This window comes from Lepus europaeus, chromosome 1 (genome assembly GCF_033115175.1).
Source record: "Lepus europaeus isolate LE1 chromosome 1, mLepTim1.pri, whole genome shotgun sequence".
Lineage (NCBI taxonomy): Eukaryota > Metazoa > Chordata > Mammalia > Lagomorpha > Leporidae > Lepus > Lepus europaeus.
The window spans coordinates 107,928,250-108,072,428 of NC_084827.1; the positions used below are offsets into that span (position 1 = coordinate 107,928,250).

General features: G+C 36.7%; 1 protein-coding gene across 1 annotated transcript; it reads left to right on the top strand.

The window, feature by feature from the left end:
• The first annotated feature begins 34,739 nt into the window (after nt 1-34,739).
• Nucleotides 34,740-117,990, top strand: LOC133766450 (sodium channel protein type 2 subunit alpha). The gene is made up of 27 exons (XM_062200124.1): nt 34,740-34,796; nt 36,431-36,748; nt 37,614-37,732; nt 46,814-46,903; nt 47,587-47,715; nt 48,284-48,375; nt 49,246-49,518; nt 51,440-51,503; nt 52,991-53,132; nt 53,383-53,589; nt 55,567-55,854; nt 58,435-58,782; nt 61,816-61,948; nt 66,194-66,432; nt 73,777-73,950; nt 76,842-77,198; nt 83,772-84,251; nt 92,920-93,040; nt 96,177-96,331; nt 97,562-97,735; nt 101,840-101,962; nt 104,958-105,239; nt 107,760-107,813; nt 109,698-109,835; nt 110,194-110,298; nt 115,625-115,895; nt 116,721-117,990. The coding sequence occupies exons 2-27, from the start codon at nt 36,482-36,484 to the stop codon at nt 117,914-117,916; spliced, it is 6,021 nt and encodes a 2,006-aa protein (XP_062056108.1). The 5' UTR covers nt 34,740-34,796; nt 36,431-36,481; the 3' UTR covers nt 117,917-117,990.
• Nucleotides 117,991-144,179: the final 26,189 nt, after the last annotated feature.

Here is a 144,179-nt window from a genome sequence, read left to right on the forward strand (position 1 = left end):
AGGAGAAAGTCCAAATCTTGTTCGTCGATTATTACAAAATTTCATTTTTGTTCAAAGTTCAACAGAAAGCCATCTGTAGGGTTTAATGAAAAACTGACATACCCTGATCTGTGTTTTTAAAGTGAACATCTTGAAGCTGTAGAGAATGGATTATAGAGAAGCATGATTGAATTATTTTCAAGATTGGCACTATAATAAATATTTCAATAATCTATACGGTTGCTAAGCTTTTATATAATTTTTTACTGTGTTCTTATAATAAAGTTCTACTCCTTGAGTTGCTGGAATAAAGGATATGCACATTTTCAAGATTTTATATGAGTATTTTGCCAAATAGAGTGTAACAGTTTATGTTTTCTATCATATTATGTACAAATGACCATTTACTTCTAAGTTTTCCAGTAATGGACTTGAACACTAGTTTTCTTCAAGTTCAATAGTTGAAAATAGAATCCATTTGTTTAACTGGATTACAAATTTTGCCTATGATTTTTATGAGAATTTGTACCATTCTTCAATTTTTCCTATTGTGACATTTAGTTGGCCTATATGAAACTTTTATACTTTAAATACATTATTTAAAAATAAACTCTATAGGGCAGGAGTCCAATATAACAGGTAAGATGCTGATTAAGATGTCCATATCCCATAAAGGAGTATCTGAATTCAACTCCAGGCTCTGGTTTCTAACTCTAGTTCCTGCTAAAGCAAACACTTGGTGGTAGTGGTGATGGCTCAAGAAACTGAGTTCCTGTTACCCAAATGGGTGACCTGGGTTGTGTTTCCAGCTCCTGGTTCCAGGCCCAGCTCAGTGTCAGTCCTTAAGGGCATTTGAGGTGAGAATGTGAACTGGCAAACAAGAGTTCTCTCTTTCCTTCTTTGTCTCTCTCTCAAGTAAATAAATGCAAATTTAAAAAAAAGAACACAAATTCTCTATCATGTTTGTCATAACCATTTTCCAATCTGTAGTACCTTCTAATATTTTATAGCTTATACACATGTGATATATAAATTATATAATTGCATTATGTTATAAATTATATATAATTATAATTATATATAATTATATATAATACATATATATTATATGTACATATATATTATTATATATAATTTATAACATAGTGTGTACATGTACAAATATGTATATGTGCATATAATTATTAAATATTATAATATATGTACATATACATATATAACTTTCTTGAGTTCTGCATAGTAGAATACTAGGAAGCATTACTTATCACAAGGTTACATAACTATTCATCATTTGGGGGCTTTTATTTTGAAAGTTGTAGCTTATATAGTTTCTGTGTTAATAAATTATCTGTGATCAAGACCAACATCTAAAAATAATGGTTAGTCAAAATTTCCAAGATTGTTTTAGTGGCAATATAATATAATAAGCCTTTTAATAGGCATGTGATTTCACATCAGGTTTAGGTTCACTTAGATGTGAAATAGTATAATATATTTTAATATCCAATATGAACTACTTCTGTTACTCTTCTTTATCAAAATGTTGTTGCTACATTGTCATTTTTAATTTATATTAATCGATATTATATAATTTACAAAAATTCAATTTTAGTAAAAAATATGGATATGTAAGAGATTTCTGGAAGATAACAATATCAACATTTAAGAGGTGCCTATATTTAAAAGTTTTTTTTTTCTTTTTTGAAGGACATACAAACAGAGAGACACAAATAGAAGGAAGGAGGAAAAAAAGGAGAGAGAAAGTGAGAACTAGTGAGAGATGGAGAGGGAGAGAGCATCCCATCCTTTCCTTCATTCTACCTGCAATGGCCCCTGGCGGGGGCCAAAGATGGGTGCCAGGAATTTGACCCAGATTTTTCACTTCATTGTCAGAGATCCAATTACTTGAGCCAACACTGCTGCCTACCAGGTTCTGCATTAGCAGGAAGCTGTAATCAAGAGCTGGAGCTACAAATTAAGAATAAGCAAGTAGACCAAATGCCCACCCCGAGATGCTTATCTTTTGATCCAACATTTCTACTTTGAGGATGGATCTAAAAACATACTGACATCACAGTATTCATCAATTCATCACAACCTTGTTTGTAAGGAGTAAAAATTTGGAATGACCTACATATCTATGAGCAACCATAGAGTTAATCAACTGTAGTCATCTATAAAACTAAAATCATGAATAACTTTAGCTGTTTATATACAGACATAAAAATAACCAAGAAATATTGTGAAGTGAAATAAGCAGTATCATAGTACTATGTATGCTACTATCCAATTTATGGGAAAAAAGAAAGAAAAGGAAAGAAAGCCCTACCAAAGATTCATATCTAGATTTCATAATGTCATATATATGACATTATATTATAAATATACATTAAGTGTCATATATATAATATATATATAATATATATATGACATTATATTATAAATATACATTAAGTGCATACAAATGTTCATAAAAATTTTTGGATTAGTATTACAAGAACTTATTAATGATCATTTCTGTTGAGGTCTGTATGAGGAAATGTATAGGATTTTTAATTCATTTTGTTTTCCTCTATTCAATTTGCATCTTTTACATTTAAAAAGTCATTCTATTTATTTGGGAGGCAAGGAGACACAGAGAGATAGAGATCTTCCATTCTCGGTTCATTCCTCAAATGGCTGCAACAGCCAGGGCTGGGCCAGACCAAAGCAGGTGGCTGGAAAGTCTGTCTGGGTCTCCTACTGAATGACAGGGATCCAAGTATCTGAGCCATCACTGCTGCCCTTAAGGTCACATTAATAGGAAGCTATGAATCAGGAGCTCGAGCTGAGACTGGAACCCTGGCACTCCAGCCCATGATGTGGGCATCTTAACTGGTGACTTAACCACCACGAGGCCAAATGCCTGCCTCTCAGTTTGCATTTTTAAAAGTACTCGTGTGCTTCTTTTATAGATTAAAATTACAAATCGAATGTTCTCCCAAAAATGTTTCCTTTGATGTTTAAATGTTATAATTTATATCAAAGTGTTTTTATTATAAGACATGTTGTTTATATATGACGTATTCATCTTTATTCCAAGTAAGAGTGTTCTTCAAGTGATTTATTTGTGCTTTATTCTTTTCAGATCTCTTTTTAATAAAATATTTCCATACAAATATAAGAGTAAAAGCAGCATAAAATATGTATTCAAATTATTTCCACACACATAACCTGATCTCCCAACCACTAGCTTATATCAACCACCCCTGCTTCTGTCTAAAATAATCTCTAGATTCTAACCCTTCTCACCTACACAAAGGTATCAGTTCAGTAATGCTTTTCTTTGTCCCACAGTAATAATTTTAGTTCTTTACTTTATCAGCATGTAGGTATATTATTATTATTGCTGCTGTATTTAAAGAGGTTGTCTCCCAAGGACATTGCACAAATGTGCAACACTTTAAATAAAAAAATAATTTTCTTTAAATAAAGAAAATCAATTTCAACATCACTGGCACTGTCTCTTGCATGAACCCTATCCCAAAACTTGGTAATTTTGGTATGCATATAGATGGCCTTTTCACAGACTGTCCTCCAATTTTGTTAAATTCCTCTTGTGCATTCAGCCGGTTATTTATCCTTCATCAGTTTTCACTTCCATTGTCTTTTCTTGTACCTTTTCACAGACACTAACTGTGATCTATCCATAATCTAAACTTCATATATCCCCAACCAACTGACTTTCAAGCTTATTTCATCTGGAACCCCAGCTTTAACCCAATCAGGGTTCTAACACATTGCTCTTAAAACACATTCACTGTCTCTCACTTAATGTCTTCTTTCCTTTAACTAAACCGTTTAAAGTCCATGGTGATTTATAACAATCACTGTATATATACGTTCACAGTTAATAAACCTCTCCATGGCATTTTGTTTGTTTTTGAAAATTTTTTGGCAAAATCTCCACCCTGTTTCTACCCAGCCCTGCTGCATACCATGGCTCCCCGGTATTCCCTTGATGATGCCCAGCTATTAAATCACAGTTCTCCACAACACTCATGTCCACAGTTTCTTGGACTTCAGTTTTCATATTCTTTCTTGTCTCCTCAATCCACCAATACCTCTTACCTCTTATTCACTCTCAGTGGACAACTTTGTTTTATAACTCACTGAGAAAAATGGAAACATTAAGAAGAGATATATTTCTCTGAAGACATCCACCACTACCTGAGCCTCTTCCCAAGTTCTTCACTCACATAACCTGTTCTCCCAATCACTAGCTTATATCAACCACCCCTGCTTCTGTCTAAAATAATCTCTAGATTCTAATCCTTCTTACCTACACAAAGGCATCAGTTCAGTAATGTTTCTCTCTGTCCCACAGTAATAATTGTAGCTCTTTACTTTATCAGCATATAGGTATATTATTATTATTGCTCTTGTATTTAAAGAAGTTGTCTTCCTTCATCAACCAATTATGTATTACTTGCCTTCTCATTGCAATAATCTTATAAAATAATAAATATTTATTTATTAAATATTAATTATTTAAAAATCTTATTAAAATAATACTTATCAAATGTTGTGCCGTATTCCCTTTCTCTCTCTACAGTCATTTTCTTTTTAATCCTCTTTAATCAGGTTTTCATTCTCAATATCTTACCAAAACAGATATTGATAAGAATTTTAACACTGCTGTATTATCAAATTCATGGTCCATACTCACTCTTCATCCTACCTGGGCAACTAGCAATACTGGACACAGTCATCTTTGCTTCCCCAAGAATGCACTTCTTTTCCATGGATTCTAGGGACAGCACATGATTTTTTTTTTTTTTTTGATAGGCAGAGTGGACAGCGAGAGAGAGAGAGACAGAGAGAAAGATCTTCCTTTTCCATTGGTTCACCCTCCAATGGCTGCTGCGGCCAGCGCACTGCAACAGGTGCACTGCACTGATCAGGTGCTTCTCCTGGTCTCCCATGCGGGTGCAGGGCCCAAGCACCTGGGCCATCCTCCACTGCATTCCCAGGCCACAGCAGAGAGCTGGACAGGAAGAGGAGCAACCGGGACAGAATCCGGCACCCTGACCGGGACTAGAACCCAGTGTGCCGGCGCTGCAGGCAGAGGATTAGCCAAATGAGCCGCGGCACTGGCCAACAGCACATGATCTTAACTCTTATCTTTTCCACAGTCACTTTATTCTTTCCAGACTTCATTAGCTGAGATTGTCGCTGATTCCATCCATTCTTTTCTATCTACATCTCCTTCCTTGTGATCCCATTGAATAATATGGAATTAAATGCCACATAAATAATGATGACAATCAAGAATTTATGGCTAGTTTTCTGTTGAACTAGACTTACATGCCTGTGTTTTGACATTTTAATTGGGATATCTAATAGAAATCTCAAAGCTATCATACCCTAAACCAAATTTCTGATCTTTTCTCTCCTCAACCAACCTGTACCAACCCTAGCCATCTGCTTTTTTACTAGGAAAGCAACTACAGTCTCTCTGATCCTTGGGCTAACATATCTACTTTCACCTTTAATTATTATTTTTCTCATATCCCATATTCAGTCTCTCAGGAATTGCTGTTGCTTTGAACAGCAGAATATTTCCACAATCTGACAATCTCCTACCACTTTCACTGTTGCTACTCTTGTTAAGCCACCATTAAGTCTTTCCTGGATCTCTTAGTTTCTTAACTGAAATTTAATCTCTATTTCCTTTGCCTCACCATCTATTTCCAAAACAGACAGACAGAAAGAAGGTTATGCCATATTTCCCCCAAATCCTGTATCACCCAGTTTTCTCAGAGTAAAAGCCATATTTTCCACTAAGACCCTGTGTGGTCTGGTCTCCACGCTATTATTCCAATTTATCTCTATTTTCTCTTCCCCTTAATCACTTCTACTATTTCTTGAATATTCCAAGAACACTCATTTGAACTATTTGAACTGTTTCTTCTGAGTTGCAAGGCTTTTGCCTCTAATATTTGCATTGAGAACCTGCTCCTGTACTCCCTGTCCGTGCTCAAATGTCATTTCTAAATGACGCCTATTTTGATTATTCTACTTAAAGTCTCACCTCCCTTCTTCTGATCCTCTAAATTCTGCTGTACTTTCTTATCCTTTGCTTTCTTTTGTTCTTCTTTATATATTTCATTTCTTCTCTTATTACAATTGTTATCACCTTGTAGTACTCTGCCACTTTCTATGTCCTCCATTGGTAATGTAAGCTCCAAATAGGCGGAGATTATTACTGTTTCACAAATGCTTACAATGGTTCTTGACACGTAGAAAGGACTAAAAATGTTTGCTGAATAAACAAATGAAACTCATAAACTTAACTTTATTCATTGGAGCATATTAATGGATGCCATGCTTTCTTTTTCCTTTTTAGGGGGGCTGATCCACACTTGCAAATGTCCAGTATAAACTATCTGATTCTTAATTTAGTATTCATGTCAGTAAGAGTGAAATGAATATTACTGTCATAAAACAGGCCTTATAAGAGAATAAGTGCATCATTAAAACTGACAGATGTTTTATTCATAATTTATATAACACACATGTTCCTGGGTAATTCCTGAAGTGAAGTTGTGCACTTTATGAGAACAGACATTGCATGTTACAGTCCACCAACATACACAGTATGTACATACTGTCTTCCATAGGTGATCTTTTTCTGCCAATCTCTATTTACTTAAAAATTCAAACAAGATACTTTTTGAATTTCTTACTTTTTCAACATAACTACGTCCTAGTTCAACTGACTCTTTGATAAAACTCTCAATAGTATGCTCTAATACAAGCGCCTTAAATAGCTTTTAAATTTAGTATTGGAGTGGGCTAGGACATCCACATCCATTCCAGAGAACCTGGCTTTGAGCTCAGGTTCTGTTCCTAGTTCCTGCTTCTTGTTAATATACACCCATGAAGGCAGCATTTGATGGTTCATGTGGTAGGGTCACTGCCACCCTTGTTGGAGACGAGGATAGAATTCCTGGCTCCAAGTTGCTGCCTGGCCCAGCTCTGGCTATTGTGGGCTTTTGGTGAGGGAACCAGCAGACAGGAGTTCCCTATCTATCCAATAAGTGAACACAAAGTTTTAAAAAAGTTGTGCTTGTTTGAAAAACCTGCCTGATGATCTGTAGGAGAATATGAGTGTGAGATGTGTTGAATTTTCAGCAGAAACTTAGATAATAATTCTCATTTGGAAGAAACTTCTTCCCCTTCCTCCCTCCCACTTCTATGTTCTCCCTCCCATCCTTCTCTACCCCATTCCCTCCCCCTTTTCCCCCCACCCCTTCCTTCCTTCTTTCCTCCCTTCTTCTCCTTCTCCTCCCCCCAACTTCTTCCCTCTCCCTCTCTCTTCTCTCACACACAAACATAATCTACTTCCAAACCTTATTGATAAGTTTTCTCTTACTCCACAAGTAATTTCTATAACCAATAATCCAATTAACCAGCAATACTCACACAAGCACATACACATATACCTATATATAGCCTACCTTTCTCCATATCCTTATTATTTATTTTCAAAAATTCAACCAATAATATACAAAGACCTAGCCTCTATAGAAAGAGTGAAATACACATTGTGATCTTCTTCCAACATCATAATGGCAAAGAGTGCATATTTTTCAGAAATTTCTAACACTTAATTACAGATTTATTTGAGAAAACATCTTACTCAGCCAAAAAATTTAATCTATCCTCATGCTCTTATTTCCCCTTGTTCTGGTTTCTCAGATTCCTGACATTGCTTAACTCTGCTAAGGGCATCCTACTCATTTTAAAGATTATAAAGAATTATGAGTGAGACAGAATATGAGTTAGTAAATCACTATAGTGAATTTTACAAGTCAAAACATTCTTTTAAAAAGTGGATTTTGGGGCCAGCACTATGGCGAGCATGTAAAGCTGCCACCTGCAGTGCTAGCATCCCATATGGGCGCAGGTTCGAGTCCTGGCTGCTACACTTCTGACCCAGCTCTCTGCTCTGGCCTGGGAAAGCGGTGGAAGATGGCCCGAGTCCTTGGGCCCCTGGACCCACATGGGAGACCCAGAATAAACTCCTGGCTCCTGGCTGTGGATCGCTGCAGCTCCAGCCTTCTGGCCATCTGGGTGTGAACCAGTGCATGGAAGATTTCTCTCTCTCTCTCCCCCTCCCTCTCTCTCTCTCACTGTCTCTCTCTCCCCCTCCCTCTCTCTCTCTTTCTGTCTCTCTCTCCCCCTCCATCTTTCTCTCTCTCCCTCTCACCTTCTCCCTCTCCCTCTCCCTCTCTATTACTTTGCCTTTCAAATAAATAATTTTTTTAAAAAATAAAAAGTTTTTGAATGTATTTTAGTGTATACAATCTGTTTAATTTTTAAAAAGATTTATTTATTGGTTGACAGATTTACTTGAAAGGCAGAGTGACAGAGAGAGTAAGAGGGACAACGAGAGGGAGAGAGACAGACAGAGATGGAGAGGGCTTCTATCCTTTGGTTCACTCCCCAAATGGTTGCAATAGCTGGGTTTGGAAAAGTCAAAGCCAAGAGCCTCAAATTGCATCCAGGTCTCCCATGTGTGCCGCAGATGGCACAAGTACCTGAGCCATCAACTGTTTCTTTCCCAGGCACATTAGCAGGGAGCCCAGTTGGAAGCAGAGCTCCCAGAGCTTGCACCAGCTTGCTAATATGGGATGCTGGTGTCATAAGCAGAAACTCAACACACTGTGCCAGAATGCCAGCCTACTATCTCAGTTTTAGTGACAATGTGTCTAGTAAATGGAGGGAAATGGAATTTCATGGGCAAGAAATAGAAATAACAAGAAATAGAAACAAACAGACTCACTATAATGTAAGCAATTCCAAGCCAAACAGAAACAAATGAAAGAAGGCACTCGTTGGGTATAGCATGACTCTTGGACAAGGGCAAATGTCTGGGATATTCTCATATTTAGATGGTAAGAGTTAATGGAACATTGGTGATATTGGAGTTAAGGAGATTGACAGAAAAAAAACCAAAATAATTGAAAATCCCAATAATAAAAGAAAAATTTCATATGTGTGTATTTTTCATTGAAGCTTTCAGTAAGAGCATGCCAATAGTTTGTCTCAGGAATTTCATTGGAAGTACTATGTATGTTCATGTCATATGTCTATGGTGTAAAGTTCTCTAAGCCATGAGTGAGGATAGAGTATTTATTCCCTAGATCCCTCCTTACTATATTTCCATGGTAAGTTATAAAGGCCACAGCTCCTCCAAGAGTCCCCTGTTCCCAGTAGGTTCCAGAGATTATTTCTCCCATTTGCTTCTTGCTGTTGTAAATCCTAGGATGCACCATGATTTGTTGAATTCCCTTAACTCTGTCCTACCTTTGTGAATAGTCTTTTCTTTCTCAATTTCTTTGTGAAATTCTTCTGTCTGTATATACCATCTGGTTTTTACTAGGACAATGTCTAATAATATAGCTAACATTTACAGAATATTTACCATATTATAGACACTATTTAAAAATTTATATCAATAAGTTATTCAATACTATTACGGCCACATTTAAAAATGAGGATTCTCTAAGAACATAAAGTTTAAATAAACTTGACGTTCACATTGCTTTAAATTTCTAAGCCAGAATAGAATCTAGGGAATGGGCCTCCAGAGCTGAACTTAGATGTGGTACTAAACTGATTAATATACTTATTTTTTTAAGGAATACAAATATCATAAGTACAACCTTAGGAATACAGTTATTCTTCCCACCATACCCACCCTGCCGTCCACACTCCCACTCCTCCTCCTCTTTCCTTTTCCCCTTCCCAGTCCGAATCTCCATTAAGATTCATTTTCAATTCACTTTGTACACAGAAGACCAGCTCGAAACTAGGTAAAGATTTCAACAATTTGCACACACACATGCACACACACACACACACAAAAAAACTGAAAAAAAAAAAAAAACTATTTAGGAATGAGTTTTACAGTTAACTCTCATAACACAACTCATTGAGGACAAATGTCCTGCATGAGTAGTTAATGCACAGTGACTCCTGTTGTTAATTTAACAATTAACAGTCTCATGTATGACATCAATGACCACCTAAGGCTCTTGACATAAGCTGCCTAGGATATGGAGGCCTTTTGAGTCTACAAACTCCATCAGTATTCAGACAAGGCCATAAGCAAAGTGAAAGTTTTTTTCTCCCTTTAGAGAAAAGTACATCCTTCTTTGATGGCCACTTCTTTCCACTGGGGTCTCACAGAGATTCTTCATGTAGAACTTTTTTTTTCCCCCACAGTGTCCTGGCTTTCCATGCCTGAAATGCTCTCATGGGCTTTTCAGATAGACCAGGAAGCCTTAAGGGCTGAATCTGAGGTCAGAGTGTTACTTAAAGCAATTGTCATTCTATGAGTCTGCTGTGTTGGGACATTCTTTCCTTTTTAATTCTATTATTATTACCAGGCACTTGATCCTATTTATATGATATCTTTAACACTTAATCCTATCTATGTTCACTTTAACGCTTAATGTGATCACTTTAACAATTAAGATGACATTTTTACCACCAAACTTAATGGAATTTGGAGTCTCATGACAAGTTTTTAACCTGTACCCTTAGAAGTAAGTTCATAGTAATGTACACAAAACTATACAGCTTTATATACTTCTAAAGATATTCTCCTAATTTTGATGTCTACACAAATTCCACAGTTACACTCTAAGGACAGAAAGATGTGTAGAAAAAATTCATGAAAATTTAGTTCACTTATAATAAAACTAGGTACAGAAGATTCAGAGTTTTGGATTTGAAAATAGTCTACATACAAAATTTACATATGTGAATACTTCAGGATAGTACGTATTTTAATTCTTAAACAAAGTGTAAAAGAGTGGTATAGAATTTTCTTCAACATATGAAGGAAAATTTTATTACTACAAACATCATACAAATTAATTGAAAACTATATGTGCTGTCTATATCATTTTCAGTTATCTAAAATACACGAAAGAGGGGTGAGTATTGTGGTACAGCCTCCCAACTTGAGTCCCAGCTCCCTATCCTCCTTATGCAGCTTCTTGCTAATGTGCCTGGGAGAAAGTAGATAATGGCTTAAGCGCTTGGGCTCCTGACACCCATGTGGGCCACCTTGATGTAGTTTCTCACTCCTGACCTCAGCCTAGCTTAGGCACAGCTCTTGTAGGCATGTGAGGAGTGAACCATAGGATGGAAGAGATTCTGTCTCTCTCCCTCTGTCTGTCACACTGCCTTTCAAATAAAATTAATTAATCTTTCAAAATATAGGAAAGAAATTAAAGATAAACCATATAATGCTTTAATCCTTAAAGATTTGATAAATATATTTTACTTGTCAATTATCTTCCCCAAAATGTATATTATCTTTTTTGTATTTAATTTATTTATTTGAAAGGCAGAGAGAGTGCATGCTCCCATCTGGTGGTTCATGTCTGAAATACCAACAGCTAAGACAGAGTTGAACCCTGGAGCCAGGGAGATGGCAGTAACCCAGTTACTTGAGCTGTCACCTTTGCTTCCCAGTGTCTACATTAGCAGGAAGATGGAGTCAAGAGCCATGCATTATTTTGAGAATTGTATTTTCATGGACATGTCCATTTCATAGAGAATTTCAAAGAATTTAACATAGATTTACATGGTAAGTTTCATCTTTGCTTTTTGTTATGGCCATTTTTCCTATTTTCTAAGTGTGTACTTGTCTTTTTCCTTTAAAAAGTTGGCAGAAATTTTTCTTTTTATTGGAGGTTTAACATAATCAAATATCAGATATAATTTTCAATTATTCTACTGATGAATTCATTGATTTCTGTTGGCTCCTAAGTTTCTTGTTTCTTACTTGGATTTGCTTTATTCTTTTTCTATTCTGAAATAAATGACTAATGAACATTGTCTTTAATATTTAATTATTAAAAAGCCATATAAGGCTAGTGAATTTTCTGGTAAACTACCTTGACTACAGCCATTGAAAACTATGACTGTATTATGATTCTGATTACTTTTTAAACCAACATCAAACTCTTTGCAAAGAGTGTTTTATTCTTCTAGTTTGTAATTAGTAGTTGGAATTTTAGAAAATTTTATAAATGTAGTGTTCTCTGGTCAAGGAACATGGATGAAATCCATCAAATTACTACCCTCTACATTTTACTGAGGTTTCTTGCTTGTTTCATTTCTTTGCTGCTTTTTAACATTTTGATTGCTTTGCTCTATTGTTTTTATACAATTGACTAGTTTGAGAAACAATGAAAAGAAAACATTTTCTATATAGCATAAAATTTGGTATATGCTTGTTAAAATAACAGTAATAATTATTATATTAACATCTTTAATGCCTTTATTTTGTTTACACATTTGATTTCTTAAATACTGAGAAAAATATATTCATGTCTTTTACAATTGAGTTGAATTTATAGCAGTCTTGCATAATAATACACTACTATTAACTTTATGAATTTATGATTAGTATATCACTATTGGAAAATTTACTTTTATAAATGTACCATTACCTTATTTATCATTGATTTTTGCCTTGGAATATGTCTTGCCTCTAATTTTTGTTTGTATTTGCCTGGTATATTTTTGCCTACTTTTTATTTTTAATTTTGGCAATTTGTTCCACGCTTCTTTTAAATAAACAGCATCTGTCCAAATTTTGCATTTTGATCTAATTTGGGACATTTTGTTATCGTGAATCAACCAATTCTCAATTTATTGTTGTAAAAGATAAAGATATTTGATTTTTACAATAGTTTTTTCATGTTTTCTACTTTTAATCCTTATTATTTTTCCTCATTTGTCTATTGAGATATTTCAACAACAGTTTTTCTCCTTTATTTTTTGATAGTTATTTGTAACACATCGTTGTAAGAGAAATCGTCAGCATCACAAATGAAAAAGAATACTTAACTACCCCAATGTAACATAATAATGTTAATTGTTTCCTTCCTGGCCCAACTGTTTTCTAGTTGTATTTCATCCTAACTTAAGAAATGTCCTTCCTAAATATAATGTTTTAGAATCATATCAACAGCAATGATTTAAATTTAGCTCTTTGGTTTAACTACACAGAATTTAATCTAAAGAGAGCTCTTTCTACTATAATTTCCCCTATTCTTTTCATAATCTTCTGCAGAACTGAAATATACCTCAAAATTGCCTTTCCACAAGGGACACATATTTCCTTTGCTGCTGTGTGAGAGTGTTTCTCTAATGTCTCCACGTAGGAATGACAATTTCAGTTGTCATCAAAATTTAATCATGTGTTAGTTACCTTGTTTCCGCTTCTCAAATTGCCACCTTAAATTATGACATCCTCTGAGCTTTTGTGATACATATTTTTTTTTTCTGTATTTTTTTGTTCATGTATTTGAAGGCAAAGAGAGAGAAGGAGAGAGAACTCTTCCATCTGCTGGTTCATTCCCAGATGGCTACAAAAGCTAGGGCTGGCTGGGCCAGGCCAAAGCCAAGAGCTAGGGATTCCATCTGGATCTTCAACATAGGTGGCAGGGGCCCAAGCACCTGGTCCACCATCCACTATCTCCTCAGGCACATTAACAGGAAATCAGATTAAAAAAAAAAAAAAAAAACACACACAGAAGAGCTGGAACTCAAACTGGTGCTTGAATATTGGCATTCCTGAGTTGCAAGCTGCAGCTTAACACACTGCACCACAACACAATTTCCAATGTTTTTATATTCTTAATAATTACTCCCATCTTATTTTCTTTTTATTCTGAGCTCTTGGGAAACTTTTTGAATTTATATTCTACCTACAAATTCAACTTCATGCATTTTCAAATCTTCCAGGCACTGTTTTATTGTACTTATGAATTTAGCAATTTTTATTTTTATTTTTTGAAACTTTTATTTAATGAATATAAATTTCCAAAATACAGCTTATGGATTGCAATGGCTTCCCCCCCCCACCCATAACTTCCCTCCCACCCACAACCCTCCCCTTTCCCACTCCCTCTCCCCTTCCATTCACATCAAGATTCATTTTCAATTCTCTTTATATACAGAAGATTAGTTTAGTATATATTAAGTAAAGATTTCAACAGTTTGCACCCACATAGCAACATAAAGTGAAAAATACTGTTGGAGTGCTAGTTATAGCATTAGAATTTAGCAATTTTTAAAGTTGCCATGCTTTCTCTAATTGGTTTTACTCCTAATTTTCTAATTTTCAGCTTTACTTTCATTTTTAAAGTATTTTATTTGATCTTAGAATACATTTCAACATTAAAACATCCTCTTCTGCTTCTCATGGTAATTCTGCTTCATGTGGTGGCACTGTCATTAAGAACATGCTCCTTATTTTGAGCAATGCTATCTTTCATAAGTCCAGGGATTTTTTTTTTTTTTCTCCTGCTTACTCATCCTTACAGAAGATAGCCTATACTGATGAGCACTGAGATTTAGGTGGCTCTATCAGATGTTCTTGGTATCCGGTAAACATCTTCAAGTATTTTAGGCCAAAGTGAAAGCTTTAACTTTATTTAAACAGTTACTAGTCCAATTTGTTTTAACTTTGCTTGTTCAAAGGCCTTAGCGGCCTATAGAAAACCCAACCCAATCTCATGAAAGACAGCGTAGGTTTGGAACCTGGGCCTATCATGGGAAGTGCTATTCTGTGCCCTGAATTCAGTGGCCTCCACAAGGACCAGTATTTCTCTGCTACATCTGGCAATGCTACCTCTGTCTCTGAGCAGGTTCAGATTACCCTATCTGATGAAAATTTCAGAACTGTTGATGAGATCCACTGTGTCCTACCACTACTGCAACAGTTATTATTCCTCCAATCTTTGTCTTGGGATCCCATTGTGTCTGGAGTACTCTATTCATATATCTTTCATTTAATTCTTGGTTAAACTGGCCTGCATATTTCCACAATCCTTTATATGTTTTCTTTCCTTCAGTTTGGCCTTGCTGAACTACACCTTGAAAAAAGCATTTAAGGCATGTGCAGATCTTGCTTCCCAAGTGTCCAGTAATGATTCATATTTTCCCTCCTCAACTCTACTCCAATTATGTAATGCTCTTTTCATTTGTATCTAACAGAATTAGAATTCTGAGATCCAGTCATTATTTTACCCCAAAAAAATGCTTAAAACTCAAAGCTATTTTATAAATAAAGGAAACGAAATGTGATAAAAGCATTCATTGAAATCAGTAAGTACATATTTTTTTTTTTTGACAGGCAGAGTGGACAGTGAGAGAGAGAGAGACAGAGAAAAAGGTCTTCCTTTTCCATTGGTTAACCCCCCCAATGGCCACGGCAGCTAGTGCACTGTGACCAGTGCACTGTGCTGATCCAAAGCCAGGAGCCAGGTGCTTCTCCTGGTCTCCCATGCGGGTGCAGGACCCAAGAACTTGGGCTATCCTGCACTGCACTCCCGGGCCACAGCAGAGAGCTGGACAGGAAGAGGAGCGACCGGGACAGAATTTGGCGCCCCAACCAGGACTAGAACCCGGTGTGCCGGCGCCGCAGGCGGAGGATTAGCTTATTAAGCCACGGTGCTGGCCCATATTTTTATTTTCTTAATAGCAAATAATTCTCATTTTTATCATCTTTCAGTTCATATAACTTTTCTTCCTTTTCTTTTTAAAAATCTCTTTCCTTCTTCAATTTTTGTTTTAGTAGTAGTATTATTATGATTTATTTATTTATTTGTAAGTCAGAGTTACAGAGGAAGACAGAGAGAAAGAGAGATCTTCTATCAGTTGGTTCACTCACCAGATGACCATAATGGCCAGGGTTGGGTCAGGCCAAAGCCAGGAGCCAGGAGCTTCTTACAAGTCTCCCATGTGGATGTCAGGGGTCCAAACACTTTGGCCATCTTTTGCTGAAATGGAACAGCTGGGACAAAACTTCATGCCCATATGGGGTACCAGCATTGCAGGTGGTGGCCTCACCTGCTACACCACAACACAGGCCCCTGTTTTGTTACTGAGAGGCAAAGAGACACAGGAAGGGGAAGAAAGACAGATAGACCAAGTTCTGACCTACTGATTCACTCCCCAAGTTCCCACCAATGCTGAGGAGAGGAACCAGGAATGCAATCCAGGTCTCTGATTAGGGTTACAGGGAATCCACTACTTAAGTCATCACTGCTATCTCCCTGGGTATGCACTAGAAGGAAACTGGACTCAGGAGCTGAAGCCAGGCAACAGACCCAGGCACTCTGATATGTAATACGGATATCTTAACTACACATGAGACAAAATATTTTCAAACCATATGCATGATAAGTGGCTAATGTAAAAAATACGTAAGTAACTCAAACAACCCAATTAACAACAGAACAAATGACCCTATCTAAAAATGGGCAAAGCTTCTGAGTAGATATTTTTCAAAATGGGAAATGCAGATAACCAATATTTATATGAAAAAAAATGCTCAACATTACTATTCATCATGGGTGTATACTATAATTACTCCTGAGATTGTCAGACTGGATTAAAAAGCAAGGTCCAATGACATGCTTCCATGAGATATGCTTTAAATATGAAAACATAGATAGGATGAAAGTAAAATAGCAGAAGATATAGTATGCAAACATGAAGCAAAAAAAAGCTAATATGACCATACTAGTATAAAACAAAGTAGATTTTAAAACAAAAGATATTAGCAGATAAAAATGCCCACTTCATAGGTGTAAAAGGGCCCATCTGTAACATGACATAACAATCTTAAAAAAGAATGATAAAATACTAGTTTCAAAATCTAAAAAAATGACAGACCTAAAATAAAAAGTAGAAAAAAAATGCACCATTATTGTTGGAAATTTCTGTAATCCTCTCTCAGTAAACAGAACAAGAAGACAAAAATTAGAGAAGATAAAGAGAATTTGAGTAATATTATAACTTATCGAACATTGACCCTCACAGAATATTTTATCCAAGAACTGCACACTTTGCATCATTTTCAAGTACCCATGAAACATGTTAGGCCATAAACAACTATCAATTAATTTCAGAGTATTTGATCACAATGGAATTAAATTAGAAACTAATAAGATATCTAAAAAAAAAAAAAAAAAACCCTCTCCCCCTTTTTTGAAGTTAAGCAGCCCATACCTAAATAATTGATCCATGGATCAAAGAAATCAAGAGGAAAATTAGAAAATGTGCTATATTGAATAATAATTAGAATTAAAATATGTTAAAATGTGTGTGTTCAAGCCTTTAAACATTTTGTTGTATAAGGAACTGATTGATCACACTGGCAATTCATTCTCTTGAAAAGAAATGAGCAAGGGGATGAGCAGCAAAGCTGCCCGAAGGCTATGAATTATAGCAATTGTCCCACTGTCAAAGTCTTTATTCTTCTACAGTTACAGCGACTTCATTGAATCTTGGTTAAACCTTTAAAAAAAAGATTTATTTATTTATTTGAAAGGCAGTTACAGAAAGAGAGAAAAGGAGAGGCAGTGAGAGAGGTCGTCCATCCTCTGGTTCACTCCCCCAGTGGCTGCATCTGCTGGGGCAGAGCCAATCCAAAGCCAGCAGCCAGGAGCTTCTTCCAGGTCTCCCAGGTGGATGCAGGGGCCCAAGCACTTGGGCCATCTTCCACTACTTTCACTGGTGCATTAGCAGGGAGCTGGATCAGAAGTGGAACAGCCAGGACTCAAACAGGTACCCATATGGGATGCAAGCACTGCGGGCAGAGGCTTAATCTACTACACTACAGCGCCAGCCCCCTTGGTTAAATCTTAAGGTGAATGTATTTCAGCAATTTGTTCCTGATCAATCCCATATACCAGTATGTACGATGCTTCCACTTCCTTACAATGCAATGCTAGTGTCTGGATAGTGCTAATATTGACAGATTATAACTAAAGAATAAATTATATGGTGATTCAAGAATTGAATAGGCAACTAAGGAAAGTTGTGAAATCTCTGTTATGAGATCTGAGACAAAACCATCTGTCTCTGATTTTAGTTTAATCCTTAATGATATAAGAAACCTGACTAAGTGATCTCTTGGGAGGCCTCCTTCCAAACACAAAACCCACTATTTTAATTAGCATTGATTATGGTGCCAATACAAGGAGAAAACTTGTTCAAGCTTATAGAGATCCAATTCTATATCTAACATTCTCTCTCTCTCTCTCAGTCATGAAAAATCAAAAGAAAATAATTCAGTTTGCAATTCGTGATCATGATTTGTACTTTTCAAAAGATGTGTGAGTCATTTCTTGCCCTTTGATAATTTCCACATGACAAGGCTTTGCTTTTGTAGATCAATCTTTCCTTTTAACTATTTCACTATATTTTGTTTGGCTGGGAGTGAGTAAAATAAATGAGAAATATCATGCATGACAATTAACCTGGTAACGAATATGTTGAAAGTAAATGGCCATTTTATGGGGGAGGGGTGTTGGCAAGCGTTCCTGAGTTTTCTGCTCCTTTACCTTCTCCAGCCTGTTGTTCTCCCTGCATTAATTTGCAGATAAAATAGGTGCAGTAATATGGTGTGGTGAAAATCATAGCAATCTGATATATGTGGGCTTCTGTGTCTGTGTACAATGGATAGAGATGTTGTTCAATATCTAACCATGCTATGAATTCTAACCGTACTTTCAAATATCACATACATGGAAACCTATAGGGAAAACTTAAATTGCAAGATAAATAAAATTTAGTTTTATTTATCCATTTTTTCACTCATTCTATAGGCAAAATTTGATGTTTAACAATGTAAAATAAAGAAAAAATGAGTTAGCTTTATAGTTCAAAATGTCTGATTTCCCACTTAGTGGGCTTCTGGATTATCAGGTTAACTTTAAGAATCATGTGCTTATGTTCAAGTAATCTTTATTTTTCATAATAATAATCCCAAAGTGAAAGTGTAGAGGTGCAAAGAGGCATGGGATAGACAACATGCAAGATCAGACAACTTGTACTTGTGGCAATGCTGCAGGACATATGAGAACAGCACAATTTCGGACTTGGTTCTATCCTTTCTTTCAGCATCTACTGGGATTCTTGGAACATATCCTTTGTGGATAAGGCTGGACTACCCTATTTCATAATTGCAAAAATGATCCTGATGCCATTTCTTAGAAACCATATGCATCTCCCTCTTTACCACAATGGTTTACCAACGGCAGCCACCTATTTGTGGTCCATCTCCAAATTTTTTGTTACTTCAAGGATGTTATATAATTAGAATTTTATAGTATACCTGACTTTTGGAGAGTGGTTTTTGTTTTTCACTGACTCGGACACTTTTGAAATACATCCAAAAAGTTACATATCATTAGTTTTGTTATTTTTATTACAGAATAGTTTTTCTTGTTACTAATGTATCTTATTTTATTTTGTCATTCACCTACAGAAAGAAATTTTCTGCAGTTTTTGGATGTTACAATTAAAGCTGCTATGAACACTTATTTACAAAGATTGTTTTTATTTCAGTAATCTGAATTCACATTCCAATAGCAACCTAATGGATTTTACCAGAACCAAAATTATTTTTCTAAGGAGAGGAGAAAACATTTTTCTAAAAAAAGAAAAGCAGGAAAATGCAATCAGCAGTCAAGAGGTTTAGTGAGCTGAAAAACAGAAAGACTATTTCCCTGTTTTGTCTCTCTATAGAGCATGAGGAGTGATAAGAAGTGAAGGAGAGGGGCTAGTATTGTAGTGTAGCAGATTAAGCAGCCATCTGTGACACCAGCATCCCATATGGGCACCAGTTCTAGTCCAGGCTGCTCCACTTCTGATCCAGCTCCCTGCTAATGCACCTGGGAGAGCAGCAACATATGGCCCAAGTGCTTGGGTCCCTGCCACCCATGTAGGAGATTGGGGGAAAGCTCTTAGCTCCAGGCTTTAACCTGTCCCAGCTCAAATCGTTGTTGCCATTTGAGGAGTGAACTAGCAGAGGAAGATTTCGTGCTCTCTCTCTCTCTCTCTCACACACACACACAAATAAATAAGTAAATCTTTTTAAAAAACACGAAGGAATATGCTAGTGAATTAGCTACTAACATAGATACATTACCAATACACTTTTCATACTCAGACATACGCAGAAAAATTTTGTAGTGATGCATGTTTTGTAGTTGTATTTTGTTTTGTTGCTATTGCCTATTTTAAAAACTATATCATGATCAAAAAGAAGATCACTTTTCTAAATTTTTATGATTTCGACAAATATTTTAAGGCAGTAAGAATAGGCAGCATTTTGCTTTGCCTGCTTCTCTGATGCTGAGCTGTTTCTGGCTGCTGAATTTGGCTGCTGTACTCTCATATCCATAAAGCTGTTCTTGGGTCCACCTTGCAGGCAGCCATCCAGTTTGGGGTTTTCCGGGTAGCCTAGGCACAGCTATCCTGCTTTTAACAACCTCCTTCTGTGCTTGGGCTAGGGCCATTGCTAGGCAGTGAACTTGTGTGTGTGTTTGTGTGTGTGTATGTGTGTGTTTAATTTCTGGTGGGATGGTTTCTTCTCAGGGTCTGGCTTGGGCTTTGAGCTTGATATTTATGTCACAGGTGTCACTGATGGGACTGCTGAGAAACCAGATGGCAGGCCTAACTGCAGTTGGCAGCATCTGCTGTTATCCTCACTGTCACTGCTACCTGTTCTACTTTCTTCTTCCTGTTGATGTGGCTTGTGTTGTCATTTCATTTGTTCAGTGTGACTTACCATCTCACAGACCTCTCCAAATGTGACTACCTTTCAGTAACTCTGCTTGGAACCCCTGCAACCAGGAAGGCTCATGACTAGGTTCCTCACCTTCCTTCAGGGCTTTTGCTTAACTCATTCCACAGCATAACCCTCACTGATCACCCTGTTTTGCTACTTACCCTGATTTTTTTTCTCTTTTTCTTATGTTATTTCTTCCATAGTAATTAGTACTTCTGTCAAATTATGTATTTGGTTTATTTGTACGTTAGCTGCACTCCTTCACTCATTCACATAGAATACAACACTATGAGGACAGCAGGGTCTTGTCTGGTTTTGTCTTATTGGTTCGTTATTGTATTCATTACTGTATCTCAAGCATTGGAATGAATCCTGACCCTTAGCACACACTTACAATTTTTGGCAAAATGATTAACTGGGTTGCAAATACTGGAAGTTCAGGATGCTGGCTTCACATTTCATTTTATTGATTGCATTTAGTACATTGTTATGCGTAAGAGCTTGAAAGAAGAAAATAATGAAAAAGTCTCCTACTATGCACACTGGATATTTACTTACATTATGGTTTGTAATCCTCATAATTATCTAAGTACTTTGCCCACAAAATTCACAGCTAGAACATAACAGAGTAAAGATGAAAACTAGTTATGTCCATTTCCAAAGTTATTGTCTTTGTTTTGGAAGCATGGCTCTCCCAAATAGTAGTAAGAAGAGCTGTACAAAATGAGTGGTGCTGCATAACTAAGGTATAACTGAAACTAAGCTCCAAAAAAGCTTGATTAAAAAGAAAACAGACCTGTAAATGAGCTCCCTAAGAAAGAAAACTAACAACTCCAAAGGATGGAATTCCAAAATTATTTAGACCCACACACAGTTAAATACCTAGATGTCCACTAATTTAAATTTTAAAGTGTGTCTGCACCCATATTTTAACATATTTACTGAAACATATATTTTATATATAGTTCCACCAAAAACAAGTGACATCATTCAAGATGATAAAATATGTCTGGCTGAGCTGCATAACATGCCCTTGGTTGCTTTTCTTAATATTACAGTTCAATAAACTAGTTAACTGTGTTTTAAAAGTGAGTCAGAGTTTATTGGGAAGATCCTTTCTTGTCTCCTCCTTTGATGCTTTACAAATTATTTATTTATTTATTTGAGAAGCAGAGTTACAGATAGGCAGATGGACATAACTCCCATATGTTAACTCACTTGCCCAAAAAGCCTGCAACATCTGGGGCTGGGTCAGATTGAAACCAATAGTTGGGAACTTAATCCAGGTCTCCCATGTGGGAATCAGAGACCCATTCCTTGAGCCATTTCCTATCAGGTTGCACATAAGCCAGAAGCTGCAAATTAAAGCAGAGCTGGGATTCAAGCCCAGGTACCCCCATATGGGATACAGGCTTCCCAAACTAATGTCTTAATGTAGGCCAAACTCCCACATCACTTTTGACAACTTTTGATGAAGCTATACAAATGTAAATTAGACCTCCTTATTCTACTCCCCAAATTTATGAGGATCCCACATGAAGCACTAGGGACTGGAAACTCCTCAGTGAGCCCTGACCAGCTCCCTGCCCTCAGGGGTTCACAGCAAAGCAGGATTACCCCACTGGGGAGATGGTCTGCTCTGTGACCACTCTGTAGGCATTATCTCCAATGTTGAATTTTCATAAATGATCTCAATAACTAATTTAACTCTGTCTTCATTGTTCTTTTGTAGTAACAGATAAATTGATGTCTTGAGGCAACTTTTAAATCATACATTCTGTTTACTTGCCCAGAGAGCATCTTTACTACACTGTCTTCTAGATTTAAGATTTGAAATCAGTGTTGTCTATTCCGGTTGCTTTGGCAATGTAGTAGACTTCAGGTGACAAAACCAGCAGAAGAAATAACATGCAGGTGGAAACACAGAAATCAGGGCTCAAGATTAGAAAAACTGGATCATAAGAAATTCAACTCATAGGAGTTGATAGGCGAGAATCCTGGACAGGAAAATTAATGTCTTCTTTCCAGATTAAGGAAGGTCTGTGGTACGATACAATTTACCCAATGGCTGGCCACAGAGAATGGTTGAAGATTCTTGAGTGAGGGCAACAAATGCCTGGTGAGACTTTTATTAAATTTGATCTAGAAGTAGTTTTTGAAATCAATTAAAGCTAAGAAAGGTCTTCCTTCCATTGGTTCACTCCTCAAATGGCCTCTGCTAAGAAATATGTATGTGTATATGGGGGAAGAGTTAAGAATTTTATACTGAACTAATTCATACTGAGCTAATTTTCCACTTTAAGTAAATTGGAAATTCAGAAAACAAAGATTCCTCAAAGAAAGTTTTCTAGAGCAACCAGGCCTGAAGAAATGATAGCATTAGAAAAAAAAATCAAATAAACAAATGTTGAACTTCCTGGGCTGACAAAAGAGGCTATAGAGGCAGGTATGACATACACATTCACACATTGTGTGCCCAAAACCCTGTGTACATTTGCATGGGACTGTGTGAGAGAGGGACAGGAGACAAAGCAGAGTGTCTAGTTTGATTCTGAGTGAAGGGTCAGGCATTTGGAAAGGTGAGGTAAGCTATTACGGAGACGCCATTAGTGTACACAGCTACTTATACAATCAAATGTGAATGAAATACTGTGGAATAAAACTAGCAACCTAGCCAGTTAGTTTGTCGTCACAAGATATAAACTCTATGGGAGTGAGAAGAAGGTATAATCAGTGAGCATAATATGACAGCTACTAAATATAGAGTTAATGAATTATTTCATTAGTTTCTGAATGGTTATCTCAGTGAGATACCATGCTGGGCACTTTGAAAAACCACAGAGAAAGAGGAGCAAGATAAGGAAAATGAGATAAAAGGAGAAATAAACAAGGTTGTATATAAATAGCTTAATAGACAGTAAAAAAGGCAAACACTCGTAAGGTATCTCTGAAAACGGGAAGAAAATCCTGCATTAATTGAGCATCTACTCGATACCAGTCACAGTGTATAGCATTATTAAGTATGCACTTAGAAGTTCTCAGGACCAGTGCTGTGGCATAGGAGTAAAGCCACGCCTACAGTGCCGACATCCTATATGAGCACTGGTGAGAGTCCCAGCTGCTCCACTTCCCATCCAGCTATCTGCTATGGGCTGGGGAAGCAGTGGAAGATGGCCCAAGTCATTAGGCACCTGCATCCACGTGGGAAGAAACGGAGGAAGCTCCTGGCTTTGGATTGGCGCAGCTCCAGCCATTGCAGCAATCTGGGGATTGAACCAGCAGATGGAAGACCTCTCTCTCTCCTCTCTCTCTAGCTCTCTCTCTCTCTTGCTCTCTCTCTCTCTCCCTCTCTGCCTCTCCTTCTCTCTCTGTGTAACTCTGACTTTTAAATAAATAAATCTTTTTTTAAAAAGTTCTCATAACTTTATCTCATAAAATTTAAAATGAACCTTAATTACTATTTTTAAAACTAATTTTATTTATTTGAAAATCAGAGTGACAGAGAGAGGAAGAGAGAGAGAGTCAGAGAAAGAAAGACAGAGAGAGAGATCTTCCATCCTCTGGTTCACTCCCCAAATGGCTGCAACAGCGAGGTTGAAGCCAGCAGCTCAGAACTAGATCCACCTCTCCCACGTGGGTGGCAGGGGCTCAAGTCTTGGTCATTAATCTGCTGCCTTCCCAGGTGCATTAGCAGGGAGTATGAACAGAAATAGAGCAGGCAAGACATGAACCAGCAATCTGAAATGGATGCCAAGCAGCAGTTTAACTTGCTGTGCCACAGCACCAGCCCTGAACCTTAATTTCTCACTGATAAAAAGAAAACTGAGGGCCAGCGCTGTGGCTCATTTGGTAAATCCTCTGCCTGTGGTGCCAGCATCCCATATGGGCGCTGGGTTCTAGTCTCAGTTGCTCCTCTTCTAGTCCAGCTCTCTGCTGTGGCCCAGGAAGGCAGTGGAGGATGGCCCAGGTGCTTGGACACCTGTACCTGCATGAGACAGGAGGAAAAACCTGGCTCCTGGCTTCAGATCGGCGTAGTTCCGGCCAAAGCAGCCATTTGCGGGGTGAACCAGTGGAAGGAAGAACTTTCTTTCTGTCTCTCCCTCTCTCACTGTCTCACTCTATCTGTCAAATAAATAAATAAATAAATAAATAAATAAATAAATAAGAAAACTGAATTTCCAAGAGTTTTAAGTTTTATTTGAAGTCATTGAGTTGCTAAAAGACAGAACTAGCTTTTAATTCAAATTATTTGATTCAAAGCTCATGCTCTTTCAATATATCACATCAACTAACATATATCTAAAACCTAGGTTCCAGCTGAGGAGACAGAAATGCTTCTTGGAAATGGTATGTGTGTTAGTTTGACTACCTAAATTTTAGCTGATTGGGAAAGAGAATATATTCGTTTTAAAAGGAAGAAACTGAGCAAAGATAAAAGGTGAAAATGTAGAGGATTTTTGACTAGCAAACTCCCTTTAGTTCAACATCATCAAAGAGATGGAAAGGATGGAAAGGAAAACCAAATTCAGAGCCAAAAGCAAAGCAAAACACACTTGAGCTTTCAGTGAGATTTAACTATTAAAGTTGCAAAGTTGTAGGCAGATTATTATAACTACAACCATGTTTTGTTTTTTTAAAAAAGATTTATTTATTTTATTTGAAAGTCAGATTTACATAGAGAGAGAAGGAGAGGCAGAGAGAGAGAGAGAGAGAGAGAGAGAGAGAGAGGTCTTCCATCTGCTGGTTCACTCCCCAGATGACTGCAATGGCTTAGAGCTGTGCTGATCTAAAGCCGGGAGCCAGGAGCTTCTTCCGGGTTTCCTACGCAGGTGCACAAGTCCAAGAACTTGGGCCATCTTCTACTACTTTCCCAGGCCACAGCAGATAACTGGATGGGAAGTGGAACAGCCGGGACTCAAACCGTCACCCTTATTGGATGCTGGCACTGAAGGCAGCAGCTTTACCCACTATGCCACAGTGCCGGCCCCGAACCATGTTTTTAAACAATATACCTAGTAATTGTGTACAAAATGGAATGATGAGGAACAGACTGAAGGATGGAAAACAATTGTGTAGCCCAAGTAATTGATAACAAAATCCTGAGCCTGGTGTTGGCAAGGAGGAGGATGGAAGAGACATAATGAGTAATCCTTAAATCACTGATTGTTGATTCCTTTAATGCTTTGTGTTCAGTGTTTTCTTGTACATTTCTATGGGTACACTATGGAGCTTTGGGAATGCATACAATGTGTTACAGCCAAATCAGTATAATTCACACTTCCATTTCCTTAATCTTTAAAAATTATTTCGATTATTATGTATTAATCATATGTATTTCTGGTATACAATGTGACGTTTCAAGATATTCACAACATGCAGTGATTAAATGGGCAAGTAATTTCCATCTTTTTATCATCACTTCATGTTTGGAACTTTTGAGCTTCTCTCTTTTAGTTACTTATAAAATATTTAGTAAGTTAGTATGAGCTGCAGTTACTCCCACTGTCTTGTAGAACCTCCAAACTTATTCCATCATCTAACTGAGTTTGGGTCTCTGTTCTCTGCTCTCCTTCTTTTCCCTCTCACCCTTTCCCTTCCCAGTCTCTAGCCTACATTCAGATAAATTTTATTTTAGCTTCTGTATATGAGTGAGACCACTCAGTATTTGTAATGTCCCCTAGTTCCATCCATTTTCCTACCAATGATAAAACAATGTTTTTATGGCTGACTACTATTCTATTGTGTTTTACATACTGTTTTCTTTATTCCTACATCCATTCATGTGCACATAGGTTAATTCCATATTTTAGTTATTGTGAATCATGTGGGGATAAACATGAGAGTACATGTATCTCTTTAATATAATCTCATTTTCTTTAAATATACATCCAGAAATGGGGTAGCTGGATCATATGGTAGAGCTATTTTTAGCTTTTTAAGGAATTTCAATGCTATTTTCCATAGCAGCTGTATTAATTTACATTTCCATCAACAGTGTTTAAGTGTTCCCTTTTCTCTACATCCACACCCACATTTGTCATTTTTTGTCTTTTTGGTAATAGCTGCTCTAAGATAATATATTATTGTGGTTTGTTTTTTCATTTTCCTGATGGTTAACGATGTTGTATATTTTCATAAATGTGTGGCCATTTGAATTTCTTTTGAGAAATGTCTGTCATATATTTTGCCCATTTTTACAATGAGGTTTGCTTTTGGTATTGAGTGTTTTGAGTTCCTTATGTATTCTGGATAGTACTCTTTTTCCTAGTAAGACTCTTTTGTGTCTGTTTCTGGTGAGCCTCATTAAGATTGGTAGTTTACCTCCCAAACAACAGAAACAGATAATTCCCAATAACAATAGTTAAACTACATGGCATTTTGGGGCAATTGAAGATATGAAGAAAGAAGTGTGGTCAGGAGATGCTTTACAGTTTTATATATTATGGTTGAAAAAATCCCATTTGAGAAAAGGCCAGAAGGCCCTTTAGAATGAGTCAAGCAAATGTCTTAAGAGAAGGCATTTTAGGCAGAGAGAAAAACAAGAGTAAGAAAACCATGAGCAAGGGACGTGTCTGGAGTGCTGTGTGAGAAGTGACCGTGTGAGCAAGTGCAGGCCAGGAGAAGAAATGGCAGAAGGAAGTGGGAGGGGTGGGCAGATCTGGCCGGGCAACGTGAGCCATGGTTTGTATTTTGACTGTGCTTCTGAGTAAGCTGGAGAATCGCTGCAGTCTTTAGCAGAATAAGGACACCACTTTCCTGCACTGGAGCCGGTGTTGTGGCATAGCAGGTACAGCCACAGCCTGTGATGCTGGTATTCCATATGGGCACCAGTTCAAGTCCTGGCTGCATCTCTTCCCATCCAGTTCCCTGCTAAAGGCCTGGGAAAAACAACTGAAGATGGTCCAAGTCCTTGGGCTCCTGCCACCCACCTGGGAGACCCAGATGAAGCTTCTGGCTCCTGGTTTCAGCCAGGCAAAGCTGTTGTGGCCCTCTATGGAGTGAATCAGCTGTTGGAGGGTTTCTTTCCCTCTCTCTCTCTCTCTCTCTCTCTCTCAGGTCAGGCAATCATGCTTCCATTTTCTTGTCATTATTCCGTGTTTGGAGCTTTTGAACGCCTCTCTTCTAGTTCTTCATAAAATGTGGAATGTACGACTGTGAGCTATATTCACCTTACTGAACTGTGGAACACTAGAAATTATTCCTTCCAACTCTGTCTTCATACCCATTATCTAACTTCACTCTATCCTCCTTCCTCCTGTTATTTTCCTCCAGTAATCCATAATATGTATTCAAATCACTTTTTTTTAGCTTCCACATATAAGATAGATCATTTGTTTTTTGTCTTTCTGTGGCTTGGCTTATTCCACTCAACATGATGTCATCCAGTTCCATCCATTTTGCTGTAAATGACAGGATTTCGTTCTGTTTTAGATCATTGAACAATTTTCAATTATGTATAGGTACTACATTTTCTTTATTCATTGGTCTGTTGATGGACACTTTGGTTGATTCCATATATTGACTGTTGTCAATAGTGCTGCTATAAATATGAGGGTCCAAGTGTTTCTTTGATACAGTAATTTTATTTTTCTGGATATATGTATATCCAGCACTGGGATTGCTGTGTCATATTATAGATCTATTTCTTGTGTTTTTAAGGAGTCTCTGTATTGTTTTCCATAGTAGTTGTGCTAATTTATATTCACACCAATAGGTTGTCAATGTCTCCCATATGCTGCACCCATGTCAGCATTTGTTATTTATGTCTTTTTGGTAATAGCTATTCCAATTTGGACAGTGATATCTTACTGAAATTTTGTTGCCTTTTTATGACACTCTTTTCCTGCCATTTGAATAAAAAATCCCACATTTTCATGTTGCATTGGGCTCCCTAAATTATGTTAGTGGAGATGAAGGTGACTTCAACCAGGGTTCTAGCAGTAAAGAAAGCAAGAGATGATAGGATTTAGAAATATTTTGATCCTAGAACCAGAATATTTGCTGATGGATATGATGTAGCATATGAGAAAGAGAAAGTACAAAGATGGCTGTAATATTTTTCACCTGAGGAGTTAGCCACTATGTTTTGGATGAATAAGTGGTGTGTCCTGTTATGCATCTATACCTGGAACACATTGGAGATTAATAAAGGAAAGTGGAAAAGATGAATCTTTGAAGTGTTTCCTAAAGGTGGTAAATAGTAAGAGTTAGTGAGAGATCAAAAATTGAATGAAAGTGGGGGAATAATTAAGGAAAAAAAAACATCTAATTTAGGTAAATAGAAGAAATTGCTGCCATTGAAGGAACTGAAATACTTAAGAAATGACACCAATTTCTAGGGGAGATAGGCTCAGTTTTAGAAATGTTCACTTCAGAGTTAAGAACAGCCAAAAAGAGACTGTACATAGGTTGTTGGGAATATGTGGTGGGATTTTGACTAAGTGTTTAGAACTAAGAGTCTATATTGAGGGCATCATGATACAGGTGTAAATGGGGTCACAAGAATGGGCAAATAATCAATAAATGAATATGATGAGAGAGGTATATGGTTGCGGAGAAAATGTTGCATGGTAGTCAAAATTAGGAAGCAGGGGGAAGAAGATAAACCCAAAAAAGAGGAAGAGAAAGCAAGGTCAGAAAGGCGATGATGAAGTGACGAAGGTGCCAAGGACTACACGTTCAAGTGTCGTCAATCTTGTCAATATGCAAGTATCTTGTAGATGTCTAAGCTCTTCCTCTGTGCCTTGGGCCTGTGTAGTCATTATGGTGCATGTGAAGATATTGAGGAGACACTTTCTGCTTTCAAGCAGAAGCCAGGCTAATTCCCCAACAGCAAGACTATAAGGGAAAATTTAGTTACTCCCAGTGTTGCCAATTTGTCTTACAACAAGGGACCTGTGGAATTCTACAGATTTCTTGGATACAGATAGGGATCCAGTGATAGTTTATAAAGCAGATGTACTTCCCATCATTATTTTCAACTTATGTCTGCCTGATTCACTTCTCACTTTAGAAGGAAAAGTGAAACAATGAAATGTATTTGGGGTTTGAATCAGACATATGTGAGTTCAAACTCTGGCTCAGTGAGAATATTATGTCAGTCAACATCCATAATCCCTGGTCACCACCACATTTGGAAAATGACAACTATACTGTTTCCTTCACACATGTTGCAATGATAAAAGGAAATACCCAAATCAAGGATTTAAGAGGGTGTCAGAATTTAGTTCATGTTGCATGACACAAAGAAACAAATCAAAAGTCTCCTATGCTCTCATTCGCTTTTTTTCTAGTTCTCTCTCTCTCTGTCTCACACACACACACACACACACACAAAGTACACGCACATAAGCACATATAAATTGTGTATCTAGGACACTTTAGAATGTAGCTATTTTTTGAACATTGTTTTTCATTTCAAAGACCTGCTCCTGGCTCTGTCTGCTTGTTCCGACATGGGGATGATGCCCAGACACTCAGATCTATTCTCCCACTGGGGAGATTAGAAGCTGGAAAAGCATGAGACGTAAGGTGGAAATATAACATAGTCTTTGATGACAGCAGAAAGAATGAGGAAAACCGAGATAGACATATTCAGGTGTATGAAGCAAAGGGACATGCTACACCCTTGTGAGAAGAACCACAACCTAAGAATTTTTTTTCCTTACTTGAGTATTATGGTGCAGAAATGGCGTTCTGTGGTCTCAGCGTTAGCAGCCATCAAAAACAAATACGCGATTAGATTAGAGGTGGCCTTCTGGCTGATGAGCCATTTAGAAAAGGTTGAATCAGTTTATGGAAATCTCTAGCATGTATTTACTACATCTGAAGATTTCAAAAGGAGACAGAAATGTATTGCCAGTCTACTGACAATGAAACAAAAATGCTTGTATAAAGATATATGTATATTTTATTTGATATGGTTAACTAATTTTTCCCAGGAAAATTGGATGTAAAGGGGGTATTTGTAAATTAAATGTTATTTCCCAGAGATCATCACAATAAAATTAGTGTGCATTTCTGTTAAAAATAAAAGGTACCATAAAATATATCATTTACACTTTTATAAAGAATATTACTTAGTGTACATAACGTGAAAGTAAAATATTCAAACAGTTTGTTTCATGATAGAACTAAACACAGGACTTCAGAGAAAAAAAATGACAATTTTTCTGAGTGCTACATACTGAATTGAAGTCCTTAATATTCTGTTATGCTCTGCTCCTGGTGTACGGCAGAAAATCATGTAACTCTGATTTTTCAGGACCTTCTCCCCTCTCTGAAAATTGTTAGTTGCTGAAATGAGCTAGTAGAGTCAGACTGAAGAGTAAAGGTACAAAAAAGCACATCAGGTAACAGTCAAAAAATTCATGACAGAATAGACTCAGACATACGGAACAAGCAGCCTAGAAAACTTGGAAAATAAATCTTCAAATAATTTTAGGAATGGTTTTCTTAGTTTTTTTTCTAAGATACAGAAGAAAACTAGAAATTACATTGTGAAACAGGATTAAAAAATCACTTGCAGTGTAAGACATGCCTTAGTCTTTCTCAGTTTTCTTACCTGTTACATACAAAATTCTGCAAGTTTTTGAATATGTATACACAATGATAATTATAATTTGAACTATTACACAAAAAAGTCCTTATCTATGATATTTAATGTCAATTGTTTTTATTATAAATTTATATTTAAACACTTACCATAAATGTTGAACTTTGTGGAGAGAAATTAGAATCAGATAATGTTTACGACCACACATCCTTGTTTTTATATATTGAAATTTCATATAACCATAACTATTTTGAATATATCATCATGTCATAACATGACTTAACTTTTTTACATATTATTTTTGTAAAAATATTGTTCCTCTTTTATAAGTAAGAAAACTAAAGGAAAAGAATATTGAAAAAAAACACTAGAAATGACATCAGAATATAGAAACTCAATTATTAATATTTTTGATTTATAATATTACTTACATTCCTCATTACTCATGTGTCTCACAAATGGTGTCTATCATTCAAAGTTGTCTGAAAATCAATATAAGCAAATTTCAAAATCTTCAGGTAATACCCATCATCTAAAATTCCCAGTAATTATCAGTATGATATAAACAAGTCAGAGCAAATGGAAGACAAATAATGTGCATGATATCTGAAAACCTCATTCTGATTTATTAGAAACAGGAGACTGTATAATTTTTATTTTTAATCTATGCTACACAAAACCTCTTTGAGATAGAATAATGATTCAGGTATTATAAAAATTATTTGGGTATTGTTCATTTTAGGTCTTGGTAAAACATTTTGTGTTCTGCCTTTTACATATTCTAAGGCACACTCACTAGGTTGGGATCAATGAGAAATAAAGTGTTGATCTTCCAGTTCATATAATTTCAAAGGAACTACACATGTCTTGGTGTGCTCTTGATAGTAAATGATTCCAGAAAAAGTCTTAAACATTGCATAATTATTAGAAGCTGGGATTCTTTAACCAGAGAGCATGGTCTAAAATTCCGACTCTACTGTTTTCAGTTGTGAGAACTTATGTATGTTACATATTATCTAACCTCTCGGAGCCTCAGCTTCCTCATGTCTTATGTTAGGGTGCCCACAGTATTGGCTTTCTCAAGTGTTTATCAGGATTGGATGGTTTTATAGCTCTTAAAATAGTTCCTGACCAAGAGTAAAACACTCTGGTGTTTTATTGTGATCAATCTCCTCCATATATATATATATATATATATATATATATAGTATTTTGCAAATCACTTTGTAAAGCTTCACATTTATTTTTGAACCAGAATATTTTGCATAACAAATTTAACTGTTGCTGAGAACACTTGATGAATGAATCTAATCCTCACTGAAGAGATTTGTGAAATATTTCTGTATTTGATTAGGATTTGTCAACTCACTTTGGAAAAGGAATTTTGCAAATATCTCGTCTGGTCTCTAAGTTGACAAATGTGGAAGATGATAGATAGATAGATAGATAGATAGATAGATAGATACATAGATAAACAGAGTCATTCTCCAGATACTGAGGTGTTGAAAAAAATGGCTAGTATTGACTATAACGCAAATTAATCTTTCCCTCTTTTCAGTAATAGTACCTCAACTCTACTTTTGAGGAATGCTTCTGTGACACCGTGAATGTTCATAGGTTTTAAGTGAGATTTACTCCACACTACAAGATGGGTCATCTGATTTCAGGAAGGCCAACGTAGGATAGCATTACCCTAAATATAGTGATTACTTCAGGATGAACATATGGCCCAATTGAGCCATAAGACACAATGAGTTTTCTCTGGATTTTTGTTCCTATTGGATTTGAGTCTTGGTGGTCGGGAGGGTGGATCTATTTTTTTTAAAGATTGATTTATTTCTTTGAAAGTCAGAGTTACACAGAGAGAAGAGAGGCAGAGAGAGAGAGAGAGAGAGAGAGAGAGAGAGAGAGGTTTTCCATCCGATGGTTCACTCCCCAGTTGGCCACAACGGCTGGAGCTGCACCAATTCGAAGCTAGGAGCCAGGAGCTTCTTCTGGGTCTCCCACGCAGATGCAAGGGCCCAAGCTCTTGGGCCATCTTACTGCTTTCCCAGGCTATTAGCAGAGAGCTGGATTGGAAGAGGAGCAGCTGGGACTAGAACAGGAGCCCATATGGGATGCCAGCGCTTCAGGCCAGGGCATTAACCCACTGCACCACAGCATCGGCCGCAGGAGGCTGGATCTGTGGTAGCAACTTACTACAGTAAGAGAGAATCCCCAGAAAAGGTTTCATTGGGGAAGTCAGAGCCAAAAGGTTCAGCATGAGTTGAGTTCTTGAGCCATCTGTTGCCTAAAGCTGGCTCCTGACAATAACCATGAACCCAACTTCCTTCTTTATTCCCTTTCTTTTCCCTGCCACAACAAATTTGTACACTGTTCTATGTCTTATAAGCAAAGCTTCCTGATAGAGTGAATAAAATATTCTTTATGACTGCATCTTCCCCTTGATCATTTCTAACAGCCGTATTTTCTAATGAAAATGGTGAAACCAGATAATGTGCAAAATATATTTATTTAATAGGTGGAACTCTTTCTGATTATAATTGGTGTCATGACTACTTCTTATATAATCTTTCTTTTAGGCCTTCTTTGCATGAACAGGTGTTTCTTTCTATGGCTGAATAAAGATCAGTTTTTTGGTTTCAGATGTTGAGTTTGAATTCTGTTTGTATGATCTCAGGCAACTTTTCCTAATTTCAGTGTCAGTGTGCATCCTTTCTTCAGTTTTCAAATAAGGATCATGAAAGTGTTTATCCAGTAGAGTTGTGGTGATGGGACGGGGAATGGAAAGATATAGTGTGTGTAGATACTGCAACCCAGCTACTGGTACTTAGTAAATACTTCAATTTTAACTGTGCTGTTAGATAAAAGGCTGGCACTTAAAATATCATTGGATTATTCATACTTTTCTCCTGATTCTTTTCGGTGACTTAAAGATAAAATAATATTGATGTATTATTGGGTGATTTTCCCCCCCTAGGGAAAGTTGATTTGTATGGTGAAATGGCATTTCTGTTGAGTTAGCCAAGAACTTTACTGGATTTCAGACACTGGGTTGAAGTAAATGTTAAATCCCACTGTATATAAGGATTTCATTAATGTAATTGTTATTTTATATGCATTTTTATTTTTAATGCTTCACAATTTGTTTACTTTTACTATCGCTTAAGTAATCATATTGATTGAATTTCTAGGCTAGCAAATAAAAACATGAACAGAATTATTGATTTACAAAATAAAAAGTTGAAACCAGCAAAGTTTTTGCGTTTAGTTCGAAAGAAAGGCCTGCACATGATCTGCGCTCCATCTCTGACAGCTGGGGGCTGCTTCAGGCCTGTGTCTGTGTACGCTGAGAAGGTGTTTCTCTTCACAGCTCCCCAGCCCTCTAGTGGTGGTTATAAAAATGCCACTTTGTAGTCCCCGCACAGGAAATGCTTGTTCTTACTTCAGTTACCAGAATCCTTTAACAGGAAGTTAGGTGTGGTCTTTGAAGGAGAATTAAAAAAAAAAAATTTTTTTTTAAAGCATGATGGAATTTTAGCTGCAGTCTTCTTGGTGCCAGCTTATCAATCCCAAACTCTGAGTGTAAAAGATTCTGCAGGGGTAATGTTTTCATATTCTTATTATGCTTTTTCTCTGTGATGCTTCTCTACCTTTACAGTAGAATCCTTGGGGAAATCTGCTGGGGGACCACTTTCATTTCGAAGCTGCTAGCTGCATGTTTTAGCATGTCTCCTCTTCTATTAGAGCATCCAGGCCTGACAGTTTCCTCCCCTGAGTATCCAAGGACCATCTACGTGCCTATGCCTGTCGCTGGGCATGAGGGTCCCTGAGGATGCATGAGGAAAAAGAGAGATGTCTTTAGAAATACTGTGATGCTTGGAGGGCAGTCTGCTGGCTAAAAGGTCCTGGTCTACTTCAAAGAATTTTTTAAATGGAAACTGTACTGTAGTTTATGTTATTTGAGGCTTCCCTCTTTTCTGGTATAAACTGCACAAATGAACTGGTTATTAATACATTTCACTCTTAGAAAATGCATTTCGTGTATTTAAGTGGCAACTCTCACTCCTATATGGTAGGGGTTAAAATAGATTGATGCTTTTAAATGAAGAAAAATGTGGATTAAGTGATTTTTGTATAGATGGCATTTGAAAATCAAGCTCTTATCTGTATTGTTTCAAATAATATAGAAAGTCCTGTCCCAGGTGTAGAAATAACATTTGGAATGACTGCTGTTATCTGATTTGGTCTAGTAAAAGATGATTCCAATGCTAGGGAAACACCGTTCATGTTATCACAAAGACCCATATAATAGGAGTATGCTTTAAAGAGAAACTGTCTTAAACTTATTATGCTTTTGAGTCCAGATTCTAAAACGGGCATTCAGACTGCTTTGCCAGGTTTTTGTGAAATGGGCAGTGTTTGAGAACATGGGCTATTTCTGCAGTATTTCCCAACGTATTGAAAGTATGTTAATTTAAGAAGCAATTCCACTACCTAGCAGCAGGTTGCTGAGCCAGGGGGTCCAAGCCACAGACCTCTGACGTGGGTGACTTCCTGCCCAGTTTGGCAGGAACCAGGCTCCTTCCTGTGCAGCTTCCGAGCAGTTCCAAACAGAATCAGGCAGCTCCTGCTCTTTTCCATTCTCTGGCGTTCAAGCAGTATCTTCCTAGGACTCCAGAGCCTGGCATTTCAGCATTTCCAGAGCCCTGTACCTGACGTATTGGCTTTGAATAAACTGTTTAAAGCTGATGAAGTGGGCCAAAGAGAAAGTGTGGGGAAACGCAGATACTTGCAAGATCCTCGCAAAGCTGCAGTCCTACAATTTTGTGTCATCTTTCATCTCTTGTTTTGGATATCTGGTATTTTTTCAGAAAGAATGCTAAAAAGATGGCTGCCAAAATAGTCACACAAGTCAAACAGCAAGCACAAACCAGTATCCTCTGTTCTAGAGTTCTCTGAATTGGGTGTTTTCCCCCAAGTAGCCCAATCACTTAAAACATTTTGGGAGTGAGATTTAGATTACCTCATAGACACCTACTGAATGTAAAAGATAGATCTCCATGCAAGCAAATGAGTGTGTGCGTGAGATTCCCCGAATGCTATATACAGCTTTCTATGTAAAACATTGCAGCTCTCTTAGTTGATATTCGTTATCTCAGTGCTCAGTGTCATGTAACTACTACCTTCACCTTTAATCCTAATGGTCATTGCCTTTTTCTCCCCTGTTTCTGTAGCACTTTCTTATGCAAGGAGCTAAACAGTGATTAAAGGAGCAGGATGAAAAGATGGCACAATCAGTGCTGGTACCGCCAGGACCTGACAGCTTCCGCTTCTTTACCAGGGAATCCCTTGCTGCTATTGAACAACGCATTGCAGAAGAGAAAGCCAAGAGACCCAAGCAGGAGCGCAAGGATGAGGATGATGAAAATGGCCCAAAGCCAAATAGTGACTTGGAAGCAGGAAAATCTCTTCCATTTATTTATGGAGACATTCCTCCAGAGATGGTGTCAGAGCCCCTGGAGGACCTGGACCCCTACTATATTAATAAGAAAGTGAGTTCTTAGTCAAGTTGCCTTTGCTTTCCCCTATACACCAACTGGTTATGGGAGTCTCAGGAATGATGGTAAAGAATGTTGAGCTTCTGCTCCTCTGTGCAAAATGTGACTAGGATGCTGGGTGGGCCTGACCATGTAACAGACCAATTGTTCTAGAAGTTTTTTGGAAACCCTCATTTGAACCTGCAAACTTGGGACAGGCAGAGAACTGAAGGGACAATCTGCAGTGGAGGAATTGAGGAAGGATAAAAAACCATTAAACTTGTTGAATACGAATTATTTTATGATATAAAATGCAAAAGGTGGATATACTTTTTATATTCCCAAGAATATCTAAATCCCTCTTTGCAATCTGTAGCTTGCTATAAAATATAAAACACTTTGATCTTCAACAGATCTAACTTTTACATTTTATCACATAGACTTTCTCCCTTCCATGCATCTCCACAGAAGCAATGAAAGCAGGTGATTTGTCAGTGCCAAAAGGGGGTCTGAGGAAAGACACACCCGGAAAACCTTGACGTTTTCATGATAAAAGTATCTAGCTAAAGAAATAATCAAAGCTTCATTTTTGTGCTTATTGTGAATTAAAAATGTAGTTTAAAATACTAATGTTAAGACGATAAAAATACCAAGAAATCTTTGACAAGTTTTCTGTAGATCCTCATGTCACTTATCAAATTTAGAAGGATTTATAATGCTCAGAAAGAAAACAGTCCTGTCATTGTGTCATATGTTGGTAATCAGTACATTACTATATTATCTTATAGGGCAGTATTTCGAAATAGTGGTCTCACATTTCTCTTAACATCTTTAATGCATGTCCTAAATTCTGTTTTATGTGTTGTGTTTTCTTTTTCAGACATTTATAGTATTGAATAAAGGGAAAGCAATCTCTCGGTTCAGTGCCACCCCTGCCCTGTACATTTTAACTCCCTTCAACCCTATTAGAAAATTAGCTATTAAGATTTTGGTACATTCATATCCTTTTTCCAATGGCACTCATGTGAATTTTCTTGACTGTCCAACATATTGAGCCAGGTATTTTTCAAAATATATGTAGTTGGCAATGTTATGTGCTTTTCTCTTTCCTTGCTGTTTATAATTAGCATATTGTAAAATGGGATCCCAGGTAAGCAAATCACTTTTCCTCACCTTCCAAGTAGTTCTCCTCTCCTTGACTCACTACTTCTTTCTACCATTCTTTTCCAATTTGTTTGTTGCATCCATGGCTTCTTCATTAATTTGGACTTTTTACCATCTTATTAATTTGTAATATTTTACCTTCTTTATTAATTTGGACTGTTTTACCAGGCACTCCTTTTTGTAAATCTTCCAATTTTATAGTGTTAAATAATGGAATAAATTCCATGTGCTAATTCTTTACTGCTTTTTATATTTGGAAAATATATACATAATTTAAATTTTACAATTTTGTGTCATTTTGCTCTGATTTGTATTACTTCTTGCATTGAATTTCAGCGTTGGAAAGCTTTGAGTTAGTAAATGTTTACAACTGAGTCTGTATACACACCAGACTTTCAAATATTTCCCCAGATTATTTTCCCCACAGTATTCACATTGATTTTCTATTTTAAATCCTTTTTTTTCTTTTGTCTTATTCCAGTCACATATATTGTTACAATCATTTCTCCCCAAAGGTTTACTGTCTGCCTATTGATATACATCTTCACCTTAGACTTTACTGTCCTGTTTGAGATATCTGCTTCCTAGAAATGTGATTGATAACATCTTGGTGGAAGAAGGTAATTTTATTTATGCTCAGAAGTTAAACAGAGTAGTTGGTAAATGAGATATTTTATTTCAGGCCAAGGACAGTGTTCTGCCTGACAGGCAGCCTTGGAAAAGCCAAAGAAGCAAAAGCTTGGAAGGAAGACTGGGGCTGTACTGGACAGGGGTGTTTCCAGGAAGAACACAGAAGTCTTGGAATACAGAATGATAAGCATCAGGAAGCAGAAGTAAGTCAGGGTAAACAAGTTCAGCAAAGCTTCAGACAGGACAACTTTTAAAGTTCTGTCTTCTCTAAAGAAAGTCATTGCTCAAAGTCCCATGACATGATCAACCCAGGATCAGGTTTTTAGGCTGGCAGTGTAGAAGTTCACCACCACTAGCAGGCCCAGAAAATATTTTGAACTAGATAATGTATAGAATTCTGAACACTGAGCAAACCTGAAACAGAATACTTGTTTCAGTTCCGGGGAACAGGCCTGTAAAGCTTACCTCCCAGCTTGCCCAACAGAGTGGCAGAGGATGTCTTTACAAATGTGGTACCCTCCCAAGTTCAGCACTAACTTCTAGTGTACAACTCCCCTGAGATTTTGTATGAACGTCAGTGCATTTGCAGTTGATATTTATGCTTTATGTTCTTAAGATTTAATAGTTCTTTTATTTATTTATTTATTTTGACAGGCAGAGTTAGACAGTGAGAGAGAGACAGAGAGAAAGGTCTTCCTTTTTCCCTTGGTTCACCCCCCCAAGTAGCCGCTACAGCTGGCGCATTGCAGCCGGCACGCTGCGCCGATCTGAAGCCAGGAGCCAGGTGCCTCCTCCTGGTCTCCCATGCAGGTGCAAGGCTCAAGCACCTGGGCCATCCTCCACTGCCTTCCCAGCCCACAGCAGAGAGCTGGACTGGAAGAGGAGCAACCAGGACAGAACCGACGCCTTGACCGGGACTAGAGCCCGGGGTGCCGTCGCTGCAGGCGGAAGATTAGCCTAGTGAGCTGCGGCGCTGGCCGTCCTGCATTATCTTAAGAAATAATATTCCTTTACCTCTGTTCTTCAAGTAAGTGAACCCAGTTGAACATGGAATTAGCATTAGAAATTAATAAATAAAGTTAAAGATTCATATTTGAGTTTCTTGGATTATAAACTATGATTTACTATTACATTCCATATATTTATAGTCTATATGCTAAAAAAAACTTTCTGTAAGTTATCATTGTGTTTTTGAATAATTATATGCACCTTAGGTATGCATAGTTTATACGTGAAATTATGTGGAAAGCTTGTTAAACCCTAAGCTTAGTTTTTAGTAGAGACTGAAACAGGATGTGCTAAATAAACAAGTGACTTACAGGTTAGAGAATAAGATTTAAAAAAAAAAAAGGAGAAAATAGATTTGAATTGATCAGAAAAATGTTTTGTTCTGCATCTTAATAATGAGATGAAATTAAGAAAATCCAATATCAAAGAAAAGGGCAGATTTTCTTTCTGCTAACTTTTGTAGGGGATCACATACTTCTTTTTAAGAAAAATGTCAAAAAAGCTATCATCCTGCTCCAATAAAATCCCAGGATGTTATGAATCCAGCTTTAAGACATGCTGGAAATGAGATCTGTGGTGGTGGAGGGCCAGGGCAAGTTTAGAATTCCTGCTCAGACAACCTGGGGGATTGAGGACATAGTTATGAGAGGAGCTCTCTAGAAATCTTGGCAATACCTGAATTTGAGGGCTGTATCAGTTTTCCCAGAAGTAACTCAATCTCCAAGGGGAAAAATTTTTAGGAGGCCTGCAGCAATGGAATTGGAGATGAGAAGTCAACTCAGTAAATGTGTTAATGTGTACCAAACTGAATTGTTGCCTCAGCTAGAAGCTTATGGATTGTTCAGAACCACAGATACGTTCCACTGTAGGATTATAAGATTTTTTTTAAATCTCTAATTGCTTGAGAAAAAGCAATGTATTTCAGATGCCTCACCTTGGAGTAGAGGTAAGAAAAGAAAAGGCAGGTGGACTAACAGTCTAAGACAAATAATTCCTTCAGTGTTCCAAAAAAAAAAAATATTTACTTGAAAGCAGAGCCAGAGAAAGAGAGAGACAGAGAGACCGAGACAAAGAGAGACAGAGAGAGTCACTGGTTCACTTTCCAAATGGACACAACAAGCATGGGCCAGGCCAAAGCCAGGAACCCAGAAACCCATCAGGTCTCTTACATGGATGGCAGTGTCCCAAGTACTTGAGCCTTCTGCTCCCTTCCCAGATACATTTGCAGAAAGCTGGATTGGAAGCAGCACTAGAACTGGCACTTTAATATGGGATGTTGGCATCACATGTGGTGGCTTAACCTACTTTGTCATAGTACTGGCACTCAAATCCTTCAGGCTTTTTGTGATACTGGCACAACAGATCAGAGGTCCTAGTAAACTTAGATATATATAATACTGTTGTTTATATAGACTTCTTACAATGATTTTATCCATTATTCCTCAGATTCTGGTTCTCTGACTTTAAGCATAGTGCCCTTGCCATACAATAAAAGTTCCTGAAGTTTGTCATGTGCATTTGGTCATAACTGGGAGGCCATTGTGTCATTATTATCAGTAAGTTTAAAACTACATAAAAGATCATCCACAATAAAAGTTTGCATTTTAAACCTAAACTAATAGCTCTATGTCAGCAAAAATCCAGACTAGTTTCTAAAAGAGCTGTTATCATGGTTAGAAGCTTTTACATATCTAATTAGTATTGTTTCTTGATTTTGGCAAAGTGAGAAGTTGTACTTTTCTTACTATATTTTTGCAGGGGCATATTTTGAAAACTGGAATGCTTCTGATCTGCCTGCTATCTTATTTGATACTTAAATAAAGCATGGTTACATTTTCTATACAGCAAACATGTTAAAAATTCTAAAATTCCCTACCAGAATTGTTTCACGTCAATTTTTATTATTTTAACTTAAACATATGCACATGCTCCTTTATTTTCTATTAATTTGCGTTGCTTCATTTGCAAATACTTATTGAGTACCTACTGAGATGTAGATATTCTTCTAAGCATCCAGATGCAATCTTGAACAAAACAAATCCTTGCTCTCATAGTTATGATTATGTGTGTGTGTGTTTGGGAGGAGAAACACAATAGACAAATAAAACATCTGTGAGTTGGTGATAATACTAAAGAAAAAATCAGTGAAAAATGGAAGAGTAATAAGGCACTCTTAAATCATACAGTCATGGAAGTCATTTAAGGTACCATTTTTTAAAGATTTATTAGGAAAATGGAGTTATAGAAATGAAAAGGCAGAGACAGGGAGAGAAATTTTCCACCTATTGGTTTACCCCCTAAATGGCTGCAATGGCCAAGACTGGGCCAGACCAAAACCAGGAGCCAGAAGCTTCATTCAGGTCTCCCACTTGGGTGCAGGGGCCCAAGCACTTGGGCCATCTTCCACTGCTTCCCTAGGTGCATTGTTAGGGATCTGGATCCTAAGTGGAGCAGCTGCAATTCAAGCCGACACCCTATGGGATGCCAGCACTGCTGGCAGCAGCTTAACTCACTACAGCATAGCGCTGGACCCCAAATATATTTTTTAAAGGTGTATTTATCTATTAATTTGAAAGTCATGGCCAGCGCCGTGGCTCAACAGGCTAATCCTCCGCCTTGTGGCGCCGGCACACCGGGTTCTAGTCCCGGGTTGGGGCGCCGGATTCTATCCCGGTTGCCCTTCTTCCAGGCCAGCTCTCTGCTGTGGCCCGGGAAGGCAGTGGAGGATGACCCAAGTCCTTGGGCCCTGCACCCGCATGGGAGACCAGGAGGAAGCACCTGGCTCCTGGCTTCGGATCAGCGCAATGCGCCGGCCGCAGTGGCCATTGGAGGGTGAACCAACGGCAAAGGAAGACCTTTCTCTCTCTCTCTCTCTCTCTCTCTCACTATCCACTCTGCCTGTTGAAAGAAATAAAGAAAGAAAGAAAGAAAGAAAGAAAGAAAGAAAGAAAGAAAGAGAAAGAAAGTCATTGTTACAGAGAGAGAGAAAGGTAAAAAAGAAAAAAGAGAGTCTCTTATCTGCTCGTTCACTCCCCAAATAGCTGCAATGGCCAGGGCTGGGCCAGGCCAAAACCATGAGGCTAGAGCTTCACCCAAGTCTCCCACATGGGTGGCAGGGACCCTAGCACTTGGGTCATTCCCTGTTGCTTTTATCTAGACATTAGCAGAGAGCTGGATGGGATATGGAACAGTCAAAACATGAACCAGTACCCATAAGGGATGCCTATGTCCCAGGTGGTGGCTTTACTTGCTATGCCACAATCCTGGCCCCCCAAATATTTTTAATATTAAAATATTTTTTATTAATAATAAGAAATAATTCTATGTATTTTAGATTTAAAAATATGATGTATAGGACATATGAGAGGTTATACATAGGAAAATAGATAATTGGAACAGTGATCCACAAAAAGTGAGAGAGAGAGAGATAGACATGGAAATATAGGAGAAAAGTGAAATCATGGGAACTGGAAGCATGAGACGGAGGGGTCAGTGAGACTGGAGGTCAGGGACTGAAGTGTGGGCCATAGTGAGAACATCAAACTCATTCTGAATAAGGTGAGGGGAGATGACTAAAGAGTTCCCAGCAGAAGAGTGTCATGACTTGACTCACATTTTAAATGATCACTCTGGCTGCTTAATGAGGAGTAGACAGCATGGACAGAAAGACTGGAATCAAGAAGACAGACTGGGTCTACCATAGTTACGAAGGTAAAAGATGATGCGGATTTGCACTATGGTGGAAAGAGAAAGATTGGTGAAAGGTCATCAGATTTAGATTCATTTTGCAGAAAAGCTAAAAGGTTTTTCTGGCCATTTAGATTGAGACATAAATGAGTGAGAACTGAGCACAACCCTAATTGTGTAATCTGGTCAAGAAACAAAAATAGAACTGTTGTTTACTGAGATTGAGATGACTCAGAATGAACCAATTTGATGGGTAAAATCAAGAGTTTGGTTTTGAGCATGTTACATTTGAGAAACAGGCATCCAGTGAGATCTGAGGTTGATGTGCCAATCTGGAGTTCTGGAAAGGATTGGACTGTAGATAGCTATAACCTTGGGAGCTATAAACATATGACTAGTATTTAAAGTCATAAGAAAGTTTCTATCTACTTGTTCACTCCCAAATACCCTCAACAGCCAGCAGGTGGGGACATGAAGCTGAGAACTGGGAATGCAATACAGTTCTTCAACACAGGTGTCAGGGACTCAAATACTTGAACTATCACTGGTGCCTGTCAGAGTCTGCAATGGGAGCCAGAACCACGAGACAAACCAGGTATTCTGATGTAAAATGAGAGCATGCTTACTAGCATTTTAGTTATTGGGCCAAATGTTCACCTCAAGAGTAAAATTGTGAAGGGTCCTAAAACTATAATTGAATGGATTATGTGACATAAATTTCATGAGGCTGTTAATTTCTACTATATATTTACCCTATGCCCTGTCTTTCTAAAAGCATATGGAAACTTATGCATGCAATCTATATAAAGACAAATTTCATGTTGTATTGTGGTGTTTTTTTCCTAAATCACTAAATTCGGCATCAAAATCACTAAAAAGGAAAATTTTTACTCCATTTTAGTTACAAATAAGTTGCAAAATTGACTTAATTCAATAGTCAACTGACACTGTGTGAAACGGCAAGAACATCCTAGTGAGTAATATAAACACAGTCTCTGTTCTCAAGAAGTCATAGTCCAGTAAAAAGATTAACATTAAAATTTTTCATTGGAGCAACAATGAAAGGAGCTATAGAGAACTATTGCTGGTAGATCAAAATGTGTCAATCTCGGTACTACAGAAAAAAAAATATGAATTGGCTACAGTGAAGTAGAGTTTTTCTGAGGAAAAGAGGTGGAAATTTCAAGACCTTGGTTTGAGAAAGAGCATTACAAACACTCATGGCACTCAACAACCTAAAACAATTATTGAAATGGAGATAGTATAATGAAGAGAAAAATGAAAAAGAAGTTCAGGAGTCAGTTCTCCTAAAATCTTGACTCTGTTAAGACATTTATTCCTTATCCTAAGAGCAGGAGATACCTATGAAAATGATCCAAATTACAATTACAAAGGTCATTTTGGTGCAGTATGACAAATGGATTGAAAGGAGTCAAACATGGATTCAGAAAGTTCAGTTTAGAGGAAATTGCAGTGATCAAGTTGAACTACTTATCTTGGTTGTTAGTCTTGAGGGAAACTTGGATCACAAAGTGATGTTGGATGAAAAGAAGTGGACTGAATCCAGAAATAGTAGGTAGAATTGACAGTAATTGGTGCTATATTGAACATGCAGATTTAGGGAACATAAAGGAGAAAAAAAAGCTCTCTCAAGAAATTTGGGTGTGAAATGGATGAGAGAGGTAGGGTCCTAAGTAGTAAGAGGATTATGGGTTCCAGGAGAGAATTCTTTTTCTTTTCTCTCTAGATAGGAGGGACTTGAACAAGTTTGTGTTAACAGGAAAAAAATCAATAAAGTTGGAGACCTACAGATAAGGAAGAGACAAAAGATTATTGAAGTATTCTGAAATGGTGGCAGGTGTCCATAGATTGGAAACTTCCCCATTCTAACAGTAAGGAGAGATGGATAGGTCCAGATGTGATCAGTTTGGGAATGGGATTTTGGGGATACTAATGCTATCTTTTCTCATTGTAAAGAAAGAAATGAAGTCATCAACTTGAAGTAGGGAGAAGGAAGAAAAACAGATTGGAAGCTTAGGAAAGGGCAGAATATTTGAAATTTTCCTTAGAGAGAGTGGGAGCCAGAGCCAAGTGGGAGAATACAAGACTGAGTTCATGACTGTTGAGGTTATGACCATGCGTTAGAATGGTGCCCATCAGCCAAGGAGTGTGATTTTTCCCAGTAGAACCTAGCAGACCAGCAAAAACAAAGAACCCTCCAATTCTATATGTTGATAACAAGCTATCTTTAATTTGCTTTTATCTTTGTTTTAACAATAAAGGGAAACAATGTGTTTCTTCTCTAAAATGGTGTTTTTATGAGTTCTCTGATGGTAGGGCACTCTGGAGGCTGATACACATCACTCACTTCTGTTTTCATGCAGATTCATTTGAATAAGAGGGGCCTTATTGCAGTGCAACTAAAAAGGAAAAATCAATGCTCTTTTGACTAAAACAGATTATAGATGCAAAGGAATTTCCATTCTAGATTAACACAATGTAGGTTACTCACCGTCCTGTTGTATCGGGGTTGAAATCAGGGTTATGGCTTGCTATATGCAAGTAATGTGATGATTTATAACAAAAATAAACAATGAGAAGGAATATAAATAGTATTTATTCCATCTTTGGAGTTTTTTAAATTGTCACATTGAAAAAGGAGGCTTCTTTATATAATTGCACCTGAGTCCTTATTGTGTTTTTTCTTAAGTATGAAAGAAAATCATTTCAATGATCTAGCTACTGAATATTTTGGAAACAGTTTTTCATAATTTTTTTCTATATAAAGGAAAGTATAAGACATTGGCTATACATATAATGACAAAGTCTGATGGAATGAAGCAAACCAGGTATTGTTACATTGTTCTCTATGATTCAGGTCATAAGAAAAACAATTTTTTGAGCATCTACCATGTACCATGTATGTTAAGTTATAGGAGATTAACTAATTTTTAATTAGATCTCCACAGCAATTCCATGGAATGGTTATTTTTTTCTTGCTTTTATAATCAGGTCAACTAAGTCCCTGGGAACTTAATAAGTAATTTGACTCAATCATAAACCCAAGAAATGCCAGTGCTAACACTACCCTCTAGTCTCACACTTCAGAATTTTATGAGCAATTATAGTATATTATACACCCCAATTAGAAAGGAGCTTATTATAAGACCTCCAACCGACATGACTCTCAGAATCAAGTTATAATACATTAAATTAATTACTCAAATCCTCTTGATGAATTTTTGCCAGCGCTTATATGCATAGTAAACTGGTAGCTGTTCAACTTACTCTGTCACTAAGAAAACTCATATTGATATATTATCAACAAATGAACTCTTTCTTTGCAATAAGTCTTTATAATTACCAGAAGTACCTATAAAACCTCTAAATAACCTCATAGTTTGACTTGAGATGTGTTTTAGATACAGGGTCATTGAATTACAGAAACGGAAAAGCTCAATTATAAAAGAGTAGCATAAATTAATAATAAGCATCAATTGTTTTAAACTTCATGATTTCAGATGAAGGCACAGTAGTGCATGAAAGTAAGATTTCCATTAACCTTTGTCTTCCTTGACGATATTCTTCTACTTTATTCAATGTGCTCATTATGTGCACTATTCTAACCAACTGTGTGTTTATGACCATGAGTAACCCTCCAGACTGGACAAAGAATGTGGAGTAAGTAAAAATTTTAAAAATACCTTACAATTTGGGCTTTCCTTTCTGTTTCAAATTGTGCTATTAACAGCTGGAGACTTCATCTTTGTTTTTACCAAATCATGCAACAGACATTAATTCAAATGCATTTAAAGTGCTAATTTGCTCTGTGATGAAGCTTGCAGTGGCACAGGCATTTGCTCTAACTATACCATTTTGACTGTCAGAATTTGTAACCCTTTGTCTTCCTTGTGAGTTTTGTACAGTGCTTATTAGTATTCTCTGATTAAAATTATACCTAATTTCAATGTTCTTATTCTTATTATACCCAATTTAGTATTTTAGTAGTACATATTTCATGGATCTCAATAGTGCATGTTTTATGAAGCACAAATGATTCATTCATTTTTATATTAATGTCTATTTGCTTAAAACTGACCAAAAACCAGTGTATTTCAGATTTTATCTTCACTTAGAATTATATTATTTGAATTTTTAAAATTAATTTGTATGGAAAGCTTAGTGTTCATTTATTTACAGTGGGAATATCCTTCAGAGTTTAGTGCACCTTTTTGTCTTAAGCTCTACTTAAATTCTGTATCACAGGAAGACCAATGTGGAATCCTCTAATTGTCATTTAAGTTACCTTTATGACATGTACATATAAATTATTATTTAATGTGAGCTTGGCTATTTTCTCTCAGGTACACCTTTACAGGAATTTATACTTTTGAATCACTTATTAAAATACTTGCAAGGGGCTTTTGTTTAGAAGATTTCACATTTCTACGGGATCCATGGAATTGGCTGGATTTCACAGTCATTACTTTTGCGTAAGTACCTTAATACATTTTCTACCTGGAAGAGTGAATCACTAGTGGGAGCCTACACCATATTTCTGCTTGGTGGCTTTCTTTGGGAGAGCAAGCAATTATTTTAGTTGTCAAATGAATTTAAGATATTTTTCTTTCAAATATTCAGTTTGGAGAAATTAGGAACTCTCAGTAAATTACATGGCTTTGGTTTCAATAAGCATTGTAAACTATTAAAATGAGGTTTCCCACATATTCAAGATTATGATAGATGAAAATGCCATTTTTCTCTTAAATGGGAAATTGATGGCCATACTCATTGAAGTTGAAAAGGTCTTCATGAAAGACCAACGTAGACTTAGATTTCCCAAAATTCTGAATAACTCTGATTTAATTCTACAGGTATGTAACAGAATTTGTAAACCTAGGCAATGTTTCAGCTCTTCGAACTTTCAGAGTCTTGAGAGCTTTGAAAACTATTTCTGTAATCCCAGGTAAGAAGAAACTGGTATAAGGTGGTAGGCTCCTTATATCTCCAACTGTTTCTTGTGTTCTGTCATTGTGTTTGTGTGTGAACTCCTTATTACAGATATGTGACAGAGTTTGTGGACCTGGGCAATGTCTCAGCGTTGAGAACATTCAGAGTTCTCCGAGCATTGAAAACAATTTCAGTCATTCCAGGTGAGAGCTAGGTTAAACACCGAGGCTGACTTTAGCTGCATTGGTGCTACAATCACAGCTTTTGTGCAGAAGCCTTGTTGCTTGTTGTATATTGCAGATAAAATGCATTCAGAAGGCAAGAATCAGTACATCATATTTGGATAGATTTGATTCTTTGCTTTTTACTCGTTGCTTTCTTTACAGCTGTTCTAAATCAGCCTTTGAGTTTAACAACTTTTGCATGAGGCATTTGCAGTTAACAGGCTACATGGTTTGCATCCCGTAACATCAAGCTTTCCGCATAGAAGCTAAACTAAGAGACGTTCAAACTGATGCAAATAAACATTTAGGCCTAAAACTGGTAATCTTTTTAACCGCAGATAAGTGAAACAGCAAGGGGTAGCATGAGTGCTGCATGGGGCTCAATTTTCAGATGTCTTCCTTTTGTTAACCCGTAACCAAGCTTCCAGAACCCACAAATATATAAACTCATAATTCAGTGACTTCATGAATTCTTACTACTCTATTCATATAGACTTGTTTAAATCCAATAAGGGGTTAGGGAGTAAGACATCTGCAAATAAAAGCAAAATACTTACACAAGGTTGATATTTAAGCATGAGTAACAAAATCATTTCTTTTGCTCTAAGGAGTGGTTGGAAATATGCATTTGATTCATTTCCATTCAGTTTTCTAATGAACGTACAGGTTTTGCTTTCATTCATTTTCACCAGCTAGCAGGCTTTTCATGAAATATTCGATCACAAACATTAAACTAATATTATTGTCATTCTGCATGACATTTTTATTTTCCAGGACAAGCTCATATGTTTTTCAGTAAATTATTTGTTGTAAAGCATATTTAATTCCACCCTCTGATTTTCTCCATAGGCCTGAAGACCATTGTGGGGGCCCTGATCCAGTCGGTGAAGAAGCTCTCGGATGTCATGATCCTGACTGTGTTCTGTCTGAGCGTGTTTGCTCTAATAGGGCTGCAGCTGTTCATGGGCAACCTGAGGAATAAGTGTTTGCAATGGCCCCCAGATAATTCTTCCTTTGAAATAAATGTCACTTCTTTCTTTAATAACTCACTGGATGGAAATGGTACCACTTTCAATAGGACAATGAGTATTTTTAACTGGGATGAATATATCGAGGATAAAAGTAAGATATGCTTTTTACCTATTAAATTTAATTCTTTAAATGCTAAGAGCTATATATAATAAAATGTATATCAACCTGGATGTGAACCTAATGATATAAATGAATTTAAAAGAGCTTAGTGCATGTATTAGGGAAATCAAGTGATACTTTACTCCTTTTCACTTTTCTATCAGTTGACAATAAACGTTACTGTAGGAAAACATGTCGTCTTTCCCTAACCCAGGGTTGAAAGCAATTTTATATCATACTGTATACACAAAAATTGTTTGATAGGCATTGATCAGGATTTTTTAGTAGGTTTAATAAAGAAGTTAGTAGTTTAAACTATGTAATGTATTATGCTGAAATGTGTTGTTAAGAATAATATGTAGTGGGAGAGTAGCAGATTTTGGTCTTATTTAATTGACTCAATATATGTATTGATTGCAATACATTGTGAAATCATCAGAAAGTTAAGTAACCCTGATTCAGCTATTCATTTACTAACATTCCTAGTTATCCCTTTCTTGTCAGTCTTTGTATTATACTGATTTATCAGTATGGTTTGATTTGATTTTTGGCATGGACATCCAAATAAACTTTATCACTGAAGCCAGCCCTTTTGTCATTTGGATGTATCCCTCTCTCCACGTACTCTTAGCTAGCTAGTATTGATTGGTCTCTTGATTATTAATACTCTACTGGGTCATTTATTCTAAGGTATTTTTCCATGCTCTACATGCTTTTAAGAACCATGTGGAATTACATCACTCTCACAGTATTTTACTGTTTAATGAGTTATGATGATTATTATTGAGATAATAAGATTCATTGGATAACTGAGTAAAAGAAATAATTTGTTCCATTCATTATGGCATTGCCCACTGAATAATATAATTGCTGCATAATGACCATAATGACAATCTTTGTTTGTAAAACTTTTTCCTATTTGTATTTCCTTCAGATGGATTTCTAAGTCCACATTTATGGCAGGGATTTGGCCTAGCATTTATGACACTGGTTTGGACATCCACAACCCATATCCGAGTGCTTGGGTTTGAGTCCTGGCTCCACTCTTGATTATACTTTCCTGTTAAGTACATCCTGGGAGGCAGCTGGGGATGGTTCATGTACTTGGGTCACTGTCACCCATGTGGGAGACCTGGAGTGAGTTTCCAGCTCTGGGCTCCTCCTTGATCCATTCCTAGTTGTTGCAGATTTTTGGAGAATGAACTATGAGATGTGAACTCGCTATCTCTATCTCTCTCCCTCTCTCTCTCTCAATCTCTGTCTCTTCCCCACCCTGCTTGCTCTCTGTGTCTGAAATGAAGATTATAATTCTTAAATATTTGTGTAAATCACCAGGTCTGATGTCTTTTTTTTTCTATTTTTATGTTTAAAAGATGACTCATGATTTAGATAATAAAATCAATCGCCCAAATATTGTGTTTATTAAATGGTCACTTATACATTATATTTTTTTTAAAAAAGAAAGATTTATTTATTTACTTGAAAGGCAGAATTATAGAGAGGGACGAGGAGGGACAGAGAGATCTTCCATCTGTCAGTTCACTCCCCAAATATCTGCAACAGATAGGGCCAGTTAAAAACCAGAAGCTAGGAGCTAGGAACTTCTTTCAGGTCTCCTATGTGGGTGGAGGAGTCCAAGCACTTGCCATCCTACACTGGATTCCTAGGTGCATTAACAGGGAGCTGGATCAGAAGTAGAGCAACTGGAACTCAAACTAGCACTCAAAAGGGATGTAGGGGCTGCAAGCAGCGGCTTCACCAGCTGTGCCACAACATGGCCCCATATATTCTTTCTATCACATAATAGACTGTATCTAAATCTTTTATCTTTCAACGTTTTTCAAAAGCCTAAGATTACTTGTGAAATGTTTCAAAGATTTTTTAAATGATTCTATCATTGCTCTTCAAATAGGTCACTTTTATTTTTTGGAAGGACAAAATGATGCTCTGCTTTGTGGCAACAGCTCAGATGCAGGGTAAGTTGTGCTTCCTGTTGAGGTTCAGTCTGTGTTGCTCTATCAGCCTCAATATTCTGCCACCTCCCACCTGTTCAACCCCCGCTCACTCTTCATTCAACGTCCTCCATAAATTCCCCTTCATGCTGACTCTCAGAATAGCCGGATAAGTGTGGATTCTCACCTCCTTCACACACTCTTATGCAGCAATTATTTTTCTATACTAGGTCACGTCTAATCTTCCAAATTAGTTCAGTGGAAAATAGAGAAAAGCAGTACATATACATAAGAAGCTTAAGTTAATAGAATTCATAAGCACATATTTCTGTAAGTGTGAAATTTAGCATTTGCTAATGTGCTCTCCATGGCTGAAAATGTATGAATGCTAAAGACAAGGTTGATATCTGACTCATGATCAGTATATGCCCAGAACATTTTAGCAGAGCGGTTAAGAGCAAAGCCTGAAGAGTCCACACAGATTCAAACATTGATTCCATCGTGTGCAGTCACCTATCCTTTCTTAGTTTCATCTTATGATAAATGATAATAATATAGGGTTGCTGTGGGGATTCAGGGGGTTAAGGGACATGTATTAACAGCCACTTTTAATTATTACAATTGATATCATTCAGGCCTTTGTCATTAAGAAGCCTGGTACATGGAGCTAAATCCTAGGGAAATTCAGAGAAATGTTTACCTTTAGCTATTTGGGAAGGTTTTTGAAGCAAAGACAAAAGTATAATGTTCTTTCTATAGAAGATGATATTGTATACATCAGTAACTAATACATACAACATAAAAATTGTACTACCTTTATATCCAGATGCCAGTGATAAGCAAAATTGACTGATTTTAATTTCTTATCTTCATGGTATTAAATACTTTGCATAGCTGTTCTATTCACTGCTTGAGAATTGGTAAGACATGTCTGAGATTAGCCCTTTCTGACACGTGAGGTACCTGAAGATCAGCAAGATTAGAAAACTTGCTCAAGTTCATTTAGTCCAGCCATATAAGGCACCATGTTAAGGTCTGGTCTGCTTGATCTTTAAGGTCGTATAATGAAATCCTGACTATACCATAATTTTCTCCTCTTAATGTACTCCATCCAGTATTCAACTATTCAACTCTGGATCCTACCCCACACTCACACATATATCTTGACTCAAGATATGTTCAGTGAAAATCAACTTTGTTCCTGTAGACCTATTTGTGTGGTCATGTCCACGAGTTCCAGGAGATGCTAGTGAAGAAATGATTGCTTTTATATGAAAACATAATACAGTAATATGTCAATTACAATCACAGAGCAATCCACAAAATACACTCAATAGATATTGTTATTACTTGGATTATTCTACACAGTGGTGTGTTAAGTACTAGGTAAGGAAAGAGAAATATGTTTCCATAGTGCTTGTATAAAATATATGGTTATCTATAAGAACACAAAAGCCAATGAGCAGATTTCCTGCTACTGAATTCCTCTTTTTCCTCCAATCCAATTATAGACAATGTCCAGAAGGATACATCTGTGTGAAGGCTGGTAGAAACCCCAACTATGGCTATACAAGCTTTGATACCTTTAGTTGGGCCTTCTTGTCCTTATTTCGTCTCATGACTCAAGACTTTTGGGAAAACCTTTATCAACTGGTGAGAAGAAACAAAATAATTCTGAAGTAATAAAATCATGAAGTAATACGATGAAGAGATTTGCTGTATAATATCTTGTTACAGAATCTTTTATTAAACCTTTATCAATCAGTGAGAACATATTAAAAATTTTTTTCTAGGAAGCATGTAGTGCTAAAATCATGAGAAGTACTATAGATTATTTTATTACTTAGAGTTTTAGTTTGTGACATCCTATATATTTGTTAAAATATCCCCTTCATTTTTACAGACATTACGTGCTGCTGGAAAAACATACATGATATTTTTTGTGCTGGTCATTTTCTTGGGCTCATTCTACCTAATAAATCTGATCCTGGCTGTGGTGGCCATGGCTTATGAGGAACAGAATCAGGCAACACTGGAAGAGGCTGAGCAGAAAGAAGCTGAGTTTCAGCAGATGCTTGAACAGTTAAAAAAGCAACAAGAAGAAGCTCAGGTATGGTTAGCAAGCAAAGAGCCTTTTTTCTTTCATTTCCTCAATGCTCTGACATTAATGTTGCAGTCAGTGACATTGTAGTTGATATTAGAAATGTGCTATGTGTTTAGTTAATTAGCGGAGCCTGTTTGGTTCAAGAAATTATTACTTTATTTTGGTGATTGCTGTCAGTAATATTGATATCAATATAAATATGTATCCACACCACCAGCATCAAAACATGGAGAATTATAATTGCTTTATTGTCTTTGTTCCCCTCCCATGTGATCCCTTGAGGAACGTAACTAGCAACACCTTCGTTTACTCACACTCACAAAGTAGGCAGATCTACATGCCCTTCATTAAGTATTATTGTAAATGTATGGGGAAGAAGATTTTGGTTGCAATTGCTTCTTCATTACAGGGGTATTGCTAGAGATGGATAGGTCAGAAAACCAGAGTTGAATAGAGATTATTTCTTAAGTCTGGAAAGGCAAATACCTTATCAACATTTGCTCTCCTCTATATGAAGTATACAAATGCAAATTTATGGGTTGTGTAGGATGCAAGTGTATGTAAACAGTAACAGAATTGCCTTGCATGCTATAGATCTTTTAATTTGGACTTGAGGAGTTTTCAAAATAAGGCAAGAGTTTACTAATTTTGCTTGCCTGATTTAATGGCTTTAAGTAATCCGGTGGACTACTTTTGGCTTCCCTTGAATGCTGAGGGTTATTTCCTTTTGTCATTGAATTTGCTTAAATACATAATAATAGCCAGACCAATAAAGTATCCTAAGGCAATAGCAATAACATCGAACACTGTAGTGTTTCAAAGACTGTCCTATTATAACTTACAAATCCATGCAAATACTATGATCTGTAATTCCCCAATATGTAATATGTAATATGCTGTCTTCAGAAACAGTCAATTTAAATCAAGGAGGGAAAAACTCTTTAGAATAAAACACTGACTGAATTAAATTAAATAATGCAGACTGGAACTGACAGTCATTGCCAGGTATAAGTGTGTTGGAAGGCACATGTCTATAAGGTTTAAAAGGAAAACCTCTAATTCTTAAAATTCTTCCTTCTTTTTTTAAATTTTTAAAATTTTTTTTAAATTTTTGACAGGCAGAGTGGACAGTGAGAGAGAGACAGAGAGAAAGGTCTTCCTTTTGCATTGGTTCACCCTCCAATGGCCGTCGCGGTAGGCGCACTGCGGCCGGCGCACCGCGCTGATCCGATGGCAGGAGCCAGGTGCTTCTCCTGGTCCCCATGGGGTGCAGGGCCCAAGGACTTGGGCCATCCTCCTCTGCACTCCCTGGCCACAGCAGAGAGCTGGCCTGGAAGAGGGGCAACCGGGACAGGATCGGTGCCCTGACAGGGACTAGGTGCCGCAAGGCGGAGGATTAGCCTAGTGAGCCGCAGCGCCGGCCGAAATTCTTCCTTCTTAAATACTGATTAAGTCATAAAAATTGTCAAGATATTTGAATTTATTATTCATCTTACTAGATATTAGAAAAATTTATGTGAGCCCACAGGTTGATGCTTTTCATCAGAGTCATATGTAACCTCTTTCACAGGCCCATTTGTGTTTACTTTGGTCTAATGACAATACACTGTCTTTCAAATGATTAAACAAAATAGTAAACTGCTTTTCAAGATCATATTGATGATACTAAGTGTGAAATTTTAACCTAGTATTTAGACATCTGTGTCCTACATTGGAGTACCTGGGTTGAATTCCTGTCTTCAGCTCCAGATTTCCACTTTCTGCTGCTGCAAATCCTAAGGCAGTGACCATGACTCAAGCGATTGGGTTCCATGCCACCCTGGGATGTTGCAGGCATGTGGGGAAGACCAACAGATGGGAGCTTTCTCTCTCTCTCTCTCTCTGTATTTCTTAAATAAAAATTCTTATAAAGATAAATTAAGCAATAACATAGATTTTTTCAAAAACTTTATATTCAGTAACCATTTGTTTGGGCCCTTCTAGGCAGCAGCTGCTGCAGCTTCTGCTGAATCAAGGGAATTCAGTGGTGCCGGGGGCGTTGGCGTTTTCTCAGAGAGTTCTTCAGTAGCATCAAAGTTGAGCTCCAAAAGTGAGAAAGAGTTGAAAAACAGAAGAAAGAAAAAGAAGCAAAAAGAACAGTCTGGAGAAGAAGAGAAGGAAGATGGAGTCCGAAAATCTGAATCCGAAGACAGCATAAGAAGAAAAGGTTTCCGTTTTTCCTTAGAAGGAAGTAGGCTGACATATGAAAAGAGATTTTCTTCTCCACACCAGGTAAACATACCAGATGATATAAACCATTACTATTTAATGATGTGCCAGAATTTGGTGGAGAGAAAGATGCCTTTCCCTTGCATGACACAATGCTCTCTGAGTGGTAACATCTGTGTTTCAGGTGTCACTTCAGAGAATTTGCAAATTTTACAGTTTGGTGGAATCCCAGAAAGGAATTTTTAGATTGCATTGGGCTGGGGAAGGTTTGTGTTTTTCAGGTCTTGTTAAAGACTTGAGCATCCCCAGGCAATATTCTATGTGAGAAATTATCGGTAAATGGCTCCCATCTCTTATTACCTGCTGTGTCTCGACCCAGTGAGCTGTAGATTTTCTGGATGACACAGGCACAGAAGTGGACCTGGGAGCCGGCAGACTCCTCAGACCATGTGTGTGGTTGTTCCAACCTCAGAGAAACTTCATACACAAAGTATATTTGCCCTCCTGGTGCTCCAAAGGGAACTGAAGAAAAATGTTTCCAAAAATGTCACCAAATTCTTGGGTGGACAGGCACTGAAAAAGATTCATAACATTAAATGAACAGTGGTGTTTAATCATCCTTGGTTATTTGTGTCTCCAGTTAAAAATTAGACTTGCATTCAAAGAGACCTTGATTTATATACTACAAAAATTGGCCACCAGATGCCTCAGCTAAGGCAGGACATGTCTAGTGCGATTTGATGTTTGTTTCTTCAGCAGTTAATGTGTAACAATACTGATAGACTTCTTTTGTACCTGAAAAAAAAATAGCGAAGCAAATGACTGGGTAGATGGAGAGGGAAAGAGAAAAGGAAGCATGGAAAGAGGGAGGGAGAGAGAGAAAAAGAGAAAGAGTGAGGGAGAGAGACTGAGAGAAAGAGCGAGCGAGAGATATTATCCTGAAATTGGACAACCCCACCCAAGAAGCCTTGGAAGTGATATTGAAAAGGTCAAACCAAGTATAGACATGTAACCTGGATAATAGTGATGAAAGGCCCATAGCTTTTGTCAATTTTGAAAGGGCTTGTGCCCTTAAAATATTTTTAAAGCTGCTGTTTTGTAGTGACATTATGGAAAGAAGAGTGTTGAAAACCATTTATGCTTTCATATTGAAAAGATAAATGTAAAGTAGACATTTGCTGCAAGATTATGATTTTCTCATGCAAATAATATCTTTAAGAAGCTTTAGGCATGACTGGATCCCATATCTTAAAAAAGATGTCATTGTGGCCAATTCTCCCCTGTCCAAGTCTCTCCCATATAGTAGCAAGATGCTCACTGCAGCCCTAATATTTTCTATAACCACAAGAAGAAAGCAGATTTCTGAACAACTGTACAAACTCTCTTGATGAGAAGCAGAATCCTATGCCACGTTTAGACCATTCTCTATGGATGGATAAATAAAGTGCACTGATTGGAAAGTAGGGCATTCTCCCACTGCTGGATCCATGGACTGGGTTTAGTGTCTCCCAAATGTCCTTGTCTGGGAGCTGAGGAGAATTCCTCAGGGTACTGTCAAAAGAAGAAAAATGAACATTGCATAAGCAAAAGCAAACGTTCAGTAGAGTGAGGTTGTAACAGTGGACTAGCAAGTCAGCAGTTTAGCCCAGTAATTCAGGCATCAAATAGTACACTCACGTATAATATCAGCATACTGGGACTCAAATCCTAGTTCTGGATCCTGATTCCAGTTTCCTGCTAATTCAAGGTATAGTGGGAAGCAGTAATGGCTCAAGTAATTAGTTTCCTGCCATCTGGACTGAGTTCCTGGTTCCAGCCCTTCACCAGTCTCAGTCTCAGTCATCAGAGATATTCGGGGACTGAACCAGCAAATGGTAGAGCACTCTGTCTCTCTCATAAATAAATAACTGCAGAGACCATGTCAAAAATTTAGAAAATTCTAAATGATTAACATCAGATTCTTAGTGAAAAAGCCAGGTGTTTGTAAATACGGTGTTTTTCAGACTTCTTGAGATAGAGGAGTGAAAAGCAGGGAAAGAATGATGTAGATTTTTTCATCTTGATTTGTTTAATTTCTTATTGAAGACTATTATAAATATGGAAAAGGAAGGAGAGAGGCTGTTTCCTGTAGTATAATTAAACAGACCTACTAGCAAGATTCATTTTATTTTCTTCTATGGTGAAATCTACATCAGGGTGTGGACACCAAAGGGCTCTTACAGGGTGTATTCTAGGCTACAAAAGATGTAACTGTATTTAATTGTTTTGCTTTGAATTGCTAAGTGGAATTAACTTCTGGAGAAAGGTTCTAGCAAAAAGTTCAGTTCTAAGTGCTAATACTAGGACAGAACAATGTTATGAGCATACTTTTGACTATGTTATGGCATGAGAAAGTAGGAGAAAATGAGAGACAACCATTGTAAAAATATGAAAGGGATAAAAAGGAGAAGAAAAATAGAAGATGTGAACCTAGTACGGGGTGCTGGACTGCCACCAGCAGTCACCAGAGAAGCCCTCAGTTATACCTTTCCAATGACTTAGATCAATGTCCAACTATGAAACAATGAGTCATGTTATATTTTCCAGTATGCAAACACTTAATTTGTCTTCTCTATGTTTTATTTCTTTTCTTGTTACTCATAGTCTTTATTGAGCATCCGTGGCTCCCTTTTCTCTCCAAGACGCAACAGTAGGGCGAGCCTTTTCAGCTTCAGAGGTCGAACAAAGGATGTTGGCTCTGAGAATGACTTTGCTGATGATGAGCACAGCACTTTTGAGGACAATGACAGCCGAAGAGACTCTCTGTTTGTGCCACACAGGCATGGAGAACGACGTCACAGCAATGTCAGCCAAGCCAGCCGCACCTCCAGGGTGCTCCCCATTTTGCCCATGAATGGAAAGATGCACAGTGCTGTGGATTGCAATGGCGTGGTATCCTTGGTAGGGGGACCCTCTGCCCTCACATCTCCCACTGGGCAGCTCCTACCAGAGGTGAGACTACGTAAAACTGCAGCTGATGGGAGGGGAACCGTAGGCTGATATAGGCAGGAGAATTTGGTCAAGCTATGAAATTATTTTGTCAAACTGTTCTATTTAGACTTTTCTACAAATTAATTTAAAACATAGGTTGGGTCTCAATGTAATCACAATATTCTTTTATCATTACTACCATTTGAAATTTGTCACAAAACAAAATAATGTGTTAAACATGCTTAATATAATTGCATTGAGTGCAAGGAACTTAAGGTTAATAAATTGTATAAATATTCTGATAAAGAATTGTTATGTCAATGTTATTTTAAAAGAAGAATTTGATACTTCTACTTCAAGTATAATATTGGTAAATACATCTAAAGCCTATAAGGCAGCATTCTCTCTCTTTGCAAATCAGAATACTCTAACATATTTAGCATCCACTCAAATATCCAAGTCGTGATACTAAGTCCATTGCAAATTTGAATTGTAAAGAAACCACTCAAAAAGTACCTGGTACAGAGTCAAGCGTGGTCATTTAGAAAATATGTCAATTTTTATGTTACTGTCATGAATTTCTTCTGTAAATAAAGTCCCATAACCATGCAGATGGAAAAGGATTTCAACCAAATACTAGACAGTTATAGGGATATGTTATTAACATTTCCATCATAAAACATATGATTCCTTTAATGTTGGTATTAAATACAATTTCATTTGCCATTATAAAAATATTTCAACAGTACTTTTTGATTGTATTTTATAGCTTTATGAATCATATTGAAGTTTCCTTTGTATAAATTTTTTCAAACATATCTCCATTGATTTTAGTTGGATAAGCTCTTTAAGCCATATTAAAGTGATATGGAATTAGTTTTTAGTCACCTAATAGAGGTTATAAATGGGGTTATAAAAATAGCCATTGACCTCTTCTTTTTTTTTTCATGTGGCCTCTCCCTCACCTCTTTCTCCTAGAGAACTGCCCAAGTATCTTGGAACCAGATCAAGTCATGAATAAAGTAGGATTTCACAGTGCAAAAAAAAAAAAATCAGGAAAAATGAAAAATAATGCTAACTTTTCTTTAATGGTTCTCATAGCTTACTATGTACCAGATGCTGCCTAGTACCCTTTATATGTGTTAATTTAACCACCACAATAAGCCTTTATGGTAGTTACTGATATTATCCAATTTTATAGGAGAGGAAAATAAGGCCCGTGCATGGTGCAGCTAAGATCTGACAAGATGTATGCTGGATGTTGAACCTACATTCTGTCCATATTGAAAAATTACCTCCCATTGAAATTTTTAACTTTCTTAAATGGGAAAGAAGAGATGGCTAAAGAAACACACATATTCATCGTAATCAGTGTTTGTCAAAATGTTCTTCACCCTTGTGTTACACACACAAGAATCTCCTGGGATGATCCTTGGAAATGGAGATTCCTGGGCTACCCAGGCCTACTCAGACTGAGAACAATGTCTGGGACTTTCCCTCCCTCACATATGTTCCACATGGCTCTTACTCAATAAAGTATGACCAAACTGAGCTTGACAAATATTAATTGGGGCAAACAAAAACAAATCCACCATTTCTTTGCATCCATAGAATGTCAGTCTATCAGCCTACCAGAAACTGTCTAGCACTATTAGTGATCACCATAAGTCTTCTGTGTGATCCTTTTATTTCCTGCTTCCTCCGTCAGGTGCTTTGTGGCAGAGCACTTTGCTGTTGCACAGAATGAGCTGAAGGTGTAGACAAATGAGGCCATCTATGGGGGACTCCAGAGGGGAAATGAGAATGGAAAATAAATAGCTGTGGACAGACGATACCCCCCAAAACATACCGTTTCCTATACTTGACACAGAAATTAAATTGAGGCAATTTAGCTTAAGAGAAAATTTCCTTGTAGTACCATTAATGGTTTTGGAAACTATCATTAAAAATTAGACAGATCCAGATTTGTACGTATAGTCCTGTATAGAGCAGAAGGGGCTGGATGAACTACACCTGACCATTTTTTTTTTTAATTTGTTTATTTTTTTTCTTTTTTTTTAACTTTTATTTAATGAATATAAATTTCCAGTGTATTAATTTGTTTATTAAAACTTTGTTCTGAGAGCCATCCTTTTGATTTAAAGAACATTATTTTCGGAAAGCTTCTGAAGTTTCTTCTCTCATTAATTTTCCTTCTCTTCCATCTTAAAATTAATGTTAGAGTGACATATATGGATATTTATCATAATTAGTGATAATAAATCAACTGAGTGGAGATTTTGGTTTTGAATATGTATGTATTTGAGGTATGCAGTTAGTAAAGATTAAAAACGTAGTAAAATTCTGCCCAATTTGAAATCCTGGTGAATTTATTTTTAAATAAGAAAGTAGCAAATGACTGTATCATGGCTAAAACTCAAGTTCTCCCAACCATCCCCCAATTTGGTGTTATCTTCTCACATTAGAGTTTCAAAGTCAAGGGTAGGTCGTTTGTACATGTAGTTATAGTACAAGTGTAAGATAAAGTTATAGATAGGTTCTAAAATTTAGTTCTATTAAGAGGTATGTTGAGAAATATTATCTGTCTTTCATTAACAAAAACATTTTGCTACTGGCATTCATGTTTCAGGGAAAAAATTATGAAAGGGGAAATGTAAACTATTTCATACATTGAACCAGATGAATGTATGTTTGTTATGCCCTAATAACTGAACGTGAGAGTCAATCAAGGAAAAATATGTGTCAGTCTGACATCCCAGGTAGGATTGGTTGAAACTCTGAAAGATCACGCAATAGCAGACGTGATCCCTCTAGACCAAACTCCAGGACAGTGGAATAGGAAAATCGATTTTGACAAACCCAGCCATTTACAAAATGTGAGAATCTGATAGACTTTCAAGCTTTGCCCAGGAATGATAATTCCTGCAGTTTATAATGAGCTGTTTACATATGAGAAAACAGGGTTAGCATTTAGTAAGCAACACCTATTATGGGAATGCTTTGTATTTTGCTGTCCTGAAGAACAATGTTATTTAACCTGAAATTTATTTCTAGGGCACAACTACTGAAACAGAAATAAGAAAGAGACGGTCCAGTTCTTACCATGTTTCCATGGATTTGTTGGAAGATCCCACATCAAGGCAAAGAGCAATGAGTATAGCGAGTATTTTGACCAACACCATGGAAGGTATGCCAAAAGTCCCGCATCGTAGCTTTTTGCTTGTGCTTTGTTCATGATGAAGACAAATTCCCAATAAGTTCCAAAAAACTTCCTGACAGCTCTTATAATCATCATTATATTCATTTTACTATATAATAACATGGATTCTACTGACTTGTCTAGATTTTTATATTTAGCTCAAGGAAGCTGCTGCAAGTTCAAGGTATATTTGGAATACTGCTTTCCTAGATGAAGCTCTAAACTCTTGAAGCCTACTGTGTGCATGACATTGAAAATATTGTAATGATAATTGCTTATCATTATGACAGTGTTAACCCATTTGAACTGTATTAACTACTTGAGGCTCATGAAATAAGATTCCTTGATTTAACTGGAAATATGAATGAAAAATGTGAATTAGGATTTGATATTGAACTTCCTGAAGTAAAGTGTTCAAAATTTTTTAGTCATATATTTGCCTCTAACCAGAGTTTTACAATATTTCAACTATTTCTAGTTGCAGATTTTATCTGAGTGGTTAACATTGTGTTTAGAAGTGTGGATCTCATAATGCCAAAATAAAGACTTTGGGGACAACTTGATTTTTGATAAGTTCCTGACTCTGCCACATTAGCTGTGTTCATTTGTGACTCTGAATTTCAGTTCTCTCATCAGTAACATGTGGATAGATATTTAACCATAATGATGTTGTAATGATTAAGTAAGGTATCATATATAAAGCACTTATGTACGTGGCATGCAGAACACAATAAATAAATATTATTATTAGTTGCTCTATTGTTGTTATTTTTGTTAACATGTTTTTCCTTTCCATACTGGAAGTGAATGAAAGCAACAACTATCAACTTCAGCTACTTGGAAAATACTTTCACATAAAATGTGTCCCATTCCCTCCTTTGCCCACTTCTTCCTTTCCTTCTCTAGTTCCCCTTCATACTTTCATGTAAAATGTATCCCATCCCTCTCTTTTTTCAACTCCCCCTTGTGCCTCCTCCCACGTGTGTGTGTGTTGTATGTATGTCAAAAGAGAAAGAGAAAAAACAATGAGGCCAAGAGAGACAATGTTGATGTTGATTATAATTTCTCTTAAGATTGGGTAGATTCTTGAAATAATTATTTTCTAATCTGAATGCAATCCCATGATTCATACCAGTACCAAAGCTGAAAAGTCACAGCTAGAAAAAACTCACAGAATAGATGACTATATACATCACGAACAAGTCAGTATTATAAGACCCAATATTCATAATGTCCTGGTACAGTATCAGAAACCTTTACACTGATTTCAATGGAATATTAAACTCTAGTACGTTCTTCCCCAACCTCGCCTGCGTTAGCTTGCAATCCCTCTTCCCCCCCAGCTGCCAGTAGCTTGCTCCTCCCTGTCCCTCCAGGTAAATGTTTTGAAGATTCTCTGGTCTTCTGCTCCTTGCCATAGCAAAACCACTGAGAGGAAGCTGCCAGTGGTTCTGCTACCGATGTCAGCAGTATGTCTGCTCCCTAAAGCAGGAAGTAGAGAAGGAGACAGGGTAAGTCTAAATCAACAGTCATACTTTGCACTTCTGATAGTGTTAAGTTTGAGCTAACATAAGAAGTTATTTAAACACATCAAACTACCACAAGATTGGACTTGTCCACTAACTACTATATAGAGTTCAAAATGAATACACCAACACTGTCCTCTGTGGAAATATATCTCATGGAGTTGCTCCTCTAGGATGGAAAAGAATGTTCTAGGAAGCAGCAGACTAAGAGTGTTTTGCTTTACATATCCGCTGAGCTCTTTGTATTTTTGTGTGGGACAATGGCTGAGTTTTTGTTCTGTTTCATTGGTTAGGTAAAATGAACAGTAGACTTTTCTTTATGCAATCCTTTCCAAACACTTCAAGTGTGGCACTGGTCAAGGTTGGTTTAACAATATGTAACACATACATGCATACAGAGCTGACTTTAATTCAGTCCCCCCCCCTTTTTTTTAATTTCTGTTGTTCCTGATAATGGTGGAAAGTTTTCTTGTTTGATGTAAACTGTTTATTTGGGGATTGTTTCTTGTAAGTCTAATCATGGTTTAGTTCACTTTCCCTTTTTGTGGACCAGGCTTGTTGATCCGGCTGGCAATATTTATTTTCCTCCTTTGTAACTACAGCCAAGTCTTCATTGTCCAGAGTATTGAATAGCCTCATACTTAATGAAGCAGTATGGATGAACAAAAATGAATGGTTTGCTTTTCAAGTTTTTAAAAAGCAAAAATAATAAATATTTTCTGGTCATGCCCTTGAGATTGACATTGAGAGGGTGAGTTAGAAACACCTGAGGAATCAAGTTGAGACAGCAAAAGGTATAAACTTAATTGCAAATAATTTACTGTAGATAACACACATAGGACTAATGGAGGAGTGGCTGTAGTTCTCAGAGCTTCATTTTGTTTCAAAGTGCAAGAATCTCTTTTTTGGAATGAATGATCAAATGCTTTTATTTTAGAAATTAACTTTGCTCCAGTTTTTCCCAGTGTCAAGATGAGTACCACCTGCTGAATTTTCCTTTATGAACTCCTCTGATTTATTTTCTGTGCAATTGTTTTTTGCTTCTGTTTGTTTACAAATGGTAGCTAGCGATCAAAAATTATTCTGACAGAATATAAAGTGAGATTTTGTAAAATTTTTGCTATCTACTATGAATGGTTGTATCTCCTGTTTATCATGAGAATAAATATGAGGTTATCTAAAGTCTTAAAAGTATCTACAAAATAATTATCATATAAAAATTATATGTATGCTATTCTCTGATTTACAATTCAAGTATTCTTTGTTGCTTAAATAATAATGGAAATAAATTTTGCACTTGAAGAATTTCAATATCCAAAGAAACAACTAAAGAATCTACCTTAAATGGAACTCTGTTGTTAAAAAAAAAAAAAGCAAATTAATTTGTTTTAGAGAATTGGTTAACTTGATGGTGGCATTACTTTGTGTCATGTGTTTACTAGCAAAGCAAAGAATTATAACCTATGCTTGTGATTGTGAATTTCATATTCAGGTGTCTCCCTTAGAAATTTTAGTTTGTCATTATCTGTAGCAGGTGTGGAGGAACATTCCAGTTTTTAAAATAGTTACAATAAAGTGGAATTATGCCATGGATGGAAAATGAAGAAATCTCCCTCTAGTTCATTGCTAAAAAGTGGTGGTCTCATGTTCGGCAGGGCAGGTGCTAGGGTGTGAAGCCATGCTATTAGCAGAAAACAACAAACTCTTCATTCTTTTCTAATCAAGGTTTGGTGAAGAGATCATCTTACCAAAGGAAGAGGGTAGACAATTTTCCACTTCCTAATTCACCAAAATTATTTATATTTAGTGACTTTTGGTATTTTGGCTATCACTTTAGAGATTTGTGCATTTGTATATCTTTAAATCCAGTTTATTTAGTTGCAATTCTCCTTGAAGCAATCATGTGCTTTCTTGTGAAAATGTACTTTAATACAAAAGTTTGTATTATAGGTTTGGTATGATGTAGATTTCAATATAGTAAATTAAATGCATACCATGAGAATTTATGAATTCTACATGTGTTCCAGCTAAAATCCTGTTGTGTTTTGCCAGTAATACATGAATTCCTCTTTGTGAAACGTTGGTTTATGCTGACAGGAAGGACCTTACCTTCTCAGGTTGGCAACTTCCTCTTTTTTTGTGCCCTCCAGTTAGAGAAAAGGAACCGTGCTGAGTATAACATACAAGCCTATAGCCTGTTGCTTCATGTGAGACTTTTGAGCCAAGACTGTAACAACAAAATTATCTCATTAAAAGACTCCCCCCCCAAAAAAAAGAACCCATATTTAACCTAAGAAACTGAGATTAGCATGATTGATTAAGGCTTCTAGGATATTTTCTGTAAAGAAATCTTTGATGAGATGTATCATCTTGCTTTATTGGGATCATGTATGATTTCTAAGTATACTTAATGTAACATTTATTAAATACATTTAATTTCTTATGACCTTACAGATACTTATCAGTACAATTTTATCATAAAATCTTGGAAACTATCTTTGGTCAAAATAAATTTGGGAAGTTTACTAGTTATTCTGTACCCACTTGTTCAATGACAGCAGACCAAATGTGAAATTTTGTTCTTGTACCACTATCAGCTTAACCCATAATGTATTTTAACAACTTTAGATTTTTTTAAAGAAAATTACTTTATAGCCAAAGACTATTTAAACAGTTTTGTTGAGAATTCCAACTTCTTTTCTTCCAGAACTTGAAGAATCTAGACAGAAATGCCCACCTTGCTGGTATAAATTTGCTAACATGTGTTTGATTTGGGACTGCTGTAAACCATGGTTAAAGGTGAAACATCTTGTCAACCTGGTCGTGATGGACCCTTTTGTTGATCTGGCCATTACCATCTGCATTGTCTTAAATACTCTCTTCATGGCCATGGAGCACTACCCCATGACAGAACAGTTCAGCAGTGTATTGTCCGTTGGAAATCTGGTAAGGCTAAGTAAGGGCTTCTCTTCCCACTGAAAGAGTCCATGGTTGCTTTTGTGAATTTCATATGTCATTCTAAAATTAAGTATCAACTAATCAGCAATATTCATCTGGCAGCAAAAGTGTAATACCGGTTTTTTTTAAATTAAGAATATATTGCTACTATTAAACATATGCATAAGACATACAAATTTTATTTTCAAATCATTTAGGATTGAATTTAAATTGCTCACTCTTCTGAAAGATTATGAATTATGGAGAATATTCTTTTTTTTTTTTTGGACAGGTAGAGTTAGACAGTGAGAGAGAGAGACATTGAGAAAGGTCTTCCTTCTGTTGGTTCACCTCCCAACGGTTGGTTCACCCCTCCTGGTCTCTTATGCAGGTGCAGGGGTGCAAGCACTTGGGCCATCCTCCACTGCCCTCCAGGGCCACAGCGGAGAGCTGGACTGGAAGAAAGCAACTGGGACTAGAACCCGGCGACCATGTGGGATGCTGGCGCCGCAGGCAGAGGATTAACCAAGTGAGCCACGGCGTTGGCCCCTGGAGAATATTAATATATGACATATTTCTTAAGTATTTAGAATAAATTATTTAGGATAGATCTACATTTACCAAACAAATTATAAAATATGAGAAGCTAGATAATTTTGAAATATTTGTAAATATTTTTAGATGGAGTCCTGGGGTAGGAAACCACATAAGAAGGATTATTATTATAATTTACATAATTCCTATAATATTGATAATTTTTAAATACTAGTCTTTGCACATGTTTTCATTTAAAATTAGTCTTAGCATTCAGTAGATAAATTATACAGTATAGAAATAAAAGTAGAATAGTCTTAAACAGAGGAACCAAGTATGTAAAATTATGACTGCTAATAGAAAATGCTTAAATTTGCTTGCACCTCCCAACTTGACAATTTAACATAGAAGCTGGATGCATGTACTTGCAATAATCCACTCTAAAGTAAAATAGTCAATTACTTTAGCTATGAATTAAAAGCTACATTTTAAAATTATATTTCAAATATGTCAACTAAGTAAAATTATAAAATTAACATTCATTGGTCAATTACTTTATATTCAATACTAGAATAAATGGTTTATAGGAACTAGGAACTATCTCTCTCGGTTTCCACAAAGTCAATTCCAATCATAATTGAGGAAACTGCAGCCATGAGAAAGTTCAGAGAGCTATTTCAGAGACTTCTGTAAGCTGTGGTCACAAATCACAGAGTCTTAAAATAGGAAATGTTACCTATCCCAAATTTTCACCTCTATAAGTATCTCCTCAACTTTATCTTTAAATATCAGGTACTTGAAACATGAACACTGTATGTAGATGTATATCAGGAGACGAATCAAATGAGTATAAGCAAAATTAAAGGGAATATATAACCTCTAGTATCCAAAGTCCATTTGGAACTAGCTCTAGGTTCCAACCTGGCAAGATTCAGGTTTCAACCAATGTCACTGAGAATTGGCTTCTTGCCCCACTTCTTTCCCATGTTTTCTTCATTTCTTCCTGGATAATCTCATATTCTTGGCAAAGTTTTACCATCATAGCTCCCTGAACAGAAACATCGTGCTTCTTAAACTAGTAGTTTTCACTAAGCTTCAGGAATTTAATATGTTGACCTAGTTAAAGATAAATGATATTTCTAAACCAGTCAATCACTCTAGTTATAGGATTAGATTCCATAGAATTGTGTATTAGATCACATGAGAATCATGTCTTTTCACTGAAGACAGGATAAATAAGTAGAATTGTAAAAAAAATATAGAATGTCATTACCAGAAGAAAAGAGACTAGATTATAGAAAGATAAAAACAATTATGGACAATTCAAAGTGAGATTTGTATTTTGTGTCAAGAAAGCTAAGATTTGCATTTGAAGTAAATCATGGAGTAGCCAAAGAGATAAATGAAGAGTACATGATCTCTTTAAATACATACAGAAAATTTCCCGGGATAAGTGTGAATGGAAGTTCACAGAAGAAACCTCAACAAATTTAAAATGATTAAAATAATACAAAATGTTTTTCTGACAAAAATGAAATGAAATTAGTATCAATAACATAAATAAATGTGGAAAATTCACAGATATGTGGAACTTAACATCTGTCTCTCAAAAAACTTATTGATTAAAGTAGAAATAACAGAAATTAGAAATTATTTTAAGATCAATGAAGATGAAAACACATCAAAACTATGGGGACAGTATTTATGGAAAAAATTAAACTGTAAATATCTGTCGTTGTAAATGAAAGATCTCTGTGAGTGAGATCCCAGTGGAAAGAATGGGCCATCAAAGAAGGAGGTACCTTTCTCTGAAGGGAGGAGAGAACTTCCACTTTGACTATGGCCTTGTCTAAATAAGATCAGAGTTGGTGAACTCAAGAGGCTTCCATAGCCTTGGCAGCTCATGACAAGAGCCTTGGGGGATTACTGATGTGATAAACAAGAGTGTCAATTGTTAAATCAACAACAGGAGTCACTGTGCACTTACTCCCCATATAGGATCTCTGTCCTTAATGTGTTGTACTATGTGAATTAACAGTAAAACTAGTACTCAAAAAGTACTTTATACGTTGTGTTTCTGTGTGGGTGCAAACTGTTGAAATCTTTACTTAGTATATACTACATTGTATATAAAGATAATTGAAAATGAAAAAAAAAAAAAACTATGGTCAAAAAATGATTTTTCAACTGGATAATCCAGTGTTCTCTTAAGACAGTAGGACAAAAAGAGCAAACTAAACCCAAATTTAAGATGGAAAGAAATAATACAGAATAGAAAAAATATGAAGAAATCAACAAACTCAATAATTTGTCCTTTGAAATGGCCTACCAAATTGACACTTGGCTATACTAAGAAAAAAAAAAGAGAGAGAGAAGACGTGAATATCTGGGATGAAGAGACACTGTCACCATAGACTTCAATGAAGTAAAAATAGGGCATAGAGAACCCTAATAATTGTATACCAACAAGTTAGCTCGGTAAAATAGGAAAAAAAAATAAGTGAAATGGAAAAACTGTTAAAAAGTAACAAAGTAACAAACTACTAAAATTTACTTAAGTAGAAATGGAAAACCTGAATTGACCTGTAACAAGTAAAAACTGCTCATTCAGTAGTAAAAATGTTTCCCATAAAAAAAAAAAAAAAAAAAAAAGCTAAGCCCAGGTAGTTTCACTGGTAAATTTTACTAAATGTTTAGTGAAGAAATAACATCAATTCCTAACAAAATGTTCCGAAATATGAACAGGAGATACTTCCTGATTCATTTAATTAGGCTATAATTACTCTGATAGCAAAATCAAACACAGCCATTGTAAGGAAAGAAAATTATAAATAATCAAATGAACAGAGACTTCAAAAATTCTCAACAAATTACTATTAAACCAAATCATACAACATATTTGTGTTCTTGGATTAAATGACCTTAAACAAATGGAATTTATCCTAGTAATGCAAAATCGGAATAGCATAACATATTAACTAATGCAGTATATCATATTAATAAAAAGACACAATAATCTTAGCAGAAGCTGATGACATTTGGGGAAAAAATGGATTTCTATGAGAAAGACACATATCAAACTTTAAATTGAGAGCAATTTTTATCAGCCTGACAAAAGTTATCTAGAACATTCACACTCATATCAACACACTTAAAAAAATATTTATTTTTTTATTGGAAATCAGAGTTACATAGAGAGAAGAAGAAAAAGGTTTTCTGTCTGATGGTTCACTCCCAAGTTGCTGCAATGACCAAGTCTGAGCCAGGCCAAAGCCCAGAGCTTCCGCTGGGTCTCCCATGTTGTTAGTAGTTCCCAACCACCTGGGTTATCTACTGCTGCTTTCCCAGGCCATTCACAGGGAACTGGATGGGAAGTAGAGCAAACGTGACAGAAACTGGAGCCCGTTTGGATGCCAGCATCACAGGCAGCAGCTTTACCCACTATGCCACAACTCTGGATCCCTCGCATCACACATTTAATGAAAGTAGATGTTTACATTCTAAGAACAAGAACAAGACAAGGATGGATGTTCTTGCCACTTCTCTTCAATATTGTACTGAAAGTTCTAAGCAAGGCAGTAAAAAAGGACTAAGTGACATCCAGAATGGAAAGAAGTAAAACCTTATTCAAAAATGACATGACTCCATATTTAGAAAATCCTATGGGCAGCGCTGTGGCACCACCTGCAGTGCCAGCATCCCTATGGGCGCCAGTTCATGTCCTGGCTGCTCCACTTCCACTCCAGCTCTCTGCTATGGCCTGGTAAAGCAGTAGAAGATGATTCAAGTCCTTGCGCCCCTGCACCCACTTGGGAGACCCAGAAGAAGCTCTGGCTCCTGGCTTCGGACGAGTGCAGCTCTGGCCGTTGCGGCCATCTGGGGAGTGAACCAGCGGATGGAAGACATCTCTCTCTCTCTCTCTCTCTCTCTCTCTCTCTTTCTGCACTTCTGCCTCTCTGTAACTCTGCCTTTCAACTAAATAAATAAATCTTAAAAAAAAAAGAAAAGAAATCCTATGGAATATAGACACGCGCACACACACACAAACATACATGCAACTATTAGAACTTGTGAAGAAGCCCACCAATACTGAAGAGTACAAGATAAATATATTAAATGAATTATAATTCTTGTACACTATTAATGACAAAAAATTAAATTGGGAAAATTCTATTTATAACAGCATTAAAAGAATAAGAGACAAATAAGTTTTTAAAACTAAGGCAAGACTTTAACACTGAGAAGTACAAAACATAGTGGAAAGAGATTAAGGAAGTATTAAATAAATGGAAAACATAGATTGTTCATGGATTGGAAGACAACATTATTGATAATACTCACCAAACTGATCTACATATTTAATGCAATTCTTTTTAAAATCAATGGCCTATTCTGTATAAATTGGTAAGAAAGTTTTAAATTTCATATAGAAATATAAGTGACCATGTGCTAAAATGATTTTAATTGTTTTTCTAAGAATGTCAGAAAACTCACATTTCCAAATGTAAACACTTTGTACAAAACTAAAGTAAGACAGTTTGTTAGTGGCAAAAGGATTGACACATAAATCAATGAAACAAAATTGACAATGCCATGGTAAACACATTGATGTTCAACTGATTTTCAACAAGACTGTCAAAGCAACTGAGGAAAGGAGCATTTTCCACAAATGGTATTAGGGTAAGTAGGTATGCACATACAAAGAATAGAATTGAACTCTTATCTAAAAAATACACAAAAATTAAATCAAAATAGACCATAGACTAAATGTAAGAGTTAAGAGTACAAGCTATTAGAAGTAAATTGAGAGGCCGGCGCCGTGGCTCAATAGGCTAATCCTCCACCTAGCGGCGCCGGCACACCAGGTTCTAGTCCCGGTCGGGGCACCGGATTCTGTCCCGGTTGCTCCTCTTCCAGGCCGGCTCTCTGCTGTGGCCAGGGAGTGCAGTGGAGGATGGCCCAAGTACCTGCACCCCATGGGAGACCAGGAGAAGCACCTGGCTCCTGCCATCGGATCAGTGCGGTACACCGGCTGCAGCACGCCGGCCACGACGGCCATTGGAGAGTGAACCAACGGCAAAGGAAGACCTTCCTCTCTGTCTCTCTCTCTCTCTCACTGTCCACTCTGCCTGTCAAAAAGAAAAGAAAAAAAAAAGTAAATTGAGAAACAAATACTCATGTCCTAGAGTTAAGCAGTGATTTCTTAAATCTGAGACCAAAAGAACAAGCAACATAATAAACGTAAAAAAGTTGAAACTTCCTCAAAATTAAAACATTTGTGCTGTAAATTATATTATCAAGAAAGTGAAAAGGCAATTTGTAGAGTAGAAGAAGGTAATTTCAAATCACATACCTGATAGTGACTATTATCTAGCTAAATAGCCTGAAAGATCACCAACAAAGAGGTAGATAATTCAATTTAAAAGTTGCAAAAGGATTTTAATAGATATTTTGACAAAGAAGTTATGCCCTTTCCAATGAGCACATAAAAGATGATCAAGCATTAGTCCTTAGAAAAAGGGAATCAAAACCAAATGTGATACCCCTTTACCTTCACAAGCATGGTTAGAATCAGAAAGAAAGATAAGAACAATTTTTTGGCAAGTTTGTAGAGAAATTGAAATGTCTATGCATAAACATCACCTTGCAAAATAATTAACCGATCCTCAAAATGTTAGCGGTATGCCGGCGCCACGGCTCAATAGGCTAATCCTCTGCCTGCAGCGCCAGCACACCGGGTTCTAGTCCCGGTTGGGGCGCCAGATTCTGTCCCAGTTGCTCCTCTTCCAGTCCAGCTCTCTGCTGTGGCCCAGGAGTGCAGAGGAGGATGGCCCACGTGCTTGGGCCCTGCACCCGCATGGGAAACCAGGAGAAAGCACCTGGATCCTGGCTTCGGATCAGCGCGGTGCCACCAGCCGCAGCGTGCCAGCCGCCATTGGTGGGGTGAACCAAGGGAAAAAGGAAGACCTTTCTCTCTGTCTCTCTTTCTCTCTCACTGTCCACTCTGCCTGTCAAAAAAAATAAAAATAAAAAATGTTAGCAGGGCCAGTGCCGAGGCTCAATAGGCTAATCCTCAGCCTTGCGGTGCCGGCACACCAAGTTCTAGTCCCGGTCGGGGCACCGGATTCTGTCCCGGTTACCTCTCTTCCAGGCCAGCTCTCTGCTGTGGCCAGGGAGTGCAGTGGAGGATGGCCCAAGTCCTTTGGCCCTGCACCCCATGGGAGACCAGGAGAAGCACCTGGCTCCTGCCATTGGATCAGCGCGGTGCACTGGCCACAGCGCGCTGGCTGCGGCAGTCATTGGAGTGTAAACCAACGGCAAAGGAAGACCTTCCTCTCTGTCTCTCTCTCTCTCACTGTCCACTCTGCCTGTCAAAAAAGAAAAAAAAGAAAAAGAAAAAAGAAAAAAGAAATGTTAGCGGTATAATTATCACATGAGTCAGCAGTTCTAGTTTGGGTTATATACCCAAAAGAATTAAAGACGTAGTTTCACATGAATGCTCATAAGGGCTAGAGAGGTCACATGCAGGGCCCCAGGCAGTGTTCATAAGAAGTCAGATGCGCCTTTCATTTGCAATACAGCTGTTAAATTCTATTCTACTGATCCATGTATTTTTCATAACTTGATGAAACTTAAATATACTCAAATATTAAATGTTGAGTTGAATACAAAGCACTTGAGGGTACCAATTCATTGACTTCAAACCAATTTTTAAAATATGAAATTTAATTTTGATTTGTTGGGAGTACATTAAATTATTCAATAATAATTTACATTTCAAGATTATTCACTCATGTATAAAATACGTTTCTCATTTAGGTCTTCACTGGAATCTTCACAGCAGAAATGTTTCTCAAGATTATTGCCATGGATCCATATTATTACTTTCAAGAAGGCTGGAATATTTTTGATGGTTTTATTGTGAGCCTTAGTTTAATGGAACTTGGGTTAGCCAATGTTGAAGGATTGTCAGTTCTTCGATCATTTCGGCTGGTAAATTAACTGGAAGTGTCTGTAATATTTATTTTCATGAATAATTTTATTAGTTTTCATTCTTATTTTATAACAATTATAAGATTCCACATAATTATAATATTAAATGAATCCATTTGTAAAACAAACCAATTGCTTCATGAGATAATAGCTGCTTCTTCATTGTGCCTTTCTTTTTTTGAAAGTCAGAGAGACAGAGAAGACAGCAAGAGAGAGAATGAGAGAGAAGGTGAGGGTGAGAGAGAGAGAGAGAGAGATCCGTCTACTGATTCACTGCCCCAATTCCTGAAACTTCTAGGATTGGAATCTAAAGCCAAGAGCCACGAATTCAATCTAAATCAATCACATGGATTGTAGAGACCCAACCCCTTGAGCCATCATTTGCTGTTTGCTAGGGTGCACATTTGTAGGAAACTAGAATTTGGGGCAAAGCCTGGACTCAACTCCAGGCACACAATAGGGGACACAGGTGTCCTAATTGGTGACTTAAGTGCTAGGACAAAACTCTCACCTATACCATAGTTTTCATGAATATATTAAACTTAGTCAAATAATAGTCAATAATTCTCTCCTGAGTAATTGAATGACAGGTACAATGGCAAGGAAGAATACGGAAATCACAAATAAAACTCAAATCACAATTAAGAATACCATAGGCACCTGTCAGTTATCTAAGGCTTGTGTTAACTATACAGGAGGAGGCATTGTCAGGAGGGAAGATGGAATCCATTTACTGTCAGGGGCTCAGGAATTATGGAGTTGTTCCTTGCCCATTTTGTCCCCATAGAAGCCATGGCTTAGAATAGGGCACAGCTGAGGGGAGGATAAACAGAAAGAGCTCCCCACACATCTACTCCTTCAGACAAATCAGAAAGTCACCAAATCTACTCCCTGGGTAGAGCTGCCTGCAATACATTCTGTTAATGTTAAAGAAAGCATATTTCATTTGATCTTTGTATTTCAAAAATTTTATGATCTTTTAAAATTAAGAAGCAAAATTTAATTTCACACATATCCATTGAAATTTGATATCATTTATTGTACAGTTTCCTTGAGTTGGCTCTAAGCTTTTGTGATTTATTTTCAGAGAGATTGCTTATGATTACTAAACACAAATTCCTGTAGGTGATAAATTTCAATGCTGATATATCTCCAGACTTGGTTGTTAAATCTGTTCATAAAATTTCTCTTACAACTTTCAAATTTCAAATTTGAGTTACAATCCAACTATCCTTTCCTTACCTCATCCTCAAGGATAACTATGAACCTAACATGAAGCTATAAGGATGCAAGAAATGCAACAAAAATAAAACTGATTATATGATAAGTATAAGCAGCTATTTTTTAAGAAATATTTAGTAAATCTTCATGATAATGTTTTGTAGTTTTGGGAAATAGAAAGCATGCCATTAATTTTTTGCTTAATGTTTCAGTTCTTTTGCATAAATTATTCTCTAGAATACATTAGGCACATTGCTTCTTATATTTGCTACTTTGGGTCACTTAGAGACCATTAAACAATGCACTACTCTCAGCTTGACACTTACTGATGCTCAGAAATAAAACACTGCTGTTGTTTAACTGCAAATGGTACTTACGAGGCCTCTCTGAGCTCATACAACCAATGTGTCAAGCACAGTGGCAGAAGTCTACTTACACACTATACTGAGTGGATTAATTAAGTCACCGAAGACATAATGTTGAAAAAGTGCAACTTTTTACTTAAGTCAAAATACTTCTTCAAATATAATAAATCTTTAAAAAATACTCTGATGCTATAGCAACCTAAAGATACAGCTAGATTAAAGCAATTTAAAGACTGGAAGAAATTAGTTTATTTTTTCTTCTAATTTACATAATTTAAATCTTAGTATTATATGTACTCGTGCACTTCAGTATGATATTTCTGGAACACTGAAAAAAAATCTAATTTTAGATTTTAAATAATAAGAGCCTTTAGGCAGACCCTGGGAGGAAGTGGTGATAGTCTAAGTGATTGGGTTCCTGTCACATGTGTGAGAGACCTGGATTGCATTCTGTCTTCTGGACTTGATCTAACACAAGCCAGGCCAGCCCATTGAGGGTATTTGAGAGGTGATCTAGTGACGATAATTCTCCCTTTCTCTCAGATAAGTAAATAACATTTTTATTCATTGATTTATTACAGGTGTATTTATTTATTTTGAAAGAGTTACAGAGAGAGAGGGAGAGACACAGAGAGAGAAAGGTCATCTCTCCACTGGTTCACTCCCCAGATGGCCACAATGGCAGGGGTAGGCCAGGCTGAATCCAGGAGCCAGGAGCTTCATCTGGGTTTCCCATGTGGTTGACAGGGCTCCTGACAGCTTGGGTCATCAATTGCTGTCTTCAGGCTATTAGCAGGGAGTTGGATTGGAAGTGGAACAGCTAGTCTAGAACCATTGCCCATATGGGATGGTGATATTGCAGGTGGTGGTTTTACCCACTATGTAACAATGCCAGCCCCATCAATAAAATTTTAAACAATGCATTAAATAAATGTGAATCCCAATTTCTGTGAAATATAATATTTTCTAATTAACTACCATTAATCTCAAGTATTTTAGTTTATTTTAAAAAGGGGACAGGACATATGCTTGTGTAGGGTTCTGGAAATTTTGGTGTTTCTTGTTAACATGCCAATTTAAAAACTGTAAAATTATTTTATTTATAGCATGAATCATTTATGGATTAAAAATGCCCTATAATATCAGGTAACTGTTACACTTGCTACATAATTGTTTGACATGTAGATAACCCCTAATTTTACACCTGAGACTATTGTACTATAAATTCTTTCTGTAAATAAAATTATGAATCTTTTGAAATGAAAAAAAAAAAAAAACTAATGGTCTTCTTGCTTTTGTTTCCAGCTCCGAGTTTTCAAGTTGGCAAAGTCCTGGCCCACACTAAATATGCTAATTAAAATAATTGGCAATTCCGTGGGGGCACTGGGTAACCTCACCTTGGTGTTGGCCATCATTGTCTTCATTTTTGCTGTGGTTGGCATGCAGCTCTTTGGTAAGAGCTACAAAGAATGTGTCTGCAAGATTTCCAATGATTGTGAACTTCCACGCTGGCACATGCATGACTTCTTCCACTCTTTCTTGATCGTGTTCCGTGTGCTGTGTGGAGAGTGGATAGAGACCATGTGGGACTGTATGGAGGTCGCTGGTCAAACCATGTGCCTTACTGTCTTCATGATGGTCATGGTGATTGGAAACCTAGTGGTATGTAGTAAAAATATTTCCCTCATTTTCAGTAATAGATAATGTAACCATGACAAAGGATGTTTAACTGAAGAACGTTGTGTAAATTTTTTGTGATTTTCTTTCCAGAGTATTTCTAATTCTTCATCATTCACTCTGTCAGAGGCAGGAATGGTTTAGATTTTTAATCAAGACAAACCCTTAAAATATCTTCTGAATACAAATTGTATTTTTTCAACATATATTTTATTAGCCCATGGAAAGTAAAATTTCTAGATTGTATCTTTTATTTCTTGGACTAAAGTATGGATGTGTCACTAAGAATAGATAAAATTTTGTGAGTACTAGCAGTAGTATCAGTTGAAAATATTTCAAATTTGCATTTGTTACATATTTAAGTAAAAAAAAATATAATTTTCTCAGTTAAAAGCAATAGAGGATTTGGTGCCTACAATCTGTTGTATGGGCTAGGAACAATGATTAAAGAAACATAGATATTTCTGTGTAAAATTAGCCATGCCCGGCATCAGTGCACTTAGTCTTACAGGAAAAGACAATGGCAAGATGAATATGACAGAGTGATGGGAGACAGATTCAAACAGGAGTGAAAGTTGGAAGCATCTAACCCATGTCAAAAAGTGTGAAAACAAAATTCTGCATGTCAAGTTTACAAAATGGAAACATTGGTTTATCATAGCAAAGTTGATTTAGAAAATCATGGCTGAAATGCTTGTACCTGTAATATCTTTAATGACAAGTAAGCTTCAGTTTGATAGGAAGAAAGGTAGACCCTCTCCAATCAGGGAACAATGGATCCAGCAGTAGGGAAACAGGACAGCTGACTTAGTGAAAAGAATCAGGCTTCTGTACTTTAATTATGAAGTAATTAAACTAAGTAGTTTGATTTGTGTTCAAGTCACTGAGATAGAAAAATAACGAATATTTTAAAGTATATATTATTTTAATTTATATAGTTAATTCCACCCCGCCAAAACACACACACAAAAGTAACCTCCAATTACTCCAAGGAAGAAATAGAGAAAGAAGGCAAGAGAGTATCATTTTCTTCCTGGGTTTCAGCCTCCTTAGCACTAGCTTAGATAATTGGAGTAACAAGAAGTATGAACAGTGTAGAACCAGAAATATATCGGTGACTTAAACACACATTGATTGTCCCATAGTTTCTGTAGGTCAGGAGTTTGGTAGCAGCAAAGCAGTTGGTTTTGGTGCAGGTTCCCTAATGAAGTCACTGTCAAGATGTTGGCTGGGGCTGCAGTTACCTTGACCGAGGCTGGAGGAAGGAGGTTCATGGCTGTTGGCAAGAGTTCTCAGTTCACTGTTGACTGTTAGTTGAAGGCAAAGGCTCTTCTCTATAGGGGACTTCCCACGGGACTGTTGAGCATCCTCATGATGCAGTGGCTGTTCTTGCAGAACAACTGATGTAAGACAGAAGGGGAGAAGAAGTTCCTCCTCTCATTCCTGTCTTGAAAGTCACACTCCGGCCGGCGCCGTGGCTCAACAGACTAATCCTCCGCCTTGCGGCGCCGGCACACCGGGTTCTAGTCCCGGTTGGGGCACCGGAGTCTGTCCCGGTTGCCCCTCTTCCAGGCCAGCTCTCTGCTGTGGCCAGGGAGTGCAGTGGAGGATGGCCCAAGTGCTTGGGCCCTGCACCCCATGGGAGACCAGGATAAGCACCTGGCTCCTGCCATCAGATCAGCGCGGTGCGCAGGCCGCAGCGTGCCTACCGCAGCGGCCATTGGAGGGTGAACCAACTGCAAAAGGAAGACCTTTCTCTCTGTCTCTCACTGTCCACTCTGCCTGTCAAAAATTAAAAAAAAAAAAAGTCACACTCTATTGCTTCTGCCATATTGTATTCATTAGAGTCTAAGAAATCACGTAAGAAGAAATGTGGCCCTGTATCAAATAATATGTGTACAATATATTACTAACAATAGTTATATGTATTTATGGGCTACAGTGCAAGATTTTAATATATGTATATAATGTGTTCTGATGAAATCAAGGTGATCAGCATTTCCCTTTCTTTGATAGTAGTTTATGATTGGAGCCTCAGAGTGCTTTCTTCTATTTTTGCATAGAGCATATAATAGATTATTATGAACCATAGTCACCTATTATGCTGTGTAACCCTGAAAACTATTCCTTCCATATAATACTGATTTGGTATCCATATCAGATTCTCTCTCCCTCCTTCTTCCCCTCCCAGCCTCTAGCAATCCCTGCTCTCTCTTCAGAATGAGATTTTTTAGCCTCTGCATAAGAGGCAGAACATGTGGTATTCCTTTCTGTATCTCTTATTTCATTTAAAACAATGTCTTCCAGTTCTATCCTATTTTGATACAAATGACCAGATTTCATCATTTTATGGCTAAATATTATATATATATATATATATCACTTTCTTTATCTGTTCATTTTATTGTGGACACCTTGGTTGACTCCATATCTTTTGCTATTGTGAATAATGTCCAATATAAATTAATTCAGCCACTATAGAAAAAAACTAAAAATACTGGCCATTATTGTGGCACAGTGAGTTGAACTACAGCTTGGGATGCCCATATCCAACCTTGGTTCAAGCCCCAGCTATACTTCTTCCAATCCAGCTCCCTGCCAAAATAATTGGTAAGGCAGTAGATGATGGTCCAACTACTTGGGTTCCTGCCAGCCACATAAGAGGTCCAGATAGAGTTCTGGGCTCCTGGCTTGGGGCTGGCCCAACCCCAGATGTTGTGACCAGTAGATTTGGGGAGTGAATCAGAAAATTGAAAATTTCTCTTTCTCTCTCTCTCTCTCTCTCTAGGTGAATAAAACTTTTTTAAAAAACCTAGAAATAAAATTGCCATATGATCCAGCAATCCTACTGATTTATATATGTTGAAAATTCATGTACATTCATTGCTGCAGTTGTAAAGCCAACACAACCCTCAATGAAACTTTAAAATAGTTGCTTTCAGAAAAGTACAAATTGCATAGAACAGAAGCAAAGAAAATAGTAAGCTTGTATTATAGATTTGGCTTCCTATATTATATGTATTTGGAACATATTTTAAGAAGAGAAGAAAAGGCAGAGAACAGTATCCTTCACAACCGTGAATGATCAGATTGCAATAGGATGTTCTGTGGGAGTAGTAAAATATTAAGTTTGGGGCCAGATTGTGAAGAGAGTAATTTATGAAAAGGCTGACTGTGCATAATTAAGCAAACTTTTCCCTAGGCAATTCAACGCTACAGATGGATTTTGATCAAGACTTGATAATAAGCAAGTGATATATTGGTAAAATTTATGTAGCAGGAGAATGTGGAGCGATTTAAAGAGGAACAATCTCAGCTTCTCCAATATCATCTGTTAGTTTAGTGAAATAAAATGCATCTCTCTGATATATAATAGTACACAAAGTTCAAATTGAAAGATACTTTAAGGAGCTATTAGGTATATATATCAGAGAGAGAGAGAGAGAGAGAGAGAGAGAGAGAGAGAGAGAGAGAAATGTACTCCCATTCACTTATTTGCCTTCCAAATACCTGTAGGGGCTAGAACTGGGCCTGGCTGAATCTCGGGCTGAATCTCTAGTCTAGGAACTCAATCCAGATCTCCCACATAAGTGGCAGGAACCCACTTAATTACTTGATCCATCACCTCTGCCATCCAAGGGATGCAGTAGAAGGAAGCTAGAGTTAGAGGCCAGAGCAGGTATTGAACCAAGTTTCTCTGATAGGGGGCACAAATGGACATCCTAATCAACATCTACCTGCTAGGCCAAACACCTGCCCTGAATGTGGATCTCTTAAATTGACATTGATCCCACCAATGCCTGGAATAGATGTGATGGAGATACCCTTTGGCATCAAAAGAAATCTAAACAAAGATTAGCTTAGTCTACCCAAATATGTCTAGGAAAATATGATCAATGGAAAGATAGTGGTGCAGAAGGCAGGTTGGACAGAAACATGGATAATAACAGCTATGGTTAGCTCAATGGGTCACCATATTCCAGGAGCTGTGCTGAGAGCCACGTGGATTCTTTCACTGAATCCTTACAAAGCTGGACAGGGGGACAATCACCACATTTATTTTACAGATGAAGAAACTGAGGCTCAGATTGGTTGTGTTACTTATCTAGAGTCATGGGGTTAGTAAGTGACAGAAATTTGGTTCTTACCCTGCACATTAACTTTAAAAGATATGTCTCTGTTTTTCAAAAAATGTGTAGAAATAAGAGAAATGGGCAGATAGAAAGTAGTCTCTAGTTGGTAGCAGGTATTTTTAGAAAATTTTTGTTTATTTATTTGGAGGGCAAAGTGACAGAGAGAGAGAGAGAGAGAGAGAGAGAGAGAGAGACTTAGTCACTCCCCAAATGGCAACAACAGCCAGTTCTGGGCCCAGCTGATGCCAGGAGCTAGGAACTACATCCTGGTCTCCCACAATAGTAGCAGAGACCCAAGCATGTGTGCCATCTTCTGCTGTTTTCCAAGGTCACTAGCAGTGTGATCTGAACAAGTTAAGCTTTACAGAAGTCCATTTTCTCATCTATAAGACAGCCATAGTAACTACTGCTTCATGGAACTGTTGTAAGTCATATGAACCTTGTAAAACACTTGCCATAAGTCAGACGCTTATGAAGAGTTCAGTAAAAAGCTACTTATGTTCTTATTATCTAGTGTCAATGCTGCTGTAGGACATGGCTCTTTAAGGCCTGTTTTTGACCTAAAAGAACTCCCAGTCTGTCAGCAACACTGTACTTGTTTAAAAAGGAATCTAATCCAAAGTGATAGATATGTGAGAAATTTCCAAGGACAAGACGAGAAAGGGGAGAAGGCCATACAGATATAACAGCAAATGTCACGTACAAGTAAAGTAGTTGCATTAAAGCGGTATAGACCGGATCTCATGCTAGGAGTTCTGACTGATGTGCATCAAAAAAATTCATCTTATAGGCAACGGTAGTACCATAATAAGCTTTAGCAAAATAAATCTAGAAAGTACTTATCGCCAAAAATGTTAGTTTTATTATAGATAAAAATATTAGATTTTCTTCTTTTATCTATTTCATCTATTTTCTTCTTTTAAAGGCAAATCATAATAAACCGCAATTTTACCATGTAAATAATAAATTCCAGAAGTGAATGAGCCTCCGGTATCAGCTGCCACGGCATAGGGGCTCTTGGATGGGTCACTATAGACTCTCAAAAGTACATGCAGTCCTTATTGGATTTTACACACTTTTATCTTCTGTAAATATTAATTTATTTACTTTTATTTATTTGAAAGGTAAGGAGACAAAGATAGATGGAGCGATCTTCCAACTGCTGGTTCACTCCTTAAATGCCCACAACCACTGGGGCTGGGCCGGGCTGAAGCCAGGAGTCTGGGCCTCAATCTCCGTCTGTGATGTGGGTGACAGTGCCCCAGTTACCCGAGCAGGAAGCTGGAATCCGAGGCACAGCCAGGACAGTTCAGGGACTCTGATATGGAATGCAGGCATTCCAGACATCATCTAAATCACCCCACCAGGTCCCTGCCATCAGTTTTATATTTTTGAAAACCACGGTTTATTAGTGTTCCACAAAGGAACTCGAAGCTTTATTAGCTTGATAGAAACAGCAATGTAGCAAGAACGTAGCATCGTTTCCATCGGAGTTTTACTTAAAACCTTTCCCAGGATTCTTTTGTACTAGGGTAATGTTTATTTGCAGTTACCCCCTTTCCTATTAATATCCTTCTTTTGTTCTGTCTGCTTCAATAACCAGGGACTTGTGGACACTGTCTGTCAAGTCAGAAAAAAGAATGTGTGACTCAGTCTTTGGCCCCTGGGAATGACTGATTTCTTAGGAAATTACCTCTTTCTGAATTTACACAATGAGTTCCTCCTCACTAATCTTTTCACTCATACCAGTAAGCTTTTTTTGAAAGCCCAATTTACAAACTAATTAGTGGTCTTATTCATGCAGTGGTTCAACTCCACAATCTTTAATTATTTAAGTATTGATATAATTTCTAATACATAATTATTTCTTTATAGTATTTGCGACCATTGTGCAAATATTGCAGCTGTGATCTTTCTGATTCAAAAATTGGGGCTTTTAATGTAGCGATATATATTTTTTCTCTAATTCTGCACATTACCTGGGTAAAAAATGATTCAAATACATAAAAATAAAATTATATTAATATGTTATCATCTTTGGCTTTAGGGATAAATTGAGGTGAATTATCAGTATCCTGGGAATTACAATAACATGGACAAAATACTTAATACATCAAAGAAATTGTTTTTCTTTTTCACTCTGCAGTTGTCAACATTTCACTTTGGAACTGAGCTTAATATAGACATTCCATACAATGATGGCTTTAGGTAATTTGAAATGACTAGAAAATAAGTAGCACAAATAATTTTATTTGATATTGATCAGGTATTTTTAATTTTGTTAATTTTTTTCAGAACAGTTTCTCATGGAACTAGAAGACATATCTAGCATAAAATAAGGTGTAAGAGCAATTTTGGAAAATTTATAGTTAAAAGCAATTGGAACAACAGAAGGTTGTGATCACTTATTCCCTCTGTCTTTTAGGTTCTGAACCTCTTCCTGGCCTTGCTCTTGAGTTCCTTCAGTTCTGACAATCTTGCTGCCACTGACGATGATAATGAAATGAACAATCTCCAGATTGCTGTGGGAAGGATGCAGAAAGGAATCGATTTTGTTAAGAGAAAAATACGTGAATTTATTCAGAAAGCCTTTGTTAGAAAGCAGAAGGCTCTAGATGAAATCAAACCCCTTGAAGATCTAAATAACAAAAAAGACAGCTGTATTTCCAACCATACCACCATAGAAATAGGCAAAGACCTCAACTATCTCAAAGATGGAAATGGAACTACAAGTGGTATAGGCAGTAGTGTTGAAAAGTATGTTGTGGATGAAAGTGATTACATGTCATTTATAAACAACCCCAGCCTCACTGTGACCGTCCCAATTGCTGTTGGAGAATCTGACTTTGAAAACTTAAATACTGAAGAATTCAGCAGCGAGTCAGATATGGAGGAAAGCAAAGAGGTAGGAATTTTAAAAAGGGGGATATTTTGGTATTCTATACTTCTATTGCTATAAAATCATTAATTAAGTTGCATGATTTCTTCTTGGGAAAAAAATAGGAAATATCTGTTGGTAAATTTTTATGGCAAAATTGGTAATAAATAAATTAATGAAAGATTAGGATATAGCTGGACAAGTGATATACTATCTTATTTTTTCAAACATTCAACATTTTGAATCCTTGGTAATATTAATATGCAGATAAATGTGAAATTTCCTAAGTGCTCTAAAATGATTTTAGATATGTGAAAATGCCTCAGTATGTGCACTTTGTTCCTTATATCTCACCACACAGTGGTTTTTCTATGTGCTAGAGAAATGCTTGATGGGGGGTACTTCTAATTTTCATATTGTCACATTCTTGGCTTTTATGAAATACTTAATAAAACATTGTCTTACTTAGTTTGCACAGGCATATTTACTCATAGAAAACCTGACAGGAATCTTGGCTTGACATTTACATATAGTTTTCTATTTCCTGAAGCAATTTTTTTAAGGAAGAGAAGATAATGATGAAGAATCATGCTAGAAATATTTTTAAACTAACAAGCATGCTATTTAAACAAACAAAAAACTTTAGTGCATTACAAAGCTCAAAATTCTGAATTTACCAATTCGGTAGACATCTATTTTCTATTTTTTAGTAATGTAAAGTATCCTTTGGCTTACAAGAAGAGTGTGAGCACCAGAGAATGCTTTTGGTTTGCTTTGTTTGTATTAACCTGTAGGTTAGTAATTGCAGAGTTAAAATTATACAGAAGGCTGAATTTAAAATCTTAAAGTTTGGTTTTTTACCTGTACAAAAATGAAGGTAGGATTCCAAATAATGGAATCTTGCATAATCAATCAAAAATAGAAAGAAAAAGTTGGTTGGCAGAGAAGATGAAGGTTTCATCATTGTTCTCATTCTAAGATAGATGATATGGGGGACATTTGAAGCACTGTAGTACAAAATTTAAATAGCATAACATGATAATTAATCTGTAATCATGATAATTACAGATAAATTATAATTTAAAAAAATAATTTGAATAAGAAAACTTTAAATATTTTGGACAGTATGCTTTCATTTATTTCACAAAATTACTTAAGAATAAGCTATATTCTCTTTTTGTTATGAGGTAGGTAGTCTTGCTAGTGCAGTTATTAGGTAGAAGTAGATATTAAACACAGAATTCAAAAAAAATTTAAACATAGGTACTAAATATTAAGAAATAGGTAACAGGGTAGCAATAGATATTAGTTTAACATGTAATTGATGACATTCACGGACAAAGTAGTAGACCATATAGCCTGGGGCAAAGAATTACTGAAATTAGTTGAATTCAAATTATCACTAACTAGACTACTATGTTTTAAGATGGAATAATATCTGGCAATCTTGGTAAAAAAATTTTAAAAGAGTGCAGTTAGTTGGGTTATGGTAAAAGAGTGGGGTCTAATTTTATCTATCACAGCTGATGTCAGCATTCAGAAAATAGAGTTGGCCCATGAGAATTTTAATGTATCTTGCTATCTCATATTTCGGCATTAAAACTAATAGTGAATGTTTCCCATATAGAATGTTTAGTTTTAGATGTCACATAAACTAAGAATTACAATGGTACATTTTGAGGTATGAATTCTTGATATTCAGTCTTCAGAAACTTTAAAATCTCATGCTCTCCAAAAGGGCATGTATTTTACCTACCCTTAGACCATTATGTTTGGCATAAAAGTTTTTTTTAGTAATATAGGGTTTATAGAAGTGAAATCCAAATTTTCTTTCTCACTTATCTTGTCATCATTAAGCTTTTTACTTTATTTTCAGTTTGAGTTCATTCTGAATGCACCAAAGTAACATTTGTGAATTCAGTATTTTGGAAGTGGAGGTAGAGAATTGATGGACAGAATTGTTTTATTGCTAGAATTATGGAGCTGTTTTACAGCCTTCCTACCATCAATATATTACCTTAATGTTAAAATAGTGTTTGTAGAAATGCTTAATAATTTCAAACACCCTCCCCTTGAAATATTTTTTCAGTGTCTGCCTTCTGTTAATTTTTGTCTGAATATATTTTTGAGTAGTGGGATGGGATTGTTCTAGAAGCTGTGTTGTGTTACATATCACATTAATCAGGAAGAAATTGAAACAGGCTTAGGGCTAGTCCTTTCTAAATGATTTTTACAATTAAAGGAAAATGAGATATTGAGCTTCGGAATATCCAAGTGTATGACTTTTTATATGGCATTCTAAGTGAAGGACTCAGAGATTTCCAGGTGTTTGAACTAAGCCTTCTCATGTCTGTCAAGTTGTGTGATTCCTTAGTAGCTTTCTGTAGATTGCCTAGAGTGTATCATTTAAGTTTCATACCATAATCATAATGCTATAACTCTTATTATATTATTGTGACTACACTTAATAGAATTCCTTTTGTGATTTTAAATGACTGATTTTACTTTTAGAGTTTTTATTAATGTTGAAGCCATGCTTGAATAATTATTTTTCAAAGTAAAATTTAATAGTGCAATAATGGTGACCTTCACTGCTTACCATTCTTACTTCTCACAGGGGTAAAACCAAGCTGGAGCCATCAAGAACGCAGCTCTGGTGTTTTTTAACCAGGCAGAGGCTCGTGCCACCACTTTTACCCAGGTTACCCAAGCAAGTTGTGCTTATATCAATATAATCAGTTTCTAAATGACTTTTGACTGGCCTGCATGTTACTCAGCTATGTTCCTTGCCCATCCATTGGCAATAAAATAAAAACATGCACAGCTGCTATTATGCTGAGTCATAGAAAGCATGGTCAGGCAAGTTTGAAAACCTAAGTTTCTTTCTTTCTTTTTTTTTTAATATTTAGCAGTTGATTTTCTTACATAGATTTCAATAGAAGTCATATCCAATGAAAAGAAAAAGTGCATGCCTTTATGAATTATTTAATAACACATATTATTATAGAATTTTGAAAATGCTAAAGGCCTGAAGGAGAAACATTGGTACTCTTTTAGAAACTCCCACAGAAAAGTTTTCTCATTCCCAAAACTTTTTTTAATATAGTACAAATGTGTGTACTTATTGGTAATTTTGTGGTTCGTGCCATTTTATGATTTTCTGAAGAAAAATCCACCAATTAAAGCAATCCCTTATTCATGTGCAAACTTCTAAATGATGTTTTAATGTGATAATAATGTAAATGAACTGAAATGTTTGTGTTTTGGCTGCTAGCAATGTGAGTATAATTTTTATCTGCTTCATTTTAGAGAAAATGGCATCTCTATGTCTAGCAGTTGACCAAACATTTTGTATTTAGAATATGGTTCCCTTGGAGATTCAGCTTATATTTATTCTAAAACTCCTAGACTGAAAAAAGGGGAAATAGTTGTTTTTATGCACACACACAAAAAAGAAGAAGGAAAAAGACTTATAGGTGGTGTGCTAATTCTACAAGTAGATCTGGAGCCTGCCTTTTTCATCTAATTGACTCCTTTGTCCATTATGGGGTTTTACACTCAATTTTATCCAAACCTATCGTAATACTTTCTCCTAAAGAATACTATTTAAATAGATCATGCCTTCACACGCCTTCAAGAGAATAGATTTGTGAGCTCTTGCTCTGTTTATGTTTTTCAAACAAAGAGATCAGCCTTCTCCTGTGACTTATAGCAATCAGTATAATACCATTCTATGGACTCTAGTTACTGTTCCATTCATATCCTGGTATTAAACTCACAGCTTTGTGCACAAATAACTTAATTAAATTGCTCAGGACAATTTAATCTTTTTTTTTAAAAGAAAAGAATATTAAGTACATTGTCATTTAGATACCCCCCCTTCTTCTAATAAAACTGTAAAATAAATCATATATAATCATTTTTGGCTCTTTGAAAGTAACAATCTTCATGCCATTTCTGGAGCTTTCTTTTATACTTTTAAACAAAATATTAAGTCACTGGCACCCCAGATGCATGAAGCACAATGCTTTATATGTTGAAGGAATAGTCATCTTAAATGGAATTCAAAATAAGTAATTGCTCACTCTTAACCACAGATACACAAATATAAACAAAAGACAAAAAGGGACAAAAGAGAACTATGATTTCCAACTGTGTATTCACTGATCAAAAAAGTATGGAATTTTGGTTCCTTACCATTATATCCTCTTTTCCAAGTTTCTTGGAAAGAGTAAAAGTTAGTTTTCTTTTTCTCTGAGCATATTATTTTCAAGTTCGTTTGTAGGAAGATATTTGAGAAAACATGATAATCGCATACATTATCTACCAGTGTCTCCAGAGGATTTGACTGGAGTGAGGTGAAATACAAACCGAACAGAAATCAGTTCTGCCTCATTTATTCTGAACTCTTATATTATTACAATTTCTAATTTCTAATTTCCTTGAGAATGTCTCTGGTTCTCTATCATGACATGGCTGCTCTCCAAACTAATATACTATATTCCAATACAAGGGGAGAAAGAGGGCCTAGGTATGGTTGGAAGGTTTGAGTAAGCAATGGTGGGATAGGTTCAATAGCAACCCTTCTAAGATTTTATCCTGGGGAATATGTGATGCTTGTGGTAAAGTTTTCCTGTGCGATAGTGATTGACGGGAGGGGACAGGTTCCAAATATCTTAATCATAAGAACAAAATGGGCCAAACACATGTGTCTACAAGTAATCTCCTGGTAATCTACTGAGGAGTGGACAATCATGGTAGAGGGCTCCTTCTGCCATTCTGACAAAGATAGGTGAGATCTTTATATTTATGTGCTTAAAAAGTAATAGTGTATTAATTATACATGCTATTAAAATAATTTCCTTATAATAGAATTTAATAGGAATGATACTTAAAGTGATTTTGACATCTTTGTTGTTTAAAAAAAGGTAATACCAACAATTTCTTTCTAATCTTAATATGCCACTTTGGCCTTAAATCCACACAATTCAAGCAATACCATAGCATCCATTGTTACCGTGCAAGATTTTTCATGTAAAATGACTGACATAGTCAAACAGGCAAGACTTGAAGTAATGTATGCTTGAAGTTATCTATTTTTCAAGTCCCAATTTTTTATTGTATCAGATTAGAATTTGTCTTTTTCCAAATTATGTACAACATTTACTGACTACATTTTATTTAAAATGGCTTAACATCACAACGAGAAACAAATGTGCCTATGAAAAAGTTAGCAGTTCAGGATGTTTTCTCTCCATTTTTCTTTTGTGAAATTTTTAACAAAAATATACTTTTGTATACCTACCTTTACTTTATGAAAGAAGTACTATTGATGTTTAATGGTAATTTATCAATAATGTAGAAAGTAAAAGTTTGAAGCATAGTATTTAAAAATACAAATTGGCATATTTCATTTTGTTTACTTATTAGACTGTTAAGTAAAATATGATTCTTCCCTGCTTACCTCATATAACTGTGATTATCTCACACGGAGAAGAATCTCATCAGAATTAGTGTTCTGCAATGTAAAGAAATTTCCACCAAATTATTTAACTAATATTTTCAATACATTTGTTCCCAGATAAATATGTACAGGTAATGAAAGAGAACACGAACATCCAAATGTTACAAAGAGAAAGGTAGAACTTATTACACTAAGTCTACTTCTAGCGGATTTATATTTTGGTTTCCTACTTATGTAGCATTTTGTAGTTCATAATGCCCATATTGGAAGATTCACAGGTTACTTTTCCTTAAAAATTCCTCATTAAGTATGTAAGTTGTTAACAGTTCCATATAATGACATACATTTGACCATTCTAATTGTTGAATTTATTTATGGCCTTATCAGGAGTGAAAGATTTTTATATCCTTGACTTGTTGCACTCGCTTGTTATGGTCTTTTTACTTTTTACTTCTAACTGTTTTAATGACATGTTTTCTGATGTGATATTTGCCTCTCAGATGTTTTTTAAGAAAATCATTGAGTTGATGTTATCAAGAAAGATTTCCTAAATGAGAACTTCTTATCTAGTTCTTAGGACTATTATTTAAATTACACTTTTGTTCATGCACTAGTCCAACATGTATTTACATCCATATTAACACACATAAGAATCATGAGTATAGCTTGAATTAATACTGAAGTTCATGATTATGAAACATGTCAATGAATAATGTCACATGCATTGTGCTACTTATCCAGTTGACAAAATGTCTTAAATTAATAAAACTTGAGTTAACATGTGAATAACCAAAGAAACTCTCTAGAGACTTCTAGCAGATATGGGGTATAGAAGATCCAGAGTCCAACCACTGATTCACTATGATCTTTGATAAGAGGATTAAATCTGCATTTTTTTCTCTAAATAGATGCTGGTTGGGCTGACAGTACAGCTTAGGTTCTTTGTATTGGCACATACCAGAAATTTTAAAGTATTCAAGTAATATGAGGGTACTTCAAAATGCTCATAGGACAATGGAATTAAAATATACACTTATTTTTGTGCAAAAAAGTTGAAATCCATGCATACTTTCTTCATAGTATTCATTTTATATAAACACTTTGAAGAGCTCTTATACATATACGGATCCTATTCAGATGGGGAAGAGGAAGAAGGATGAGACTTATTCTCCTTAAAGAGGCTTCATTTACTACTGGAACTATAGATCCATGTACACAAAGTAGAAAGAGGGAGAAATTGTCAGAATGATTCCAAACAGTCTTTCTGACTTAAGAGTTAAAGTTCACTTCATTTCATAAACTAATCTGAATAATCTACGGCCTGATTTAGGTACAGGATTTCTAATTCTAAGAATTTCTTACAAAATCCAGGACCTTCAAGGATTTGTGTTGACCTGAAATTAAGAGAGAATATATTGTTTGTATTCCCTTGCATGTGAAAGTGAGTATCAGATAGAAGTAGTTAGTTGTTGAGCAAAGAGTCCATGTACTAGTCACTATCAGATGATCATATGTAAATAAACTTTAATGCTTCTGTGTACCTGTGTTACATTTCAGTAACCTACAGATGACAAGATCAATACTGACAGGTCTCTAATGTGTAACAGCTTCATGTGAATTAGATGGATTGAAATGAAAGAATATTTTAGTCATTTTGTCACTTACATGTATGTAATTGTCTGAGAAAGAGTCTTACCCAAAGACAAATGATAAGAAAGTGTAAAAAATTCTAAATATTGGAATATGTATAATAAATCTTCTCACTTTGATGCTTAACATTAGAGCAAAATATGTTAAAATTTTAAAGACAAAGATAAGGTTTTTGTTTAGTATTATGACAAACATGATGAATAGAAAAAACATCAGCCACTTTGAAGAAAAATATAATATATGATATTTGAATTAATCCTTTTGGTAAATTACAAAATAATCCCCAAACTAAATTTAATAAGGTAGAAATATCTAAGGTAGGTAACATGAAACAAAAGCATTTTTCAATCTCATGTACACCGTACCTACTCATAAATGTTTTGACTTTATCAGTACAACTATGCTAAGTAAATATTGTACATAGAGAAAATTATTTTCATAAAATAAAGAAACTATCTTCCAAGGGAAAAATTCATATAATCCATAGCCCAAATATGAATAGAATATTTCCAGTACTGGTTACAACATCCATTTTATTCCAGTTTAACATACTTCAATGTGCATTTTTGCCATGTGCTTACTTCATCCCTGTTATAAACTAGCTCTTGTCAGCTCAACCATTTCCTAATGTTATGCACTACTGGTAATAACATTGTAACAGGTTCGAGAATGCTGTGGCCCAAACTACTCTGATTCCATGCGGCACTCACACCTGGCCCTACATCATTGCTGCACCATTTTAAGACCAAATTTAATCTTGGATACTTCCATTTATACTGATCCCAAGAATGGCCTGACCTGGCTAAACTTTATGGGATATCAAGACTTAAGACTTCTTTCTAATACATGTTTGTTTTGGAGATATTTCACCTAAAGGAAAACAAAACAAAAAGAGATTCATTTCTGTCTAACAGGGCAGGTAAGAGTGCCAGAGTAACAAGTAGTTTCCAAATGCACAATAAATCGCAGGAGTGCATTGGCCAAAGAGAATGCAAAGTATCAGCTCTTGCTACATAGCTAACGATGTGCTGCTGTTTCTGGAATTAGAAAATTCTAGCATATATTTAATAACAACCAGTGGTATATGTTTTCATGTCAATGAAAAGTGGATAAATTTATATTGTTGCTGTTTATGTGCATTTGAATAAATCTTTTCTGCATTTGACATGAAAATACACTTGTGCAGCTTTCGTTGGTTGGGTCACAATTTTAGAATAAAACAAACAATACTGTTTGAAAACTGAATCACAAAAGCAAGGTCACAGACCTCACCAGATCGTATGTTTCTGGCAGCTTACATAAGTTGTTCTGCTGTATCTTATTTTAGAATCTCTACATGGGCTTAAATAAAAATTATTTCAGTTGTTAGCAGCACATTGTAGAGGAAAACTATATACTATTGTACTGTATCTAATCTTGTGACCCCCCACCTCTACCAAAGCAGACTGGCACTATGTTTAAGTTATTCTTAAATTACAGAACAAGAAAATTCATACTGAAGACAGGGGGCACACCTTAATACATTTTTATATTTAGATTAAGGAAGATATTGAAACACTTTCCTGTGGGGTTGATTTTCAGAAGCTAAATGCAACTAGTTCCTCTGAAGGCAGCACGGTTGACATAGGAGCGCCCGCTGAGGGGGAACAACCTGAGGCTGAACCTGAAGAATCTCTTGAACCTGAAGCTTGTTTTACAGAAGGTAAGCAGTGCAAAGGTGCATACGCTCATTATTTTCCTCTTACCTAGCCATCTGTGTTTTCTACCAAGCTAACATCTATCTATGTGTATCGATGATCTATGTATAAACTTCTGTACCTACCCACTGTTCATGTACTTGCTAATTTTTGCTTTTTCTATAAAAAGCTAGGGGAAAATTTTTAAAAGGTAAGGCATCATTTATGTAAATAGGAATTATTTTTGTGTATCTTGTTCAACTCTGAGAAATGGAAGTAAGAGGCTGTTCGCTAGTCTTCCAGAATCTATGTAACAGGAAAGAAAGTCTAACATATAAATCACTCTTAATGTTTAAGAAATGAAAATAATAAAGTAAAAGAATTTATTTACTGTTATAAGAAATGCTAAGTGCACATTTAATTCTGTCCTTCAGTAGCAATTCCTTTTATCAGCCAAGGTCAGAGTTTTTATTATCTCTGAACAGATAGTAAGCAATGAAAATGCCAAAGTATACTATGGGCTGCTTTATATGGTGCAAAATGTCACTGGAGTAATTGCAAAATGATTTTGTAAAGAAAGATAAGATTGTATTATTTGAGGTATGAGTCAATTATCTATTGTTATAATAATTTCATGTATCAAACCATCTAAAACCCTTGGCTGTAAGTCATTGTTCTAGTCTTTACTCCTAATTCTTTCTGTCCAACTTGCAGACTTTTCAATCATTAATGTTTATATTGTATATATAATATATTGTATATATTGCATATATATGAAATATTGTATATATAAATATATATATAATGTATATGTATATTGTCATTTATATTGTTTTGTTTCTCTGTTCTTGCCATTTCATGTCCTTAATGTGATTGTTTAACAAATTAAGAAATTAAAATTTTTATATTTATTTATTTGGATTTCATTTAGGAGGGAGAGAGGGATCTTCAATCCACTGATTCACTACTCCAATGTCTACAATAGCTAGGGCTGGGCCAGGACAAAAATAGAAACCCAGTATCCAATCTAAGTTCCCCATGCAGGTGACAGGGATCCAAGCATTTTTTTTGACAGGCAGAGTTAGACAGTGAGAGAGAGAGACAGAGAGAAAGGTCTTCCTTCCGTTGGTTCACCCCCAAAATGGCTGCTGCGGCCAGCGCCCTGTGCTGATCCGAAGCCAGGAGCCAGGTACTTCCTCCTGGTCTCCCATGCGGGTGCAAGGCCCAAGCACTTGGGCCAAGGGCTCCAAGCATTTTAACATCACCTCCTGCCTCCCAGGCTGGGCATTGGCAAGAAGCTGAAATTAGGAATGGAAATAGTACTTGAACATAGCCACCCTGATATGGGGTCGATGTCTTAAATGGAATCTTTTTTTTTTTAAACTTTTATTTAATGAATATAAATTTCCAGTGTACAGCTTATGGATTACAATGGCTTCCCCCTCCCATAACTTCCCTCCCACCCGCAACCCTCCCCTCTCCCGCTCCCTCTCCCCTTCCATTTGCATCAAGATTCATTTTCAATTCTCTTTATATACAGAAGATCAATTTAGTATAAAGATTTCAACAGTTTGCACCCACATAGAAACACAAAGTGAAACATACTGTTTGAGTACTAGTTATAGCATCAAATCAAAATGTACAGCACATTAAGGACAGAGATCCCACATGAGGAGGAAGTGCACAGTGACTCCTGTTGTTGACCCAACAAATTGACACTCTAGTTTATGGCGCCAATAACCACCCTAGGCTGTCGTCATGAGTTGCCAAGGCTATGGAAGCCTTCCAAGTTTGCCGACTCTGATCATATTTAGACAAGGTCATAAAAGACAGAGTGAGGATAGTAACCAATGATCCTAAGAGTGGCATTTACCAGGTTTGAACAATTATACAGCATTAAGTGGGGAAGAGGACCATCAGTACACACAGGTTGGGAGTAGAGCCATTGGTGGTAGAGTAGAGGTTATGATTACAAAGGAATGAGGCCCAAGTGCACTAGACAGGGCAACTGCTGTGCCAAATGTCTGCCTCCAGAATGTGCTTTTTCTACAACCTTCAATATCTATCACCAAATACTCTTCTTCTATAAAGCTCAAAAATTAAACTTAACTAATGCATTTTTATAATGCTTTGTGTGGTGATGATTTTTCTTTCATATTACTATAAAGTTTGTAGACAAATAATCTCTAATTAAAATATAATTTCTTTTAGGGCAAGGCCATATTTTGCACATTATAGACTTTATTTGTTATTTGTGCAGCACAATTCTTTGGGTATTCAGTAAATATTTGTTGAAGAGCCTTTTATCTTGTAGTCCAAGAATTCCACAAAGGTGACTGTTACATTGGCACTGCTAATGACCAGAATTTACAACTTAGATGTTCAAAATGGTAGTAGAATGGACTTTAGTAATCTTATTTACAGAAATATTATGAAACATGTCCTAAATTTATTTACCTGTAATAAGGTAGGAGATATTTATGTCATACCATCAACTGAACTAATCAGAATTCAAATGTATATATATATACATATATACATATATATGTGTATAAATATATATATAATGTCCAAATATAGTGGAATTACAGGATAAATGCAAGATGACAATATCAACTTTGGGTAGTTTTTTAAAAAAAATATTTATTTTATTTATTTGAAAGACAGAGTTACAGAGAGAGGTAGAGACCTAAACACAGAGGTCTCCCATCCGCTGGTTCACTCCCCAAATGGCCACAACTGCTGGAGCTGAGGTGATCTGAAGCCAGGAGTCAGGAGCTTCTGGGTCTCCCACATTGGTGCAGGGACCCAAGGACTTGGGCCATCTTCTACTGCTTGTCCAGGCCATAGCAGAAAGCTATATTGGAAGCGAAGCAGCTGGGACAGGAACTGGCACCCATATGGGATGCTGGCATTGCAGGCCAGGGCTTTAACCTGCTGTACCCCAGCCCCAGCCCTTGTTGGCTTTGATGATATAATAGAATCCATTATAATAGTTCTATAAACATAAAATGAATATTTACTAAATCCATACAGATGATTTTTATTTCTATCAGAATGTGTCGTAAGGTAATATGTAGCTGGATTTCCTACGAGCATACATAGATTCACACACAAAATGAGAGTAACTATTTTTTCTTCATTGATTCCCATGTATCATAGACTGTGTACGGAAGTTCAAGTGTTGTCAGATAAGCATAGAAGAAGGCAAAGGGAAACTCTGGTGGAACCTGAGAAAAACTTGCTACAAGATAGTGGAGCACAATTGGTTTGAAACCTTCATTGTCTTCATGATCCTGCTCAGCAGTGGGGCTCTGGTAGGTGGTGCATGATCTGTTCTTTCATCTTTTACACTAAAACCTGTTTTGAAATAAGGTATTTGTGAGAATGAGAGACAATAAGCATGATACGTTTAGCATAGTGTGAGAAGCTCAGTAAATAGCAACTTTTATTGCTGTCTGGAGTAGTTCTCAGATGCAATCAAATTGAGGACAGCATGGTTTCTTGTAATATTTAAAGAAGGAACTTTCTGACTTTTAATCACCAGAGACAGTTCTTAAAGAATGTCCATATAGATATGATGTGGGATTATTGGTTAAATATCAAATGGCTTAACGTAAGCCTCTTGCTGGAAGAAATTCATTTGTCTTGTTCACATGGATTTGCCATTGCCAACCACGCTGAATGGCAGGGTTATCCTGCCATTATAATGCCAAGTAGAGAGGGGACTCTGCGGGCTCATAAGTCACTAATGCCCTTGCTATACTAGCTCTGGGTTTTGAATTGTATCCAATGAAAGCCCACAAAAGCACACAAACGTGACTGCACAGTGGCTAGCTCTTGAGGAGAGTCTTCCAGCTTCAGCTATAAATCTCCAAGGCCTTTGTATTGAGCCCAGGTCACAAGCCTGGAGAGCACTATTCTCTTTAAAAAAAAAAAAATTATTTCCATTGTACTTTATTCTGGCCACCAGGATTGAGTTAAGTATAAATGTATAAATGGTCTTTTCAGGCCCAAAGGTCCAGAGGTTCCTGTCAATGTGTTCCTTACCTTTTCCCAAGAGTTCTGCACAATGACAGCAGGAAGAGCTTGCAGACTTAGACCCGCACATGCAGAGAGAGAGAGAGAGAGAGAGAGAGAGAAGTGAGAAATGAGAATCCTTTCCATCTTCTCAAGCTGGGGAGCCTCCTTACTTTATATTTGACGACTGGGAAGAGGCACATTCTAGTGACTGAACTAGACAAAGCACTGACCCTCAGATGACTTTCCACCTCCTGCTTTAGGGAAAACCAGCAGGCAGGCTCTCAGAATTTTCAAATTCTTTTGGTGTATTTTGATAGCATAATGTAGAAACATTTAGAATTCCCTGGTTGACAGAAATACCCAGGCAGTAGTTGATCGTGTGTAGATCACTATCAAGCAAAATGCAGTCATGGGAAATATTAAGCTATCCAGACTGAGTCACCTAATCATCATTTTCTTTACTAAGAAGACATTCTAGAGACTGTTTATGACAATAAAATTCAACAGCATTTTTCCATTTGCAGGCCTTTGAAGATATATACATTGAGCAGCGAAAAACCATTAAGACCATGTTAGAATATGCTGACAAAGTTTTCACTTATATATTCATCCTGGAAATGCTTCTAAAGTGGGTTGCATATGGTTTTCAAATGTATTTTACCAATGCCTGGTGCTGGTTAGACTTCCTGATTGTTGACGTGAGTACTGTGCATTTTCTTTTTCCATTTATTGGCATGCGCTAGTCTTAGCAATAGTTCCTGGCATATAGTAGTCACTCAGTAAATACAGCATCACCTAATATAAATGATAGTTTCAATTTTCCCAGTGAGAGGATACTCTAAAACATTTTTGCTTATTTAAATACATCTAGTTTCAGAGAGACAAAATAGTGAAATGCCATCTTATTATTATAAGAGACAGCTTTAAAACTTCATAGAAAATGCATATTATGAAAAAACTATGCATTGATTTCAAATTTTGGGGACTAAGGTTTAATTATATTTGTATATATATATATTTGTATATATATGTGTGTGTATATATGTGTATATGTATATTAGGTTTAATTATATTTGCCAGAAACTTGTTGAAATACCCAAATACTTACATATGTAGCGTCAAAGTTAAATTTGAAATCACAAGTCATGCAAGATAATATATGAATTTAGAAATTTTGCTGTTTTTATTCTCATGTTTCACAAAGTAACTCATTTAAATTCTTCCCAGGCATCTTTGGCAGTGGTATCTTTCTCATTACGAAAGCCTGTTGAGAAGGGTTTGTCACACAGCTGGATTATTAATTATAAGGAAACAGAAGTCCAAAAACGCAAGAGACACTATTTGATCTTTCTGCTGATAGAAATAAACTTGCTATTAGCCAATTATTTAAAGGTTTTATTAAATTTCATTAATACTGCAATAAAGATAGAGTATTACAACATAAGAGAGTTTTTAAATAATTAAATATCAATGAATCTATTAAATATAACACAGTGATTTTTACATAAAATGTTAAAAGTTTTCTGGTGATAAAATATGAAAATATTTAAAATCATACATAAAAGTTTGGACATTACAAACAATAGAAAAGTCACAAACCTTTTATTTGTATACGTGATTATACATTATAATATAAGTACTCATTCTTTTCTCTACACTCTACATGTGGTTATGATAGGTTGGCAAATATATAATATAAATCATCCAACATCTATGTAAAGATAGAAACAATAAGTCAACATTACTTGACTATAAAGAAGTTTCTAAGAGCAATATAGTTGTCTTGCAGCCAGAATTCACATTATCTAATGTGCTTTGGTGTTTACCTTTTTTGGTTTAAGAAAATTATTGTAACATAATAAACTGATCAATATTTTGCTTTAATTCCAATATGTTTATTGTTTATCTGTTATGGAAGCTATAAATATGAGTAAGTGATTTTTCTAGTCCTGTGGGAGCTTTGTTGGCTAGTGAGAACAGATATGTATACTATGACAAGTTGACACCTGTAATAAAAGTGTCATTTGCTTCCCTTGAGAATGGTTACCTGCGGGAATTGAAGTGTGAGCTGGAGTTTGAAGGATGAGAATGTTAGTAGGTACTGATTAGGGAAGGACTCCAAAGGATTAAAACACTGATGCATGACATGCAGGGCTGATTCAAAGCAGAAGTTATTGAGGATAAGCACAGAGTGCCAGGAAGTGAAGGAAAAGGTTTGCAATCGAGTGATAAGAAAGGTAAGTAGGAGAACGAACAGTTGGAAGAAACTGAGATGCTGTCTAAAGAAATTTACAGTTTAGTAGTGAGGAAGCCATTGAAGAATTACCTGCAGCGAAGTCGCAAGACCAGCTTGCTACTTTAAAGAAAGATTTTGGGGGGAGTGTGAATGATGGAATATAAATGGGGTTATTTAGAGACCAAAAGACCAATTACATGATTGCTGTAGTGTCCCAGGAAAAGCCTACATGTCGCTCCTTTGCACACTTAGCTACACAGGGCACATAAAATTGGATATTTTACCATCCGTTTTAACAAGGTGATAAGTACTTCCCCTATTCAGAATGTCTTCATATGTCTAACTTTTTATCTTCCACCCTTTAACTTATGCCTGTCGCTTTTTTGTTCTTCTTCAGAAAAGGTAAAGTACTACAGGTCCTCAGATATTATATACAAAAAATCTTTACAATTCTGGATAATTCAGTAGCTTCCAAAATCTTAGGGTTTAGGGAAATTACATTAACCATTGGAGATAAAATTTATAGCTTAATATTTTTTCTAAATTTATAAATAGCCACAAACTTTCATGTTGCATATATGAAATAAGTTTAAGTAAGTCAAATTTTTAAAATACATTTCTATATACTTATATTTCATAAAAATATATATAAATTAAATACGTATTAATGCTGTACTCTTAAAAGGCATAGTAATCATTGTTTCCTTAGAATATATAGTTTTAATGAGTTTTCTGTATTTGTTCCAAAAGAAATCAGGCATTTCTGTGTCATTTACGATAGTTATTCTTTTCCTTTTTAACTGAGACTTTATAATTTTTTGTTAACTATATTAGTCATCAGCATGAATAACTCAACAAAACATTCATCTTGCAATTTATAATTATGATAAAATCTTAACTTTTCACTTTCGAATTCACTAATTTTATTTGACTTACCGAATGATTTTGTGCCCTTCACATTGAAATCTGCAAAAAGACAAAGGTGCTATTTAGAGACCTGGGCTTGTCTGAATGTGTTTATGTTCATTTACACAGTGATTTGTATAGTTTACTGGTGTAACAAGTTTTAATTTCCCTTTCAGGTCTGTGAAATAATATGACAAATGACAGTTTTATAGATCTGTAGATGAAGATCACAGTTGTTCTTTACTTTCTACTGTATTTTTTTGTTTGTTTAAATTTCTGTCAGAGCCAGTGTTAGAACATACTTGGTAAAGCTGCCACCTGTACCACCAGCATCCCATATGGGTGTCAATTTGAGTCTGGGTTGCTCTACTTCCAATCCAGCTCCCTGGGAAAAGCAGCGAAAGATGGCCCAAGTGCTTGGGCCCCTGCATGCACATGGGAGACCTGTTGAAGCTCCTGGCTTCAGCCTGGTCTAGGCCTGGCTGTTACAGCCATCTGAAGGGGGAGGGTGGGGTGAGGTGGGGGGAGTGAACCAGAGGATGAAAGATGTCTTTATCTCTCTCTGCATGTCTCTCCCTCTCTCTCTCTCTCTCTGTAATGCTGACTTTCAAATAAATAAATCTTTTAAAATTATATTTTCTGTGAAGAATCTTGAGAAAAGAACAAGTGTAGCTCCTTTTATTGTAATATATATTATTTTGAAAGGCAGAATTACAGAGGGAGATGGAGTGACAGAGAGAGAGAGAGACCTTCCATGCACTGGTTCACTGCTCAACAGCCTGGACTGCAGGCTGGAGCAACAGCCAGGTGGAAGCCAGTAGCCTGAACTCCATCCAGGTCTCCCACGTGGATGGTAGGGACTGCAGTACCTGGGTTGTCTTCTGCATTGGTACGGAGCTGGATCAAAGTGGAGCAGCGGGGCTTGAACCAACTCCCATAAGGGATGCCAGTATTGCGGGTGGTAGCTTAATCTGTTGCTGTGCTACAACTCCTGTGTCCAACTTCTTAAGTGTGGTTCACAGGCCTACATTGTTAGCCTCTCCTGTAGAAAGGCAAACACTCAGCTGCAAATCCCAAACCTGCTAAATGAGGTTTTGCTAGTTGTCAGTGTTTTTTTGGTTTTTGGTTTTTTGTTTGTTTTTTTTTTTGTTTTTATTTATTTATTTTTTTTTTTTTTGGACAGGCAGAGTTAGACAGTGAGAGACAGAGAAAGTGACAGAGAGAAAGGTCTTCCTTTGCCGTTGGTTCACCCCACAAGTAGCCGCTATGGCCGGCATGTTGCAGCCAGTGCTCTGCGCTGATCTGAAGCCAGGAGCCAGGTGCTTCCTCCTGGAATCCCATGTGGGTGCAGGAGCCCCAGCACTTGGGCCATCCTCCACTGCCTTTCCGGGCCACAGCAGAGAGCTGGACTGGAAGAGGAGCAACCGGGACAGAATCCGGCGCCCCGACCGGGACTAGGACCTGGGGTGCCGGCGCCACAGGCGGAGGATAGCCTAGTGAGCCACGGTGCCAGCCTGTTGTCAGTGTTTTTAATAAGCATCCTGGGTGATTTTGAAACTAACTGAAGTTTGAGAACCATTTGTGTATTGCACAAAGCAAGGTTGAAAAGTGTAAACATTTTTGTTTGTAAATAAGAAAATTGTCTGCTTTTTCTGTATAGGTCTCATTGGTTAGCTTAACGGCAAATGCATTGGGTTACTCAGAACTTGGTGCCATCAAATCCCTCAGAACACTAAGAGCCCTGAGACCATTGAGAGCCTTATCCCGCTTTGAAGGAATGAGGGTAAGACAAAATGCTTTCGAATTCCTGTGAACTGTGAATGAGAACAGACTGACATTTCTTTTTACCTTGAAAATGTCATTTGCCACAAAATGGAGCAATCTGGAAAACATGCTGAGTGAATTAAGCCAGTCCCAAAGGGACAAATATCATATGTTCTCCCTGATTGGTGACAACTAACCGAGCACCTAAAAGGAAACCAGTTGAACTGAAATGGACACCATGAGAAACAATGACTTGATCAGCCCTTGTCCTGAATGTCGAGGAACAACTTACTACTTTATTCCTTTTAGTACTTTTTTGCTCTACTTAATACCATTGGTTGAACCATTTAATTAACACACAATTATTCTTAGGTTTTAAATTTAACTGAAAAGTGATCCCTGTTAAATATAAGAGTGGGAGTAAGAGAGCAAGGAGATGTACAGTTTGGCACTTGCTCAATCGGACTTGCCCCTAATGGTAGGGTTAGAAACTGCCAGGGGATTCCAACTCAATCCCATCAAGGTGGCATGTACCAATGCCATCTCATTAGTCAAAGTGATCAGTTTCAGTTCATATTTGATCATAATGATATGATTAAGCGTCAAAGCGATCACATAAACAAGACTAGTGTCTGCCAATACTAACTGATAGAATTAAAAAGGAGATAATAATCCAACATGGGAACCGGGATACACAGCAGACTCATAGAATGGCAGATGTCCTAAACAGCACTCTGGCCTCAGATTCAGCCCTTAAGGCATTCAGATCTGGCTAAAAAGCCCATGAGAGTATTTCAGGCATGGAAAGCCAAGACACTGTGGTAAAAAAAAAACAAAAAACAAAAAACAAAAAAAAAAAACAAAAACAAACAAACAAACAAACAAACACCTAAATGAAAGATCTCTGTGAGTGAGATCCCAGTGGAAAGAATGGGCCATCAAAGAAGGGGGTATCTTTTTCTGAAGGGAGGAGAGAACTTCCACTTTGACTATGACCTTGTCTAAATACGATCAGAGTTGGTGAACTCAAAAGGCTTCCATAGCCTTGGCAGCTCATGACAAGAGCCTCAGGGGATCACTGACACCATAAATAAGAGTGTCAATTGTTAAATCAACAACAGGAGTCACTGTGCACTTACTCCCCATGTAGGATCTCTGTTCTTAATGTTGTATACTATTTGAGTTAACAGTATAACTAGTACTCAAACAGTACTTTATACGTTGTGTTTCTGTGTGGGTGCAAACTGTTGAAATCTTTACTTAGTATATACTAAGTTGATCTTCTGTATATAAAGATAATTGAAAATGAATCTTGATGTGAATGGGATGGGAGAGGGAGTGGGAGATGGGATGGTTGCAGGTGGGAGGGAGGTTATGGGGGAAAAGCCACTGTAATCCAAAAGTTGTACTTTGGAAATTTATATTTATTAAATAAATGTTTAAAATGGTAATTTCATGGATAATCTGCATTTTCTACATTTATACTGATGAGAAATCAAGTAATCAATAATATTGATCAGATATCCATACTACTTGCCACCATTGGAGACACTCATACAATGTAATACCTGAGTCTTTGTTTCTAGTTGACTCTATTTTTGCTTCGTGGGAAATCAGTACCCCTTTTTTTGCAACTACTGATTTGAATCATGTTTAGTTATGCCCATTCCATTTATGCAAGTACAGGAAATCCTATTCACTGAAATTTAAAAATACCGAATCGTTACTCATCATTCTTCAATGTTCCACATGATGTACTTTAAGCTATTTGTAGTCTGAACGTGGTCTTTTAGTTTTTAAACACAGCCTGAGATGGCTAAAAAGTAGGTCAGCTCTGGAAAGTGAATATTCATTTAGAAAGGTGCTACCATGGAACTAGCTGACTTGTCATCCCCTGGGGCATACAACCTGAGATTGCAGACCACATGCCTTCACCCCTATTAACAATGATGCTCTGTCTCAGTGGTTTTAACTGTTAAAATACAATTTTTGGAAAATGATGCTTTCTGTGATATTTGAAAATGATTTCTTAGAATTCATCTTATTGTTGCAAACACACCTATAAACAAATGGTATGCATGTGGCTGTGTTTGTGTATGTGTGTGTGGTTACATAAAAAGAAACTGCTGTTCTTTTTACCAATTTGAAATAACTATTTTTGTAGTAGAAAGTTTAATAAACAAAGGGTATTAAAATTTCAGTGCTAACACAATGTTCTTATTTTCTATATAGAATTTGGCTTCAAGTGTTTTCCTTTACTCTCAAATTTTAGATTGCAAATTATGGAGTTGGCATGATTTTTTTCAATTACTTTTTTAAGATTTATTTTATCTTTTTGAAAGGCAGAGTTAGAGAGAGAGCCAGAGAGAGAGAGAGAGAGAGAGAGAGAGAGAGAATCTTCCATCCACTGGTTCAGCTCCCAAATGGTCTCAATGACTGGGACTGGGCCAGGCTGAAGCTAGGAACTCGGAGCTTCATCTGAGTCCCCCACATTGATGGCAGGAACCCAAGTGCTTGGGCCCTTTTCTGCTGCTTTTCCAGGCCCATTTGCAGGGAACTGGATCAGAAATGGAACAGCTGAGACTCAAACAAGCAGCCATATGGGATGCCGGCATTGTAAGTGGTGATTTAACACTCTGTGCCACAACACTGGCACTGGCTTGATTTTGTGTTTTTAAGAAAATTGTGAGATTCACATGATGACCTTGTTTCTTTACTCAGATCTCACTATTTGTACTTACTCTTCGCATTCACAATAGTACTCTTTCAGAAAATTTTTATTACATGTGTACCCTTATGTCTTGAATAAACATTCTACCATATAAGATTTATCATATGCTATTAAGAATTATAATTTTAAATTCTTAGAGCTACCAGAGTCTAGTCCTACTCAACAGTTTAGAGAACAGATATGCTTTCTAACATTTGACCAGTTCTTTTTATCATGTTTTAAAATAAGTGAAAAAAAATGTGGTGTTAGCCTCTCCCTTATTTTTCTTCTCATTCTGCACCAGGTGGTTGTAAATGCTCTTTTAGGAGCCATCCCATCCATCATGAATGTACTACTGGTCTGCTTGATCTTTTGGCTAATATTCAGTATCATGGGAGTGAATCTCTTTGCTGGCAAGTTTTACCATTGCATTAACTTCACCACGGGCGAGATGTTTGATGTCAGCGTGGTCAACAACTACAGCGAATGTAAAGCCCTCATAGAGAGCAATCAAACTGCCAGGTGGAAAAACGTGAAAGTGAACTTTGATAATGTGGGACTTGGATATCTTTCTCTGCTTCAAGTAGTAAGTAATCGCTTTAGTAATCTCTGTGATACATAATTATAATAGTCTAAATTTCTTCTCCAAAACAAGGAGATATTGCCTGACACATGTTATAATGAATATTATCCAAAAGATGAAAGGCAAGCATTTGTGGGGATGTGGAGAACAGGGAACCCTTGCAAACTTGCTCATTGAAGAGTAAATTAATACAACCATTGTTAAAAACAGTATGGATGTTCCTCAAAAAGTTAATGATAAGAGCACCTATAATGTACTTTTGGGCATGTATCCAAGGGAAATAAAACTGCTGCCTCCAAAACAGATATCTAAACTGCATGCTTATTACAGCACCATAACAATAATCAAAATACAGAATTAGCATAAGTGTTCAGCAATGGATGGGTGGATAACAAAGAGGTGGTATATATACACAGCTGAATTATATTCAGCCTTAATAAAGAAAAAACCACACCCTAAGTGACAACATGAATGAACCTGGAGGTCATTGTGTTAAATAAAATAATCCAGGCACAGAAAGAAAAATACCATGTGATATCATTTACATATAAATCTAAAAAAGTCCAGCTCATAGAAACAGAGAATAGAATTTCCAGGGGCTGCAAATAGGGAGAAGGAGAGTTGTTCATCAAGAGAAACAAAGTTCCAATTAGATAGGAGAAAACACTCCAGAAATCTATTGTATAGCATAGTGATTTTACTTAATAATGTTTTGTATACTTGAAAATCATGAGGAGAATAGAGTTTAAGTGTTCTCACCACAAAAAATGATATGTTAGGTAATGCATATCTTAACTAGATTGAGTGAACCCTTCCACAATGTATATATACTTCAAAATATCATGCTGTACAGCATCTATATAATTTTTGCCAATGTAAAAATAAATGTAAAACAAAACAAAAATGCATATATATTCTACATAAATATAATAAACTACATAAAAGGAAAAAAGATTTAATATGAATAAAAATCAGTTCTTCTTCCCTAGCATTTGCAAAATCTTTCTAAGGTTTATTTGCCTAAATTCTTCCTCAGTAATTGTTGACTATATTTTCTGTACCATGTTGAAAACAAGACAGCTCACAAAGTTTATAGTTTCTCAGACTGAGTTAGGTAGTCCAGTCCATGTCCCTTATTTGTGAAATTCTGTCTAGGTGTTCATTGTTTTCTCCCATCTCAACTCTGAGCAAAGTAGAGATGCTTGTCCCTGGGAGTAAGGAATAAATTTATTTTATTTTTCTGGGAGAAGAGTGAGAGGTAGATTCTGTGCTCCTTTTCAAGTGCAGACAGAATATAGCCTCCACTCACCCAAATATTATCAATACCGTAACCAAGTGTACTACCCTTATACCCATGCTCAAATTCTGTCCTCATTGCCATCTTCCTGCCTGCTGGTTGAACACTTTAATCTCCTAAAAATAAAACCCCTACTTTCAAGACTATTCTGTCTGCTCTTTATTTGTAAGAATTGTTTCAACTCCTCAGCGGAGCATAATGTCTCACATCCAGCTGCTCCCTGAGGTGATCTATCTTTACAACCCCAAACACTATAGCAATAATCAAGCAAAACGCAGATCCTGTGGCACTAAGAGACTGAAAAAAAATGTGCAAGACTTTTGTTTTCAGGAATAGTCTGCACACACAATAGAAAATAAGTTTTTAAAATATTAAATTATTAAATATGTATTTTTAATAGCAGGAGACTGCTTCTTACAGAATAATTATCTCAAAATGGTTAAAAATACCTTATTATTGATTAGTAACATCATTTAGAAAAAATAAAAAACAAACTTTATAATCAGATAATTCAGCATTCATCTGGACTTATCTCATTCTGATATAATATCTGTGATATTCTTTCATCAAATTTTATGTTATATTCCAATAATCAGATAAGAATAAAAATGTAGATACTATTTTTATGATAGTATATAGTTAGTAAGTTAAGATTTAATTAGATGTTAATGAACATACAAAAATATTATAAGAGAATATAAATCTGAGATACTTTCAATTCCTATGTTTTAAAAATTTCCCAAAGAGTTTAGATGTTAACATCAGACTTTTTTTTTTTTTTTGACAGGCAGAGTGGACAGTGAGAGAGAGAGACAGAGAGAAAGGTCTTCCTTTTGCCGTTGGTTCACCCTCCAATGGCCGCCGCGGTAGCGCGCTGCGGCCGGCGCACCGCGCTGATCCGATGGCAGGAGCCAGGTGCTTCTCCTGGTCTCCCATGGGGTGCAGGACCCAAGGACTTGGGCCATCCTCCACTGCACTCCCTGGCCACAGCAGAGAGCTGGCCTGGAAGAGGGGCAACCGGGACAGGATCGGTGCCCCGACCGGGACTAGAACCCGGTGTGCCAGCGCCGCAAGGCGGAGGATTAGCCTAGTGAGCCGCGGCGCCGGCCAACATCAGACTTTTTTATATACCTGCATTTGAAGGAATATGGTCAACTACTCAGATACTTACTATATTTTCTACAGTTCTAATTTATGAAAAAATTAAATGGTATGACTTTTTACAGGCCACATTTAAAGGATGGATGGATATCATGTATGCAGCTGTCGACTCACGAAATGTAAGTTTGTTTAGAGGAAACATTGTTTAATTTGGTCAGGTGAACATTTCTACAGTGTTGTAATTTAGATATGGTTTCAACAAAGTAAAAGCTATGGACCAATTCATAGAGTACATCTATATTATAAAGAAAAATTATTTACACATTTCTTTCAGAATTCTATTAGAATCTTTTTCTTGATTCATCTTTCACCTTTTAATATACCTTTGCTATTATTTAGCACAATACTTCATGCCTAAAAATTTTTTATTGTATTTATAAAATGAGGCAGTTTGGTTTTGGTGCTGATCATCCCAACCATTCATGCATTAAAAGTCCTCCTGGATAATTTCCTTCCTTTGTCATACATTTCATTCAGCATTTTATCTTCCTTATAATACTTAAGATTTGACTAATGGCTAGAAAAAAAGAACCAAAATAAATTTAGAAGTGTTTCTTTCTGGAGGTGAGATATTATGATAGAAGGCAGGAATTTTCAAATCTGTGTCATATGCATCAGTACTTTTCAAATTTTTTCTACAGTTTTCACTGATTTGTCATTGTTTAACAAGGGAGGAAATCACATGTTGGTTTGCAAGAGCTTGGTAATTAAGTTCAAAATGCTATTTCTCTAATACCAGCAATTAGCATTTAAATTAAAAAAAATACAGATTTATTTGGTTGGTTGGTAGGTTGGAAGGCAGAATGGAGAGAGAGAGAGAGAGAGAGAGAGAGAGAGAGAGAGAGAGAGAGAGAAAGTCAAGCGCTTCTACCCACTGGTTCACTCCCCAAATGGCCATAATGGTCAATATGGGCCAGGAGACAGGAACCCCATCCAGGTCTCCCATATGAGTAGCAGGGACCCAAGTATTGAGCCAGCATCTGCTGCCTTCCAAGCTGCATTTCTAATGAGTTGGATGGGAAGCAGAGCAGCCAGTAGTGAACCAGAACTCAAATATGGGATTCTGGTGTCCCAAGCATTGGCTTACCTCACTGTGCCAAGACCTCAACCATGCAGCTGGCTTTGCAAATAAAGAATTCATAAAACCTTTTTCACCTTATAAAAGCCAGAGCCAGGGGTAGGGGGAGCAGTGGTGAGAGAGAACTAAAAACCCCATATTTTATCTCTGTAAGAGCTATCAGGGTTCTCAGCTATGGATGCTTTCTGAATAATAATTTGTTATTTATTATTGCTCATGGTGCTAAGGGATTTCTTGAATTAGCTCATTTAATCTTAATTAACTTTATCACACAGGTAATACCAATTCCACTTTACCATTGAAGAATGTGGCTTACCACATTAAATGTAGAACACGTCTTTGTACTTTGACCACAAGCAATGAGCTCATAACCACTTTCCTCAATACTTTGATATGTCTTTGAATAATACATTCAAAATTCTCTTCATCTTCCTTATTAATAGCCTGCATTATATTCAACTTACTTTTTTTTTTTTTTTTGGACAGGCAGAGTGGATAGTGAGAGAGAGAGACAGAGAGAAAGCTCTTCCTTTTTGCTGTTGGTTCACCCTCCAATGGCCGCTGCGGCCAGCGCATCTTGCTGATCTGAAGCCAGGAGCCAGGCGTTTCTCCTGGTCTCCCATGCGGGTGCAGGGCCCAAGCACTTGGGCCATCCTCCACTGCCTTCCCGGGCCATAGCAGAGAGCTGGCCTGGAAGAGGGACAACCAGGATAGAATCCGGCGCCCCAACCGGGACTAGAACCAGGTGTGCTGGTGCCACAAGGCGGAGGATTAGCCTGTTGAGCCACGGCACCGGCTCAACTTACTTTTTTTAATGTTTGATTTCTTTTCATGCAATACATGCTTGAGGAGTTCAAAATTCACTGATGTGTTTTTTATGAAAGGAATATAAGGTCTAATGATTATCATTCTTCATATTTTGTAGGTAGAATTGCAACCCAAGTATGAGGACAATCTGTATATGTACCTTTATTTTGTCATCTTCATTATTTTTGGTTCATTCTTTACCCTGAATCTTTTCATTGGTGTCATCATAGATAACTTCAACCAACAGAAAAAAAAGATAAGTATATTAAAACTTCATCTTTGTTCTAAAATGTGAACTATACACATTGCATTATATCCTTGTGTATTCCAAAATGTAATCAGCAAAATAAAAGAATATAAAATTCAGAAATTACTTTGAGATATTTGATAAGGTACAAATTTTAATTGATAATTCCTATAATATATTTTGGTATTTCTGGTATAGAAGTATGACTAATATAGCACAATTCATATATTTAATATATACATCTCCATAAATACAGATATTAACAACATTATATAGAACATGGGAGCCGATGGTCACAAGATTACTGAGGTGGATTATATGACTATAAAAGAATATGGTTTTAACAAGTTTTCATTCATTTCTTTACTTTGGAGGTCAAGACATCTTTATGACAGAAGAACAGAAGAAATACTACAATGCAATGAAAAAACTTGGTTCAAAGAAGCCACAAAAACCTATACCTCGACCTGCTGTAAGGATAGCATACTTTCATCACCTGTTAAAGTGATATTATCCAACATTTTCAAAACCAAAATTGTTAGAAACTAGTATTTTTGTCAATTTGCAACAAATTTTTAACCTTAATAATGTGACTAGCTAGACTAAATAAACTGAATATGTGTATTCTATATATACACAATATTATAAATTTTATAAGTACATTTTATATCTAAATGTATACAACATATAAATTGAAAAATTCAGACTTAAATGCCAGTGGTAGCACACAAATGGATGTTATTGAGGAATTTTTAATTATGTGGTTAAGAAAACACATACATATCTCTGCATAATGTAGTAATATTAAATATTCTCTGCATGGGGAATGATTGAAACAATTAGTGTATCTCAGATAGGACTATTTTCCACTGCATATTGAATGGAATTGTTAATGAAATGGGTCACAGTATTTGTTTGTTTGTTTTTTTCTGGTTAAAATATAACCAAACCTCCTATTTTCTCCTAACATTCCCTAAATGGGATAATACCATGCTTGTTATGACTATGGCTCTTCCAATTGCATATTTAGTTGCTGATGCTATTTGGCCTACTGCAGGAAATTGTCAAGAGAGCCCTTGGGTTCTGTCATCACTCCTGAAGGAACAGGACAGATATTAAATCTCAGGACTCTTCCTCCAATGTGTACATAGTGTAAGCAATTCAGTGTTCCCCAAACATCTTGATGTAGTAAATCCATTGATGACAATAAAAAACTGACCATGATTATGTTTTCAGTTTGTAAGTCAGCCAATAGCTCAAGCTACATTTCATAAAACACGGAATGTGCAATTGGAGCCAACTTTTTGAGAAATGATACTCAATTTGAATGGATGGAATGAAAAGAAGGGGATGATCTCTATGTGAGAAAACATACGTTCCAAACTCATGATAATGCAATATTTCAATAGAGAATAGTGATATAGTTGTATTGAGGAGAAATAGACATGGGGTTTTCTGGGTTAAATGAGTAAAGGTTACCACATGAGTCTGAAGAAATTGATCTTAGGTAAGCAATACAAATGTGATATAGTTAGGGGAACAGCATAGTAAAGTGAAGAAATCAGATTTTTTTTTTTTTTGAGGATTTAACCCACAGACTGGGAAGTGAAGATGTTAGAGACACGATAGTTTTCCCCAGAGGCAAGAAGTTGAACCCTTATGTACAATAAGACAAATTCATAATCTGGGTTCATACAAACAGGACTGGAATCCAAAGGCTAAATAGGCCATTAAGAATACTCAGTGGAATGAGCAGCTATGTAATATAAGGAGAGATATACCAAATATTGGGGAGTTTAAAGTAGTTGGTGTTTTGTGGAACTATCAGTTCCACCAATATAAATTGAAATCCTGTGAAGACATTTGGAAATACAGACGTAGGACCTATAATATGTTCAGACTGAAATATGGATTTTAGAACCATCAGAACAGAATTCGACTGAGCTGAGAAGTACAGACTTATTTTTGCAAGGTAGTTAGAATAGAAAGAAAAAAAATTCCTGAGCTGGCAGACATTGGTGGCACTTCACCAAGTTATAGAGAGAAGCAAATCAATGAAGGGATGAGGTTGATCAGGAAGGCAGTAGATACATTTGATAATGAGTTTTCTTTTTTTTTAAGGAAAGAGATTGTCTAATTACAATAAATAACACATAGATTTACCTGGGTTGGGGTAGAGATGCATGGGAAAACATCAGTGCATTTAGCTAGAATATTAACAGTGACAGTTTGGCAAATTAGGAAGTTAACTGGTAAAATCCATTCATTCACTTATTTGTTAACAATAAGTACCATGTGTCATGCTAGACATTTAGATTTAAATATCAGGGGTCCCCTATAACAGTGTATGGAAATGTTTATTGTGATAAAACTATGCATGAATTTAAAAAACACATTTACACCATATAGATTTCTTTTAACTCCATTTTCCTACACATTTTTGAAGTGTCTTCATATTGACCAATGTTGAATCTAGTTAATGAAATTTTTAGTAACCAGATAGTAACCATATCAACAAATGAAAATGCCAAGAAGGAACAGATACCTTGGGCTGTAAGTGCTCATTCAGAGCAGGGGTCTGATTAATCAAAAAGTTAGGGAAGAATTTATTAAAGTGAAGTATCAGCTGGGGAGCCAAGAAGGATGAGAAAGTGCTGGCAGGAAAATTGAGATGAAAAAAGTCTTCTGACAGCGAGCACATCTTTGAAGGCCTGAGATGGAAAACTGGTGAGATTCTGCTGCAGATAATGGGGATTCCTTTGGAGCATTTTCAGGATGAAGAGGTTCCACTGGGCCAGCATTTTATGGGCCTCATAGTTCAGCTTCAGGAATTGTTTATCCTAGGAGCAGTAAGAAGCCATTGAAAGGGTTTGTGATTGTTTTGGTTTTTGTGATTATCTTTCAATTAGTTTGATAGAAGCAGTGTGTGTGCATTGTAGACCTGCTTTGAAGCAATTTCAGAGACAATAGGCAGAGTGGTGTGGAAATAAAAGTGTATGGATGTCTGAACTACGCTCAGAGTGAAAGTTGAAAGTTTGTCTACTAATATGGGAAAAAGTAAGGGAAGCAGCAAGAATGACTGATGAGTTTCTGCTTTGCACATTTGGATAGTGCCATGCAGGATGTGAGGAAGAGACAAGGGTGGGGAGAAAAATTGGAAGTGCTGACCTTCCTTCCGAACATGGCAACCAAAAGCAAAGAGGGAGGGAGGGAGGAAGAGAAATGATGGATATTTAGAGGAAGTAGTCAAACAAAGTTCTCTTAGAATTGAGAGGTAAGGTTTGAGGCACAGTGAAGGGAGTGCTGTAGGGATAGAGATTGAAGAGAGAAGGAGTAAACCTACAATAAAATCACACAGGATATGAATGAAGAACATGGATGTTTAGGTCAGATTTAGAGAGGAAGAGGAACTGAGTATTCTAAAGAATTTTTAGCAATGTATGAAAATCGAGATAACCAGAAAATTGGGGCCGGCATGGTGGTATAATAGATGAAGCCACCTGCAATGCTGGCATCCCATATGGGTGTGTCTTCATGTCCAGCTGCTCCACTTCTGATCGGCTCCCTGCTAATGACCTGGAAAAAGCAACAGAGGATGGCCAAAATGCTTGGGCCCTTGCCACCCATTGTGGGAAACCTGGACAAAGCTTCTGGCTCCTGGCTTTGGCCTGGCCCAGTCCTGGCCATTGCAACCACCTGGGGAGTGAACCAGCAAACAGTGGATAGAAAATTTTCAGATTTTCTCTGTCTCTCTAAATTAATAAATCTTAAAAAAAGATAACTGGAAATTCTAAAGAAGTAGAGGAATTTCCTTACATTGACTGACTGAGATTCTCAGAAAACAAGAAAAAGAAGAAACATAATGAGAAATTTCTGAGAAGTTTAGAATTGTCCTGGGAGCGAATGAGGGACCCAGGATTTCTAATTGCTATTAAGGGCCAAGGTGAAGTTACAGAGCATGTATCTTGGAAAGCAAGACCTTGGGAGTTGTCCTGCTTCTTCAGCGTATCCAACACCCAGAATTTCAACTGGAGGCAGCAATGACTCATGACTGGAGAGGCTCACCGTTACTTAACTAAATGTGCAGCAAATCTTGGGATCTTTCTATTATGATGATATGAAAATTAAGGCCAAATTTCTGCTTTCAATGCATTTTGAACTTAATGAATCCTAGGTGCTACATCTGTGAGGAAAATGACACTGCCCTGTTCTTGAGGAGCCTCCAAGCAAGTGGAAGAAGTAAAGTAAATAAAATGAATACGCAAACCATTTACAATACAAAGTCAAAAATGTTATAGTAAATGAAACAATCAAGTTTTCCGAGAGCACAGATCATTTCTCTTAAAATTGAGTTAGAATTCAGCAGACAGACAAGAGATGGGGAACTTTGTTTGACAGTGTGATACAGTGTGATAGATAAACAGTTAAAATGATAAGGCAGAACCTTCAAATTTTAGTAAGAGGTGTAGATGGGTGCTAACAGAAAGGTAGAAGCATGGGGAACATACTAAACTAAGAAAGGTAAACTATAAGAAATGGTTGCGACTGGAATTTGACACATTTATTAAGTTGAAGGAGGCCTTGGGAGGGCAGACCCAGCTGAATCAATGTGAGAGGACTTCACAAAGTTTGTGAAAAGTGAAGTTAAAGATAAATATATTTTGGTGCAAAGATTGAAATCCATACATAGTTTTTTCATAATGTGTAATTTCTATGAACTTTTTGGAAGCCCTTAATAAACATCCGGTAAATTGTACCAAATCCATATCAAGAGAAAAGAAAATAGAGCAGGTGATGTTTGATGTCCAAGAATTTCAATTGGAAGTAAAGGAAGCTCTCCAAGTAGAAGGGGCATAACTATAATATTAAGTATCAAGACCAGTGAAAATGTTAAGATCTGGGAAAGCAAAGGTTTAGTATAATTATGAGCTATAGCTTTTTGAAATATGATTTTATTAATTCAGAAGAATTGTCCATATAATCTTCATACAGCTATTTTATTTTAACATCCTACATAACTTATTTTCACATCCTACATAACCATAAATTGGTTATTAAAACCAAAATGATAACCTTGGTAAAATACCATTAGATCACAGAAATTAACTGCAGTTTATCAGTTTTTCACTAATGTCCTTTTTCTTAAGCTATCTTCTGATGTATTTGGAAGTCAGAGAGACAGATAGACAGGTGGAGACAGACAGAGATCTCCCATCTGCTGCTTCTCTCCCCACATGCTTACAATAGCCAGGGATGGGTCAGGCTGAAGTCACAGTGGGAAACTCAGTCTTCAGATCTATCACAGGGATGTCAGGGACCCAACACTTGCTCCATAACGTGCTACCTCCCAGAGTGTGCTTAAGTTATAATTTTGAAAACAGCTCTCAGCTGACTTTTAAGATGAATTTAAGATCTTTGGCAGTGATGAGTGAATAAAAAGGAAAAAGAAAGAGAGAAAAATCTTCAGGAGTATTTATTACTTCTTAATTTTAATATTCACCACCAATATATTGAATGAGATTTGTTATAGTGGCAAATATCTGCTGACAATCCATCTAAACGTGTTATGTTCTAGGAACTAAGAACATAATATGTAGATCTTAATATATAGTCAACTTATAGAGTCTGGCATCATGAATAATATAGATAAATACATTTCAAAGAGTTGGATATTCTGAAAAACAAAATTATCTTCCAAGTATAAGTGTGATATGTTTTATAAGAGCAGTGTTTTATAGTGTGATATTAAAATAAGATTTTAGCTATCTAAATATACTCTTATATATTATTTGTTCCAGAACAAATTCCAAGGCATGGTTTTTGATTTTGTAACCAAGCAAGTCTTTGATATCAGCATCATGATCCTCATCTGCCTCAACATGGTCACCATGATGGTGGAAACTGATGACCAGAGTCAAGAAATGACGAACATTCTGTACTGGATTAATTTAGTGTTTATTGTTCTGTTCACTGGAGAATGTGTGCTAAAACTAATTTCTCTTCGCTATTATTATTTCACAATTGGATGGAATATTTTTGATTTTGTAGTGGTCATTCTCTCCATAGTAGGTAAGAGGTGCTTTCACTCAATTCAAGAATTTTGGAGTGAACGTTTGTGTTTTAAAACATTAGAAGTGTTTACACTAGTCTTTCCTATCCATGTTGAACATCCAAGTAAAAATTCATATGTTAATTGTTTACTCACTTCTTTAATTGCATGCTGTGCATGAATTGATGTGTCAAAATAATTTATATTTTCACCTGTCATTTATTGTTTTGCCTCATTTCATAAGGCAATAATTAAACTTTGACATAATACTCCTGTTTTCAGTCATATCCCTGTGGTATGGACAGGTATTGCTTTAAATGAATAGTTCACACACACTTAAACACATAAATCATTAGAAGCCATCCATATAAGTATTATTTCTTTGATAATTCAAATAGTGTTGTGTCAAATAATGACACATTATTTTAGAAGAATAAGAACTCTCGTATTCCTCATCCAAAATCACATGCCTTATCCTTTAGTTCCTATGTAAATGCTGGGGCTAGTATTTTGGAAAAATAAATCCATTTCTATGCTTGGCTGCCACGCATTTTGTGCTGTCTCTGGACCTTCAGTGGCTGAGTCATTCTTTTGCTGGATGCTTATTTTGAAATAAAAAGACTGACCATTGCTATATTTACTTAATATGCCGATGCTAATGCTGTAATACCAAACATACCAGTTTTATATTGCTGAACAAATAGATGCAAATTATAAATGCATATAAACAAATGCTTATATATGTAATTGTCAAGTCTAGATTTTTATAACTAGGTAGTGCTTACCTTATGGATTTTTGTTTGATACTATTAACACTGTTTTTGTTGCTTGATGCTTTTCCATAGGTATGTTTCTGGCTGAGTTGATAGAAAAATATTTTGTGTCCCCTACCCTGTTCCGTGTGATCCGCCTCGCCAGAATTGGCCGAATCCTACGTCTGATCAAAGGTGCAAAGGGAATCCGCACATTGCTCTTTGCTTTGATGATGTCCCTTCCTGCATTGTTTAACATCGGCCTCCTGCTCTTCCTGGTCATGTTCATCTACGCCATTTTTGGGATGTCCAACTTTGCCTATGTTAAGAGGGAAGTTGGAATTGATGACATGTTTAACTTTGAGACTTTTGGCAACAGCATGATCTGCCTGTTCCAGATCACCACCTCTGCTGGGTGGGATGGATTGTTAGCACCTATTCTCAATAGTGGACCACCCGACTGTGACCCTGAGAAAGATCACCCCGGGAGCTCTGTTAAGGGAGACTGCGGGAACCCATCTGTTGGGATTTTCTTTTTCGTCAGTTACATCATCATCTCCTTCCTGGTGGTAGTGAACATGTACATCGCTGTCATCCTGGAGAACTTCAGTGTTGCTACGGAGGAAAGTGCAGAGCCCCTGAGCGAGGATGACTTTGAGATGTTCTACGAGGTTTGGGAGAAGTTCGACCCCGATGCAACCCAGTTCATAGAGTTCTCCAAGCTCTCTGATTTTGCCGCTGCCCTGGACCCACCTCTTCTCATAGCAAAACCAAACAAAGTACAGCTCATTGCTATGGACCTGCCCATGGTCAGTGGTGACCGGATCCACTGCCTTGACATTTTGTTTGCTTTCACAAAGCGTGTTCTGGGTGAGAGTGGAGAGATGGATGCTCTTAGAATACAGATGGAGGAGCGGTTCATGGCATCAAACCCCTCCAAAGTCTCTTATGAGCCTATTACCACCACTTTGAAGCGCAAACAAGAGGAAGTGTCCGCTATTGTTATCCAGAGGGCTTACAGACGCTACCTCTTGAAGCAAAAGGTTAAAAAGGTTTCATCTATATATAAGAAAGACAAAGGCAGAGAAGGTGATGGGACGCCTATTAAAGAAGACATACTCATCGACAAACTAAACGAGAATTCAACTCCAGAGAAAACCGATGTGACGCCTTCTACCACTTCTCCACCTTCATATGATAGTGTCACCAAACCAGAAAAAGAAAAATTTGAAAAAGACAAATCAGAAAAGGAAGACAAAGGGAAAGATAGCAGGGAAAGTAAAAAGTAGAAAGAAGCAAAGACTATTCCATTTTTGTGATCAATTGTTTACAGCCTGTGATAGTGATGTATTTGTGTCAACAGGACTCCCACAGGAGGTCTATGCCAAACTGACTGTTTTCACAAATGTATACATAAGGTCAGTGCCTATAACAAGACAGCGACCTCTGGTCAGCAAACGGGGACTCAATAAACCCGGGAAACAGCGTCACAGGAGGTTTCTGTTTTCACAACCAGCTGACACTGCTGAAGAGCAGAGACCCAATGGCTACTCAGACTATAGGAACCAATTTCAAAGGGGGAGGGAAGTTAAATTTTTATGTAAATTCAACATGTGACACTTGATAACAGTAGTTGTCACCACTGTTTATGTTTCAACTGCCACACCCGCCATATTTTTACAAATTGTGTGCTGTGAATTTATCACTTTTTTTTTTTTAATTCACAGGTTGTTTACTATTACACGTGACTATTTTTGTAATTGGGTTTATGTTTGGGGAGAGGGATTCAAGGGAGGGAACTCTCCATTTCTCTATTGTATAACTGGATGCATTTTTCAATGAAGGCATGTTGCAATTCTCATTCACATATGAAAAAAATATCACATCACTCAAGGAAAGAGTTTACTTCTTGTTTCAGGATGTTTTTAGATTTTTGAGGTGCTTAAATAGCTATTCATATTTTTAAGATGTTTCATCCAGAAAAAAAATTTTAATGTGCCTGTAAATGTTCCATAGAACACAGCATTTAAGAGTTGTTTTATTTTTACATAATCCATTATATGTACATGTATATATGTATATATGTATATGTGCGTGTATATACATATATATGTATACACACACGCACACACAGAGACACACGTACCATTACATAGTCATTCAGAGTTGAGTCCTAGCAGCATGACTACAACATTTTTATAAGTGTCCTTTAACATAAAGTTAAAACATGCTCTCAGTTCTTTCTAAGAAATCTGAATTGACCAAAAAGCATCCCCACCACCACTTTATAAAGTTGATTCTTCTTTTTCCTGCAGTATTGTTTAGCCATCTTCTGCTCTTGGTAAGGTTGACATAGTTTATGTCAATTTTAAAACATAAGTCTGCTTTGTAAATAGTAATTTTACCCAGTGGTGCATGTTTGAGCAAACAAAAATGATTTAAGCACAGTATTTATTGCATCAAATATGTACCACAGTAAGTATAGTTTGCAAGCTTTCAACAGGTAATATGATGTAATTGGTTCCATTATAGTTTGAAGCTGTCACTGCTGCATGTTTATCTTGCCGATGCTGCTGTATCTTAACCCTTCCACTGTTCTGAAGTCTATTATGGGAAGCCATATGTCAGTGGTAAAGTGAAGCGTGTTGTTCTACCAAGACCTCATTCTTCATGTTGTTAAGCAATAGATTGCAGCAAACAATGAAGAGCTTCTTGCTTTTTACTCTTCCAATCTTGACTGAACCCTCTATGGTGAAAAGCCTGACTGTACAAACATGTTGCAAGCTGCTTAAATCTGTTGAAAATATATGGTTAGAGTTTTCTAAGAAAATATAAATACTGTACAAAGTTCATTTTATTTTATTTTTCAGCCTTTTGTACATAAAATTGAGAAATGAAAAGTATCTTCAGGTTGATGTCACAGTCACCATTGTTAGTTTCTGTTCTGAGCACTTTTAAATTAAAGCACTTCACTAAATAAGAAGTAAGCACTAAGACGCAGTATAGGTTTCTGCTTTTTTGAGTACTGTAAACTTGCACACACTTCATTGTGAAACAAATCTCAAGCTGAATCCATTGATTTGCTTTCAAATAGGAATGCCTTATCATTGAAAGAGGCTTAAGGAAAGATCAGCTGATTCTTAGCATTGCTTGAATTTTTGTTTCCACCTAGTCTTTTTATTCAGTAATCATCAGTCTTTTCCAATGTTTGTTCACACAGATACATCTAATCATACCAACTCACGTGGCACTAGAACTCGACCAGTTCTAGAATATTTGTGATATGGGATTCAAGCTTTTCTTTCCCCCAACAAAACCAGATAGTGAAATTATACTACCAGTTATAGCAAAACATTTTGTGTTTCACAAGCAACATTAAATGTAGATTCTTTATACTAAAGCTATTGACTTGTAGTGTGTTGGTGAAATGCATGCAGGAAAATGCTATTACCATAAAGAACGGTAAACCACATTACAATCAAGCCAAAAGAATAAAGATTTTGCTTTTGTTTTCGTATTTAATTGTTGTCTTTGTTTCTATCTTTGAAATGCCATTTAAAGTTAAATTTCTATCATGTAAAAATGATCTCTCAGAAAACGTAAATGTAAAGAGTACACGTTAAATATAATAATTCATCTTTAAATTTTTCTTGGAATGGAAATTAATTAAGAAGAGTGTATTGGATATCTAGTTTTAATATTGGCCAAAACCCTAGAAATGGTATCAGATAGAGCAGTGGAAAGTTATAAAAATTAATAAAAAATTTGACTAACATTTTAAGTTGTGTATCCTTTCTCCTTCCGTCTACCCAGTTTTGTTTTGTTTTTCACTTTTTTGCTGTGGTTCCTTCTCTATATATTATTGTTCTACTTTTCCATCCCTTCCTTGGACTCAGTCTTTTTCATTCAGGATATTTCCTTCTTTCTTCTCTATTCATCATATGTCTTATTCATTACAGTCTGTAGACAAAACTGTGTGCACTTGGGCCCCTAATAGTTTACTGTCACTCTGTCAAGTACACATTTCTATTTCATTTTTACAATATCCTTGGCAAAATTCCAGGAAAGGTTAAGTATCAACTCTATATAATAAATAAACACAAATAAATATAAGTCCTAAATGTCAAAGGTGTGGTTTTTCCAACTCTATTGTGAACACTTTGGGAAAAGATTTTCAACTCCAATCACAAGATAGAATTGACTAAGAAGTTTATTTATTTATATCTATATGTATACATATGTAGATGTATATACATATACACTGTGTGATGAAGACCAGAAAAATTGGACTCCCATTTCTGGAGGTAAGGCAGAAGCATATAATATTTTTAAGGCTTCTCATAGATGTTCTGCTCATTCATAATAATGGCTGAGAAACAATGAGTAAGGGTCTTCTTGCCCCAGAAAAAAATATTGCTCAGAAAATGTATTTGTTGCCTCCAGAGGCTTATTACATAATTCGTGTTCAGACTGAGCCTCAGAATAGGAAGGTATTTAGAGTGTTTATCTCATAATGTGAGAAACTGACATTGATAAGTTTATACCTGGGGTTGTTTGTTAGGACTATGGTGTAAAAGGATTCTATTAGAATAGTTTTGTGAGTTTCTTCATCTTAAACACACACACACACACACACACAAACAATATGGTACCCTCAGCATTCCTAGTATAAGCTAGATGGGATGAATATGGGGGTAGTCTGAGAAACAATATGAATTCATAAAACAACACAGGTGAATCCTACATGCCCTGTTGTGTGATAACAATTAATTTGGGCCCATCTCAAGGTAAGACGCATTTATTCCTAAAAGAATTTCTAGAAGTGGCGTTCTTTCTCCCCTAAATATTGACAGAATTCATCAGTGAAACCATCAGGATCTTGAGTCTTCTTTGTGGAAGAGTTTTTAATTAAAGCTATCAATTTCTTCAATAGATATAGGTCTAAGGGGTGTGTGTGTGTGTGTGTGTGTGTGTGTCTTTTGACATGTTATATTTTTCTTAGTGTAATGAGAATTACACTTAGCTCCAGAACCATTAACCTGAACCAAACAGAGGCAGCTTTCACTGGTCAGCCATAAAATATACAGAGAATTTTGTCATTATCAACTCACAACTTTAGACAGAAGAGACTCCCAGTTTTCTCTTTTCCATTCCAGGGTCAGCCAACAAGATCAACTGTTTTCCTGAACTCTGTATAATACCGATCAATGTACAAAGAGAAGAGGACAAAGGAGGGAGTAAAAAAACAACAGGCTCACAGGGGAAGGGGTTCTATAAAGAATTATTTTTGACAAAGTCTGCTTTTAATAACTGCAGCAATGATGGGGGAAAGAAGGAAAAGGGTGTGAAGAAAAGTTTTGTTTAGTTATCAATATGCTAGCTTTGCAACGTAAGTATTTCTCCTCTCATTTTTTTAAAAAAGCAAAATACCTCTGAAAAAGGTGAAGGGGCCATTATGCAATTAAATGTTATATGACTATTTAGTATTTTCTTAATTTTCACTTCCATAAACTCTTTGAAGACTCCTCATATGCATGGATTCCATTTTTTTGAGCACCAAAATAAGCATTACTGATTCTCATTTTCCACAAACTTTTCTCACATATCAACTTTGTGATAGAAACCGAGATCAAAGATGAACATAACAATCCAAGGGAAGGTTGTGGCCACAGGAGGCCACCCTTGGAAGTCGTGCTAAAAAATGTCAGAGTGATTGGGCAAAGAGGATGGATTATTTTTGAGAAACAAAATGAGTAGTGAAATCACATACATCTGTGTCTGTATAATTGATTGTAATATGACTACATGGCTCATGTTTTGCCAGTGGTTTACAAATATCTAATCTTTCCATATCTTTTTTAAAAAAGTCTTAAGGATGTATTTATTTACTTGAAAGAGTTAAGAGAGAGAGAGAGAGAGAGAGAGAGGTCTTCCATCCAATGGTTCACTCCACGGATGGCTGCATCTGCTGGGGCTGGGCCAGGTCAAAGCCAAGAGCCAAGAGCTTCTTCCAGGTCTCCCATGTGGGTGGGAGGGGCTCAAGCACTTGGGCAATCTTCTGCTGCTTTTCTCAGGCCACTAGCAAGGAGCTGAATCAGAGGTGGAGCAACCAGAGGTGGACACGAACCTGAGTCCAAATGGGATGCTGGCACTGTGGGCAGCAGCTTCACACACTATGAACTGGCCCCTAAATTTTTAATAGTTTTTCTTTTTTGTTATTTTAAATTTTGTAATTTTTAATTTTTATTAATATAAAAAGAGCATAGTTCATGTATTTCATAGGCACAATTCTAAGAAAGTAACCATATTTCCTTCCCCCAACTCCCCCTCACTCAGTCCTCCTTTTTTCCCTTCCCTTCCTTTTCTAATTTTTGCAAAAACATGACCTCAATCCTCTCCATAATCACAATCTTAATGAACCCATATCTTTTTGTATTGTATATATTTTTAAAGGATACAATCTGATATGTTAGTAGTCTATTTTGACCTATTTACATTTACTCTATTTGCAGATGTATTTTATTCTTCTCACTTTATTTGGGGATTTCTATTTTTCAAATCCACCTCCCCTCCATTTTTCCTCTCTCTCTTGACTTTTTTTTTCCCACTGTTTTTTCTTTATTTCTCTTTCCACCATGTCTACTGACTGGAAGTTACACATGCTCTCCCTCTTTGCCTTTCTTCCATTCTTCTTTCTCCTTTTGTAAATGATCATGTACTTATCTCAGGTGAGATGCAATCAGTATTTGTCCCCTGATCTGGAATAGTGAAGCTTTCTAGACAAGCTATACATCATTTCACTCCTCTAAGACATTGCTTTTGTCTACTATTCTAACTCTGTCTTGACTAACACTGGGAAATTAAATAATATTATTATGGTGACTTTGTAAAGGCAATGCCTATTTAGACTTATGTGTGATAATGCTTCCTTAAATTTACCTCTTTTATCAACTTCTTCTTTTCTAAGTTCTTCTTGAAATACAACATTAGGGATTCTATTAGTAATTTTTATGAGTAGCAAACTGACTGACTTTGTATTTTACTTGAAATTAGATGTATTTCAGCCACAAATTTCAAAAGATTATCTTAGATTATAATTGTTTTTATGCTTCAAATTTTACAACTCCAGTAATGAAATTATTTTTATTAATTTAACTCAGAATTTATTCTAATGAATTTGAAGATTCACATATGTATTATTAAATTTAATCACAGTATTTCAGAAAAGCTATCTGCATTTAGCACTCCAAATATTTTCTCATTTGCTATTTTTCTATTTCTCAGGAGTTCCATTTGGGACTCCTGAGCGATATATGTTGAAACTTCAAATTTTTATTCCATGTTTTAATATCTACCTTTCTTTCGGGCTCTTTCTGTATTTTACTCTTCTGTATTCTGATATTGTGGTAAATAACAGTGATTGATCTTATAAAGAATACATTAAAAGCCGATTTGATCACTTGGATAACAATTTCAAATATTGTTATCCTTGGATTTCTAATGTTTTTTTTCCTGTCCCTACAGTTTGTGAAAGAGTTTTCTTCCTTGTAATGTGCTATTACAGAGGTTCTGATCTTACGATTATGATAACCTGTTAAAACACATTGTGGGGGCTACTGTGTAGCACATTGGGTTAGCACATCACTTGGGATGACAATAACCCATGTCAGAGAGATTTGTTCAAGTCCTGGCTACACTGTGTTTGATCCAGCTTCCTGATAAAACACCTGAGAAGCCAAGACCTTGGGTCTCTGTCCCCTACATGGGTGACCCCAACAGAATCCTGGGTTCATGGTTTCAGCCTGGCCCACCTAGAGCAATTATGAGCATTTAGGAAATGAATCATCACATGAAAAATTTCTTTCAGCTTTTTTTTTTTTTTTTTTACTTTTTGACAGGCAGAGTGGACAGTGAGAGAGAGAGAGACAGAGAGGAAGGTCTTCCTTTTGCCATTGGTTCACCCTCCAATGGCCGCTGTGGCCGGTGCGCTGCAGCCAGCGCACCGCGCTGATCCGATGGCAGGAGCCAGGTGCTTCTCCTGGTCTCCCATGGGGTGCAGGGCCCAAGCACTTGGGCCATCCTCCACTGCACTCCCTGGCCACAGCAGAGAGCTGGCCTGGAAGAGGGGCAACCGGGACAGGATCGGTGCCCCGACCGGGACTAGAACCCGGTGTGCCTTTAGGGTTCACCAACTTCGATCTTATTCCGACAGGGTCATAGTCAAAGTGGAAGTTCTCTCCTCCCTTCAGAGAAAAGTACCTCCTTCTTTGATGGCCCCGTTCTTTCTACTGGGATCTCACTCGCAGAGATCTTTCATTTAGGTGGTTTTTTTTTTTTTTTTTTTGCCAGAGTGTCTTGGCTTTCCATGCCTAAAATACTCTCACGGGCTCTTCAGCCATATCCAAAAGCCTAAGGGCTGATTCTGAGGCCAGAGTGCTATTTAGGACATCTGCCATTCTATGAGTCTGCTGTGTATCCCGCTTCCCATAAAGGATCGTTCTCTCCCTTTTTGATTCTATCAGTTAGTATTAGCAGACACTAGTCTTGTTTGTGTGATCCCTTTGACTCTTAGACCTATCAGTGTGATCAATTGTGAACTGAAATTGATCACTTGGACTAGTGAGATGGCATTGGTACATGCCACCTTGGAAAAAAAAAAGAACCAGCTTTCAATTTTTATATATTCTTTATTGCATGTTCTTTTCCTATTTCATTATTACATTTTCATTTTTATTTATCATTCCTTTTCTTCTATTTATTTGGTTTTAATGTAACATTATTTTTAATGATTACTAAGTCCTTTAATTTTTTATTATTTTTTAAAAATAAATGTACTTACAGCTTTAAATTTCTCTCTAAACATGGCTTTAACGGCATCCTACAAATGTTTGTTTACTTTTTACTACTCAGCTTAAAATATTGTCTAATTTCTTTTTGATGTCTCTCATCTTTTATAAATTTAGAAGACTACTGTTTAATGGTGAAATACTTGAGTAACTTTCTAGACATATTTATTTTCATTGCTAGTTTAATTTCCTATTATTCAGACACTGTGCACTGCATATTTTAATCATTTAACAATTGGGAGGAATTGTTTTGCAGCTCAGCATGGATCAAATGTGGCATATATTTTCTGCTTGGCTCAAAATAAATTGCATCGTTCAGTTTATGTTTACCATGTTTCAGATAAGTTAACCAGATCAAGTTCATTCATCATGTCATTCAAAACTAGTTTATTTTGGTTATTTTTATCTATCAGTTAAAACATGATGAGTGAAAATATCCCAACGTGATTGTGGATTTTCTTAATTTATCCTGTTACATTGTCAACGCTTGCTTTGCATTTTTATTTTTCTTTGATTATTTGGTAGCTATTGCATGACTATTATTAATAATAGCTACTTTGCCCTAGCCGACTAGCCCCTGTTATCATTATGGAACAGACTTCTTCATTTGAAAAAGCACTGATTGTCTTAAGTTGTTTGGTCTGATGTTATTAAACCTACCTGGCTTTCGATGGTGTTGCACAGCACACCTTCTTTAACCTCATAATCAACACTGAATATAGATGAGTATTGTTTTGTACCAAACTGGAAATCTTTCACACACAAGTTCCACAACTGTATTTAAATTTATTACTTCTCTTGGGTTATTTGTATTATTCAGTGTTACCTTTCTTTCCTACACTGTTTGCAGTTACCGCATCAATTGTCATGTGCTTCCATATCTTATTGAATTCCAAAATAAATTTGTGCTTTACCATTTTGTGGACATTGTTAGATTATGAGACTACTTTTATTCCATCTTTCTCCTTTCATCTTTTGTACTATGTATTTTTACTTTACCTATAATTTAAACTCTGGAAAACATTTTTATTATTGTTACTCTTCTACAGTCAATACCCACTTAAATCTCCAGAATATTTATCTTTTCATTCTTTCCTATATTTCTTTTTTTAACTGCTGATCATTTTTCTCCTAGCTGACAAAAAAAATCCTATCTGTAGTATTTGTTTTAGTGAATTTGCTCATACTGAAATTTCAAAGTTTGCCAAAAAGTCTCTCTCTTCTCTTTAGTTCTAAAGGATATTTTTAGTAGGTACGAAATACTAAGATTTTCTTTTTGATCTTACCATTTGAAGGTGACTTTTATTGTCTTCCATAAAATGATAATTTAAAAAAGTACTACAGCCAAGGGGCCGGTGCTGTGGCATGGCGGGTTTACGTCCTGGCCTGAGGCTCCAGCATCCCATGTGGGTGCTGGTTCAAGACCCAGCTGCTCCACTTCCGATCCAGCTCTCTGCTATGGCCTGGGAGAGCAGTGGAGGATGGACTAAGTCCTTGGGCCCCTGCACCCACGTGGGAGACCCAGACAAAGCTCCTGGCTCCTGGCTTCGGATTGGTGCAGCTCTGGCTGTTGCAGCCAATTGGGGAGTGAACCAGTAGATGGAAGACATTTCTCTCTCTGCCTCTCCTCTCTCTGTGTAACTCTGACTTTCAAATAAATAAATAACTCTTTCAAAAAAGTATAGCCAATACTCCTTTACAAATTAAAAAATGAACACATGTCAAAGAGTTTATTAGTTAATGAGGAAATCCCTAGAATCAAGCTATAGGATTGTGAGGGTGTTTTCCCACATTTATGCCATGTTTTCCCCATGCTGGAACTCTAGAGGAATTCTGGATCATCTTGCTTGCTGGAAGCCGACCATGTGTCATTGTAGTCATTCTCTCTGACTTCCCCATTACCTCCATGACAGATCCATGGTACTCCAGGAATTTCCTAAATAGGGGTCATCTCTTAATTTCTTATGCTTCCCTTGGTTTCTGTCCCCAAAAGTGCTAATTTTGCCCTCTAGGAGTCCCTGAAATCTATCTTTGACTGTTCACTACCCTCCCAATCTGGTTCTGAATGTAAGGGAGGGTGTTTGGGTCAGTCTTCTCTGATTTTTTTTTCCCCTTCATTGACATGGCAGCAACAGGATGTGCTTGTCTTGTTCTGGGAGGTAGGAACATCTCCTATTTAAAGCATTCTTCTTCCAGTTATGGGCTCTACACTATTTTCTTTTTTTTATTTTTTTATTTTTATTTTTTTTTGACAGGCAGAGTGGATAGTGAGAGAGAGAGACAGAGAGAAACATCTTCCTTTTTGCCATTGGTTCACCCTCCAATGGCCGTTGCGGCCGGCGCATCTCGCTGATCCAAAGCCAGGAGCCAGGTGCTTCTCCTGGTCCCCCTTGCGGGTGCAGGACCCAACGACTAGGGCCTTCCTCCACTGCCTTCCCGGGACATAGCAGAGAGCGGGCCTGGGTACTCTATTTTCTGTTATTTGAACTTTAAGTCTTAATGCACAAAGGCAGTGGCTTAATCCAGTATGCCACAATGCCAGCCCCATATTTTCTCTTATTTGTGAAAATTAATATATAGGGTATACAAATTGTGTGGATATCAAATCATTTGGTATATAAATATTGCTTCACTGAATCATAATATGTACATGACAATATACCTTTATTTCCCCACAATTTGATCATTGTCATGAATCCCTCATTCTGTGATAGTGGTATCTTTATTTTCAATAAAAAGTAGTAATATGTGGAGATATAAAATATCTACATTTGAAATCAAAGTGGTAAAATGTTTAAAAATTACTAAGTTCTAAAATAAAAGAAACAAGAAAAATCTATATTTTGTCAATTGTTTTGCTTCTTTCACCTATCATAATGCTTTTGAGGTTTATCCATGTTGTAGTGTCAGTACTTCACTCTTTTCTTAGGCTCAATAATACCCCACTGTACGGATATATAAAATGTATTTATCTGTTCTTCTATAGATAAGAATTTGGATTGTTTCCACCTATAAATTAATTAATTTATAAAAGTTGACTTACATTGTTTATTTGAGAAGCAGAAACACACACATATGCACACACAGAGACCACATTCACATTTATTGGTTCACTCCCCATAAGCCCGCAATAACCAGCGCTGGACCAGGTTAAAGTCAATAGCCAGGAGGACACCCAACTACTTGAGCCATTGTCTGCTCTCTTCTAGGATACTAACTGGATGCTGAAATAGAAAGCAGAGCTGGTGAATGAACTGAGGCCCTCTGATATAGGACATAAATTTCCAGGCAGGGTTTTAACTGATATAGTAAATATTTATCACACAATCTTTTTAAAATCCTGACAAATTTCCTTCTGGACATTTGTGTACAAGTTTTTGCATGGATATATTTTTCTGCTTCTCATGGATATATACCTAGAAGTGGAGTTGTTGGGTCATATGGTAATTTTTTCTTTAAATCTTTGAGAATTTGACAAAATGTCTAGCCAAGATATAGCAGAATATATTTTTCTAATATAATGACAAATTTTCCAAGAGAATGCTTGCTAGTATAGAACAAGAATGGCGATGTTTATAAAACTCATATTTCCTTCTAGTAATGTCAACATTTTATAAAAAATCTCTCCAGATTTGGGCATAGGATGATAATACTTCTTAGCATCCTAAAAACTGGTTGCATAAGATTTAGCAAATTTAATCAAGTACATAACATTTTGTATACCAAGACAATGTTTAAATTTTCCCCTATTATGAGTTGCTTTCTGAGTAAATCTCTCTCCATTTGAAAAACAGGAATTTATATACCAATGATATCAACAATGGAAAAAAAAATCACCCATCTTCAAATTTGACATTTACAACTTCATAGTGATAGCACCCTTATGGGATGCTGGCACTGCAAGCCGGGGCTTTAACCCACTGTGCCACAGTGCTGGCATTTGCTATTTTTTCTGAGATTTGGATAACAACCATTCTAACTAGAGTGAGAAGATGCCTGATTGTGGGTTTATTTTTTTAGGAGTTTCATAATGTGCATTTTCTTGATTGTGGTTTTTATTTGCATTTCCCAGAAGGCTAGTGATCCTGAGCCTTTTTTTTTTTTTTTTTTTTTTTTTTGACAGGCAGAGTGGATAGTGAGAGAGAGAGACAGAGAGAGAAAGGTCTTCCTTTTGCCATTGGTTCACCCTCCAATGGCCGCTGCGGCCAGCGCATCTCGCTGATCCGAAGCCAGGAGCCAGGTGCTTCTCCTGGTCTCCCATGCGGGTGCAGGGCCCAAGCACTTGGGCCATCCTCCACTGCCTTCCAGGGCCATAGCAGAGAGCTGGCCTGGAAGAGGGACAACCAGGATAGAATCCGGTGCCCCAACCGGGACTAGAACCCCGTGTGCCGGCACCGCAAGGCGGAGGATTAGCCTGTTAAGCCACGGTGCCGGCCGCTCCTGAGCCTTTTTTATGGGGTCTATTGGTCATTTGTATTTCATCCTTTGAAAAATGTTCACATCCTTTGTCCCTTTCTTAATTGTTTCCTCTGTTACTGGTGAGTTTCATGAACTACTCATGTGCTCTGAATATGAATCCTTTATCAGATGCATTGTTTGCAAATATTTTCTCTTATTCTGTCGTTTATCTCATCACTATGTTAATTGCTTCCTTTGCTGTGAAGAGGCTTCTTAGCTTAATGTAATCACAGACAGAATATTATCAGGACAGGAACAGAATCTATGATAATTTCATTGTTGTGAGATGTTTTAGAGAGTTGATGAAAAAATTGAAACTAATGAGAGTTGGTGGTTGCACAAAATTGTGAATATACAAAACGTCACTGAATTCTAGGCTTCAACATGGTTATAATAAGTAAGTTTTACCTCAGTGAAAGTTTATGAGAAAAGTTAGGAGACATTTGGGGACTTTCCCCACTAGGGAGCGCTGCATCCATGAAGAAACATAATTAGTATTTTTTCCTGATAGGCAAGGAGGGGATGTTATCCTTGCAAATTCATTTTTCTGATTATTTTGCAACCATTTTAGATGTAAAACAGTGGAATCAAATGTATATTTTAGAAGCATTATTGTAAAACAATATTTTATACTTGAATGCCTCTCTTCAAGAGAAAATGGTATAAAGCATTTCTATTTAAAAAAAAAATCTTTCCTTGAACATTAACAAACTTGAACAAATTATAAACTAAGGAAATTGCTAATGGAATGCACTTTAAAGACATATGTAAATCTGAATGTGCAAAATACCCAAAGATTCCTGTCAATAAGGAGGTTGAAGTAATGCTTCATTACCATTGAGGAAATCTTGAAACTATTTGTGAGCCAGCATAGCATACCATACAGGAATGCCAGTTTGAATCTTTACTGCTCTGTTTTCCAACTAGCTCTCTGGTTTTGTTCTGTCCCAGCCACAGCCAATCTCTCTCTCTGCCTCTTTCTCTCCCTCTCTGTAATTCTACCTGTCAAATAAATAAATAAATAAATGGTTTTTAAAAGTCAGTTATTATTTAGTTATCCTATGGCATAATGACTCGTCACAAATACCTTGTCAAAAATTGGAACCTATATTTATGAAAGTGAGAGCATCAAGGAATTCAAATTGGTCACCTTTGAGATGATCCCTAAACATAATTTCAATGCATCTTGGCCTCTTGAAAACTTAGCACCAGTTGCTTAAGAATAGTCATTTGTGTCAAAATTAAGGACTATGTCAGAGTCCACACATGCATGGAATAGGTCCAGGCATTTAGAGGGCATCATCAGTCGTCTGTATTCAGTATTCACAGGTACTGAGTCCAATAACCCCACTGTTATCAGAACCCATGAGTGTTCAAGTTCCTTATAGAAAATGACAGAATTTTCATACAGCCTATGTACATCCTCCCATATGTATTAAATAATCTCTAGATTACTTCGAATATTTAATACAATGTAAATATTATGCAAATAGTTGTGATATTGTGTTTTTATAGGAATAGTAACAAGAAAACAGTTGGTTCATGCTCAGTTCAGATACAATTCTTTTTCCAAGTAGTTTCCATCTGTATTGGGTTAAATCTTCAGATAGAAATTATGACATGGAGAGCTGACTGTATTCACTAAACATCACTGCAGAGTTTAATGAACGGCCCTGGGTTTGCAGATTTTCTGAAGGGTTTGGTGCACCTTGGGTGTTGTAGCCCCCTGTCAAGTTCTAACTTGTTAAGAATACCCGCACCCCACCCAGGTACATGTACCACATCTGATAGAGCAGGCAATCAGCAGACATTCTTCAACTGTGTGACTTTACCTTGCTAATCACAGTTAATTGGACTGGAGATAAAGACTTGACACAAGCTTGATTGGTCACATCCTGTCTGTTAAAAAAAAAAAGAAAAGAAAAACCTGAACTGAAGCATAGATCCTTGGAATTGTCTGTGAAACTTTAATGGTAGAGCTCATGCGTCGTGGTTCTTCAACATTTCATTGAATTATATGAAAGACCCATTCAATAAATTCCCTTTTCACTTCTTTATTTTGTTTACGTGGTCTACTCTGAAAATTATATTATTTTGAACCCAAGATGCCTTTATGTAAGGCCACCAATGTGTTTTTGGAATGTGCTGGAGACTAAGGAAGAAATGAGAGAAATCTGTGGGTGAATCCCCTTATTTTCTCAATCTTACTATCTCAAGTATGGAATGCATTCAACTTAAAGATTTGGAGCGTATATAATTACCTCTCTCCACACTTTCACATTGCTATCTCTCAGGAATGCAGCAAGTTTAACCCCAGATAAATTCATTTTCTGATCAGTGTTTTCGTATAAACTCATTGGATCCACCCACAATAGCTCCCCATCTAAAAATAAGAGACAGGGAACACAAGTAAATGTATAATTCTCAGCATAAATAATTTATCATAAAGAAAGGGATGGTTGCAGTATGTAGATCAGGGAGAGACCCAACAACACTGAGTGGTACTATTGAATATTTAATATCAGTTTTCTATTAATAAGCCATAGTTTATAAATTAACTTGTTCTGCTCTAAACATGACATGAAGTGAATATATTCATAGATTTAATGAAGCATAAATCAGTTTTCCTCTTAACATTATATCTTTTGGGACCTGTGCTGTAGCATAATAGGTTAAGCCTCTGCCTGCTGCACCTGCATCCAATATGGGTGTCAAGTTGCATCCCGGCTGCTCCGCTTCTCATCCACCTCTATGCTAATGCTCCAAGTGCTTGCGATCCTGCACCCAAGTGGGAGACCTGGAAGAAGCCCCTGACTTCAGCCCAGCTCCAGGCAAATGGTGGTCATTTGAAGAGTGAACCAGAAGATGGAAGACATTTCTTTCTGTTTCTCCCTTTCTCTCTATATAACTCTGCTTCTAAATTAAATAAGGAAATGTTCTTTTAAAAAAAGTACCATTATCAATAGTAAAAAATAAAAATCATAAAAATATTCACTGATTTTTCACAAAGAACCCTGAAGACCATGAGAAAACAGGATTATACATTTTTAGGACTCTGTTAAATAGCATTAGTTTAAATTTCTGTAACACTAAAAAATATCTCACATTCTTTATTTTCTTGACATTTTCATTATATTTTCTGATATAATAAAAATATCTTATAGATGGCATTTTAAAAAATTATTTATTTATTAATTTAAAGACTAAGAAAGAGAAACAGAAACAGGCAGAGAGGGATCTTCCATCCACTTTTTTACTTTTCAAATGCCTAAAAGAGCCACTAGTCCAAGTGGATATCATGAGCCCCATCCAGGTCTCTCCCATTAGTTGTAGGCACCAATCACCTGAACCATCACCTGCTGTTTTCCATGGTGCTCATTAGCGAGAGACTGGAATTAGGAACAGAGCCAGGATTCGAGCCCACACACTCCAATATGGGATGCAGTCATCCCAAGAGGCATCTTAACTGACACTCCAAATGTCCCCTCTAAGACACATATCATAAAGTATAACCTATGGTGAGATTCACCTGCTTTAGAGAGTATACAACTGATGATACAGTGCTGATTTTTCTCTCCCATGATGAAAATTCCAATAATGATCATTAACAACTCAGAATTAAATGTACTGGTTCTTTGAGTTATTACTGTACTTGGTACATACTCACTGAAGTAGCAATTCCTAATATAATGGAAACACATCCTTCTGCTGTCTTCTGCATTGCTCTGGGGGTCAACCTACTACTACTTTGTCCTTGGTGTTAGTATAGCACTTCCTGGATGATGGCTCAATCCAATTCGACAACTCCTTTTCTGACCACACTTTAGCTCAACACAGAGAAGTGATTCAAATCTCTTGTTGTCACTCCTCTCTTATGTCAAACTCAGCAGTGAAAGGTGGCATATACATCCATGGACACACATTGGCAATGAGCCCACACTTCAGAGTCTGAGTTCTTGTCACTGTTAATCATCTGGGTCCACAGATGGTGCTCACTAGCAGCTTAAAGGCTGAGTGGGCAGAGTCCTGTGGCGAAACTTGACTTCCTGCTATGAATAGGTGAGGGTAACTCTTCCAATTAAGTAATGCAAAGCATGATGGAAATTCACTGTTGCTTGAACAATCTGGATCTGACATGGGATAGCCTTTGCAGAGGCTCATTTCCTAAGACATCAATCCTTGCTGTCCATTCCTCGAATTCCCTAGCCATGTGCCTTTCCAAGAGTTAGCCCTTCCAATGCTGATGTCCTTCTGTTAGTACTTTGAGGCCACATAGTCCTCTTGCCAAAAATATTTCACTTGTGATGTATGTGGAAGTCTTGGCGGACTCTGCATGTTTCTAGCTTAAAAGCTGAGTAACAGCGAGAAGGAGAGCCATGGGCTTGTGATAGGTAATGGCATAAGCTGGTAACACAGGAATTGGAGAAGAGAGAGAAGTATAGTAACTTTACCACCAATTTAAAAGTCAAAACAATCACTAGTTACCACAGCAAGGTATCATTAAAATTCTCTATGATCAATATCTATACCATATTCTTTGAGATTTTTCTTTCACAATAATTTACATCCTACACATAGGAAGAGTGATAATGAAAATAATATTATTATATATCATTAAATTTTATTATGAAATATAATAGAGTAATACTTTTGTTATATTTATTGTTATTACTGCTAACCTTAGTTTTGTCTTACTACAAGATATTCCAAAGCAATTTACATGAATTTTCTCATTTTTCTCTTTCATCAGAATATAAGTACAATGGGGGCTGGCATAGTGGCATGGCAACTTAAGTCACCACCTGCTGTGCCAGCATCCCCTATGAGTGTAGGTTCAAGTCCAGGCTGCTCCATTTATAATCCAGCTCCCTGCTAATGTGGGAGATGACCCAAGTACTCAGGACCCTGCCACTCACAAGGGAGATCCAGATGGAGTTCCAGGCCATGTGGCCACTTGGGAATTAACCAACAAATGGAATACAGACCCCTCTCTCTGTAACTGCCTTTAAAATAAAGAAATAAATATTTTAAAATATAAATAAGTATTATGTTTTTGAAATTTCATATGAAGAAACTGAGGCACATAAAACTGGATAACTTGCCTAACATCACAGAGATGAGCAGCAAAGGCAAAATTTGAACCTATGTAATGTGATCCAAATTATTCTCTAAAATGATTTAACTCAGTTCCCTTTGATCCAAGTGATTTCTTAATGGCCTCATCCAAGCAGCAGGTCAAAATACTCCTAAAACATTTTTCACTCTTTAATAATGTTAACAACCAGCATTCCCCTTTAGTTCAACTATATGGGGGAAGCGGTGTTTTTGTGGGGCGGGGGGAGGACTGTCATTTTATCAAGTATCTGTGTAAAGATTTGAGCTTCTTAAGCACTTGGGAATAAGAAGGTGATTTGAAAGGATGTGATAGCAGAGGCTTACTTCTAGGTTTATTCACTGATTCATTCAACAAATATTTGAATGAGCACTTGCTTTGTACCCTAGGGAATGGAGAGCATCAATGAATCAGTTCCTCCTTCACTTGGGCATGCCTGTGCTTCCTAGAGACTATCTAGCACAGGTGACTTTGGAGGCAAGTATAAAATATGTGGTCACATAAGGTTGTGGACACAAGAAATATTTTATAAGGTACAGGACTGATGGTATTTAATATAGTTCATAACACCAAAGGGGAAAAGAACACCCAATCAATGCAGACAACCAGCAAACTGGGGGTAAATAGCTTCAAAATCTCATGTCAACTAACCAAGGGAAGACTGTGTAAGTTATGAAATTTAAGTAATTTCTTTTCAGAAAGTAGATATCTCTGGTCATGCTTGTATACTGAGTAGGCTGGTCACAGAGTAATCTAATTACAAGGGGTATGAGATATTACTTCAGGCACAATTATGGGATCAAAGCCATTAGGATTAGCTTGACCTTCAATAAAGTCTCAGAGCCAGCAACAGAGAGAAATACCTGTTTTATTTGCATCACTGACTGTCCTAAAATCTATAGTGGGTGGAGTCCTCTGAAGATGTTTTTGTATACCAGGAAAAAGGAAATTGAAATTTAAACTGAAATTTGCATTTCTCAGCATTCTGTGAACATGAGATATAAGAAATCTTGTGTTTGGATTCCTTTGTTATATAATATCCCCACTATACAAATGCCTTCTGTTGCTGTGCCTAACTTTGGTTCTATGAAAAATCTTTGGTACCACATGGAGGGGCATGTCCATGGGAGCAATCGTACAGTTACATTCCCTGCAAGAGCAGAATGGAGGGATCTCAGTGTCTGCAGTACCACCCAAGAAACAGTGCATGACCATCAAGTATGTTGTACCTGACTCTCAATTCCCCAGATGCCATCCTGTCCTGATCTTACCTTTGCCACTAATAAAAAGCATATGCAATTAGGAAGGGAAATATAACCCTATAAATATTTGGAGATTGTATATAAAAGAAGGTGATAAAGTTTAATGATATAATGGTCTTTATCTGATGTTACGTGCACATTTCCTACACAAAGGCATGGATTGTGTGAGTGAGGCTGAATGTATTTTAGAAATTTTTCTGAAATGAGGTTGTAGAATTCATGAATAGAATTTTGTCAGCCTTTTTCACTTTGGACCCTGTGATATATGAATAGAATAAGTGTGAAACCTCAGAAATAGGATGATAGGAAAGAGAAAGTTGCTAAAGGGAGTATGCATAGACATTAAAGAAAAATTTGTCTGAAGCAATCTGGAAAGGATGCCAAAAGTAAGGAGGGTGGGGGGAGAAAGAATGCAAAAAGTAGTAAGTCAGAGATCATTAGGAGTTCCGTGAAGATTATAGGGAGGGCTTGATTTGAAGATGGAGTGTGGTAAAGAGAAAAAAAAAAAAAACACAGATACCAAATTTAAAAGGGAGCTATATAAAGTCATTAGGTGCTGGAGAGGCCCAGGGTCTACAGGGTCTCTTTTAACCAGAAGGAATGTAACTCAGAGTTTTAGAGGTCATGATGATCAGCTGCTGGGTCCACATTCATATGTGACCAAAGTCTCAAAAGTACACTGGATGTATCAAAAATCAGTGATGCTGCAAGACATTGGCTTCTTGAATAAGACCCTTGAATAAGTACAGGCAATAAAAAGAGAGAGAGAGAGAGAGAGAGAGAGAGAGAGAGAGAAATGGGATTATATCAAGCTAAGAAGCTTCTGCACAGTGAAGGAAACTCAATAAAGAGGCAACATAAAGATTGAGAGAAAATATTTGCAAGCTATACAATTGATGAAGGATTAAAACCTGGAATATATAAGGAGCAAAGAAACTAAACAACAACAAAATGAACCATCTAGTTAAGAAATGGGCTAAAGATATGAACAAACATTTTTCAAAGGATGAAATACAAATGGCCAACAGACACATTAAAAGGTGCTCAGGATCACTAGCCATCGGGAGAATGCTAACAAAAACCACAATAAAGTTTCACTTAACAATAGTTAGAATAGCTATCATTCAATTATCAAAAAGTAATAAATGTTCACAAAGATATGGAGAAAAATGTACCCTAATACAATTTGTGGAAATGTAAACCAGTACAACCTTTATTGAAGACAGTATGGAGATTCGTCAGAAGTCTGAAAATGAATCTACCATATAACCTAGCCATCCCACTCCTGAGAATTTACCCAAAAGAAATTAAATAAGCATATGAAGAGTTATCTGTATCCCCATGCTTATGGTAATTCAATTAACAATAGCTAAGATATAGAATCAACCCAGCTGTCCAGCAACTGAGGATTGGATAATGAAAATGTGGTATATGTACAAAATGGAATACTACTCAGCCATAAAAAAGATGAACTCCTGTCTTTCATAACAAAATGCATGCAATTTTAGACCATTATGCTTAATGAAATAAGCCAGCCCCCAAAGACAAATATCATATATTTTCCCTGACTTGCTGTAACTAGTACATAGAGTACAAAAAATGTAGTGTGTTTTATGAAATTGACATTTTTGAGATTTGATTATTGTTTATAGCCCTTGTCTATAGTCTTGAGAAACACTGCTATTTCTACTTACTACTTATTGAATTCTTTATTTCATAGAGGATTAAACATGTGATTATAAACAAAGTAAATTAGAATTATGTCTTATAAAAATTAAAAGAAAAATAAGAAAGGAAGGAAGAGGGAGGTTGGGAATGGATGAGGGCAGGAAGGTAGGGTGAGAAGTATTGTAATGTTCTTAAAACTATATATATGAAATACATGAGATCTGTAACCTCCATACAAGTAAATCTAAAATATCCTCTTCCAATCCAGCTCTCTATTATGGCCTGGGAAAGCAGTAGAAGATAGCCCAGGTCCTTTGGCCCCTGCACCCGTGAGGGAGACCCTTAAGAAGCTCCTGGCTCCTGGCTTCAGATCAGTGCCGCTCCAGCCATTGCGGCCATCTGGGGAGTGAGCCAGCGGATGGAAGACCTCTCTCTTTGCTTCTGCCTCTCTCTGTCATTCTGTCTTGCAAATAAATGAAATAAATCTTTTAAAAAATTAAAAATCAGTGATGATAACTACACACACACATGTGCACACACATCCCCAAACATCATAGGTGGGAATTGGGGTCTTTGTGGCATTCACTAGAGAATAGTCTTGCTTCAGGTGCTCTCAACTGTCAGCTTCCATGCAAGCATGGAGGAAAAAGAAAGGAATGATAATGGAAATCCTTGTAATAACGTTCTCTAAAGGTTTAATCAAAAGGAAAAGTATGATGTATACAATATTGAAAGTTATAAAAACCAGGTATCTACTCTTGTTGCATTTAAATAATGTTAATAATGAAAGTCAACAGAGTGCCTTCCCCTAGGAGGTTCACACCTCCCTTAGGATGTACCCCATGTGAAGAGATAGATAGGTCTGGGCCTCTTAACTTACAAGGCCTAAAGCCCAACATATTATTATCAAGCCCCTTCTATCAGGTTCTATTTGCCTCTCAATCAGAAAACTTAATTGTAGCTTAGACAGCACCTTTCTTAGCTCCTCTAATAATGACTCTGTCCTTTGTTCTAGACCCTGTCTAGTGCACTTGGGCCTCATTCCCTTGTAATCATAACCTCTACTCTACCACCAATGGCTCTACTCCCAACCTGTGTGTACTGATGGTCCACTTCACCACTTAATGATGTATTATTGTTCAAACCTGGTTAATGCCACTCTTTGGATTATTGGTTACTATCCTCACCCTGTCTTTTATGACCTTGTCTAAATATGATCAGAGTCAGCAAACTTGGAAGGCTTCCATAGCCTTGGCAACTCATGACGAGAGCCTAGGGTGGTTACTGGCGCCATAAACTAGGGTGTCAATTTGTTGGGTCAACAACAGGAGTCACTGTGTACTTGCTCCTCATGTGGGATCTCTGTCCTTGATGTGCTGTACATTTTGATTTAATGCTATAACTAGTACTCAAACAATATGTTTCACTTTGTGTTTCTATGTGGGTGCAAACTGTTGAAATCTTTATACTAAATTGATCTTCTGTATATAAAGAGAATTGAAAATGAATCTTGATGTGAATGGAAGGCGAGAGGGAGCAGGAGAGGGGAGGGTTGTGGGTGGGAGGGAAATTATGGGAGGGGGAAGCCATTGTAATCCATAAGCTGTACACTGGAAATTTATATTCATTAAATAAAAGTTAAAAAATATGTTTAATATGTATTTAAATATGTTAATAATAAGCATTTCTGTTTGCAACAGCATCAACAGTAATTTTCTTTCCTTGTACAGTAATGATAAAACAATGCAAATGACAAACAGACAAAAGCTGTCAGTAACACTGAGATTCTGACTTTGTACAAAAGAAATTAAGGCTTTGGAATTAAAGTTAAAATTTGGTATTCAGAATTTTCAGAATTAAAAGCTAAGAGAGTACTTAAAATACAATGTATTGGAGTGAAATGGACATTTTGAGATCTGATGATTGTTTATAGCCCTTGCCTCTACTGTTGATTAACGGTGTTTTTTTTCTCTTCAGACTATTTGTTGAACTGTTTTACTTAGTGTAGGGTTAACTTTATGGTCATTAAGTAAACTGAAAGTAGATCTTTGTAAAAATTAAGAGTGGGAACAGGAGAGGAAGGGGGAAGAAGGATTGGAGGGTGGCAGGAGGGAGAGTAAGGTAGGTAATATCCTTATGTTCTTAAATCTGTATATATGAAATACATGAAATTGTATAACAAATAAATTTTTTAAAAAGAATTAAAAACAATAACATTTGTTCTTTTTGTAAAGACATTTTCTTAGGTAATTGCTCAGACTACAAAGTGGAAGCAGGAAACTCCATTCCTCTAATTGCAGAACTCCCCTTTTATGACTTTTAAATGTCAATGTTTATGAGTATCCTGTGTGTATGTCCGGTCAGACTATGTAACTTTTGATAATGAGCTGGAGCTATGAATTCACCATTTAATATTTACAAATTCCAGCATAATGCTCATGTCAACGGATCCCTTGGGACCACATTTATATTTGTGGTATATTTAACTAAACCAAGGTGGTGAAATCAATTAACTTTTAGATAATAATGAATTATTTTTCTGTTTCAGCCAAAGTGTTCAGATGGGGAACATGTTCTCCATGCCCCGTCCTCATTCTAGTTCTTTATATGATTTTTTTCCTGTTTCAGAAGGAATATTTTAATTTTTTTTTCAGAATACATCCCTCTGTGGAGAAGAAATGTTGTGAAAGACTGACTTTATTAACTGTGCTACAAGGGAAACTAAACTGAAATAAGCAGACAACAGCATGCAAATGGAAGTGTTTCAGTAATTAGTTTTGGTAAGACTTTATAGCTGCTAGAATGTTGCCCTGAGGCCAGAGCCTTTCCAACCCAACTTAACAGCTCCAGGCTCAGCTTTTAGTGAAAGTTGCAAACAGGCAAGCTTGAAAGTTCTTTTTTTAAACTAAAAATAAAAGGTAGCAAGACAAATAGTGTAATAGAACTAAGACTCCAAGGATTCTTTGGGAATTTATTTCAGGGATTTTTCTTACCTAATTATCTTAATTGATATTGTTAAGCATAATGTTATAGCTTATATGTACTAATAATATTTTTGAAGAGCCAATGTTTAGTCTTTGATAATAATATAACACAGTAATATTTGAAGACCATATCTCTGCATTGTAATTCACTACTTTAAAATGCAAAACCAGAGGAGCCCTGATGGCCCATTTCAGTCCCTGTGTTGATCTACACTAATTGTCTCTTGGTATTCAAAATCACAATAAGTACTCTGAGGTAAAAACAAAAAAAAAATGTATTCATAATATTGCACTTGCTGACAGAATTGTAACTCAAAAGTGCTACAGTGAGATTGTCTTTCTAATAACTCAAGCTTCATTAGTCCTATAAAAGTTCATAGGGACATTCTAATATTGTTATATTGCAATTTCATATACATATTCAAATGGTTCTTATTAGTTATTTGAGCATATACATTGAGTGTACTAAGACCTCTAATTGATATTTAGTGAGGAGGGTCAAAAATCTTTCAAATCCTGTATTCCTTTGTCAATGGCTTGGTTCAAAAGGCTTATCTGTCATTGAAAGCAAACAGTACCATGGCCCATTGTCTTTGTGCCAATTACACTTGGGCCTCTAGTGTTTCTGAATAGTACTCTCTTGATGCTTCCTTGATCCACCATATCATTAAACAATTTCTTATATGAGGGGGTAAATTACTATAGCTAGGGATAGAGTTTCCAGATGCCACCTGAGAAATCCTGATGTTCATACCTATGGCTACAGTGGAGGACAAAGGGAAAGAGTCTTTGGATAAGGACAGTGGAAAATAACACAAATTAAAAAAAATTATCTACAATCTACTGTCTCAATTAAAAAAAAAAAGCAAAAGTGGGCAAGTATCCAAGCAGTTAAGACATCTACTTCCCACATCAAATTATCTGGGTTTAGATCCACCTCTCACTCCTGACTCCAGCTTCCTGCTAATGCAGACCCTATGAGGCAGCAGTGATGGCTCAAAGAGATGGGTTCCTGCCACTCACAACGGGACACCGAGGTTGGGCTCCCAGCTCCCCACTTTGCTATCAACTCTTCCTGGGGGCCACTGAAGGCATTAGAAGAGTAGATCGGAATCTCTCTCTCTCTCTCTCTTTCTCTCTCTCTCCATATATACATATATATATATATATATATATATACATATATACATATTTTTTCTCTCTTTCTCTCTCTGCCTCTCAATTGCTTTTTAAAAAAAGAAACCTGTATTCTTCATTTCAAAAAAAAAGCAGCAATGAGCAATTGGCTAGCATTGAGGTATAGTAGGTAAAAGCCACCACCTGCAACACTAGCATCCCGTATGGGTACCTTTTGGAGTCTCAGCCGCTCCACTTCCAATCTTCCAATCCAGCTCCCTGTTATTATGCCTGGGAAAGCAACAGAGGAGGCCCAAGGGCTTGGCCACCTGCACCTGCATGGGAGACTTGGAAGAAGCTCCTGGCTCCTGGCTTCAGCCTGGCCCAGCTCCAGCCATTGCAACCACTTGAGGAAGAAACCAGCAGCTTTGGAAGATTTCTTTCTATCTCTCCTTCTCTCTATATATAACTCTGCTTCCGATAAATAAACAAATAAATAAATAACAAGACTTTTTTTTTTTTTTTTTGGACAGGCAGAGTGGACAGTAGAGGGAGACAGAGAGAAAGGTCTTCCTTTTGCCGTTGGTTCACCCTCCAATGGCCACCGGGGCAGGCGCGCTGCGGCTGGCGCACCGCGCTGATCCGATGGCAGGAGCCAAGTGCTTCTCCTGGTCTCCCATGGGGTGCAGGGCCCAAGCACTTGGGCCATCCTCCACTGCACTCCCTGGCCACAGCAGAGAGCTGGCCTGGAAGAGGGGCAACCGGGACAGGATTGGTGCCCCTATCGGGACTAGAACCTGGTGTGCCGGCACCACAAGGCGGAGGATTAGCCTACTGAGCCGCGGCGCCAGCCAATAACAAGACTTTTTAATAAAAGCAGACAACAAGTAAACATTATTTTACATTCAAAATATCTTAAAGTCAAGGCACACACCTTACTCACCCAGAACACACACATATTTAGGTCTGTATTTTAGTGCCAATGTGCTTGGTCTCTGCAGTATAATAAAGAATTGCCTGGTGGTTCGCCCCAGTTTCTGGGAAATAGCTTCTAAGTCCTTGGAATTTCCTTTTTGAGAGGAATACTTTGGTATTCCTGGTGAACCCCAAGAGTTTACACTACTGAGATGACTTAGCGTGAGTGCTAAGACTACAAAGACCAGCCATGTGATTAGAGGTTTGAGGCTTTGAGGCACAAGATACCATCTCAGCATCTCTAGAGTGATAAGTGCTGAAGATGGAATTTGGTTGCACGGCCAATGATTAAATCAATCATGCCTGTGTACTGATACTGCAATAAGACCCTGTACACAAAAGATTGTGAGGAATCCCCTGTACTTTGTTGTCCCACATTGAAATGCTAACAGGGTGGCTGCCCTGAGTCCATAGATGGAGGGAAATAGAAGCTGCACATTTGGGACTCTCCCAGACCTCACCCTGTGTGTCATTCCCTTTGGCTAGTTCTGTTTGCATCCTTTTACTGTAATAAAATTACAATTGTTAAGTCTAGTACTTTTCTGAGTTCTGTGAGTTGCTCTAGTAAATAATTGAAGCACTAGTGGGGCCCTCCCCTCCCCCGCCATAGGTTGTAGACAGCTTGTCAAAAGTATAAATGATCTGGGAACCTCCAAATTTACAGCTAGTATTTAAAGTGAGAGCAGTCTTGTGAAGGCAGTGGCCTCATCTATAAAAGGCTCAACCATGGCTGGTTGTGTCAGGAGTCATTGCAGTCTCTTTGTTTCAACAGCACTTCCCTCAGTCCCCATGCCTGGTTGCTGAGCCAAGAGCATCAGCAGTTTCTGAGATCTTACTAGACCAGAAACACAGGGAGAGAACAGAAATCTATTTCATCAGGCCCTCTTGGTAAATCTGATGCACACTTGTATTTCAGAACCATTAAGCTAAAGAAACTTTATTCACCCTTCCATGCGCAATCACATTTCCCTTAATTACAGGCAGACTTCTTAGACTTACAAAATCCATACCCCTTCTATGAACGGCATCTGTTTATCATTTTAGCAACCATTTTCCAACAAAATAACTCTAACTTTTTTTTTTTGTTAGAGGATCATGTTAAAATTCTGGAGGACCCCCAAGAGCTTATG

What these genes read in the sequence shown, in the direction of transcription:
- LOC133766450 (XM_062200124.1), top strand. Translation starts at nt 36,482, where the DNA reads ATGGCACAATCAGTGCTGGTACCGCCAGGACCTGACAGCTTCCGCTTC. An exon ending in TGAATATATCGAGGATAAAA is followed by an intron (nt 49,519 to 51,439) that starts GTAAGATATGCT and finishes CTCTTCAAATAG; the next exon opens with GTCACTTTTATTTTTTGGAA. An exon ending in GGCAACAGCTCAGATGCAGG is followed by an intron (nt 51,504 to 52,990) that starts GTAAGTTGTGCT and finishes ATCCAATTATAG; the next exon opens with ACAATGTCCAGAAGGATACA.